This window comes from Xiphophorus couchianus, chromosome 8 (assembly GCF_001444195.1).
Source record: "Xiphophorus couchianus chromosome 8, X_couchianus-1.0, whole genome shotgun sequence".
Classification (NCBI taxonomy): domain Eukaryota; kingdom Metazoa; phylum Chordata; class Actinopteri; order Cyprinodontiformes; family Poeciliidae; genus Xiphophorus; species Xiphophorus couchianus.
Window position 1 is genome coordinate 3,486,166 of NC_040235.1, and position 124,882 is coordinate 3,611,047.

At 41.2% G+C, this 124,882-nt stretch overlaps 5 protein-coding genes and 1 long non-coding RNA gene across 8 annotated transcripts; 3 read left to right on the forward strand and 3 right to left on the reverse strand.

Annotated features, from left to right (window-relative positions):
- Positions 1-305: 305 nt before the first annotated feature.
- On the reverse strand, positions 306-21,308 carry chchd7 (coiled-coil-helix-coiled-coil-helix domain containing 7). 2 transcript variants are annotated; one of them, XM_028025703.1, is made up of 4 exons: positions 21,286-21,308; positions 9,147-9,206; positions 8,964-9,062; positions 306-569 (listed from the first exon to the last, which is right to left on the reverse strand). In XM_028025703.1, exons 2-4 carry the CDS (start codon positions 9,198-9,200, stop codon positions 465-467), a joined length of 258 nt encoding a protein of 85 aa, XP_027881504.1. In that variant the 5' UTR covers positions 9,201-9,206; positions 21,286-21,308; the 3' UTR covers positions 306-464. The 2 variants fall into 2 exon arrangements, with proteins under 2 accessions (XP_027881504.1, XP_027881503.1); XM_028025702.1 differs by lacking the exon at positions 21,286-21,308 and adding an exon at positions 20,974-21,228.
- Positions 21,309-21,526: 218 nt separating this feature from the next.
- plag1 (pleiomorphic adenoma gene 1) lies at positions 21,527-42,363 on the forward strand. Its single transcript, XM_028025670.1, has 3 exons — positions 21,527-21,681; positions 33,019-33,372; positions 33,538-42,363. The coding sequence occupies exons 2-3, from the start codon at positions 33,125-33,127 to the stop codon at positions 34,730-34,732; spliced, it is 1,443 nt and encodes a 480-aa protein (XP_027881471.1). The 5' UTR covers positions 21,527-21,681; positions 33,019-33,124; the 3' UTR covers positions 34,733-42,363.
- A 6,432-nt stretch (positions 42,364-48,795) lies between these two features.
- Positions 48,796-98,807, forward strand: steap2 (STEAP family member 2, metalloreductase). Of its 2 annotated transcripts, none has more exons than XM_028025668.1 (6): positions 48,796-49,187; positions 66,851-67,284; positions 79,966-80,132; positions 80,582-81,109; positions 87,885-88,049; positions 97,486-98,807. In XM_028025668.1, exons 2-6 carry the CDS (start codon positions 66,909-66,911, stop codon positions 97,777-97,779), a joined length of 1,530 nt encoding a protein of 509 aa, XP_027881469.1. In that variant the 5' UTR covers positions 48,796-49,187; positions 66,851-66,908; the 3' UTR covers positions 97,780-98,807. The 2 variants fall into 2 exon arrangements, with proteins under 2 accessions (XP_027881469.1, XP_027881470.1); XM_028025669.1 differs by lacking the exon at positions 48,796-49,187 and adding an exon at positions 66,669-66,758.
- On the reverse strand, positions 59,481-60,235 carry LOC114149678 (uncharacterized). Its single transcript, XR_003596558.1, has 2 exons — positions 59,643-60,235; positions 59,481-59,566 (listed from the first exon to the last, which is right to left on the reverse strand). It is a non-coding gene; the product is annotated as an uncharacterized LOC114149678 (long non-coding RNA).
- A 425-nt stretch (positions 98,808-99,232) lies between the features above and the next one.
- mos (v-mos Moloney murine sarcoma viral oncogene homolog) lies at positions 99,233-101,260 on the reverse strand. Its single transcript, XM_028025680.1, has one exon. It carries the CDS (start codon positions 100,892-100,894, stop codon positions 99,881-99,883), a length of 1,014 nt encoding a protein of 337 aa, XP_027881481.1. The 5' UTR covers positions 100,895-101,260; the 3' UTR covers positions 99,233-99,880.
- Positions 101,261-108,652: 7,392 nt separating this feature from the next.
- Positions 108,653-121,222, forward strand: alg14 (ALG14 UDP-N-acetylglucosaminyltransferase subunit). Its single transcript, XM_028025696.1, has 4 exons — positions 108,653-108,850; positions 109,079-109,230; positions 114,944-115,066; positions 120,754-121,222. The coding sequence occupies exons 1-4, from the start codon at positions 108,709-108,711 to the stop codon at positions 120,982-120,984; spliced, it is 648 nt and encodes a 215-aa protein (XP_027881497.1). The 5' UTR covers positions 108,653-108,708; the 3' UTR covers positions 120,985-121,222.
- The last annotated feature ends 3,660 nt before the right edge of the window (positions 121,223-124,882 follow it).

The following is a 124,882-nucleotide window of genomic DNA, read 5'->3' on the forward strand; positions in this document are numbered from 1 at the left end:
GTTATATTTTTCACTGTTCATCTATTTTCTATTGTCTACAATGTTTTCTTGGCTATGACACATTGGCTGTGGAACTGCTAAACAAGGCCATGACTCCTCAGTCATGGCCTTTGTGAGGCAGTTTGGTCATAAATAATTGGTTTCATATTGAGAACACATAAATGAGAGTTTAGATTTTTTTAACTCTATCAATTATTATTGCTACTCTCTCTTTGAGAAGAACATTTCTTATGACAGACCCAACACATGTAAGAATCTTTTTCACAAATGCTTTCATTGGCTGCTGAATCAAAAATAAACCAATAGACAGTTTCATATAACAAATTTAATGTCTTCTCTGAGCATAACAGACATTTATTCCATTTTCCTCTTCAAAGTGTAGTTGTTCCTCACAGTCACTGCAGTGCTCCAGCAACCTCTCAGTGCAGACCTGGAGTCCTTAGCATCTTTGTGACTATTGACAGTCAATAGGGTTTTCCTCCAACGGCACTGAGCATCTCCAGTCTCTCCGCAGCTGTGGGCATTTCAGGTTTAATACCATCTCTTCTTCTCTGCACCATTATATTATGCTGCAACGAAAACAACACACATAAGAACTGTACTGATCACATGCAACCACTGCTTCATCTTATTAATTAAAATTGTTCTCAAACCAATTCTACACAAACTGAAAACAAGTGCATATTTTCACATCCTACCCTAAACTGGATTCTACTAGTACCTTCCTCCTAAAAGGAACATTTTCCCTTCTTGTTATGAAGTGATGGCTGCTCTTGGGTGCCAAGTGCTCACCATTGTAACCAGTGTTGTATAGTAACGAAGTAAAAATACTTCACTACTTTACTTAAGTATATTTTGGAGTACTTCATACTTTCCTGGAGTATGAAAATTTTTGATGATTTTCACTTTTATTTCACTACATTTCCGAACTTAATTGCGTACTTTTACTCCGATACATTTTCAATGTGTGGTTTAGTTACTCGTTACAAAAAAGCGAGAGAGAGAAACAAAGTGTTTTGACCCCACCTACTGATTAGCAAGTAGCAAGCAGGCTACCGAACAAAGTCCGTAGCCTGCTTGTCTGGGCTTGTTCATCACCACCAATAGGATACACCTTCTTCTTCTTCTTTTCTATTATGGCGGATCACAAGCAACTTTAAGGTGCATACCACCACCTACTGTACATGAGTGTGTAGAAGCATTACTTCACATCTATTAAATTCTATTTTTTAATTTTGTATTCTTAAGATAAATAAACAATGCTTTCCTTAATTTGTGAATATCTGTTATGTTTCCTTCATTTCCTAATATACCTTTAAGATTCCATTCATGCCCTATGTTTCAAACTATTCTCTTTAATTCTTCCCTTTCGAGTTCATTTGACTTACAGTTTATCAATATGTGTTCTACATTTTCTTTCTCTCCACATCTCTCACATTTATCATTATTTTTCCTCCCTATTGTATAAAGCATGTCATTTAAGTAGGTATGACCTACTCTTAATCTACTAATTATTATTTCTTCTCTTCTGTTTCTTTCATTAATGCTTCGAATTTGAACTGACTTTTGTACTTCATATAATCTTCTTCCTTTCTTATCTTCATTCCACATTTTTTTGCCATTTCTTGATTTCTTTACTTTTAATTAGAATACACCTGTTTCGCTTCTCCCATTAAACACAAAGCAAGTCTCGCAATCAGTAGCAGCCACATGGAAATTCTATCTTACAAAAACTCCCCGTCCAACTTGAAGAAACACATCGAGATAACGTCTTATGAAATGGTTATAATCCTCCTGTTTCAGTAACTATAGTTTGGTCACTAGACACTACTGTATTGTGAAACGTTGACCATAAATGAACTTTGTTTGGCATTGTTTCAGTTCCATACGTGGTGTATTTAGCTTAGGCTTAATGTTGACTGTAGCAGGCTACCTAGACTCCTCTGTTCAAGGGGGACAGAAGCCATAGCGATAGCAATTTAGACTAAATTTAACGAATATAGAAAAGGCATGCAAGTTCAAAACCAGGTTTACAACAAAGGTCTCCCTCTTCAGATGCCAATAAGCTGCATTTCCCTCCCAATTCTTTTTTTCTTTTGCATAATGACCAGTTGTGTGCACCACCTACTGACTGTAGCATTGACTGATTCACTGATTTGTGAAGTAGAGTAATCGTAACAGCTCTTTTTCTTCATGTTGGCCGCATTTTCTGTACTATTTATTTTTCTCATTTTCAGCACTGACCTTACTTGAAGGGAAAACTTAAGGCTTACAAAAACTTTGTATTTTCTGTCCTGGAGGGTTTACTAAGAAGCTGGTTCAGTTGTAAAGCAGGTTAAGTTAACCTTGTGCTATAGGTAAAGCACCTCATTTTCTTAACTAAATGATGCCTGCAGGTATATCTATTAGCAGGTTTAATTTTGCCTGCACTTGGTTGTGTACATTATTTTAAGTGTATTTGACAAGTTTACCAAAATATAAAAAATGTCATTCAAACTGCATTTGCTTTGTTTTACTTTTTACTTGTAATTTTCATTACATTACTTGAGTACATCCATTTTTACAGTAATTTCCATACTTAAGTACAAGAAGTTTCAGATACTTTAAGACTTTAACTCAAGTAACATTTCAGTCAGTGACTTAGACTTTTACCAAAGTCATATTTTGGAGAGGTACTTGTACTTTTACTTGACTCTGAGATTTCAGTACTTTATACAACACTGATTGTAACATCTTTGCAATTTGAGGTGACAAATTAACACATGCACCTACTACACAAATGCACGCCCTCGCAAACAATCCAAAAGTTAGCAGGTCGTACAAACGGGTTCATATTCATCATTGCAACCTTTCCCCACATAGTCATGTCTGGGCTAGATCTGGCATCAGGATGGCACTGTTGGCTAACTGCTGGCACAGCAACTGCTATTTCAACCGGAACTAGCCCCATAGTGGTTTGGCGTACATGGGCTGAATTTGTATACAGGTCTGATGCTAGCAATTCTGATACCACAAAGCACAGATCCACAGTCAAACATTCCCTGTACCAACATGTTTTTTTTCCCCACAACAGCCACTCAGCAAGGAAGAAGTCATTACTTCAAGACAAACATAAAAAGTCAGATTGTTGTTTGCAGATGCACAAAGGGGTAAAGATCGTCATTTTTGGAGACATATCCTGTGGTCTGATGAGACTAAAGAAGAACTGTTTGACAATGATGACAATCGTTACATTTGGAGGAAAAACGACAATGCTGTTACCATCCTACCTGTGAATTATAGTAGTGAAGGAATCATGGTACGGTTTTGCTGAACTGGAGTATTTATTAAAATAGATAAACGCCTGCCTGTTATTGCTACTGATCTGATCCAAATAGTAAACTTATCGCTCTCATCAGGCGTTTTCCCCCAGGCTTTGAAAACAGCAGTAATCAAACCACTGATAAAAAAGAACAATCTGGACAAATCTCTACTTTGAACTACAGGCCGATCTCCAACCTCCCATTCATCAGCAAAGTTATTGAAAAAGCTGTGTGTAAACAATTAAATAGTTTCCTAACGATAACCAACTGCTTTGACTCCTTCCAGTCTGGTTTCTGATCTCACCACAGCACGGAGACTGGCCTAGTCAAAGTGTTCAATGATATCCATATAAATACGGACTGTGGGAGAACCACAGTGCTGGTTGTGCTGGACCTCAGTGCAGCTTTTGACACTGTTGACCATGACATATTACTGAATCGACTGGAGAGTTGGGTCAGACTCTCTGGTCCAGTGCTTAACTGGTTTGAATCTTACATAAAGAACAGGGATTTCTTTGTTTCAATTGGAAACTTCTCATCAAAGAGGTCAAAGGTCACATGTGGGGTACCCCAAGGTTCAATCCTAGGACCCCTCTTATTCAATATTTATATGTTCCCACTACCTGAGGTTATAACAGAAAATAATATTAGCTACCATAACTATGCAGATGATTCACAGCTCTACATTACGATGTCACCAGGTGACTCTGAACCCATCCAATCACTGAACAGATGCTTAGAACAGATAAACGTGTGGATGTGCCAAAACTTTCTCCAGCTGAACAGAAACAAAACTGAAGTTATCATCTTTGGACCTAAAGAGGAACGATCTAGAGTTATAGATCTAGAGTCAATGCACAGCTTCAGTTATTACAACTAAAAACCAGCGATCAGGCCAAAACCTGGGAGTAGTTATGGACTCTAACCGGAACCTCCAGAGCCACATAAAGACAGTTACAAAGTCGGCCTTCTATCACCTGAAGAACATCAGGTGATAGATGTTCTATTGTAGATTTTTGGACATATGCTTTAGCAGTGCTGTGGTCAGGATCAGAGGACGAATGTCTCAGCCAGATCTAGAGAAACTCCTCCATGTGTTTATCTTTAGTCGCATTGATTATTGCAACAGTGTCTTCACAGGTCTGTCTAAAACAAATCCATCCTCCAGCTGCAGCTGATCCAGAATGCTGCTGCTTGCGTTCTCACTAAAACCAGGAAGATAGAGCACATAACAGCAGTTTTAAAGTCCCTCCACTGGCTCCCTGTAGCTCAGAGAATAGACTTTAAAATACTGTTGTTAGTTTATAAATCACTGAACGGCTTAGCACCACAATACATTAAAGATCTGCTGTTGTTGTATCAACCTTCCAGACCTCTCAGGTTTTCCGGTTCTGGTCTGCTCTGCATCCCAAGAACCGAACATGGAGAAGCAGCATTCAGCTTCTATGCACCACAAATCTGGAACAAACGTCCAGAAAACTGTAAAACAGCTGAAACACTGACTTCCTTTAAATCTCGACTGAAAACCCAGCCGTTCAGTTGGTTTTGAAACGTAATCAATTAAGAATTTAATGATGGAACTTGACTTAATGTCACGTTTTGATCTATGTTGCATGGCTTTGTGTTTGTTATGATGTAAAGCACTTTGAAATGCCTTGTTGCTGAAATGTGCTATACAAATAAAATTTGATTGATTGATTGACAACACCTGAATCTCCATCCTCCTGCCCTATGGATCACATGGGTAGGTTTTGCTTTCCTGTCTTTAGTACTTAGCATAATTTGTAAAAACAAAAAAAAAGCTAAAGTGGAATAGATCCTCTGTATAAGTGGGCCCTGCACATAGCAGGCATGCAACCTGTATTTGTGTGGTTTAGGTTTGTGCGACACGCGATGGAATTGATTGTGGGGAATTAAGTGAATGGCTAAAATAGTGCTTTTACAGTGGAAGCTGATAGGGGTTCTTGCCATTTTTTTTCTAAATAGTTTTTTTTACTCTTTTGGATAGCCAGGGAGTTCAGAATTTGTAGATTTTAAGTTCACTTCTAGAAAGTGGCATTTTACTTTAGAATTAAAAGGAGGTATAGAATAGAATAGAATAGAATTACTTTATTCATCCCAGCAGGGAAATTATTTCGCAGTTACAGCAGCATAGAGACAAGACACACAACAACCACCACTGAGTAGCAATGTAGACAAGATAAAAATAAAAAAAAAATATAACACGCTGTCAATATGTTTTGTTTGCCGTTTTGGCCTGGGGGATCCTGAAGCTTAAAGCTTTTATTTTGTCTTAATTGTAAAATAAACTGTCTTTTGCTACTGATATCAACTGTTTAGTGATTGTAGCTTTTGCGTTACATCAGGGGTCTCAAACTCCAGTCCTCGAGGGCCGCAGTCCTGCAACTTTTAGATGTGCCTCTGCTGCACCACCTGAATAGAATAATTAGGTCATTAAGGCTCTGGAGAACTGATCTACACACGCAGGAGGTCATTAAGCCGTTTCATTCCAGTGTTTTGTACCTGTGGCACATCTAAAAACTGCAGGACTGCGGCCCTCGAGGACTGGAGTTTGAGACCCCTGCGGTTACACCCAGTGTCAGAATTTATTTATTCTTTGTCTTGGGGAGGGGTTGTAACATTTCCACAAGCACAATATGAAGGGAACTGGGATTGGGACTGAACAGATGTATAGCCTTAAGAAAACCAGTAATGAGTGAGGCTAACCATAAAAAATAGGCTTCAATTTGCCGGAGAGCTTAAAGAGTAGACTCTGGAGCAATGGAAGAAGGTCAAGCAGTTTGAGTCCAGATTTACCCAGAGTTCCAGAGTGATGGGCACATCAGGGTAAGAAGAGAAGCAGGTGAAGAGATGCACTCACCATGCCTATTGCCTACTGTAGCAGCCTGTAGGATAGAGTTTCTCAACGGGGGCAGAAACACTCCTGGGGGGCGTTCAGGGGTCGACAGGGGGCCTTGGCAGAAATATTTACAAAAGGGGGTTGCTGCGATTCTTTTGGGGGTGTTTTACTCAAAGGTAAATTTTACACCTTAAATACACAACATCAATAATTTAGACTTTGACCAACTGTGATGTATAACATTAAAACATGCATGGACATGCAATTGTATTGATGGTAGCGTTTCTTCTCTTCATTGTTTCTGTTAGCTTCTTGGTGCAACTACTCGCTCCTGCCACTGTCAGTTCGGCGTTACACCGGCCACTGGCCTTGCTGTGATTGCTCTGATTCAGCTCTTTGGTGTTTGCTTTTCAAATATTTTATGTTCTATTATAGATTTTTGGACATATGCTTTAGCAGTCCTGTGGTCATGTGAAAGCAGCAATGTATATTGAAAAGGGTTTTTAATGTCTGTCTTGATGTTGCATGCTTCCAGGGAAAGCCGACAACAGAATATCGCTATTATAAACATGTAATGATTAAAATCACAACATCCCTCTGAAAAATTAACCAAAATAAATAAAGAAATCCTTCCATGATATAGAGAGCAAGTGGTCTTGTGTGCAACGATAGCACCAGCACTTTGAATTATTTTCATCAGCGTACTGGGATTTTTTCCATTGTTGTAAAAGGTTTATGTGGGTCTGCCTTTCCCCATTGATACATTCTCCAATAGTTCCGCAGAATAGGGGGTAAAAGAAAAACTTAACAAAACAAAAAAGCAGATGTGCACATTGGATATGAAAACAAAGAGTCCGATGCTGAATAGTGAAAGATCAAGAGCTTATGAGTGGCAGATCAGGTGAAACACATGACGATTAGGCGGCGCAGCCAAATGAATGGAGTGTTGAGTGAAGATTACTGATTACTGAACGGCAACAAAAACAGGAAACAAACTAATAACAAGAAACTAAAGGGGACACAACAATAAACCAAGCGAGGATAATACTAATCAAAGGAAACTGGAGAGGAGAAGTGGAGACGGTTCTCTGCACCTGCATCATGGCAGTTGCACTGTTGCTGAGCGGATGGCTCTGCAGAGGGTGGTTAATGCTGCACAGATGTCTGTGGGGAGCAGCCTTCTCTCCACCATGGACCTACATACTGAAATGCCGGAGGAGGGCACTCCACATCCTGAAGGACTCCACCCATGCAGCACAGTCTGCTCCAGCCCCCGGCCTCAGGCAGGAGACTGAGGAGCATCCAGGGAAGACCACCAGACTGAGAAACAATTTCTTCTCTGCAGTCGTCAGACTGCTGAACTCAAGCTGCACTTAATTCAGATATAGCTCACTCGCTCATTCATTCATTCAGTCATAAGGTACTCCATTATTTATTTATTAGACTTCTTGATCTGGGACCTGAGTCAGAATTTCATACCACAAGCAAGCAATTGCGGAATGGTATGGCTTCTTATCAGTGGTTTACATGCATGGTCTGAGTATGGAAACAGACGCTGAACAGATCACGATCACAGAGACGAACGACTGCTGGCTCTAAATCAAAGTTTTGCCAGACCCAAGGCCTGCCCCTACCCTAATTGACTAGTAAGGCTGTGTACTGTGGTTGGGAATTAAAGCTGCAGCTCTGTGCAGCTTTCACAGAGATGCACCCTGTGCAATATAATTGGATATATCGCATTTATAGCCATGCGATATAAATATATTGCTGATGATATCAGATGATATCAGATATCAGATGATATATATAAACATCTGATAAATATATGGGCAAACCAGGCTTTACTGTTCTTTAAGGTACCATACACCAGAGATCTGGCATAGCGCCAAATTGCTATCGACCTGTATCCAAGACAGCTGGATATCCTGGCTTTATTAACTGTTATAGCCGTTATAATAATATTCAATATTTCCGTTAAAGTAGCTCAAATCTTGATTTTTTAAAATGGAAAATTAGGTAACACTTTATTTGACAGGGTATGCATAGGACTGACATGATTCTGTCATAAACATGACAGAAACCTATCATGGACATGAAGGAGTCTTTATGAATGTCTGAGTGTTGTCATGAAGTGTCATTCGGTAAATCATGACACTTTAATGCAAAGTTGGCACTTTTAATGGACTTTCAATTAAACTTTCAAAGCAACTTTGCATTAAAAGTGTCATTTACTGAATGACTCTTCATGACAACAGTCATAGACATTCATAAAGACTCCTTCATGTTCTTGACAGGTGCTTTGTCATTATGACAGTGTCATGTCAATCGTATGAACACCTTGTCAAACTGTTCCCGAAGATGATAGATATTTGTTTTCCACAAGAAAATGACACAAAGTACCATTTTGTGTTATGTCAGTTTAGCCAGAAAGTCTGGCTTCTTTTAGCCAGGATATCTGGAAAATCCTGACGTAATCTGCTGCCTGTTAATCTGTTGAGAAACAGCCCTGAACAGGAAAGGAGCTTGAATTTTCTACATACACCTGACACATGTAACCGGTCCGAGCATGTGATCTACACTCAATATCTGATCTGCCAAATCCACCATCATGTAGCCCATTTTTCTGTTTTAGCCCCAGAAGCAATTCTGTTCCAGGACCTGACTGACCATGTACCAACTCCACTCTGGCATACAGCACTACAGAAACCTGATGTGAATTCAGACTTCTAAATGGTTTGTTGTGTGTTGTTTATGCATATGTTCCTTTACTTTCGTTCTAATGTTAAAATAAATAAACTCACCCAATATTTTCTGCAGTTCTTATATCTCTGGAAGTAAGCTGAGCACTTGCTCCTATCATAGTTGTAGGTGTCCAAACACTTGTGAGAGGCATCACTTTCCTGAAAGAGTAGGATCAGTTCCAATCATAGAGCAGCACTCGCCATCGTCAACACTGTCCAGCATGGGGAGGATCAGTAACTTACTTCTAAACAGGGGTTTATGTCCTGGTTCGAAATTTTTCGGGACGTTTTATCCATTTAGATCTGTGAAGAGAAACACAAGAAAGGTTCTAGTTTTGAAATTATTTGTTCTTGGAAAACTTTCAGCAAGCAAGTAATCATCGTTTCAGTTTAACTAGGACAACTTCCTGGAGGGGCTGAGCTGCTACTGCCATTACCTCTCTACTTTTTCTGTGAATTAAAAAAAAAAATGTCCACTTTACAATCGGCCGGAATTCCTTACATAGAAAACATTTTAACCAATTTGAAAAAACTGACCTTGACTATATTGTTGATAACGAGCATCAACTGGAACAGATGTAGCTGACTTAGAGATATATCTGTACAATTGAATTGTTTAGATATTTCTGTACATAAACTGGTTTTGTTGTTTTGTAAAGTACCTTGAGATGATATTTGCTGTAAACTGACATCATTTAGTAAAATCAATAAGTCAATTGAAATTTAATTTGAATAACATGGTCTTAGTTGTGTTTTAAAGGGATTACATTGGAACCTGATTGTGATGAAAGAGAAATAGTGTAGATTGGTTTAAATTAGAGGTGTGCCGATCGATCGGTCACCAATCATAATCGGCCGATTTCCGTGAAAAAGTGTATGATCGGTGATTGCCAATCACGGTCTCTTGTTGCCGATTGTTACAACTGGGATCGTTAAATCTGATTATGCAAACAAGTGTGCAGGTGCATGCTTTTGTGTGGTGCCTGGAGGACGATGGGGGACGTCTGATTGGTGGCTTCCTTGATGTGACGAGTATAAAAGCTGCTGACGTGGACTTCCTGAGAGATACCTCCTCGGCTCATCTCAACCGGCCACACTGTGTGTTTTGTTTGTTAAACATCTTGGTTTGGAGTTTGTAGGAGTGAGCTGCCATTTATGTTACCTTAGTTCTTTCCTGTGTTTTTAGTTAGGGAGGTAAGTTTTGTCCTTTGTTTTATTTATTTTCAGTTAGATAAGTTAACTATTACTCAGATAGATTCTTTTGTTTGTTGTTTTGGCACTAGCTCATTCTGAGGTTATATGCTCCATTTTTGTCATATCTAAATCAAAGACATATAAACAGTAGGGGCCATAGGGAGCTCAGGAGGAGAACTAGGGAGCTCAGGAGGAACACTAGGTGACTCAGAAGGGGCACTAAAGGACTCAGAGGGGGGACTAGGAAGCTCTGAGGGACTAGGAAGTTCAGAAGGAGCAGATATCCCACTAACTGGGGCCGAGAACTCACTAACTGGGGCCAGAGACCCTCTTACTGGGGCAGGATGCGCAGACACAACAGCGGCTGGAGGTGCAGGGACAGCAGCTGCAGGAGGTGCGGAGACAGGAGCGGCGGCGAGAGTGAAGGCAGGATTGGAGGCTGCAGCAAGCTCCGGACGAGGAGGGGCTGGTGCGGGCTTGGACACTGGGACTCTGGTGGCGCTGGAGAAGGCGCTGGTCCCGGAGACGCTGGAGCTGCAGGGAGCGCTGGCTCCGGGGACGCGGGAGCTGCAGGTGTGGCACCTGTCTCTGAACTGCAGCGGTGTCGAGGGGAGGAAAATCTGCTGCGGATGTGACTGGAAGTGTGGAGGACGCGGGGGCTGGAGCTGATGGTGGTGCTGGTCCCAGAGTTGACGGAGCGGAGGTGGTGGAACGGAAGGACGGGATCTCTGGTTTTGGAGGCAGAGGGTCATCATTCATAACAGCCAGAGCTGTCAAGCATTCCCACTCTGCCTCCTACCATAACTCCACCAGTCCCAGGTGCAGAAGGCGTGGAACCCAGTATTCCAGAACAAGAACCAAACGAGTGGCGAAACCCAGCCCTTTGCAGGCAGAGTAGGGTTTCACCACCGCCTCCACATAATCCTCGATGGTTTGTGTTAGGTCCTTTAAACCATCTGGGTCCATGATGTTATAATGGTAGTTCTGCCTCACCAAACGGTCTGGTCGGGTTCTTCTGTCATGAAGTGCGGTGTAGAGGTGGTGAGGCAGAACGCTGTAGACCCAGGATGCGATAAATAAATGACTTTAATGCAAAATGTTAAGGAAAAACACAGTCCAACATGGTTCAGAACAACGGGCAGCACGGCCGAGCGGAAGCCAGGCCTCGACGCCGGTAGCTGTTCGTTTACACGATGGACTGGGTACACAGACGACAGAAACTAGAAGCCAAATGAGACGAGGACCCGATGAGGAAGAAGGAACACAGGTGGGATTAAATACACAGGGAGTAATCAAGGAAACGAGACACACCAGGGAGCAATCAAAGGGTAAGACAGGACAACAGGGCGACTCAGACAGAAACTTGAAATAAATACATAGAAAAACACAGAACATAACACAATCCTGACTTACTAAATCCAAACTTCCTGAGAGCATAGCTAGCTGAGTAATGCTGGCTCTGATTTGCTGAGCTGACTGAGCTGAATAATTCTGCGAAATGCCAGGAGGAGGCAGAGATGGATTTTTTTTTTTTTAAGATTATCTATTTCATGTTAGAACATAGCAAAAGTTTTATTATATATGTAAAATATTTTTTATTGTTGTTTGTTTTAGTTGAATGCTGTTTGGTGTGAGAGTTCACTGCCAGGTGGAGATTGAGAGCCGCTTCGTCTGTGAAATATTACTACCAGTAGAACGTAGCAGCGGTCCAACAGCAAGATCACAACCAGCGTCTTACACCACTAGCTCGTTGACTTGAATTATTTTGCAGGTTATTTCTTTAGCTTTCTGACCATCGTGCTCTTCTGGGTGAGTGTTGGTTAGTTGTGTGCTGCTTAACCTGCTGTCTGGCCACTCCAGATGTCTTTTTTTTTTTACCTGTATTGAGCCTCGATATAGTCAAACTCCGTCAAGTGTTTGTTTTTTAAATGCCATATCAGCTTTGTTATGTTGATGCATTTTAACTTCACCCCCGAGGTAATTTTCCGTCGCAACACGCAAACTCCTCCATTCACTGTTGTGTTAAAGTTCCTCACCACATTGCTTAGCATTTATTGCTGCACTCTTGAGCAGTGCGAAGGAAAGCGGAGATCAGATGCACATGCAGGCTGCAAAGTGAGACACAGGTGATCGGGTTTGATGATCAGCAACACAAGAGTGATCGGCGATCACCGATCAGACACTTTTTCACTGAAATCAACCAATTATGATCAGTGGCCAATCGATCAGCACACTGCTAAGGTTATCTCTGAATAGAGAACTTTAGGGTCTATAGCTGAAACAGGTCACACATATACATTTTGAAACGTAATCAATTAAGAATTTAATGATGGAATTTGACTTAATGTCATGTTTTGATTGTTGATTCTATGTTGCATGACTTTGTGTTTTTGTGTTTGTTATGATGTAAAGCACTTTGAAATGCCTTGATACTGAAATGTGCTATACAGATAAAATTTGATTGACTGATATTTACAAGTAGATCCAAGCACACAGAAATAGCATGGGTTAGCTTGTTGTTTGCATTAGCATTGTTATCATAGGCCAATTACTTAAAATAGCACAACTCACTACTCACCCAGACAGAAACAATTGACAGCCATTTACTACTCCAGAGAAAGGTATATAGGACACCCATGTTCTTACTTCATTTTGCTCCTGCAGATGGCTGTGTCCAAAAATATTTCCTAAAGATTAATAAATTGTTGGAGCAGATGACTGGTTCCCTCCTTGGTCATATGGACCCAACAGTTTTACAGGTCTCTTTCTGTCCTGATAACTAGTCACAGCCTTGCTCTCGGTAAAAACAACTATCATCTTTGTATTTTGCTTTCTAAATCCTCTTTTAACCCTGTTTATTGTCCAGTAGCAGAAACACTTACATTAAGAAACCACAGGTGTTGAACTGAAATCCTCCTTTAGTCTAGAAAATGTAAAACCCCTGAATTGCATTATTACAAAACTTCTATAACCGTCGGATTGAATAATTATGGAATTGTACGTATTTATTCATATTTTAAAGATATGTACTTTTAGGACTGCCATCTAGTAAAAACAAGCTGCATGAGCTGGCTAGTACTGTCTAAAACTCAGTCACCATATCTTCTAAAACAGCCATCAGGCAGATCAACAGTTTGACAAACAGTTTGCTTTGTGAAGCACCGCCTCGCTGGGAGGGAATCAAAAAGCTAACATGCCAATCAGGTGCAAGTTGGACGGGTTAAAGTAAGAGAAACCAGATACTCCATTCAGAGCACACTGAAGACCAGCAAGCAAAACATTCACAGAGTGGATATAGTAGAATATCAGAGTTCAGGAGATACAGGGTAGACAATTTGACTGAATCAAGACATTGCCCAGAAGTTCAGACTGGGAAGCTAACTGGCAAATTGCTAGCTAAGTATGTGGAGCAGGAAAATAGGTCGTATTTACTTTAATTTATACAAACCAATTGCCTCAAAAAGATTCAATTACTGCAACATATAAAAGACAAGTGTAGTTACACCGTGTGATTTTGGCAAACAATATTCTTAAACTCATCCAAAATATTATTCTCCGTAAAACTTCTTTTATTTTCTGCTTACAGCAGCAGCAGCAATATATTTGCTACATAGATTAAAGATTCATGGTCTCATTATTTGACATGGTTGTTCTGTTCAAAACCTTTTGGTTTGCTTGAGCAGAAATGGTGTAGTGTCTGGGCATGTTACAATGTTCAACTTTTACCACCCTAAATCCTCACTACTTTCCTATAGTTCACTTTTTATTTTATTTTACTTGTTGCATGGACTCAACTTAAATAGATTAACTTATAAAGCTTTTTTTTAATATCCAAACGTTCCTGCCACTTGTTTAAGATGAGTACAAACAAGTTGATGATAATTAAGTGATGTTCACTTGAACTTTTTTTTAAGTCTAATGTTTTATTTTACAGTGAGGAAGGCCGGAGTCTAGCTTTAGCAAATGGCTGAAGGCATCTGATCCACGCTTCAAACTCAGTACCTGTTTGCTTTACGGCAAAACTTTGGTAAGGTTAAATTTAGTGGCTAAAGAAAGTCAGACGGTTTATTCTCCAATGTGAGAAAATCACTTGAGGTAGTCAAGTTTCTTGTTTGATCAGATCTTGTTAGTCATTTACATAGTATGATTACTAATTAACGGTTGATTCTTTTGTATCTAGATGCAATGTAATCATTCAATTCATAATTGAAGTTTTATTATCGGGATGCAGCAGATTAAATATTTCATAGTATATTTCACTGATTCCTTTCATACAGTCTAAGTTCCCTGACAAGGAGAAATGACCTTTCAGAGAAATATAATTTTGATTGCTTTGAGTATAATGATATTTTACTTAATCTGACTGATATGATCTTCTTTAGCGCATACTGATGCTTCGTAGGCCTGTCGCGATAAACGATAAATCGATTAATCGTACAATAAATTAAAACTATCAACGTCATTTTAATTATCGGCATTATCGTCTCTTCCGGCCTTTTTCTCTTTCTGTTAATGACAGTGAATGAAAAAAAGGCTCAACTCCGGTGCTCTCCACTGAGCCTCCCTTCCTCATTTCCTTAGTGTAAAGCCCAGCGCACACGACACGATCTTAGAGCTGTCGGCCGATTGTCGGCCCATTTTTAAAACCTGACAGACCACACATTAGCCGACAGAAATCCTAGGTATAACGGTTCGATCGGGTTCGGTCAGGCCCTGTGGTGTCCAACAATGGGCACAAAATAATGGCTACAAGTTCAGTGAACTAATTTTAAAACCAGGCATTAATCAATGCTTTACTACAATCAACCTGCAATGCATGTGGCTAGTGTCAGCGTAAAGTCCTGACTGAATGAAAATTATTACAACCTATTCATGTCACGTTAATGAAGAACAGCTGAAAAGTTACCGGGTTTATCAACTGCGGTAGCAATTTCGCTCCAACTCCTCCTCTTGTCATTTCTATATTCTTTGCATGTTGAATAAACATTAATGTTGTTTCCACGTCGGCTGGACTTCGGGTTGCGCCGTGTCAGCTGTTTGGGATTCCCCGATGTAATTTCCCCTCAGAAAACACGGAGGAGAATCCGCGCTTTCTGATTGGCTACCTGTCACATTCAACAGGCTACGTTAAGCTCCCAGTGGGGAAAACCCCTGATTTGGATCGGAGCGGCAACGACGATCTACCGTAACACACCACACAATCTTAGAAAGACCAAAGGTCTAAGATTGTTTAAGGGGAAAAATAGGAGCAAAAAATCCCGTAGTGTGAACTATTGCATCAGGTAGTCAATGTGCCCATTTTCTCTATTTAAATCTAATTATTACTGAAGGGCAACATAATATACAGACTTCATAATCTGCACTCGTTTGGTTGAATGCAGTATTTATTTACACTTTGGCTTTATGTTGTTTAGTTTTTATCAAGTACATTTTTTGTTAATGGAGACCATTTTATTTTTGTTTTTGGTTGTTTTGTTTATTTTGTTTATCAGTTCCAGTGTTTAGTGTTCTTTTGAAAATAAAGTGTATCTATCTTTGGCAAAAAATCGCATGGATTATTATGTCATTTCCATTAAATCAGTGTAAAAAGGTCTTCAAACAATATTATCGTTTATCGCAATAATTTTTGAGACAATTAATCGCTCAGCAAAATTTGCTATCGTGACAGGCCTAATGCTTCGCAGTGATCATTTATAAGCTTATCAATTACAAGAGGTGTACTGTCTGTTAGAGAACATTAGTGAACAGACAGCATCATTAGGACCAAGGAACAAAAGCTGCAGATCATTTTTAAGGTAACAAAACAATTCACCATGTTATGAGCAACTCTTGGAGCATGGTTGTGTAGTGAGTATGTTTAATTTTTATTTTTAGGTAAAGTGTACCAATAACAAACTTAGTCAATGTTATTATAAGTTGGGCTAGTTGTCAGAAGATGCAAGTAAATCTCGGTGAGAGGGAGTATTTAAGAAAAAACACAAATTCACTGATTGAATTTTTGGCTGATAGCCGGCATATATTTAAATTTGTGCAACAAACACCAAAAGAAAAAAAAATATATAAAACTGAATGGCCATTCAGTTTGATAAATATTTACACATTCAATAAATCAATAGAAATCCAAGGGCAACATTAAAACATCAAATCTAAATAAATAATATGAATTACATTAACTATTTTAATACAGACTGATGGTTCACATTGATCATTTAAAAGCTTTAGTAATGAAAAAATGTCAACTGTAGGGAAAGCTGAAAGATACATATAAGTATCCTCACCGAGGCCTGTTTTGTCCCTGTCAGATATTCTTCAGAAATAAATTTACAGATGAGGAACTTTTACTAACATGTTTCACACTAGCAAGTGTTACAGAAAAAAGAGTTTCAAATGTATTTAAACCAAGATTTACTATTTTGGAGAAAATATGAAGCAGTGGGAAGATCAGCGTTGATTCAACAGCGAGAAAAAAAAAACTGAACAAAATCATTCACAATAACGCCAGGACAAATTCTGGAAAAGTCTGGACAAATTCTTTAACTGCGGAAAGATAAGAGTTAAATTTGAGCAGCCTCACTTAGGCCTGTTTACTGTCTGTCACATGTTCTTCAGAAGTACGTATACAAATGAACATTTACTGAAATGTTTCACACTAGCTAGTGTTACAGAAAAAAAAATCTATAAGAGTTTAAAATTTAAGTGATGAAGGAAATCACAAACTCATAGTCAGCACTGACTAATCGTGCTACCATAAAATAAAGCAGTAAAACAGTTAAAACTCTATGTTTAATGTAGAGGTATGTGTTTACTATTGCGCCTGGACGCACACACCCCCATACGCCTTTTGAATTATGCAAGTAGAAAACAAAAATACTATAGTTTTTTTTTTTTTTATTTCAGGTGCTTTTTCAAACATGTAGAAGAAGGTGCTCTGGTCAGATGAGACCAAAGCTTAGTTTTTGAAAAAATAAAAGGGTGGCTGTTGTCACATGGAGAAATCACACAAACACACACACACGCATATACACACGCACGCATCCAGAGTAAGAGGGCAGGGGAGGGGGTCACTGCTGACCCTCAGTCCTTATGTCCTACACACACACAAACACACGCACACACAGATGGCATGGATAAATCTAAACATATCTAGGAAAGGTTACAATCTATGTATTAATCTTGATATTGATGAACACTTATTGTTTTTTGTGCTCTAATTGTACTGTACTTTAATTTGCTCACAAGTGGTCACATGTGCCACTGGCACACAGATGGAGTGCTGCAGATCCTGAGAGCTGATAGCTGATAATCAATAAGCATGGTGACCAAAGCCCAGACGGTTGAGGTCTGTGAGCTGATGTTTTAAGTTGTACTGAAAATTTGTTTTCCGAAATTATTCTCAATCATCTAACACTTATTGTATTTCTCTTAAAACTCATAATGTTTATTCATTCTTTAATTGTATTATTTTAAAACACAGAGGTCAGAAGGTGAAGGAATATCGGATGTCGTTACAGATGGGGTTGGGGGGGGGGGGGGGGTTGCTGGATGGGGGGAGGGGCATCATGTGACCGGAAATTAAAATCAATTAATGATTAGGGTCATAAATCACTCATCAATCAAACTCCGATTAAAATTTGACAGAAGGGGTCCTATATACCTCTCTATTGATCCTAAATGATTGACCCAACCTGAAACTAAATAATTGTATGCTTCCAAGCTTTTGAAATCTTCCATCTGGCTCGTTATATGATATGTGTGCAGCACCAGAAAGTTAGTTATGTTATCGCCTTGACAATGAGTAAATCCTCAAGATTATATGACAAGTCTTTTTTACAGAGACTTTAAGGATCATTTCCTAAATAAACACGTACTTTTTCGAGATACCACATCTGCCAGCACATTTAGGGCATTAGGGTACTTGCTGTGATCCCTTTTGCTCTGTTTTGAACCGGAGAAATCCTGATCCACATCTGAATTTTGCGCGTCATCTGGCTCATGTGTCTGCAACCCAGCAATAGAAGCAGTAAGACTTGTTTCTGTCCTGGTGAGTAGTGAGTTGTGCTATTTTAAGTAATTAGCCTATGCTAACAATACTATCATTAAAGCAAACAACAAGCTAACCCGTGTTATTTTTATGTGATTGGATCTATTTGTAAATAATTTATTCTGCAAATCCAAATTCTATAGAGCCTCCCTAGAGGATATGGGGATTTTTTTTTCTTTTGTGTTACATGTCTGTAGTCCAGCTTTTTTTATGTATTAATCTTCAGTCAATTTAATAGATGAACTCTCACCTTGCTCAGACATTTATAGCTTTATGTTCATGTTAGTGACGGGATTTGACACCTTTGTTTGTCACACACAGAAACTCATCTACCAGCTACGTGCCGCCACGATGAGCTCCGCCACCCGTTTGTTGAGACTGGGATGATATGAAATTTATTTTCCGGTTTGTCGTAAAGCTACACTTACATTAATTATCTAATGCGCAGCCGCCCACAGTGTTCAGTCTATCCGCTCATCTGTATAAATACCTGCAGCGCTCTTCCCCGCTGTTCGCTCTGAACCAGCAGCTCCGGGAGGAGAAAGGCTGCCGTACCCCAGGCATCGCGCCAATCATTTTAAGGATGCCCCCGAAAAACGACAAAGACCCAGACATTATCATGAATCAATAAAATCCTGTCAGGCCAAATTTGAAAACTTTACGTTATGCATCGTTTCAGTCATACTCGCAATAATGTACTAATCAGTTCATGTGGCATAATTGAATACTGTAAGCCTTTCTTATGGGGCCATTGTACTTTCTGCTATAATATAAAACTTTTATGAGGTTTTTCCACGTATGTTAACATCTTGTTGTGAAATATCTGAAGTTTTATATCTTTTTTTTTAGGATGTGAATATATTTAAAATTTTAAACTGACATTTGTGACTGTATACAAAATAGACCATCAAATATTGCAGTAAGCATATTGCAAGGGAGCGCAAAATTGTTGCAAGGGAATGCAGAAGAAAAATTTTTCCTCATGTCCCCTACTGTATATTACCTTACATATGAATGCTTGTATTTCTAAGTAAATGTCCAATTAAATATCTGAACATATAATTTAAATGATGTGATCTTTACCTGTTAGACAGTGATCCTCCAAACTCTGGCATTGTTAGTTTCGGCTCCTGTTTTTAGCTGTAGATTGTTGATCCACTTTTCTCCTCTTTTTCCCGTAAGTTTTTTAACATTAACTCCCTTGTGGCCAACAACCTTTGGTATACAAAAATAACGTTTATCTTTCTCTCTATTAAAACAGTTGGAACAACCATCCAAGACACAAACTTTGGGCAACAGACGTAAACAGGCTGCATTTACTTCCTGACCCCCCATTTACATTGCGTGATGTCGGTCCCACATCATCTGCAAACCAGCAATATGTGGGCAAGGCCTGAGAAGTAGTCTTTTCACTTTCTTAAAAAGACAGAGGCCCAATTTCACATTCAATTTAGAACTGTAACGATTCCTTAAATGATTCAAGTAAAGTACCTCAATTATTAAATTCCTCTAGAAAAATGAATCTGCCTCAAAGCTTAGTTAAATTATGTTTTATTATTTAGCCCATTGTGTCCCCCCTGGGGGGTTATTTGTGTTGGGCTGCGCTCTCACTTCCACCTGAGTTGTAAGTAAGTGCTAATTGTTAGCTGCATAAAATCCAATTTTCAAGTTTGTTCTGGGATCATTTTTTTGATTGATAATAATGTCTGGGCTTTTATTGTTTTCGGGGGACCAATAAGCGTCCTTAAATTGAGTGGTGCGTTGCTTGGAGTAGGACAGCCTTTCTTTAACCGGAGCTGCTGCCTGATAGCGGTGAAGAATGTGGAAGGTGTATTTATGTGATGCTTTACTGATGAACCAGAAAATCTTTTTTTGATCATCCCGGCCTCAACAAATTTGTGGCGGTGTGCATCGTGGCAGAACATAGCTGGTAGATGTGCCTCAGTGTGTGACGAACGAAGGTGTCGAATCCCATCGCTAACATGGACAGAGAAGCTATAATGGCTGGGAAAGGAGAGAGTTCATCTATTAAACTGACTGAAGATGAATACATAAACTAAAACTGGAGTATAGAGATTTTTTTATAAGCGTATTTGTGAGCCTGGCTCTTTATTATTAAGTTGAATAATTTCAGATTTTTGTATAACTTTTCTGCATGTTAACTTGGAAAGTGAGATATTATTGTTGCAGGTTAATTTTCTAAACTACAGAAAAGTTATTGTTAGAGATGCTCAAATATGAAAAAATTGGACCGATGTTGATATCTGATAGTAATACTGCTGTTATGTTAGATTTACCAATATTTATGTTTTATCTGATTACTCAATTAATCGTAAGAGTAATTGATAGAATACTCAATTACTAAAATATTTGTTTACAGCAGCCCTAGTTAAATTGTGAAGTCAAATTTCTTTTAGGTCATATATATGTGGCATTTTTATAACTGAAGGTATCATAGTTACTTGATTGTGCCATTTTACGGCATGATCTTGGAAATTGAATAGTACTTCGTCTTTAAAAACGTGCGCATGCTTAAAGTGGCAATAAAGTAAATGAATTCAGAGGATGATATGTTTATGACCTGATAAATATGCACCATTTAACAGAAAGTAGCTGTGAATGTTTGGACCTGAGGGAAGGAGTGAAGCAGTTTGAGTGACAACACCGTCACAATATCAGATGTCACTAGAGAGTAATGAATGAAGAACTGATTAATGAACCTTTCTATAAAAGCAATGGGTTTGAAAGTGTCATTGGTTCACGAGGCTTCATCAACACCGGCTGGTTAAAGCTCCGCTGCCTGTTCAGGTGCTGTCATGGAGAAAGTCCACCTACCTTTACAAGGACACCTACAATACGACGCTGGGAAGACTATAGGAACCGCTGTGGACCCACACGGCTGAAGATCATGGCTCAGTTATGAAACAAACCGGAGTGACGCTGGTATCACACTGCTGTAGCCCTACTATCTGCTAAATCCTCTCCAAATTAAATCATATGACGTCCTGCTCCAGAAAGCTACAAACAACTAGCAAACTCGTGCTTCCAAATGCACTGACGCCTGCTACAGCGTATCAGGAAACTCCGCCAAAGTCGTCGTCACCTGAACGTAACATAAAGCCAATGAAAATGCAGGAAAGCGCTAACCCTGTCGCATGACAGCCCGGCGGTCCAATGGGATTCCTCCTGCGATCCGTTCTTCCTCCTATCGTTGTGAAACAGAGCAAAGCACTAATAATGATTGACAGGATAACTAGCAAGTCCAAAAAAAAGCCGTTTATTGAAAGGCCTCTACTAGAGATGGACGTGAGAATGGCAGCGCCGTCAACAAATCACATGAAGCAGGGCACCGGAGTGGGCGTGGCCACTGTATAGTGCGGTTGCATCGCAGCGCATACACAATGGCTGCCCGAAAGAGGAGAGAGCAAACAATTTTCAGGCCCGCCGCGTCTGGCAAAAAATATGAGAAAAAAATTATAAAAAATTCGGAAAATAGTTGAAAGTCAAGAAAAAGTCCACAGAAAGGATGTGGAAGCTCCCAGGGTAAGTTTGGTGTAAATGAAACAAACGGGCACTCCGCTGATGCCTTCAAATATCGGGGTTATTTAAATGAGGAGAGGTGGGGGTGAGTTGGAGGAAAAAAGTTTCTGTTAATCAGTCCTCCGTTACGGAGCAAAGAAAAAAGTAGCGAAGTATTTTCCTCCTGAAAACCCGTGAAGAAGTTCAGTCAGTGCTGATAGGAATGCGTGTCATAGTGCGCCTCCACCAACCTTAAAGAAGTGACAGAAAGTTGGAGTTGACGGCTTTTTTTTTTTTCATTTAATGACAACGACAGTGCGCTGGTCTTTGCAAGAAACCTAACCTCAGAAATAACACCCATTCTATCTGCTGTGTTCAGATACACTTGTTTATCTTTTACCCACATGCTGGTTACCGTGAGCATGGTCAATACGTTGCTTTAAGCATTTCTTTGTGAAAAATGAAGACAACCCCAGTGGCGTCAGGCTATAGTAAGGGGAGATTCATAGTGCATGTAGAAACTGATGGCAGACTGGCAACGCTGCAACCTGGAGGAAAGCAAACCAGTCTAGAGTCGTTAAAGGTGGAGAGGGAAGGTTGGTTTGCCTGGAAGTTGAGGGTTTCTGGAAGATGGTAAAGTTGTGGCGTCTGTCTGCAGGACGGTTCACTGCTGCTCCCACATGCTGACGCGGGTAATTGAAGAGATGATGTGCTGTACTAATCTGTGCTGCTGTATGCCTGGCTGGAACCCTCACTCTGAATGCTTTTACTCTTCTTATTTGCTGGTGTTCATGCTGACGGTGAACATTGATGGTCCTGCATTGAGTTGAAATTTACACAAGACAACTGGGCCACTAAAAAGAAAAAATATATATATACAGTACAGACCAAAAGTTTGGACACACCTTTTAATTCAATGAGTTTCCTTTATTTTCATGACTATTGACATTGTAGATTCACACTGAATGCATCAAAACTATGAATAACACATGTGGAAATATGCACTAAACAAAAAAGTGTAAAACAACTGAAAATAGCCCTTATATTCTAGTTTCTTCAAAGTAGCAACCTTTTGCTGTGATTACTGCTTTGACACACTCTGCATTTTCTTGATGAGCTTCAAGAGGTCGTCACCTGAAATGGTTTTCACTTCATAGGTCAACCTGCCCTGTCAGGTTAATAAGTGGGATTTCTTGTCTTATAAATAGTCATGGAAATAAAGAAAACCCATTGAATTAGAAGGTGTATCCAAACTTTTGGTCTGTACTGTATATACACTGTATATATACAACTTATTACGGATTAATTTTATTGTTGAACATCTACAGCGCGCTCTGTCAATCCAAAATGTGAAGAACCTCTCAAACCTGAATATTTAAGAAAGTAAAAGTGAGATTTTGGTTTTTTTAAGACAATATCTTTGTGTGCAGGATTAATGCTGCACACTAAAGCTCTTAGCGTGCAGCATTATTATGCAACTGAATTCAAACTGAACATTTTCCCACCTTGTTTATTGTCATCTGTTAACATGAGAATAATAGACATTTATGACATAAAAAAATCAGTGACCAGTATAGTCACCCTTCTTTTAAATAACAGTTACAGGCTGTTTCTAGAGTCTGTCAGTTTCTTGATTCAAGGATACATGGCCTTCAGCACAGATACAAGATTTTTTTTATTGCCATATCACCTTTGCTTGTTTGTGGTACAAATTTCTAACTCAGGACCTAGATAAATAAATTTAATGTACAAACAATAAATAATAAAGTAATTTATGTGAAATACAGATATGCATATTAAAAAAATGTGTGTGTGTAAATAATTTATGAGATGAAGTTGAATTAGGTGCAGCTTGAGTTCAGTAGTCTGACAGCTGAAGGGAAGAATCTGTTTCTCAGTTTAGCAGACTTGCTCTGAATGCTTCTCAGCCTCCTGCCTGAGGGGGGCGGCTGGAACAGGCTGTGTGCACGATGGGTGCAGTGCTTGATATGGAGAGGACTCCTCACAGACCTCTGTGCAGCCTTAATCACGCTCTGTAGAGCTGTCCTCTCAGCTGCCGTGCTACTCGGCGATGCAGGTGCAGAGAACGCTCTCCACCACACAGCAATAGAAGCTCCTCAGGACTGAGTTCACAAGTCCAGCTGTCTTCAGTTTCCTGAGGAAGTAGAGATGCTGGTGAGCCTTCCTGACCAGACAGGAGGTGTTGGCACTCCAGGTGAGGTCACTGGATATATCCACACCCACTTTGTTTTCCAATGAGCAGACACTGGCCAGAAAGAGAATTGTAATGGGTGGCTTCCTAGCCTTCAGCTGGGCCAACATGCCTGCCCGCTTCCCCCTCTTCTGTTTTTGGGCACATTTCCTTTTGACCATTGCTCCTCACATTATGCTGCACCAGTTCGTTGTCCTCAAGAGCCACTGTCTCCCAAGTGTGGATTTCAGCCTCTGTGATCTATTAACAGCCGAACTGACTCCAATGCTCATCAACTCAGCCGAGCAGTACATCAGTCATGGGGTTGGCACTGAACTCGTGCCTAAAGCAGCCTCATAGATATTAAAATGGGACTTATTCTTGGGAGCTCAAGAAGCTGCTGCACCTCTTTGCAACCTTTGCTACCTTAGCAACTACTTTTTAGACTTCTATTCTCCCAAACCAGAAAAGGAATTAGACCAGAGATTACTTACTTATACTTATCTAGCAACCCAGAAGTCCATAGTATACTTACTCTTATTTAGCAACCCAGAAAAGGGATTAGAACATGGAACCCAGAAAAACTACCTTAGCAACTACTTTTTATACTTCTATTCTCCCAAACCAGAAAAGGTATTAGACCACAGGATACTTACTTATACTTATCTAGCAACCCTGAACAGGAGTATGTAGTTTATTTACTTTGGATCAACATTATTAGCTTTTTCTTCTTTTTCTCTTTCCTTTGGTTTGTTATTTTGTTTGTATTTCCTTTTAATTCCTGTAAAGCACTTCGTATTGCCTTGTTGCTGAAAATGTGCTACATAAATAAAATTACCTTTACCTTCTTTTCAATAACAGTTATAAGTCTTCCACTCATGTAGTCTGTCAGTTTCTTGATCTGTTGACGATCAACTTTTTGTGCAGCAGCAACCACAGCCTCCCAGACACTGATCAGAGATGTGAACTCTTTAAGAAGGGCCCACAAGTTCTCAATGGGGTTTAGTTCTGGTGAGGAAGGGGGCCACTTCATTGTTCTTTCATCTTTAAGACCTTTACTGGTCAGACACATAGTGGAGTAGTTTGATGCATGTTATGGAGCATTGTCCTGCATAAAAATCATGGTCTTCTTGAAAGATGCAGACATTTTTCTGTATCACTGCTTGAAGAAAGTGTCTTCTAAAAACTGGCAGCAGGTTTGGGAGTTGATTTTGAATCCATCTTCAACCTGAAAAGGTCCAACTATTTCATCGTTAGTGATGCCAGCCCATAGGACTACCCCGCCTTCACCTTGCTGCCGTCTGATGTGAGGTGGAGCTCTGTGCCCATTACTGATCCAGCCACAGGTCCATCCATGTGGTCTGTCAAGAGTCACTCATCTCATCAATCCATAAAGCTTTGAAAAATCTGTCTTCAGATGTCTTGGCACAGTCTTGATGTTTCAACTTATGTGTATTGTTCAGTGGTGGTCAAGGTAAGGAATTTCAGCCTTCCTTACCTTGGCCATATCTCTGGAATACACTGTTATCCTTTGCTGTATTTTTTACAGTTAAATACCACAAAATGCCCAGTAAAACTACCATAAGTCATCTTTACAAGTAGTTACTGTAGTTTGCATTGCATTATGGGTATAGTACATAGTATTACAGTAATTTACTGTATGTTTTGAATTTGCAGTAATTTACTGTTTACACATTACAGTAGTGGTATTGTACTTATAATATACAGTAAGAATTATATTTGATTTCCAACGGTCATCATAGCTGCTTCATCGTGGTTCCCTGTTTCTGTATTTTTACTTTACTGGTTAACATATTTTTAAGGCAGAAAGAGAGAATGTACTTTTTTTTTTTTCACATCCTAGCTAACATTAATATGCAGTTTATCTAGCTACGTCATCAAGCGTGGCTTCGCTTCCAACTGTTTTCTGATGACGTTTGTTTTAAACTCCGAAGCTTTTTCCCTCCAAGTGCAAGTGCAGCTCTGTTTCCGTGCTGTGGGCTCACACTGCTTCAGCTCTTCAAGACAGGTAAAAAAAACACTTCTTAGAAAACTGTTTGAAGCCAAAACCTAGTCTGGAAATGTACATTTTAGGGTAGGGTTAGGGTAAGGGTTAGCCTAACCCTCTTGAAGCTTACCCTAACCTGGCTTTGGGTTGAGATAAGCTCAGTGCTGAGTGTCTGTTAGCATTGTTGTTACATCCTTTGTTGAACAATATAACCTTAACTGATATTTGATCCCCCCTTTTTTTTTTTTTACATCTAATGACTGTTCATTTGTTTAAACCATGACCTTGCAAATGTTAAAAGTGCAGATTAGCTACGTAGGTCAGTAAGGATGAATTCTAACTTTGTTCTTTTTTTTCCTTTTCTTCAGATGACCTTTTTTTAACTCCCAAGCTTTTTCCCTCCAAGTGGCTGTGCAGTTCTGTCCTGCTGACTGCTAACATAGCTTCATCTCTTCAAAAGACAAGACAACAGGTAAAAAGACAGCTCTTCAAACATATTTGAAGCCACAAAATAGTCTGGAAATGTAGAGGAGCAGCTAACCTAATCTATAACTTTGAGCTTGCTACAGCTGGTTAGCCTGCTAAAGTACCATTACATCTCCAACATAGTGTATAAGAGTCTGTAAATGAGGACAAAGGTGAAAAACATTAAAGTAGTTTCTGTTATTTTTTGAGTTTGTTCAACCACAGTGACAGGTGGACAAAAAAAGTTAATTTCCAACCCTGGTTACATATAAGGACTGTTCACATGTTTAAACCATGCTCCTGTAAATTTAAAGTTAAGTCAGTACTAACAGGTGCAACTATGTACAGGTGTAAATTCTGCAGCATTTGTACTTCAGAATTTACAGAATTTTGTAGTCATGTGAAGAAACATCAACACACAGCTAATTATCGGTTTGCATGTGGAATAGAGCAATGTCCTACTTCCTTCAGAACATTTTCTGCATTCAGGTCCCACATGCACAGGAGTCACCGCCATTGCAGAAGTCAGACTGAACACTTGTGGAATGTAATGCTTTAAAAAATACATTTAGCCCCACAAACTGTCATTCACATCCGCTGTTTCAGAGTGGTAGCAGGATGTAGGGGTAAAGTCTAGTCTAGTCTCCGGGATGAGGTTCTCAAAAACCTGTTGTAATCTGGGTGAACTGGCCCTTTAAATATAAATTACTACCAGTAATTCATATTTAAGAGAGTTTTCCTTTTATGTTTTAAAGGTATCTTCCACCAAGATGTCTGTTGAAATGGAAATGACCTTACCCACTACACCAAGGGTAATCATACTTGGTAAGAGGAATATTTTCTATCACCATAATCTTTTTGTAGCAATGTATGTAATTGTTATGGTAGCCTGTACTTTTACTCACTAGCGTTAGCCTGACAAGGGTTTGTCTATTTTAGGAAATAGCTTGATGTCTGCAACCCGGTGGATTGTCAGTATGGAGGAGAAGGTATTTTTCGAGCCTGAGCAACTACATGACTTTGCCAGCGTCCTTGCTGTCTTTTTTGGGTCATATTCTGTCTTCAATCTGGAGTATCAGGATCCAGCATCCACCACGCTGGAGATGATACAATGGCAAGTACTCTACACCAAGCCATTTATGACTTAAATTTAATGACAGTTTGACTGATGATGAAGAACCATAGCTGATTGCTGTATTGTACGTCTTCATTAAAAATTACAATTAATATATTTTATTTCTGTTAAAAGATTCTTTGTGAGGATCAATCCAGATGTTGGTACCAAATGCACAGCCAAAGTCGGTACAAGCCGCAAGATGGGAAGTCTTGTCAAGAGGAAAGTAGTCAGTGTCAACTCCCAGATCACCACCTTCTTCCAACAACTTGCTGAATTTGAATGGAGGACTTCCAACTAGGTAAGTATTTTACCAAATGTAAATGTTTATTATTTTGTTGTCTTTTCCTCCTATCTTGCATGCTCTGACTTTACTTTAGCCTTTTTAATCTGATTTTAATGATTATTTATAAATGCCATGTGATTCCTACACAATAGCCCTTTAGAGTAGCCTGCATCTTTTCTGTGTCCGTGGTAAAAAGTGGATGTCGCTGCATCTCTTAATAAATCACAGAAATGTATAAGTGTGTAGTCGTTTAAGTGTGGTGTATGTTTATACTATGCAGTTTTCAGTTTATTAGGCACACCTTTGCAGTAATCCGTCAGCACCAATAAAATGACTAAAAAGATTGTTGTACTTCATCGTCCCCTTGGGGACATTTGTAGGACGCAATCTTTTGAATTACTGAAGACTGACTGACTGCTTTTGCCATAAACAATCCAAAAACCTGAAGTGAAGCCAGTCCTGCTCATTCTTTATGCAGCTTCTGTTATCACTTCAGTCCAATTGATTTTTTTTTAAACAAATTATCAACTTAATGCTGCTTTATGACAAAGATTTTATGCATTTGAACATTGTCACTTCAGCTTAATTTGTCAACCTTCCTGTCGATTTGAAAATGTAGATAACTTCCTGACCCTCTCATGATCTCCCACATTGTCTGTCTTATTCTTTACAGTTCATCTTCCACAAGATGGATCCCACTGATTTTGTTTGACGAATGGAATAAAAGTTCTTCTGATGTAGGAAATGTGTTCTATGGTTTTGTTGTTTTACAGCACATTATATTGTATTGTGACATTGTTCTTTATGACATTGCGAATATGTAAATGGATTTTATTTCTACAAATCTGCTGAAAATAAATACCTGTTATTCACAGTACTTGGACTAAAATTTCTTTTATGAAATTTTTCGGTTTATGGTAAAATATTCTTATATTAAAAAAATGTAAACTTTAATTTACAGTAAAACTCTGACATTATGTTGTGAAACAAGTTTACAGTAGACCAGCTTTCCTATAAAATACAATTACAGTAAAGCAGTTATAACTGTAAAGCACACTCAGTAAAAATTAACTGTGAAATATCATATCAGTAAAGGTACTGCAGAATGATAATTACAGTAACTTGCTGGCAACAGTGTTGCCAGTAAGTTACTGTAAAATTACAATAAAAGGTCTAACAGTGTATGACAATATTGGTTGCTTTTGCCTTAATTACTGCCTTGATGCAATCAGCCTGTGGCTCTGCCTGGGAATTATGGAAGCCCAGATTTCCTTGATGTTTGCTGTCAGCTCTTTGTTGTTGGATCTGGTGTCCCTCATTTTCCTCTTGAGAATACCCCATAGATTCTCAATGGTATTTAGGTCCAGCAAGTTGGCTGGCCAGTCAAACACTGGACATCAAACCAGACTTTGATGCCCATGCTTCTGGCAGCATGGGCAGGGGGCAGGCCCTGTTGGCAAATGAAATCTAAAGCTCCATACAGATCTTCAGCAGAAGGAGTCATGTAGTGGTGACCTTGGATTTAAGAAAGCAGAGTTTACCAACGCCTGCAGCAGACATTGAGCCCCAAATCATGACTGACTGGATATTTCAATCTGGAGAGACTCAGACGGAGAAAGGGGAAACAATTAGAAAAGTTTATTAACAGCATGAATTAAATCTTTGGCGCTCGGGCCCCGGCTGAGGACATTGATTATCGCAAACTTTGCGATGGGCTCGGATGAGCATTCCATATGCTGATAGGAACGTCATCCCCCGGGACCCGGCACTGGTGGTGGAGGCGATGAAGGATGCGGCCGGATAGCTGAGTGAGTGGAGGTGAAGGGGTGGAGGTGGGTTGAGCTCTGCTGGAAAGCACAAGACGCCATGGATGGTGGTCCTTATCAGCTGGGGCTTGGACGCTGATTGGACGTGACGAGTCTTGGACCGGCGTGACCAATCAACGGTGATGAGCCGGAAGCTCTGGTTGGATGATGCAAGTGGGGCTAAAAGAATCTTCCAGTTTGAATTTGCGCCTAGGCTTCATTTCACACTAGACCTCAAGCAGGGTTCAGTTATTCAGTTTGGGTTCAGTTCTTCACCTGACGTCCACCAAACCCTTGGACCTTGACTACCAAATGAAAGGCACACTTTGTTTTCACAGGAAAAGAGGACATTGGACCACTGGCCAGTAGTTCAGCCCTTCCACTACACTGTGTTCCAAATTATTATGCAAGTGATATTTTCTCAGATTTTTTTAAATGGTCAATGCAAATGATGGTCAGTATAATTTTCAAGTTATGAACTATTACAGTTTAAATCAAATTTTACTGAACAAAGCTCCCCATGAGAACAGTATAAAAAACTCAAAATGCACTGTTCCAAATTATTATGTGCTGAAAATTTTCTAAACAATTTATGGATTATAAAGAACTGCAAACAGTCATTCTTTCAGTGTGCAGCATTAAATGGTCACATGTACTAAAATCAAAAGCTATTTTAATCAAAAACATCTTAACAGACCAAGTTCCATGTTAACATTGGACTTTCTTTGGTATCACAGCACAATTCTTGATCCATTGAACTTGTGAGTTTGTGGAAAGTTTCTGCTGAATTTCTTTGCAGGATGTCAGAAAACCTTCCCAGAGCTGCTGTTTTGATATGAACTGCGTTCCACCCTCAGATCTTCTGCTTGAGGAAACTCCAAAGGTTCTCAATAGGGTTGAGGTCAGAGGTCAGAGGAGGATGGTGACCACACCATGAGTTTCTCCCCTTTCATGCCCATAGCAGCCAATGACACAGGGGTATTCCTTGCAGCATTACATGGTTGCATTGTCATGCATGAAGTTGATTTTGCTACTGAAGGTTCGGCTCTTCTTTTAGAACCATGACAGAAAGTGATCAGTCAGAAAGTCCAGATACTTTGCCGAGGTCATTTTCACACCTTCAGGGACTCTGAGGGGGCCGACCATCTCTCTCTCTCCCCATGATTTCGGCCCACAGCATGACTCCACCACCTCCTTGCTGAAGTCACAGCTGTGTTGGGACGTGGTGGCCATCCACCACCAATCCACTACTACGTCCATCTGGACCATCCAGGGTTGTACAGCAGTCATCAGTGAACAAGTCTGTTTGAAAATGAATCTTCGTGTACGGCTGGGCCCACTGAGACCGGTTCTGCTTGTGAGCTCTGGTTAGAGGCCCAATAGTAGGTTCAAGGACCGCAAGCCTCTGGAGGATCCTCCACCTTGAGGCTCCAGAGGCACCAGCAGCGTCAAATAACTGTTTGCTGCTTTGTAAGGACATTTTAACAGCTGCTCTCTTAATCTGATGAATTTGTCTAACAGAAACCTTCCTCATTCTGCCTTTATCTGTACAAACCCATCTTTGTTCTGAATCAGCCACAAATCTCTTCACAAAACGATAACGCTTCAGTTTTTGTTAAATATCTAATGTTTTCATACCTTGTCATACAGCACTACACTGATTTTTGTCAGCAGAGAGATCCTTTCTCTTTCTTGAAACCTGTGGCCTGCTTAATAATGTTTAACATCCTTCTGAAGTAGATTTCCTTTAATTGAGCTCACCAGACAAACTAATCAACCAGATCTCTGAAATTAATTATAGTGATTCAAAGAGCCCTGAGACACGATACCATCTATAAATTTAATAGCACAACAAAAAATTTTTTCTTTATGACTCTTAAATCCAATTTGCATAATAATTTGGAACACAGTGTAGACTTTCCATTGATAGGCTTGGACACAGCACTCTGTGAACAGCCAACCTCCTTAGCTCTAACCTTTAGTGGCTTACCCATCCTATGGAGAGTAACAATGATGGTCTTCTGACCAGTTGTTAGGTCTGCAGTCTTCCCCATATTGAAACGCACTGAGACAATTGAACCAAACTGGACCAATTTAATGACACCTAGTGGTGCTTTGAGTTTAGTAGATGTTTAGTGTGACACACTCAAATTACAACATTCATGGTTTGATTTCTTCACAGTATACATCAAAATAAGCAATCCTGAGCTACTAAATCAAAACTTCCTGACAGCATGGCTAATTGTTTTGTGCTGGTTCTGATTGGCTGTTTCTGACTGAACTGTGTAATTCTGCAGAACACATGGAGGAGATTGATAAAAAAAATTTCAGAGATTATCTGTCTTATGTTAGAACATAGCTAAACTTTTAATACATATGAAAAATCTTTTTTTGTTTATTTTGGTTACATGCTACAGCTTTAAGCAGACGTTCGGTGTGAGAGTTCACTGCTGGGTGGATTTTGAGCAGTGCTACGTCTGTGAGATATTACTACCAGTAATGCATAGTGGCGGTCCAACAGCGAGAGCAGAACCAGCATCTTCCACTGCTAGCTTGAAGAGTTATTATTTTTTTGGCTGTTTGTTTAGCTTTCTGACCATCGTCTCTTCCGGGTGAGTGTTGGTAGTTGTGTGCTGCTATCTGGCCGCTCCGGATGTCTTTTTTTTCTGCAGTGAGCCTCGATATAGCCAAACTCTGTCAAGTGTTTGTTTTGTCATATTAGGTTGGTTGTGTTGATGCATTTTGACATGCTTCACCCCCGAGGTAATTATTTGTCGCAACACACAAACTTCCCCATTCAGTCTGAGTGCTGAAGTTCCTCACCACATTGCTTAGCATTTATTGCCGCGCGTAGTGTGAAGGAAAGAGGTGATGAGCAGCACACGCAGGCTGCAAAGTGAGATACAGGTTTTGATGGTCGCCGACTGGCAATCACCGATCAGACACTTTTTCACGGCAATTGGCTGATTGTGATCAGTGGCTGATCAATAGGCACACCTCTAATATATATACATTACACAGTTTATAAACTCTGTAAGACCTGTACTATTTTGACTGCATTTAGTTGGTGGAAAATGGCAGTTCTGGTGGCACCTGACACTAGGTACCACCAAGTGTCAGGTGCTGCAAGCTGAGTCTGGTGGCCCACCAGGGTGTTTAAACACTGGGGGAAACCCTGATTATGTAACAAATAAAACTCTGCAAAACTTTGAGCTCCATTTTTACCAGCTTCTGTTTATCAGTTATTGTGTTTAACACCATTGTAGTTGCTACGTGACACAACATATGCCGAATAATGGTGGGAGTAAATCTGAAGGTCAGTTCATCCAATTTCACAGCCTTTCACTGCCAGACTTCATGGTCAATGTAGGCCGTGTTCTTTGATGACTCTCGGAGAATGCAGCCCCTGAGATTAGACACACCCACTATTCTCTTAAGTGTAGCATTGAATTATTCACATAATGCTTTTCTCTTCTTTTCATTATGTGCCAGGCACCTTGGTCCAGGCTGGGATGACAACCTAAAGCTGGACGTTGGAGTTACATCAGCATTATTCGGGCACCCTGCTCTTCATGTAGCTGGTCTGCTTTAGGGTGCCATGGCCACTGGAACAGAGAACCGCCATGACCATATTCTGGAGAAAGCCAAGCTTTCACCAACATCAGGGAAACGCAGGAGAGCAGAAGGGAAACCCAAGAAGAATTTTCCTTGTCAGGAGTGTCAGAAGGCATTCAACAGCCTGGAGAAGTTGAGGGTGCACTCGTACTCTCACACAGGGGAAAGGCCGTATCGCTGCTCCCATCCGGACTGCACCAAGGCTTTCGTCTCCAAATACAAGCTGCTACGGTACAGCAGGGTGCAGCATGTTGATTTGTTTTCTTTAGGCTTATTGAAATCTAGCATTATGATATACTAATGAGTAGCTTTACTTACAGTTCTATGTAACGCATGCTAACTTTGAATATAATTTCAGCCATTCTGAATTCTCATAGATTGTGTCTGTGTTCCAAGGCATATGGCAACTCACTCACCAGAAAAAAGCCACAAGTGTTCATACTGTGAAAAAATGTTTCACCGCAAGGATCACTTAAAAAATCACCTGCACACTCATGATCCACACAAGGAGGCTTTCACCTGTCAGGAGTGCGGAAAGAGCTACAACACCAAGCTGGGCTTTAAGCGCCACCTGGCCCTCCATGCTGCACACAGCGGAGACCTGACCTGCCAAGTGTGCCTGCAGCTGTTCCCCAGCACTGTGGTTCTCCTGGAACACCTCAAAACACATGCTGGCAAGCCATCTGGAGGGACCAAAGAGAAGAAGCATTGTTGTGAACATTGTGAGCGTCAGTTTTACACCCGCAAAGATGTGCGACGCCACATGGTGGTGCACACTGGACGCAAGGATTTCCTCTGTCAATTCTGTGCTCAGCGCTTTGGTAGGAAGGATCATCTGACACGCCACATGAAGAAGAGCCACACCAGGGAGCTGCTGAGGGTAAAAAGTGAACCAGCTGATTCGCTGGAGACAGATGTTTATGATTTGGCTACTGGAAGCATCAAGGATGAGCTTCCAGCAACATTGACAACAAGATCACTCCAGGTTAACATGTTCACAAGCTCTGACCTGGACACACAGCCCTTTTCTTCCCCCAGTAATCCCTTTTCTTTAAAGTACCCACTGAGCTCCAACTTTACCTCATACACCATCACCTCACATGAGAGGGAGCAGAATCTAAAGGGAGAACTGGAGACCTATCTAATGGAGTTGCAGAACACCTTGCCATCCTCATCCTCTGCATCCGTAGAGCCTCAAATCCCGTCCTCCAAACTCGACTTGTTACCTCATGTAGGTATGCTGGAGGAAGCAAGCGAGGAGGCATGCCTCTCCAAAATTTCCACGCCAGCAGCAGGTCCTGCAGCAGACTCTATGGCCTCATCTTCTTCACTTATGGATTTTTCCCAACTGTTCAACTTCTTGCCACACAACGGGCCTCCATACAATCATGTAGGAAGTGGCGGGGGCAGCATAGGACCAGCCGTCACCTTTCCTTCCACTGAAGAATCAGTTCCTCTACTTCAGCTGCCCCCCCAGATACCTGTGGGTGAAGAACCTGCAGAGAGTCCTCTCCAAGGACTCCCCTCCTCCTTCATATGTAGCCTGAGCACACCCACAACACTACCCCGGTTTCACCAAGCATTTCAGTGATGGAGTCTGTCCTGCCAAATGCAGAGCCCCCACAGCTGAAACAGCCAAACATGATTCCAATAATTCTAGATAGTCAGGTCATTTGTTAAAAAGTGAAGAGACAATTACAAAGCAGTAGGTGCATGATGACAGGGCCAGCAGTTACAAACACACACAGCTTTATATGTATCTGGCTTATTCAACCTTAGCAGATCTTCTCCTTTATTCCAGATAAATTACCCTGTTCTTTATTTCTGGAAATATTATCCTAAAGTCTTTTTCTTTCATATTTTCTAAGCTGCTCCAAAGACAGAAATTACTTAAACATCTATGAGCTTCAATGTTCCTCTTTAATAGCATGATAGAAAGTGTCACTCAGCTTCATGCTGATTTAATGATTGTTGCAATAAATCAGCAATAAGGAACTTATTATGATATGGATATAATGATATAGGCAGCTCATCTTTAACCAACACTGCCACACCATTGAAGAGTTTTTATCTGGGATATTTTCTCTAACTGCAGTAGTTCAGATGAGTCACACACAGTTTACTTAGAACTTAATAATCATTCCTAACTCTTTATGGCAACATAGACCCCTGCTTTAGCTTTATACATTGCCATAATGTAGAGTGCTACTTTAGATTTTAGTGTTGCCATATTTTTAAAGCACAGTTCTGTAGTTTTGCAAGAATTCAAACTCTAATCATTTTAACTGGGAAAACATCTCCTAATATATAAACTGTTTTGTTCATGAAATAGGTTGTAGACATGACAGAATGTAATAAAAGGACACACTTTACTCAATCTGAATCACTGAAAGCAAATTACCATGCTAGAACTACTGAGTATCTATTTAACTTTCCGACAATAAGTAAATCCACAAAACAATATACCGTAATTGAAACTCCTAAAATATTGAGCTAAAAGTGATCCAGCAACAAGGTTTGTGAGAGTCAGCATTCAATGATTAGCAGTGATAGGCTTCTTTCTTCAATCCCAGTTAATCACCCAACAAGAGAACCAAACTATCTGTGGGCAAGGTACTGCGTCCCTCATATGCCTATGGATATGTAAATGGAAACTGACTTACTTAAAATGATTTTTTGGCCAAATATCAAAACTACGAGCTGTTTCTCATAAATCAAGTTGAAACGATTTAAATAACTCAACAAAACAAATGGTTTCTCCACATAAAATGCCACTTTTGTTGTAAGTGCCCCTTACATTCACAGGGGTCAGGAAGTGACTAAAATCCGCAAATACTTGAGACCCTCTCTAAAAATGCTTATAACTGCCTTACAACTTTTAATAGTTTAAATACCAGATATACCTTAATATATAGTGATAAATACAATGGAAACTGTCTTAGCACTACTGCAGAACTAGCATCCTCTGTCTTTCTTGTTTCTACTCTTTGGGGTACAGCCCGTCAGCATCAAGGAAAATGAATGGTGCCCCTTGATTGGCTCCTTTGCAAATGCCAGTATGTCTTGTCGTATTGCACATAGGTATTTCAGATTCACAAGCTGTATTTTCTTTCAAATCAATCTGAAGCCTGTATACTTGATTGCATTGCTAAAATCTGTGATAATGACATTAATTATGACTAAGTCCAAATTTTCTGGCTTCTATTTTTTGTTTGTTTCTTTGCCATTTCATATTCCCAACAGTTCTCAGTGAGCTTTGAACCAACTACTCAAAATCTAAAACCTCCATGGACATTAAGGACAGATTTTATCCTTCAGCTCAAATATAGAATCTACATGCAAAGAGTGAGTATATGATATCTACAATTGAGAGATGCTTGATGTAAGCAGACTTTTGCAATATTGCTCACAGAGGACCCCTGTTGATTCAACGTTCAGTTTATGGAGATTCACCTATTCACAGATTTTTCTGTGAACCATGTTACTCCAAATGATTTGCAAATATTTTTGGACAGCACATCTAAATTTCTAAAGGAAATATGGCTTAACAAGCAAAAATTTGTAAGTGCAGTTCTACTTCACATGCTATTGGCTGGTGGTTGCAAAGCAGCCAATTCAGTAGTTTCATCAATTTTCCGTGGCAATGATTGGCTGTAACCCCAAGAGTAGAGGTAGGGAAAACTGGGAACAGCAGCTGCTGAGGTAATGCTAAGACAGTTTTCATTGCGTGTATTAATGTATATTAAGGTATAATTATTGTCTGAATGAGTAAAGTAGGCAGATATGGGGTTTTAGGAGGGTTCTTAATTATTTGTGGATTTTAGCTATTCACAGTTGGTTACAATCCCTAACCGTGGTGTATGATGGGGGTCCACTGCACATTGATGTTCCAACAAAGATTGCAATTCCATGTATTGTATTGGTATATAAAGAACTTTTTATGCCAATTAAAACTAAAGTTATAAAGTTGACATAAGTTTGGAGCACTTCCCATTTAATACAGAGGCTTCAGTTCTATAAATAAGGGCTCCTCCAAGAGTTTCTTTAATAGAAGAAAACACTAAAACATGGTTATAGCTGAGATGTTCATCTGCTGCCCTGCAAATGAACATCTCATGTGTGACATGTGTGATTCACATGTCACTCAAAACCACCTTGTGATCCACCTAACCCCAAAATGGTCCCTTTACCAACACTGATCAGGCATAACGTTATGATCACCTGTCTAATATTTAAATATCTGACTAAACATCCCATCAGAGCTGATTTTTATGTAATTATTATAACATTAGTATATTAATATATAATGATGTTTGAAATATAATTATAATATTTATAGTGATGAAGTTTCCTCTACAATAAACAATAGTTCTATCTCTTGCCTTCTTTTAAAGTAAAATCTGCTGTCTGTGTAGACTTTGTTCAGGTCCTAGTAATATGAATGTTGTTGTGAGCTTCCAGAAAGTCTTTACCCAGTGAATCAGTTCCCATTCTCTTGAACTTATCTGCTGTGGCCCACCAAAGTCTAAAACACTCGATTTTATGCAGGAATGAAGGGATAAGTTCCAACTACTGACGAAGCATGTGAACAGAGACGTAAAATGTCAAAGCACCACCACAAGCCAGGGCAATGGGGAAAATTGTCTTGGCAGGGTTTGGCAACGCCTCCCTCACCCAGTCAGTTGAACAATAACTAATACTAATACACAGCATAACAAAAGTTCCATGCAGATATTCATTATCATTATATTCAGTAAGCATTTTTAGGAAAACACAGAAGGGACATAAAAAGAGGGCCGTTGAGTTGAGACATCCATCATAATTCCTGTATTTTTAATTTAAGTCTGTCTTCTACATCTTTATATGGAAATCATGTTCTCTTACTTACTGACAGATTGTAAATCACATTTAACACTGATTCTTCATTTCAACATGCCATTAGCAACTCTCATTCATCATTGTGTTAATCAATGAATGTCTGTATTGTCATTGGGCCAAAGCAGTACAACACAATTCAGAAATGCAACTCAATGTGACATTCATGCTACAATAAAAATCGAAGTTAATAAAAGTAGGTTTAAATATAAATACTGTCCTTACATCTAGTGTTGCTGTTTATGTGGAGTTGGGTTCTGCTCACCTGAGATCCCAGCCTTCTGGGACACGTTTTGGTTCTGTCCTGATTCTTCTAGAGTCAAGATAATTGATATGGGAAAAAATGTCTTTGAAGATGAAAACCTCTTTAGAAAACTGAACAGAGCATGGAAGGAGATTTTAATGTTCAGATTCAATCTTTAACAAGTCAAAGTAAGACCCAACCTGTTGAGGTTAAACATCTGTCAGCTCCTGTTTCTTTTTCTGAGACTAGGAATAACTTTAGATGTGTGAAGTCCACATTTATTTGCATGGGGTCAAGTGCTAAGTATAGAAAACAGAATAATATAAAATGTATAGTTTTGATAATTTGCAATTCAAGTCTCAAGATGAGCCTTTCACAACCAGTCCTAGTTCCAATCCTTCAATTTCTTGAAGTGGAACCAATAATTGCCTTGCATTCAAATGTATCATCTGCCAAAGTCACAGATTTGGGAGTAGAAAATACCAGGCGTTCTTTACCCAGACAGCAGTTAGATTTTTTGACCCATATAAATATGGAGAGACTGTGGATTAATCAGGAGAGTATTTGTCTTTTATTGTGAAGGCTGAAAGTTACACTCCAATTCATGTTGATGTATTCTTGAGCTAGGCAATTAACCAAAAGTCACCTACCAATCTGTGTATTGGTGTAAGAACATCAGTGTTTGAGAGCAGCTTTGACAGGTTAAAATAGTAATATAAAAGTTCAGTCCATTTAAAGTTTCTCATGGCATAGATCTCCCCTCTAAGGATCCTGATCTTGGTAACTGTTTCATTTTCTGATGTTTTCTATCTGTTCTGCTTTCCCATATTGTTTTGTCATTAGAAACTATGTGTTGTTAAAATCCATCAGCATATACGTTGGTTGCCAGGAGCTGCTGCTTTCACTGTCAGGTTACAGGTGAAGAACTCTCTTTTCCACTAGCTGTGGAGTCATCCAAAAGTTCAAAAAATAAGCAGACATGATTTGTGTGAGAGTGGTGAAAGAGACAGTTGTTCTTGTATTGATGCATGAATGACCTTATCTGATAAATATCTGGGGTAGCTGAGACTCTCTGTTGGAAATAGAACCATCTGAACAGGGAATGGAGATCAGGGTTCCCTCAATGAACTGTTGTGTGGTTGATCTGGAAAAACACCTGGTTTGGGTGATGTGTGCTTTCTGTTGAAATGCACAGAACTGACATTTCATTAGAGTCCATCATAGTGTTCTTTACCTCACAGCTTCAGTATTCAAATCATGAACTCCAGTTTCTGTTTAACATTAAGTTCCCTTGTACTCCTTCCTGAATAAGGTTTTTGTAGACCATGTAAAATGTAGAGTTGAATGTTATTGTGTCAAAGCATTTATCAGTGTGTGCTACCTGTAACTTGTGAAGATTTTATGAAAAATGTTTTTGATAATTGCAGCACTTTGTGTTCATGAAATGCTTTTAATCTTCCAGTGCTTTTGGTTTAAATGCTTAATACAAATGTATAAATGATATATTTACCTCTTTTAGAGAACAGTAAAATGTAAATACATTATAAATGTTTTATTTTTACAGTTTAACGTTTTGACAGTGTTTTTCCGATAAGTGTACTTTTTGCTTTACTTGCACACAGTCTGTATGCAGTTTGAAACGCATACATGTTAGTTGAAGTTAATTATTCATACGCTCTTATAGGCGACGCCATGACAAACAAGATTTAGTGAACATTTTAACACCTAGATATATCTTGCTCCAGCATGTTTTAATTCAAACTAATGATGCTTAAAAGAAGGTCTATACAACCTGAGATAAACAATACATTCAATTTTGAATTGTCCTCATTCATCCAACATTAAACTAAGCTAAAATGCAGAAGCAGATTTTAGACCTTAAGCCCAGTCTTTGATTCAATAACTTCAAATAATCATCTCCTGTATGACCTTATCAGAGTTCTGTGTTATTATTAGAGAAGTATTTTCACAGAACTATTTAAGTTTAATTGGTGCTCATAAGAGATTTCATCAGACTGGGATCTGGACAGGGGATTGGCTACTTCAACAGCCTCATTTTATCCTTTATCTGTTATTCTGTTGTAGATATGAATTGTCATTTTGGATGAGCTACTTGGGCCAAGCTTCAACTGGAGGACAGATGGCCTTAACTCTGTCTTGAGAATACATTGTGAATGGTACAGAGCAGGGCTTCGCAGTGGAGCAGCTGGTAGCACTGTTGCCTTGCAGCAAGAAGATCCTGGCTTTCCCCTGTGCATCCATCAGTTTTCTCTGGGTATCTTGGCTTCCTTCCATAGTCCTAAAACATGACCGCATTGTTAATTAGTCTCTGTAAAATTGCCCTTAGAGATGAGTGTGTGTGCATGGATGTTTGCCCTGTGATGGCCTCCCATGACCTCCCCACAGTGTACTCTGCCTCCCACCCAATAACTGAAGACAAGTAGCCTATCTGTTGGGTATAGACCATGGCTGGATGGTGCCGAGCTGTTCAGGGTAAACTTAAATGAGCTCAATGTATCCAGAACCTCTGGCTGTAAAATCAGGATAAACCATCGCTTCCATGCTCAACAGTGTATACAAGGAGTTAATGCAAAACATTTTAGCCAAATAGCTGTAGTAGCATCCAACAGAAATTTCTCAAGCTGGTTTGTTTGGAATCTAAATTTAAAAAGCATGGTAACGTGTAAGATGTAGCTGTTGAATGTTGTGACCTCAAGGTAAACTCTGATCCATGTTGCATGTTATTGCCGTTGTATTGACACAAATATGTGTGCTACCGAGCAACTAACTGCCAACTGTTTTTCTGATGTAAATACTGTGATGCAAGCAATGAGGGTGAACTTAATTTTTCACACCCGCCTTCTGCGTTTTACTTTGGTTTTTAGTAAATAAATCAATTGTGTGAGATGAATTTGTTATTTGTCACTCGAACCAGATGATTTAGGTATGGTCTATCGGCATTCTTTGAATTAAGGAAGGGTATACTTACTTTTTCTGACACAATTTCTGAGATTGTGACAACAGATTAGTTTGGTTTTGTTTTCATAAATGTGTTAATTTTTAGATGAACCCAAATATTTAACAGTAGAACTTGTATGTTATCTAGAATCCAAGGATTTTAAATGAGATGGTTGAAGAAAACATAAAAACAAACAAAAGGCCTTACTGATTTTCTCAAATAGTTAAAACTCTCAAGCTATGTTCAATTTTCTTTCTGAAAAAAAAAATCTTTCTCTGGAGATATAAGGCCACCAGTAAAAGGCAGACTGTAGGTCATTTGGTGTTAGACAAATTTCTAAGCTCCAGCAGTACCAGTGATCTATATTGAATGTGTATGTAAGAAACACTGCAATACTGCAAAAATATTATGGTATTGGAACAAGCTGCTATAATATGTCTAAAGCTCCGTAAGGTGCTACAGACCTATTTCTCTTAAATGTATTGTTTGTACATGTATCCAGCTTAGCTGAAAAGCTGCCATGTGTGCCTGCTTCCACCTTATATACATATTTTTGTTGTACTGTGAGTCTTTGTTCTTCTGTTCATACATGCTTGTAATTACATGGTCCCAGTATACCGCTGCACACAACACCACCACATGTAAAGATTTTGAAAGAAAGAGAAGAAAGATGGGAACATGCAGAGTATGTGCTGATCCTCAAACGTTTTTGCATGGTATTCAAAGTGAGTTGAGAGATAAACCTCATCAGACGTGTTGGGTTTGCTGCTTGTTGTTTCAGCATTTTCACCCACATTGTCTATAGCAAAGTCAGAGCACAATCTCTACAAGCTCCTACACATTTTCCCAAACTACTGTCATATTTTATACATATAGGCAAAATAAATCATACATATAAGTACAAATACATATGTGTTTATACATGGTGAAAAATCAATGCTGCAGCTTTTAACAACTGTTTTTTTTTCCTTCTTTGTCTTTTTAAACATTGTCATTATCCAAAGAAAGTTTATTTATTGGTTGGCAAAATAACCAGACTTCATTCACATACAATGCTGCTATGAAAGAGGAGAGTTGCATTTGTCAACTCTTGTGTTTTTACTCAGTGTAATGAAAGTTCAATAAAGTTAAGGAAAAGAATCCACTTCTGCATTTGTTTGATTATTTTCGTAAAACTTTCACCAACCAGAAGTTCTTTTGTAAGTCAGCAACTATTATGTATTCATGTTCTAACAGATCCAAGCCCATCAAGCGGAGAAGTGGTTCTGATGAATGGAAGAAAAGAAGAGGTTACTGAGACAGATAATCCAGGAAGTGCTGGGTCTCCTTGTCTTCCACTGATCACCTGTCGGAATGGGATCATATTTTGTTAAATGATAGAAGGGGGTGAACAGGCTTGTAAGCTAGGTATCTAAGAGTTTAGTGTTTTCTCAAAAGCAGCACAAAGCATATGCTAATTGTGTCACAGTGAGCACTCAGTGGTTTCTGAAAAATATCACTCTTATTCCCACAGAATAGAAACCTGCCCTTTTTACCCAGCTCTGCCTGCTATAAATAAACTGAACTCTGTTGAACTGTCAGTGTGAACTCACTGAACCCAAACAGAAAAGATTACATACCTCACAGCACCATGGGTATTGCTCAGGTCCAATCAAACCCTTGTACCATTCTCCTGACTGTGTGGAGGCTGTTCCCTCCAACAGCAGAGGAACATGGAGTTTGATTCTTTGAGAAAGAATCAGAGACAAATGTGTGTAGAAATCGACAGCAGAACTATATTTTCTTCTGTTTTACTAGCGACCCTGTGGACTGTTTTAGCCAGTGTTGTGTTAGTTTAGCCCAGTGTTTCTCAATTATTTTCTGTCATGCCCCTCCAAGAGATAATACATTTTTTCACGCCCTCTAGGCCCCGTCCATCAAATTGAAATACTGTAATATTGCGAATCTGATGATATTTAATCATTTATCTGTACTACCCATTGGCTCCACCATTAAATTACCCATTTATCAAAACAGCTGAAATGAGTGGTAGTAGCTCATTTCATTGCTTTAAGTTTCAAAACACTTTCCAAGTTCAGTTTCTTAACTCTATCAGCAACATTTAATCAAGACTGCTCAGTCTGTGGAATTAACAGAAGAAAGTGCAAATAATCAACTGAGGTGATGTACATTTTTGCAGTAAAACCTTTTAAAATTGTAGAAATGTATTTGTCAACTTCTTCAGCCTGTTTCTCAAAAGGTATGTAGTTTAAAACATTTTTTGTGAAAAATTTGCAACAATATTGCTTATATTCCAGCTTGTCAGAAGAGATGGAAAGTGCATAACATTTTACATTCACAGTAAATAGGCTTTGTCTCCCTATGTCCTGGCCAGGTTCATTTGTTCAAACAATTATATGCAAGTATAGACCTGATGGGAATGTCTAATCATCATAATGCTCAGGAACGAGACAGGTTCTGTATGCCAGAGATCAGCTAAAGCTGTTTAATTGATTTGTTGGACAGACCTGTGAATCAATGCCTGTGAAGTTTCACAATAAAATGTTCTAAATTTATCCCCCTTTTCCATAATGTTCCATCATCAGCAAAAAGTGATTTGCCAAAACTTAAAGAAAGATTGATGATGATTTCAGTTATCAATCATAACTGAAAATAATGTTGGGTTTACCACTCTTCCTTGAGGAATTCCCTTTTCTATATTACATTGTTGTGAAACATGAGATTCTATATTAACTTAAATATTTCTATCACGTAATAAATCCCATAACTAATTAAACATATTTCCTCCTATTCCAACCTGATGTAATTGAATTTTCTTTATTGTATGCTTTTTCTACATCATAAAACACACCAGCAACAGTTTCCATATTAATCTGAGGTTTCCTAATATTATCTTCTAAACATAAAATAGGATCCATTGCTCTTCTCCCACTGCTCCTTATCAGAAAATCCCTCAGGTAAGGAGCAATCACATTTCTTGACTCCAAATATTCCATTAATCTCTCATTCACCATCCTTTCCATCAGTTTGCACAGCAATCAGACTGTAGTTTCCGAGATTACTATGATCTTTAGTCTCCCCTCTTCCCAAATCTTATTATATTATGTCAATAATTTATCTAACACATCATCACCTACATCTTTTAATGTATTATAGCACACTTTGTCTTTCCCCGGAACATTGTTTCTAGCTCTACCCAAAGCTCTTTTAATCCTTTCATGCATGAATTATGATCCTTTGTGTCAGGATTTCTTTCCAATTTTTATTTTATTTTCTTAAGGCATACAAAAAAGGTAGGAAAAAAAATTTGTAAAAAACTTGTTTCATTTATTTTTTAGGTGATCAATAGTAATTTTCTCCAAATACAAAGTTGTTATTTGAAAAAAACATCAGTAGTATTGTTCCTTAGGGGTTATCTGCTGCCACAATATTTTTCTACCTGCAAGAGTCGTCTACAGTAGAAAGAGGGACCAGGTCGGTTCTCATGCTTTTTTGTCTGTCGGCCATATTGGATTTAACAAAAATCATTTCATGCATTTGCATGGTCAGTAGTAGATGGTGTATTTTATGATGCATTAGTGTCCACTTCAGTAGTCTGTGGGCATTTATAACATAAAAATCCACAAGAAGCAGAAGAAAATGGCTTTTAGATAGCTGTAAACTTCAGTGACCTCTATGCATGAAAGGGTTAAGTTCTCCAATAGAGAAGGGTTAGTTCATCAATCATCAGTATAACTCTCTTTCCTTCTTAAAACATCAACATTTCAACCTTCAGTTTTCTTCCTTCCCTGGATTTCATTAAGTGATAAATTATTCCCACTATGTATCTCCACAAATGTGCTTACTAAAATATCAACCTTTTCCCTATCAGGTACTGCTACTATATTGTTTTTTATTAAGTATTGGATACCATTCTCTTCTACCAGCCATCCCCATATTTTTATCATTCACCAAATTTTTTCTATTTTTGTTTTGCTACCAATTGTGTCTCAGAAATCTCCCCAATATGTTCTTTTTGCTCTTCTTATTGTACTTCTTACTTTTGCCTGTGCCTCTTTATTTTCAATTAATTGTTGAAAATGACGAGACCTTTTGACCAATTTAAATGCTTTATTTCTTTTTCTTGCTACTGTTCTGTACACATCAGTCCACCATGGAACTAACTTTCTCCTATATTTCTCTGATGTCTTTAGAATAGACTCCTCAATAGCTGTTAAAATGGAATGACTTGACTTATACTTTCAATATTTGAATCATTTTGTACATTTAAAAGTTTACTTTCACATAAATGATTACATTTTCTCCAATTAGCTTTCCCAAATACCCACTTTCCTCTTAACATTTCAGAAATTTGTATCTGACTCATAAGGAGGGCCATCAGGTCCTTCTACTGGCTCCTCTCTGGCCCAGGAGAACCTGGTTTCCACAGCTCCCCAATGCCCCTTTCCCACATGAAGGTCTTTCTGTCACAGCCTGAGGGTCATCCCATTACCAGCCGCCTCCAGCTCTGGGTTTGGCCACTACAGGGCCCGGCATTACCTTCTCAGAGTATGACGGAGACATTTGACATACAATGACTAATGCCAGGGCCCCTTACACATGACTGGTGTACACCCATAAGTGGAAGGTTTTTAGCATCTGGTGTTGTGCTAGACATGAGGTCCCTATACCCTGTCCTATTTCTGTTATTTTAACTCTATTGTCTAACTATCTAACCCTAACCCCTAACCGGTCTCCATCCACTCTGAAAGTCTATGTTGCTGCCATCTCTTGTTGGCATACAGTGGTGGATGGAGAGATAATAGGCCGTAACAAGGATGTTTCTTTGTTTTTGAGAGGTGCCCAACGTTTGCACCTTCCCACACGCCCTGTTGTGCCTGTGTGGGACCTCTCTCTCATCCTCTCTGCCCTGCGATCTCCTCCGTTTGAGCCCTTGGCTCAGAGGTGAGCCTTGAGTGCTTGTCAAAGAGGACTGCTTTTTTCCTTGCGATGGCTTCAGCAAAATGGGTGGGTGAACTACATGCGTTGTCTGTTCACGAGTCCTGTTGCTATTGGAACCCAGCTGGTTCGGACGTTACTCTTTAGCCTTTCTCCCTAAGGTGGTCTCATCTGCAAGCCACTCTCTGCCCCTCCAGCTTGCTCACTTTGATGCAGGTGGGCCAGATGTTAGGTCACTGAAAAAGTGTGTCAGACACATTGCTTCTCTGCGGCAGTCTCCGCAAAGGGCAAGCCCTTTTGAAGCAGCGTCTTACACTTTGGATTCTGGATGTGGTGGAATGGCACCATACACCCGTTTGGACGGGTGTATGGTGCCATTCCACCAGGAGCATTAGTGTGTAAGCGGCTGGGATGAGGATCAGTGCTTCCAAATCCGAGGAGGCTCCAGTCTGGTGCCGAAAAAGGGTAGAGTGCCTTCTCTGGGTTGGGGGAGTGGATTGTCCTGCCCCAAGGGGAGGAGTTTAAGAATCTCGGGATCTTGTTGATGAATGAGGGAAGAAGGGAGTGGGAGATCAACAGGCAGATTGGTGCAGCATCTGCAGTGAAGTGGGTGCTGTACCTGTCCATTGTGGTGAGGAGAGAGCTGAGCCAAAAAGCAAAGCTCTCGATTTACCGGTCCATCTACATTCCTACCCTCATCTATGGGCATGAGCTTTGGGTTTTATCTGAAAGAACGAGGTGATGGATACAGCAAAAAACCCTACAAATTACAATGAAATAGATCTACTTCCGGTGGGCTCTGGAAGTAAGACCCATAATCGTTTCCCCAGTAAGCCTCCCAGGAATAAGGTGGATAGTGGGCAAAAGTTATGACAATTCCAAGGACCCCTGACTGACAGGGGGCCCTCCGCAATTTATTTATTTATTTATTTATAGAAATAAAAATAAAATTGGGGTCCTGTCAATTACCAAATTAATCATATTGTGTTTTCTAAAATAGTTTTAGAAGTAAAAATCAAATGTTACCCCTCCCAGACTAAAGGGCACACATCCGTATTTCAACTAAACTCTCCCTGGATCTGCATGAAATGGTTCATTCCTGCTTATCGCTTGAGGGTGACGATGTTCAGCAGCAGTCAGTAGAAGACAAGGACAACTGTGGATGTTACTATACTGCCTAGAAAAATAATAAAGTCAGTTTTTCACAAAAAACAGAGAAACAGACAGAGAGAGAAAAAACAAGAATGTCAATTTATAACCCAGTTTTTCTCCGTGAGGTGAGTAGATTGTGAGATTATCAACCAGTTAGCATAATTAGCTCAGCTTCAGACTACTGTTTGCCTCCATTTCACTAGCGTTCTATGAACAAAGGAAAAAAATTACCAACATATTCATATATTTAACTTGTACCTGCATCTTTAACCACATTTAACAACAGATAAGTCAGTCAGCGGCAGCTCTAACCCACATCCCTCCTGACCCGTCCTCTCCCAAGTGAAATTAAAGCTGTAGTATGTAACTTTTATAAAAAATATTTTTTTACATATTTGTTAAAACTGTCATTATGTTGTGACAGTATGGTATAGAAATAATCTGTGAAAAATCTATTTCCTCTGCCTTCTCTCAATACTATCTACAGTAGAAACAACCAGTCAGTGGCAGGAGAGTTTTAGTGCTGTCAATCACAATTTCATGTGGCTGCTCCCTCCCTTCCCTTGCTCTGTGCTATGCTGTAGCTAGCAATAAGGATAAGTTGTTTCTCCAACATTAGCACATTTAGCAGTGAGTGAATGAAGTTGCTGCGACAGACTGGCGACCTGTCCGGAGTGTACCCCGCCTCTCGCCCGGAACGTAGCTGGAGATAGGCACCAGCAGCCCTCCCGACCCCATTAGGGACAAAGGGTGAACGGAAAATGGATGGATGGATGAATGAAGTTGACTGACAGCGCTAAGGCCCTCCTCCTGGTTCTGATTGGTTGTTTTTGGTCAGACCATTGCATTACTTTAGCTAGCAATAGCAGTTCAGGGAGGAGGTGGAGGAGATTGATTGTTTTCACAGATTATTTGCCTCATAACAAACTGTCATGACATGGTGTCAGCTTTAAAAAATATGGAGAAAACATATTTTTTATTCAAATTATATACTGCAGCTTGAATAAAATGCAACTTCATAGCATTTTTTGAGAAGTCTGGATTGCTTCATGTATATTTTGCACGTTGCCTATGACTGTTGCTCATGAGGAGAGACATTTCAGTAATCTCAAAATAATAGAAAGAATTTAAGCAAACTACTTGCAAATTGTATGCAGACTGTTGCATGTAAAATTCATGAGCCTTAAATATTGTGCTAGTATCAATATTGAACCAAAGAAAGCAAGGCAGTTGCAACCCTTTAAAATTGTGACGCTTTTGATGGGTCAAATAGACTCAAAATATTGTAACAGCTGCTGTGCAGGGGTGGGAGTGGGGGTGGGGGGCAATTTTATTTTTTGTCATGGGGCCCAAGATTCCTGGCGGCGCCCCAGCGTCTCCGTATTCACGTCTACGCCCGCCACGACAATTTAGCTGACCATAATATTTCCTGTTTTATTTTCATCATTATTATTACAATTAGTGTTGATATGTGTTTTATAGGCGGCCTTAGGCGTGTCTATCGGACATTTATAGAAATATGGAATAAATCACGTCCAGTGTTCTGGCCTTTGAGATTCGTCGCGGTGACAGTGCGCCCCTTTCTTGTCTCCTAGGGGTAAAAATCCAGACATGGCACTGCTTCCTGAATACCCAGCAAATATCTTAATATCTTCCCAAGATACTTTACACTCACGTGTCCTCGCAATAACGGGAAAAACCTTGTTAAAGTAACAACCATGTCTACTCCAATATGCGCAGGATCTAAGCTACAAGACTGAAATGTCCCAGCAAACGTGAACGCTTCAAATAACGGTACAGTGCGCGGAGGTTGCAGCGGCATCAGCAAACAGCTGCATCTAAGCGTGGACAGTTTCATGCACAGGGTCTCCGAGGCAGGTGGGTGGCTAATCGTCGCTCCTTCGGTTTCTGTCTCTCTGTGGACTGGGTGTTTTTCTCCGTGTCTGATTTGCTCCGCTGTGATTGCCACAGGTGCATATATATATGCACATCTGCGTCCTTCAGAACATGGAGGCAGGAGGATGTGTTTGCGCGAGCCTCTAGTGAATGGAGCAGCATCACACTGCAGGCTGCCTGTACATCGCAGCTGCTTTACAGCTGTCATCGTTTCTCTTTACTGCAAAGAATCTGCTGCAGCGGCAGAAGGAGGAATCTGAGGGGAGATCAGTTTTTAACCGTACTGATTGCAGTATAATGATCACCAATGCTTTGCTGTCATGTTATGAAAAGACTTGTCATGGTGTCATGGAGCATGCTGGTTGTGGAAAAGCATTTTATTAGTCCTATTCAGTCCAGAAGACCAGAAGAGTTAGGCTTTCAGAATGAGTAGTTTAATGTGGAAGATGTTTGGTACACTGCATTAATGATCTGCAAGATGCAGACACACCTAGGGCCAGGCACGTGCAAAGTGCGGGGGGGGGGGGGGGGGGGGGGGTGCAAGGGGCTTGAGCCCCTGCCCCTCTTATCCTTGATGGCCCAAGTGTCCTTTTTATTTTATTTTTTTATCTGTGTCAGGAGGCTTGTTTGTGCCCCTCAACAATAACATTAAGCTAAATATAATAATTTAGCAAAATAAACTAGTCTGGCTGCCCTCTCATAGTGGACCTTACCAGAGGGGCTGCTTTTCATTGGCTGATGTCCATTCTGCATGCGTGGCCGTCTCACAAACACACTTAGCTTCCCGTTAGCTAAGTACAGCATAATGGCAGAACTGATACAACTTCTACACCTTGAAGCCTGTCTGCTACAGTCTTACGTTAGCTAAACAGATCAATATGCAATGTGTCTGTATCTGACATTCACTAAAGATTTTATTTTCGCAGAAAAGGCTTTGGACTAAACTGTTACTGGTGTTAGCCACGTTAGCACCAAGTACAGCTAGTCAATCAACCATCGCTGTGTTCAGGGAAGCGCTAATTAATAATCGAGAAATAAATATCAAGCCTGGAAACTTGATATCATAATGGACTGAATGTTATGTTGTTTTGTTTTTTTTGTTTGTTTTTTTTTTTACTGCATCATTCACTCAGTGTTTATTTACTGCTTGAGTTCTGCAGAAGAAATACGTATCAAGCACTGGAAAGTAATCCAGTTCTAACATAGTACATTTTATCTTGTAATGCAGAACTCATCTGCACTGGAATTCTCAAGTTTATGCGTGATGCTCTCTGTTTTGTGCTTTTGAGTCAATGGCTTGGCTCTATGATAAATATCTATGCATTGGCCTTTGCTTCTAAGGTTAATTAATTATTGATGCTAAATCTTGTGTGATTACAGTACATGCAGTAAAATTAGATGTAATTAAAATACTTATTTGAGTTTCTTAGTGAAAGATCAGTGGTGGTGTTTTTATTTTTAAAACTTTGTTTAAATTTAATATATTTATTGTTTTCAACAAATTAACAAAACTGCAGGACAGTTATCAAAATACAATGATATCCGGATCATCGATCAGACCGCGATGACCAGTTGGCGTGGGTTGACGCTGGCATTGGGATCTTCTATATTGTCATCATCATCATCATATATTGAGTGAGTCCAAACAGGATTGCAGTTACAAATAAATTCCAGAATACGACTGTCCAACTGTCATTTATGTAACCAGAAAATAAACAACAAAAACAGCGATACCCCAACCCAACCCACCCCAGGTTATTAAGGATAGAAGATAGAACTGAATGTTATGTTTTTAACGTAATCTTTGCTCGTCTTGCGGGGAGCAGGTGGTTGCCATGGTAACAGGTGTGCTTAAGCTACAAAGAGAGAGAGAGAGAGTAAAAAGGTAGGAGTGGTTTTGAGTTGATCACCTGTTCGGGTTATTTTACCTTTGTTTCCCTTTGCTGTGGCTCATTACAGCCGCTGTAGTTTCTAAACGTTGGACTAATTACCTCGTTCGTTTGTGAGTTTACGTCATTCACAACAAACATCAAATAGAACAAATATATTTCATTAAATTTTAACAAACAAATGGCTTCCACCGCGGTAATTATGTGAAATTAAATTAATTGTATCCCAACTTCAGAAGATTTGCCTTTACCTTTACAGAGCTCTTTGGTTCCTCCTATCAGTCTGTAGCTTCTCATATTTCAGTCATCAAACCAAATTTCAGATCTACCATAACTGACTGACACCTGCTGGCCTCAGGTTTGCAACCAGCTTGTGACTGAGAAACCAGTAACCTCCTCCCAGATGATGACATGAACTTGCTAGTTCCTCTGTCCATTGTAGTAGCTGATGTATTGTGAAAATCCGCTAGAAATGATGCACTAATCGAGTCATGTTTACATAGAAACAACGCGCTTCGAGGTTTGTTTGTGAGACTTGCGGTCACGTGGGTCGGTTGTGGGCGGAGCTTGGTAAGGTCCATGACTCCGAGGATTCTCACTTCCTCTGCCTCCATGTTGTTCAGACAACGGGTCCATGGAAAGGAGGAGGGGCCAGATCTGTGCCCTATAGACTATCAAATTATGGGCAGCTACTGAGTTTTCTTTGCCTTAATAGTCTAATAAATCAGTCTAATAATTCTAGATCTCTGAGGTGCTAATAGAACAATAATGTAGAGTTAACCCCTCTGAGCATTTTGATCTTTAAAGCAGTCTGCAGCTAAGTTGTTGGAGGTTAAACAGAAGTAGTAGGGCTCATTTAGTAAAATAGCAGCAAATTTGCTTATTTCATTACTAGCAAACTTTTCTCCTCTGGTTTGTTTAACACCTACAGTTTCACATCAACACAGCCCTCCAGCTCTGTCAGCAGCAGAAACAGCAACTTTATACCTATCAGGGAAACATAGACTATATTTGCTTTGCATCGTCCCCACATGATGACAATGATACAGTATGAGCTGATTAAGTATTAGATTATTGGTTATTGTGGGCTGTTGCTATGTTGTTCTACAGTGTTTTAAGATCTTGTTCAATGTGGCCCTTTTTAACTTTTAGCCACTGGCCCTCCAAAGGTCTTTGCATGACCCTGCCTAGAGCAACACCAGAAGATAGAAGTGGCCTGACTGTCTAACAAACCACTGACAAGAAATATCGGCAGACACAAAGGCAGTCAGAGAGTGATACCAACAACACCCAGATCTGAGAAGTGATGGAATTGTAATGTGGGTGGGTGGCTGGGGAGTTTCTCTGAAGCCAGGAGGTCAGCATGTTGGGCATAAAGACTCAGCATGTGTCTGTTCCCTCACTGGTTCCTCTTTTGAGCCAATGGTACATCTATACAGCACACATGTGGGACAGCTGCATAATCCTACAGCTCTATTTCAAAGAGAAGACAGAGAATTACCTCTATCAATCTTCATCAAGACTGATAGACTTATAAGGTCTATCACAGACCTATGATAATGCCTGATAGGTCTGTGTTGTGCGGTCAAATGTTTTATTTGAATTTGTTTTTATCTTTTCTATTTTTTATTTAACCTGTGTTTAATCTGGTAAGTTGATTAAAAACAAATTCCTTTTCAACAACAATCTGTTCAGAAAGCATTAAAACATCATACAACAGAAGATAGAAAAAAAAAATATGTTATAGAAATCCATCCATTTTCTTACACCCTGTCCCTAGTGGGATTGGTGATCATTTTCTGCAGTGAAATGATATGACGATTGGCCTAATCATTTACGAACTCTTGGGTCTGTCAAAGTGATGAATTTATTACAATGCAAGTGTTGCTCTAAATATTGAAGAGTGTCCAAAGGTCATAGTTGTATATATTAATTCATACTAATTTATTAATCTACATGAATGAAGTGATGGTCAGTTTACAAATGAGTATAGATGGTGGGTATTAAAAGGGGCACCTGTAACAAAACGTGTTGCAGTGTGATGACATCTTACTTATGGAGTAGAGTTTTTGCTCTATAGATGATATCACTACTGTATAGTCAATTAGAGGGAGAACTCTCATTCAATTCAAATCAAATTAAATCAAAATTCAAAAATAATTTATTAATCCCAAAGGGAAACTAAATGTTGTTTAGTTGTTTAGTTTTAGTTTCATTACTTAAGATTCTTCAACGTGTTATTGAAGATCACGATGGTTGGTGGCAGGAAAGATCTTCTGCAGCAGTCTGTACTGCACTCAATCTGAAGAAGCCTCTGACTGAAGATGCTCTACCTTCCAAAGACAGTCTTATGAAGAGGATGGTCAGGGTTGTTCATAATTTTCTTGATTTTATGAAGAATCCTTCTTTGCATTATCATCTCCTGAGATTCCACAGTCGTCCCCAGATCGAAACCAGCATTCTTTATCAGGCTGTTGAGCCTTTCTAGGTCCCTGGCTCTGATGCTGCTGTCCCAACAGATGACGGCAGAAGAGATGATGCTCTCAACACAGACTTACAGAAGATCTGCATCATCTTGCTACAAACTTTGAAGAATATTATCTTTCTCAATAAGTACAGTCTGCTCTGTCGCTTCTTATAAACCAGGAGTGGGTAATCCTGGTCCTCGAGGGCCGGTGTCCTGCAACTCTTAGATGTCTCCCTGATCCAACACACTTCAATCAAATTACTAAATCACATCCTAAGTACAGTCAAGTTTTCCAGAGCTCTGATAATTACCTAATTATTTGACTGAAGTGTGTTGAAGTAGAGTCACATGTAAAAGTAGCATTACACTGGCTCTCAAGGCCTGAAGTTGCCCACACCTTATAGACAGTTTCACTGTCTTGTCTCCAGTCCAGATGAATTCAGATGAACACTGAGGAATTTATATTCCTCAACCACCTCCATATTTCTTCTCCCATGATGGAAATTGGGTTTTTAGGATCGTGGATTGTTTAATTGGGTTTTGTTAATTTCTGTGTTCCTTAGATCCCTTTCTTATTTAAGATCAGCCATGTGTAGCATATTTGTAAAAATAAGAATATACTATATTGTTATTCCATATAAATGGATTTTGACCAATAAGATAAATGGTCCTTGGGCTGCCACTTTATCGTGGTGGAGGGGTTTGAGTGCCCCAGTGATCCTAGGAGCTATGCTGTCTGGGGCTTCATGCCCATGGTAGGGTCACCCAAGGCAGACAGGTCCTAGGTGAGGGACCAGACAAAGCGCAGCCTGAAGACCCCAATGATGAACGACACCATTGGACTTCGTGTTCCCTCGCCCGGACACGGGTCACCGGGGCCCCACTCTGGAGCCAGGCCTGGTGGCCGGGCTTTTACCCATGGAGCCCGGCCGGGCTTAGCCCGAAGAGGAAACATGGGCCCCCCCTCCCATGGTCCCACCACCCGTGAGAGGGGCCAAACGGGTTGGGTGCATTGTGTGATGGTTGGCAGCCGAGGGAGGGGACCCTGGCGGTCCGATTGTCGGTTGCAGCAGCCAGCTCTTGGGACGTGGAATGTCACCTTTCTGGTGGGGAAGGAGCTGGAGCTAGTGTGTGAGGTCGAGAGGTTCCGGCTAGAAATAGTCGGTCTCACCTCAACGCATGGCTCTGGTTCTGGAACCAGTCTCCTTGAGAGGGGCTGGACATACTTCCACTCTGGAGTTGCCCAAGGTGAGAGGCGTTAGGCAGGAGTGGGCATACTTGTTGCTCCCCATCTCAGCGCCTGTACGTTGGGGTTTACCCCGGTGAACGAGAAGGTAGCCTCCCTCCACCTACGGGTGGGGGGATGGGTCCTGACTGTCGTTTGTGCTTACGGGCTGAACGACAGTTCAGATTACCCACCCTTTTTGGAGCCCTTAGAGGGGGTACTGAAGAGTGATCCTCCTGGGGACTCCCTTGTTCTGCTGGGGGACTTCAATGCTCATGTGGGCAATGACAGTGAGACCTGGAGGGGCGTGGTTGGGAGGAATGGCCCCCCCGATCTGAATTCGAGCGGTATTCTGTTGTTGGACTTCTGTGCTCGTCATGGATTGTCCGTAAAAAACACCATGTTCCAGCATAAGGGTGTCCATATGTACACTTGGCACCAGGACACCCTAGGCCACAGTTCGATAATCAACTTTGTCATTGTTTCATCGGATCTGCGGCCGTATGTCTTGGACACTCGGGTGAAGAGAGGTGCAGAGCTGTCCACTGACCACTACCTGGTGGTGAGTTGGCTCCGGTGATGGGGGAGGAAGCCGGTCAGACCTGGCAGGCCCAAACGTGTTGTGAGGGTCTGCTAGGAATGTTTGGCGGAATCCCCTGTGAGACGGAGCGTTAACTCCCATCTCCGGCAAAACATCGAACACGTCCCGGGGGAGGTGGGAGACATTTAGTCTTAGTGGACCGTGTTCCATGCCTCCATTGTCGAGGCGGCCGATCGCAGCTGTGGCCGCAAGGTTGTTGGTGCCTGTTGCGGCGGCAACCCTCGAACCAGTTGGTGGACACCTTCGGTGAGGGGTGCCGTCAAGCTGAAGAAGGAGTCCTATCGGGCCTTTTTGGTCTGTGGGACTCCGGAAGCAGCTGATGGGTACCAGCGGGCGAAGAGGCATGTGACTCGGGTGGCTGCTGAGGCAAAACTTCGGGCATGGGAGGAGTTTGGAGAGGCCATGGAGAAAGACTTCCGTACGGCTTCGATGCGATTCTGGTCCACCATCCGGCGTCTCGGTGGGGGCGGGGGGGGGGGGGGGGGGGGGGGGAGCAGTACAGCACCAACACTGTTTAGAGTGGGGATGGTGTGCTGCTGACCTTGACTCGGAATGTTGTGGGCCGGTGGGCAGAATATTTTGAAGACCTCCTCAATCCCACCAACATGCCTTCCATTGAGGAAGCTGAGCCTGGGGACTCTGGGTTGGGCTCTCCAATCTCTGGGGACGAGGTTGCCGAGGTGGTGAAAAAGCTCCTCGGTGGCAGGGCCCCGGGGGTGGATGAGATCCACCCAGAGTTCCTTAAGGCTCTGGATGTTCTAGGGTTGTGTAGGCTGACGCGACTCTGCAATATCACATCGGGGGCAGTTCCCCTGGATTGGCAGACTGGGGTGGTGGTCCCCCTGTTCAAAAAGGTAGACCAGAGGGTGTGCTCCAATTATAGAGGGGTCACACTCTTAAGCCGCCTGGCAAGGTCTATTCAGAGGTCCTGGAGAGGAGGGTCCGTCGGATAGTCAAACCTCGGATTCAGGAAGAGCAGTGTGGTTTTCGTCCTGGTCGTGGAACACTGGACCAGCTCTACACCTTCAGCAGGGTCCTGGAGGGTGCATGGGAGTTCGCCCAACCAGTCTACATGTGTTTTGTGGACTTGGAGAAAGCGTTCGACCGTGTCCCTCGGGGAGCCCTGTGAGGGGTTCTCCGGGAGTATGGGGTACCGGGCCCTTTGAAACGGGCTGTCAGGTCCCTGTATGACCGGTGTCGGAGTCTGGTCCACATTGCCGGTAGTAAGTCGGGCTCGTTTCCGGTGAGAGTTGAACTCCGCCAGGGCTGCCCTTTGTCACCGATTCTGTTTATTACTTTCATGGACAGAATTTCTAGGCGCAGCCAAGATGTTGAGGGGATCCGTTTTGGTGGCCTTAGGATCTCATCTCTGCTTTTTGCAGACGATGTGGTCCTTTTGGCTTCATCAGGTTGTGATCTGCAGCTCTCGCTGGAGCGGTTCGCAGCCGAGTGTGAGGCGGCCGGGATGGGGATCAGTGCCTCCAAATCCGAGGCCATGGTCTTGAGCCGGAAAAGGGTAAAGTGTCTTCTCCGGGTCAGGGAGGGTGTCCTGCCCCAAGTGGAGGAGTTCAAGTATCTCGGGATCTTGTTAACGAATGAGGGAAGAAGGGAGCGGGAGATCGACAGGCAGATTGGCGCAGCGTCTGCTGTTAAGCGGGCGCTGTACCGGTGCGTTGTGGTGAAGAGAGAGCTGAGCCAAAAAGCGAAGCTCTCAATTTACCGGTCGATCTACATTCCCACCCTCATCTATGGTCATGAGCTTTTGGTTATGACTGAAAGAATGAGATCGCAGATACAAGTGGCCGAAATGGGTTTTCTCCGTAGGGTGTCTGGGCTCTCCCTTAGAGTTACGGTGAGAAGCTCAGTCATCCGGGAGGGACGCAGAGTAGAGCCGCTGTTCCTTCACATCGAGAGGAGCCAGTAGAGATGGCTCGGGCATCTGGTCAGGATGCCTCCTGGACACCTCCCTGGTGAGGTGTTCCAGGCACGTCCCACTGGGAGGAGGCCCAGGGGAAGACCCAGGACACGCTGGAGAGACTATGTCTCTCGGCTGGCCTGGGAACGCCTCGGGATTCCCCCGGAAGAGCTGGAAGAAGTGGCCGGGGAGAGGAAAGTCTGGGCCTCCCATCTGAAGCTGCTACCCCCACGACCCGAACCCGGATAAGTGGAGGAAGATGGCTGATGTTTTGGTCAGTTTTGAATGTTGGTGGTGCTTTCACACTCATGGTAGCATGAGACGGACTCCACAACCCACACAAGTGGCTCAGGTAGTGCAGCTCATCCAGGATGGCACATCAATGCGAGCTGTGGCAAGAAGGTTTGCTGTGTCTGTCAGCGTAGTGTCCAGAGGCTGGAGGCGCTACCAGGAGATAGGCCAGTACACCAGGAGACGTGGAGGAGGCCGTAGGAGGGCAACAACCCAGCAGCAGGACCGCTACCTCCGCCTTTGTGCAAGAAGGAACAGGAGGAGCACTGCCAGAGCCCTGCAAAATGACCTCCAGCAGGCCACAAATGTGTATGTGTCTGCACAAACAGTTAGAAACCGACTCCATGAGGATGGTATGAGGGCCCGACGTCCACAGATGGGGGTTGTGCTCACAGCCCAACACCGTGCAGGATGCTTGGCATTTGCCAGAGAACACCAGGATTGGCAGACTCGCCACTGGCACCTTGTGCTCTTCACAGATGAAAGCAGGTTCACACTGAGCACATGTGACAGACGTGACAGAGTCTGGAGACGCCGTGGAGAGCGGTCTGCTGCCTGCAACATCCTTCAGCATGACCGGTTTGGCAGTGGGTCAGTAATGGTGTGGGGTGGCATTTCTTTGGAGGGCCGCACAGCCCTCCATGTGCTCACCAGAGGTAGCCTGACTGCCATTAGGTACCGAGATGAGATCCTCAGACCCCCTGTGAGACCATATGCTGGTGCGGTTGGCCCTGGGTTCCTCCTAATGCAGGACAATGCTAGACCTCATGTGGCTGGAGTGTGTCAGCAGTTCCTGCAAGATGAAGGCATTGAAGCTATGGATTGGCCAGCCCGTTCCCCAGACCTGAATCCGATTGAGCACATTTGGGACATCATGTCTCGCTCCATCCACCAACGTCACGTTGCACCACAGACTGTCCAGGAGTTGGCGGATGCTTTAGTCCAGGTCTGGGAGGAGATCCCTCAGGAGACCATCCGCCACCTCATCAGGAGCATGCCCAGGCGTTGTAGGGAGGTCATACAGGCACGTGGAGGCCACACACAATACTGAGCCTCATTTTGACTTGTTTTAAGGACATTACATTAAAGTTGGATCAGCGTGTAGTGTTATTTCACTTTAATTTTGTGTGTGGCTCCAAATCCAGGCCTCCATTGGTTAATAAATTTGATTTCCATTGATGCTTTTTGTGTGATTTTGTTGTCAGCACATTCAACTTTGTACAGAACAAAGTATTCAATGAGAATATTTCTTTCATTCAGATCTAGGATGTGTTATTTGAGTGTTCCCTTTATTTTTTTGAGCAGTGTATATACATATTTACAACAGCATTGGGAACATCCAAATGGCCATTAACAAAACCAGGGGGCAAAATAAAAATAAAAAAAGAACAAACAACAAAGAAACTAAATTAATCAATCGTTCCCAAACAATATAATTATACAGTGCTTGGTTCAAGTCCTGGGTGAACAAATCAGATCAAAGTAGGAACAGAATCATTCGTTGGCTGCAGGAATTCTCCTGCCAGCCTGGTAGAAAAGCAGAAGTCTTCAACCACCAAAAAGTGCAATCTTTCCTTGGCTCTAGGCCTGGTCTTTTAGCTCGCCATCAACCTGGCCTGAATAACAAAACAGGACCATTTCCTCAATATATATATAATCCTAATGTATAATCCAATATACATTCCTAGAGTATACACAATTCAATAAATAGCACTCTTTGTACTATGAATAATTCTAAACAATCATGTTTAGTCAATTGCAATTTCAATAAATCTAAAATTCAATATAAATTACATTCATGAAACATTCAATAAATATACACCATATTGTCATATCTGCGTTAACACTACGAACCCACATGCAGAATACAACTCGGGATGCGAGAAATCAGGTAAAGTGATTTATTTACAATAATTTCCAGGGCAGGTTCTCAAACATCAAAGGGACAGCGACGGACAGGTAAGCCAGGACTTCTAGGAACAACAACAGATCGGGAGGTGAGTTCAGGGACCGAGGGGATTTTCCAGAGCTCTGAAGGTGTATGCTTACTCGGAGAGAAAAACGAATCAACGTCGATGCCAGGTGCGTGGATGCTGGAGGTGGAGGGCGGACAGGTAAAGGATCCAGACGTTGACAAGGAGAGCGAGCAGACTGCCTGCTTGGATCCCCAGACTCCCCTTCTGAAGTTGCGGGAACGGCTGAAAAAATATCCAAACAACAGATGGCGTTAGAAACGAATAAACTGGAAGCTCGACTAGATCGCTGGAGAGGGCTCTGGGTTACCATTACTGGCTAACACTCAAGCGTTGGTATGCTGGCAGTCGCCGTCTCTTGAAGTCCCGCTGACGAGTGGATTGGGAACCGGTGTGATGGTGACGTCAGCCCTTCAGTCCTCCTATCCTAGCCTCCATGGTGCCATCTGGTGGTGATGGCAAGCCATAGGAACGGAAAAAACAAAAAAGGCAAAACAAAAACCCCAACTCCTGACAGTACCCCCCCCTAACGGTCGCCACCTGGCGGCCGAGACGACCCGGCAGGCAAAGAAGAGCGATAGTCAGTGATCAAACCCGAATCCAAAATGAACGAACCAGGGATCCAGCGGCGCTCCTCCGGGCCATAGCCCTCCCAATCAACGAGATACTGCCACCCCCGACCCCGCCGACGGGAGTCCACAATCCTGCGAACGGTGTAAGCGGGGTGCCCGTCAATGATACGGGCGGGAGGAGGGGGTTCAGGTGGAGGGCACAAGGTGCTGGTCAGGACTGGCTTAACTTGAGACACATGAAAAGTGGGATGGATCCGTAGCGAGTCTGGGAGACGGAGACGGACAGCTGATGGATTGATTATGGACTCTACCTCAAAAGGTCCGATGAACCTAGGGGACAGCTTCTTTGACATGGATTTCAACTGAATGTTCTGAGTGGATAGCCAAACCTTCTGACCAGGAGAGTACACTGGAGCCGGAATCCTTCTGCGATCAGCGAAACGCTTGTTCTGAGTTGAAGTTCTGTTGAGGGCGTTGATGGTTGATCTCCAGACGTTCTTGCAGCGCCGGATGTGGTGTTGGACAGAAGTAACGGAGATCAGATCCTCCTCAGCGGCAAGAAGTGGGGGCTGGTATCCTAGGGAAACCTCAAAAGGAGATAAACCAGTAGCGGCAGAAACATGGCTATTGTGCGCATACTGAACCCATGGCAGGAAAGTACTCCAGTCAGATGGATTGGTGGATGAGAAACAGCGGAGGACCGACTCAAGTTCTTGATTCATTCTTTCCACTTGACCATTGGTCTGAGGATGATAACCGGAAGTTAGAGCTACTTGGGCCTTGAGAGCAGCACAAAAATGTCTCCAAACTTGGGACACAAACTGTGGACCCCGGTCCGAAAGTATCTCGACTGGGATGCCATGTAAACAGAAGACATGTTTAATCATCAACTGAGCGGTCTGAAAAGCACTGGGGAGCTTGCGAAGGGGAACTAAATGACAAGCCTTGGAAAAACGTAACCCAGTGACAAAATCAATGGCAATGTGAGACCACGGACGCTTGGGAACAGGTAGTGGTTGAAGGAGGCCTGACGGAGGCTGATGAGAGGACTTGTTCCGGGAGCAAACAACACAGGCTCGCACAAAATCCTTAACATCCTTATGGATGGATGGCCACCAAAACCTGCGGTTTATTAGAGAAATGGTGCGACTCGTACCTGGGTGCCCTGAAAACTTAGAGGCGTGGATCCAATGTAGAAATCTGGCTCGGACAGCTGAGGGAACATACAGTTTATTAGCTGGGCAATCTACAGGTGTAGATTCAGAGGACTGAGCTTGCTTTATGAGATCCTCAATCTCCCAGGTGACAACACCCACGGTGCAGCTGGGGGGCAGGATGGTCGCAGGAGTCTTGTCTGAGTTATCAGCAGCATATTGCCGGGACAGAGCATCTGGTTTTAGGTTGCGTGAGCCTGGGCGGTAGGAAATGGACAGGTTAAATCTTGAAAAGAACAGAGACCAACGGGATTGACGTGGATTGAGGCGTTTTGCGGATTGAAGGTAGGAGAGGTTCTTATGGTCAGTCCACACTAGCACTGGATGTTCTGCACCCTCTAACCAATGTCGCCACTCCTCCAGGGCCAACTTGATGGCCAGAAGTTCCCGGTCGCCCACATCGTAATTCCATTCAGCAGGGGATAACCTACGGGAAAAGAAGGCACAAGGATGTGTCTTACTATCAGTGCTAGATACTTGGGACAGAACGGCTCCCACTCCTGTATCGGACGCATCAACCTCCACAATAAATTCTCTGGACGGGTCGGGCTGAATCAGGACAGGGGCAGCAGAAAAAAGAGACTTGAGTCTTTTAAACGCTGCTTCAGCTGTGGGTGTCCACAGAAATGGAGACTTTGTGGAGGTTAGAGCGGTTAAAGGAAGAGCTGTTTGACTGTAGTTGCGAATGAATCTTCGGTAGAAGTTTGCAAAACCTAAAAATCTTTGGAGCTGTTTACGTGTATCAGGGGTCGGCCATTCCACAACTGCTTTAATTTTGTCCTCCGTAGGGCGAACCTGTCCGCCCTCAAGTATAAAGCCCAAGAAGGACACTGATGATTTGTGGAATTCACATTTCTCTGCTTTCACATAGAGTTTATTCTCAAGTAGTCGTTGCAGAACCCGGCGGACATGGTGTTTATGTTCAGTTAAGTTCTTGGAGTAAATGAGTATATCATCCAGATATACAAACACGAATATATTCAAAAAGTCTCTTAAAACATCATTTACCAAAGCCTGAAAACAAGCTGGAGCATTGGACAGGCCGAAAGGCATAACTAAATATTCAAAGTGTCCCAGAGGTGTCTTAAAGGCCGTTTTCCACTCATCCCCCCTTCGAATGCGAAGCAAATGGTAAGCATTTCTTAAGTCTAGTTTGGAAAAGACCGTGGCACCATGGACAGGCTCAAACGCAGATGACAACAGAGGTAAAGGATATTTATTTTTAACTGTGATTTGGTTTAGCCCACGGTAATCTATGCAAGGTCTCAGTGTTCCATCCTTCTTGCCAACAAAAAAAAATCCAGCCCCCAGAGGAGAAGAAGAAGGTCGAATTATACCTGCTGCCGAAGAGTCCTTAATATACTTCTCCATAGTCTCCCGCTCGGGCCGTGAGATGTTATACAGTCGACTTGAGGGTAACGGGGCCCCTGGGAGGAGATCTATGGAGCAATCATATGGTCTGTGAGGAGGAAGAGAAAGAGCTTTAGCCTTACTAAAAACAGGAGCCAAATCGTGGTAGTCAACAGGGATGGACGATAAATCCGAGGGGTCCACCTTTTGTTGCTCTGCCGGTGGCGGACCTGGGGGAACAGCAGACCGGAGGCAGGTGGAGTGACAGTTAGTGGACCATGATACAATGTTCCTATCTGACCAGTTTATGTGAGGGTTATGTAATTCCAGCCAATCAAAACCTAGGATGACAGATGACGTGGCTGTGGGAAAAACAAAAAAGGAAATCAATTCGTTGTGGTTCCCTGAACTAACCAGGAGAAGCGGTTTGGTTTTGTGAGTTATGGGTGGAAGTGATCTTCCATCTATAGCAGAAACTCTAAGAGGAACTGGTAACTCGACAGTCTCAATTGACATCTGTATAACCAATTCAGAATCAATTAAGGTTCGTTCACAACCAGAGTCAATCAGGGCTGTCAAAGGAATGGTCTGGTTATTGTAACACAGGTTTGAAATTATCGAAAAGCGAGGAGAAGCTTGAACATGTCTGTCCACCAGATCTCCCCCCTCTACTGGCGGACTGGGGGGTTTAACCGCACCGGACAGCTGGCAATGAAATGTCCGGGCGCGCCACAGTATAGACAAAGGCGAGACCTCATCCGGTTTTGCCTTTCCTCGGGGGATAACCGTGTACGTCCAAGTTGCATGGGTTCAGGTTCAGGTGAGCTGAGTGAAGAAAACGTTGGGGTCACAGGAGCAGAAGTCTGTACATTTCTGGTAGATGAATTTCTACGGCTCCTCTCCCTGTTTCGGGATCTGATCCGGTTATCTAACCGGATAGTTAACTTTATCAGATCTTCTAAGGAATCTGGCTCATCGAGCGTTGCCAACTCATTCTTTATTGAGTCACTGAGAGCGTGAAAATAAGCGCTCTTTAACGCTGCCGGGTTCCAAGCCGAGGCTGCAGCCATTATTCTAAAGTCTATTGCAAAGTCTGCTACAGATCTTTGTCCTTGTTTTAATGACCATAGCTCTCGGGAGTTAGCGGTCCTGTCAGGGTCACAGGTGAAAACCTGTTTGAAGTCCGCCAGGAACTCTGTGAATGTACAGGCAAAATTAGAAGGGTCAGGAAACTTAGCCTCCGCCCAGCTAAGAGCTCTACCTGACAGGTGAGCGATTATAAATGCAATCTTGGCCCCATCGTGAAGAAAGCTCTGAGGAGAATGATTGAAAATCAACGAACACTGCATAATGAAGCCCTTACACTTGTTAGAGTCTCCATCAAACCTTGCTGGCGAGGGTGGGCGGATCTCCGAATACATGGCGCGGCTCACTGGAGCAGGATCGGGAGTAGGGTCCGGAGCGGCGACTGGAGGCTGTTGGGATGAAGTCTGCAGAAAGTTAGCTATTTCCTCGAGCCCACGGTTCGTTTCTGCTTGACTGGCGCTAAGATCACGAAGGACTTTTTCATGAGACTGGATCGCTGATTGTTGTTCAGCTAAAGCCCTTCTGATTGTGTCTGCTGGGTTCGGTTGTTGGCTTGAGTGTTCTGTCATATCTGCGTTAACACTACGAACCCACATGCAGAACACAACTCGGGATGCGAGAAATCAGGTAAAGTGATTTATTTACAATAATTTCCAGGGCAGGTTCTCAAACATCAAAGGGACAGCGACGGACAGGTAAGCCAGGACTTCTAGGAACAACAACAGATCGGGAGGTGAGTTCAGGGACCGAGGGGATTTTCCAGAGCTCTGAAGGTGTATGCTTACTCGGAGAGCAAAACGAATCAACGTCGATGCCAGGTGCGTGGATGCTGGAGGTGGAGGGCGGACAGGTAAAGGATCCAGACGTCGACAAGGAGAGCGAGCAGACTGCCTGCTTGGATCCCCAGACTCCCCTTCTGAAGTTGCGGGAACGGCTGAAAAAATATCCAAACAACAGATGGCGTTAGAAACGAATAAACTGGAAGCTCGACTAGATCGCTGGAGAGGGCTCTGGGTTACCATTACTGGCTAACACTCAAGCGTTGGTATGCTGGCAGTCGCCGTCTCTTGAAGTCCCGCTGACGAGTGGATTGGGAACCGGTGTGATGGTGACGTCAGCCCTTCAGTCCTCCTATCCTAGCCTCCATGGTGCCATCTGGTGGTGATGGCAAGCCATAGGAACGGAAAAAACAAAAAAGGCAAAACAAAAAACCCGAACTCCTGACACATATAATCAATTGACATGAAATGTAAAACTCTAATTTAACCCAGTGCTTAATAAATATTTAAGCCACCTTTTGTTTATCAAAAGGAGTATACAGTCAATAATTTAGCGGCTACCCAACAGCAGTGATTATAAGCTAACGCTAACGCTAAGTCACGCACGAAAACACTCACCAGTTCCGCAGTTTTTATCTCACACTACCGGATCTTTTTCATCTCCCTTCTGGCTCACAATAGTTGGCTCCTATAGTTCAGCACATTAAGTGAGCATCGTACAGATTTACGGAAAATGAATGAATTTATCTAAATCTGATTCTTTTGAAATCTACAATCATCTCTTTTGTTTTGTTTACATTCAAGAGAGATGAGATGATTGTTCCCATACCATACCACACAGCGGTCCACCAGATCTCTGTATTCAGATTCTTGTCCATCTCTGATACACCTGACAACTGCAGAATCATCTGAGTATTTCTGTAGATGACAGAATTTGGATTCAGAAAGAACAGTGTGGTTTTCGTCCTGGTCGTGGAACACTGGACCAGCTCTACACCCTCAGCAGGGTCCTGGAGGGTGCGTGGAAGTTTGCCCAACTGGTCTCCATGTGTTTTCTGGACTTGGAGAAGGCATTCGACTGTATCTCTCGGGGAGCCCTGTAGGGGGTTCTCCGGGAGTACGGGGTACCGGGCCCTTTGATACGGACTTTTAGGTCCCTGTATGACCGGTGTCAGAGTCTGGTCCGCATTGCCGGCAGTAATTGCCAGTGAGAGTTGGATTCCGCCAGGGCTGCCCTTTGTCACCGATTCTGTTCATTACTTTCATGGACAAAATTTCTATGATCTATGATCATGAGCTTTGGGTCATGACCGAAAGAATGAGATCACGGGTACAAGTAGCCAAAATGTTTTTTTTTCTGTAGGGTGTCTGGGCTCTCTCATAGAGATAGGATGAGAAGCTCGGTCATCCGGGAGGGACTCAGAGTAGAGCCGCTGCTCCTTCACGTCGAGAGGAGCCAGTTGAGGTGACTCAGGTATCTAGTCAGGATGCCTCCTGGACGCCACCCTGGTGAGGTGTTCCAGGCACGTCCCAATGGGAGGAGGCCCCGAGGAAGACCAAGGACATGCTGGAGGGACTATGTTTCTCGGTTGGCCTAGGAACGCCAGTGAGAGCAATATTATCATTATTTTTAGCGTTATTACAATAGTACCACAAAATATTGTGATAAAATTCTAATAAAAAAACAAACTATTAATTCTTTTTTGGGTAATTGTATGTCTATGAATGCATGGCACAGCATTCATAGCACCTCAAAATTCCCATTGGAAATGGGCTTCTCAGGACACCATACTTAAGAAAGTGTTATTATTTCTAAATTGCTCAAAGTAACTACATTTAATCATATTTTCAAACTTACTGATATGTTTTTATGTTCTTGTGGAACAGTGGAGAAAATAGTAAAAGTAACCTTTCTGATAATGTCAGTTTTTAAAAGCATAAATAGAAATTTACTGAAACAATGATAAATCAAAATGTCTTATAATAAGAAATTGTTGGGAAATCGAATTCAAAATGTGTGAGAAGAGTTAAAGATAAAAATTTGTAAAATGTGGCTTCTTACTAGAACTTATGGTTTCTTCTTCTGCTTCTTTGTCTGACTTCTCAGTAAACTGCACGGCTTTCTGTACATCACCCTCTCATTACCGCTAGGATGTCGAGGATAGGGTGGCATCCTGTTGCTACTTTGTTGGTTGGGAATTGATTCTAAAGTCAAAAACAATCTGAATCTGTCCAAAGTCCAAAAATCAAAAAAACTCTTCACCTCTCTGTTTTCTTTTATAGGTCTACTGGGCTGCTTCTAAACGGAAAAATAGAAACGAAAAAGTGGAAGGAAGAAAAGATGGATTCCATCTCTATGAAAGGGTGCACAAGGAGCCCTGTGTTTCTCACAGCTTCTTCCTCACATTTCAGCCAACCACCAGCTTGCATGTTCCACTACAACAAACCTGCAGATTCAGGACCTTCCTGTCTAGTCCCTACCACAGTGGCTGTCCTTGGGTCAGGTGACTTCTCCAAGAGCATCACTATTCGCTTACTTCGTTGTGGCTTCAAGGTGGTGATAGGCAGCCGCCGTCCCAAACTGGCCTCTCATTTCTTCCCACATGTGGTTGATGTGTCACACTATGAGGATGCCATCAAGAAAGCTAACATTCTGTTCTTGGCTATCCATCGAGAACACTACTCTGTGTTATGGGACCTCAAGCATCTCATGGCAGGTATTAATGCACCTACACTCAGGCTTAATTTTTATCCATGACATGAAAATTAGCACAGGCCACTTTTTATTTGATAAAGTACCAATCCAGATGTCAAACTCAGTCTGTACATAGGGAATAATTAATAAATGATGTAGAAAGTGTCAGAAATTGCGGTATAGATGGTGAGGCAGATGCTTATAGACCCAGGTTGAGGTGAATAATGATGATTTAATAATAAATAATCCAGAAATGCACAGTCCAAACACCTGGCAGCACGGCTGAGCAGAAGCCGGCTCAACGCCGGTAGCAACAGGTGAACGCAGTGGACAGAACGACAGTCTAGACAGATTGACACTGCAAACGACAAGGACCCGACAGAGACGCAGAGACACAGGTGACATTAAATACACAGGAGGTAATAAGGGAACGAGACACACCTGGGAACAATCAAGGGGAAGACAGGACAACATGGAAACTTGGAAGACACGGAAACTCAAAATAAATACATAGAAAAACACAGATCCTGACAGTACCCCCCCTCTAAGGGCGGCTCCAAGACACCCAAAAATGTCCAACAAAAAACACAACAAGGGTGGGGGGCGCAGGATGGGGGGGCAGAGTCCAAATAACAAAAAACAACCCACTCAGGGTGGGCAGAAACAAAGAATGAGGCCAAGAGTCCATAAACAAAAAGAAACCAGCCCAACCAGGGTGGGCAGAGACGCAGGAGGCCAAAAGTCCAAAACAACAGAAAACAACACACAGGGTGGGTAAAGACGCTGGAGACGGAACCCACGGGGGAGGTCCGGAAGATATCGTAGGTGCATGGGCCGGGCACCTGGAGGCGGGTCCGGCGGGCAACGTCGGTGCACTAGGGAAGGCGAGAGAACACTAGAGGGCGAAGACTCAGGAGAGGCACTAAGGAGCAATGAGATAACACAGGGACCACTAGGGAGCGACGAGGGACCACTAGGGGATGACGAGGGAACAATGGGAGCACTAGGGGGTGACAAAGAAACACTAGGGGCAACTAGGAAGCCCAGGAGGAACACTAGGAAACTTGGATGGACTTAATGAAAATAATTTCTGAAAAAATAAATAAATAAGAATTGATCTCCTCTGCCTCCTCCATGTGTTCTGCAGAATTATTCAGCTCAGTCAGAACCAGCCAATCAGAGTCAGCATTACTCAGCTAGCCATGCTCTCAGGAAGTTTAGATTTAGTAAGTCAGGATTGTTTATTTTGATGCAACCTGCATTTGACTTTGAATGAATGTTTCCCTCTTTTACTAGACATTATTTGATATAATAAGTGTTATGAGATTTATTTGACTCATATAATTTAGGGTACAGAGAACCTTACTGTTAAATATTGTTTAACTGGTTGCAGGTTTTTCAGTTAGGGTAGGGTTAGGGTTAACCCTGAGTAGTAGGTTGACTGAGTAGCTGCTCTATTATGCCTGCAAGTATGTTGGATGTTTACGTGAATTTATTACCAGATCATTTTAAAATTTTTCCAGATCACATAGCGGCATTTATACCTAACACAAAAAATCAACAACCAATTCAGGTGATCGACAAAGATCGGTGATCGGCAGAGATCAGCCTAATGGGTGATCAGTATTGGAATTGGCAGGAAAAAAAACCTGCCGATGGAGCATCCCTACAGTAGTTTCATATATATATATATATATATATATATATATATATATATATATATATATATATTAAGACTAGAAAACTACTAACAATGCATGGAGGGTTCCATCCCAAATCCAGCACCCTGAAACTGTACACGAGCCGCAAGGAAGGAGGCAGAGGACTAGTGAGTGTGAGAACCACAGTCCAGGACGAAACAACTAAGATTCATAAATACATCAGGGACAAAGCCTCAACAGACAATGTGCTCAGTGAATATCTCAGACAACAGGGAACGGAGGTTGAGGTGCCAGAGATACCATCATGGCAGGACAAGCCCCTACATGGGAAGTACCACCAGCAAATAACCCAAGTGGCTGATATCAGTAAATCCTACCAATGGCTGGAAAAGCTGGACTCAAGGACAGCACAGAGGCCCTCATCCTGGCCGCCCAGGAACAGGCCCTAAACACCAGAGCAATAGAGGCCCAGATCTACCACACCAGACAAGACCCAAGGTGTAGGTTGTGCAAGGAGGCCCCTGAGACAGTCCAGCACATAACAGCAGGCTGCAAGATACTGGCAGGAAAAGCGTACATGGAACGACATAACCAAGTTGCAGGCATAGTGTACAGAAACATCTGTGCAGAATATGGACTGGAAACCCCGAGATCAAAGTGGGAAACACCCCCAAAGGTGGCGGAGAACGCCAGAGCTAAGATCCTGTGGGACTTCCAGATCCAGACAGACAAAATGGTAATGGCGAACCAACCAGACATTGTCGTAGTGGATAAACAACAGAGGAAAGCCGTTGTGGTAGATGTAGCAATACCAAGCGACTGCAACATCAGGAAAAAGGAGCACGAGAAACTAGAGAAATACCAGGGCCTCAGGGAGGAACTGGAGAAGGCCTGGAAGGTGAAGACCGCAGTGGTGCCTGTGGTCATCGGGGCCCTCGGGGCAGTCACCCCCAAACTGGACCAATGGCTACAACAGATCCCAGGAACAACATCAGACATCTCAGTCCAGAAATGTGCAGTCCTTGGCACAGCCAAGATACTGCGCAGAACCCTCAAGCTCCCAGGCCTCTGGTAGAGGACCCGAGCTCAGAGGATAAGAACCACCCGCGGTGGGTGAGAAGGGAAATTTTATATATATATATATATATATATATATATATATATATATGTATTCACAGTGTCATTAACCTATGCCATCATCTCCAACATGCTGAATATCCTTTTCTGGACCAAATCCTGACTGATGGGACTAATTGTTGTCCCATAATTAGCAGCTGAAGTAAATCACAGTTTTTTTCTCCAATCTTTTAGAAGCTGTTTTGACTCTGAACATGTTACTCCACCATTCTGGAATATATACAGATAATCAGAAAACATGCTTAGCTTTGTTCTTGTAAGTAGTGTTACTCCTGACGCCTACAGGCATTCCAGTGTGTGGATAGTCAGGATGCTTCAGTGTTGGTAGCTCACTCACCCCCTACTGGGGCTTTGGACTCAGGGTAAAGTGTATTGCTGCTCCAATGTCCTCTACAGGGAAGGCCTTCAAAAGCCTAGAAAGAACAGAGGTTCCAGGGGTCATGGAACTTCTGTATGGGTATGGGGGGCATTTCTTTATTACCAATAATTAGGGATGTTCTCTGGGGCTTCTAATGTACTAATTGTGGCATGGTTTGAGGTAGTGTAGTGGCTGCTTATTCATTTCAGTGTAAAGCCACTGTACTGTTAAATGAGTTTCAGTTTTCTTTTGATGACGTTCGTTAGCTTGGGTTTTAGCTAACACGTTTCTGTTCCACAATATGCTCTTGTGCATCTCTTAGTGAAGAATTGAAGAAGTACTTACAAAATCCACACAAAATCTGATGAACGATGACCTTTACTTTTCTTTGAGCAAAAACAATTCTTCAATCTTGCACAGCATTCCACGGTCATGGTAACCCTAACCCTAACAGATCACATCCACTGTACTTTCTGATCTACCGTGATCAACATTTATTTTCTTATTTTGCTATATTTTCAAGTACTTTCACTAGGTGCGCTTTTCTACAAAAACATACTAAAACAGAATCTTACTCTTAAGAAAATATCTAAATATACAAAGGCATATACACAATAGTAAAGAAACATGACTTTTTTGGCTCTTACAGGCAGACATCTGACCACAACATCTCTCAGAAGACAGGAATAAAAGTTTAACAGGTTTATCCATACAAGCAGAAAATTAATTGTGACAACGACCAGTGATGGCGCAGTTACTTTGAAAAAGTAATTTTAATCGGATTACTGATTACTTTCAAGAAAAGTAACTTAGATTACTGATTAATTAATTTTTAAAGTAACTAAGTTACATTAAAAGTACGTTTTTTAGTTACTTTCAGCAGTTGTTGGCGATAATGTTCCGCCACCTGTAAAAATTACATTGAGCTTTGCCAATATTTAATTGTAAGTTATTTTATAATGGTAACATCAACAATGTATTTGTTGATGATCTTATAAGGTTGAGCTAAAGGGGAGATTGTTTAATGGTTACAACAGTACAAAAAAAACGTCAGTAATTTTTGCATGTTTCACTATTGTCTGGAAAACTCAAAGAGGGTTTTTAGAGTTCCCCCCTTCCCTGCCCCAGCCTCCAGGTTCTGTGTTACGGCCCTGCATGTGCTATCAGAGCGCATCACACAGCACTCCTCCTGCAGGCTCCACAATTCACTAGTCCCACTGAACAGATTTGTGACACTTATCTTAATATTAATGCTTATAATGGCATTTTAGTTGCGCAATGCTATGGACTCGTTCATTTGTAGCTGTTTTCACGTTTATTGCGCTGTTCATTTTAGTCTCAGTGTATGCAGTTTTCTGGAGCACAACGCTTAACTTCAAGTCATTCACAGCAAATATATTAACAAAGATACGGCCGGACGGATCATCCAGGAAATTATGGACCTGGAAAGCCTGACTAGAACTAACCAGATGTCAGACAAATTCTGGAGTTTGAGGGAATTTTTCTGCCATTATCCAAGAGCACACTTGTTCAGTCTGAGAGCAGGTTTCATGTATTTTGTTTCTATATATCAGTGTTGTAGTCAAGGCCACCAGACCCAGACAAGACCAAGACTTTTAGGGTCCGATACCGAGTCAAGACCAAGACCAGCGTCCCACGCTATATGACACAATAAAATATGAAATATGATTAAAATTGCTATTCAAATTGATCTAAAAGATTCACATTCCCATAAAAACACCTAGATATTAAATACTTAGAGCTTACATAAATTTAAACAATATTAAAAGCAGAACAAACTCTTTGTTCTGCTTATCTAAAAAGATAATACCCTGGGCATTTGCCCATATCATTCATGTCAAAAATCACCACTGTCTGCACCATTAAACATAGCAATTGAGGCAATGCCCTGACGTAAACAATGCTCAACTATGAACACTGACCAAAGAGCTACAAGAAAGATGTAACCAAGCACAAGGTGCTCACCTCGACTGTTCTCACCCTCTCTCCCACTGCATGAAGCAAGGCAGCACAATGCTGTAATGTCTACCATCATGGCTGACACTACGTACAGCTGCACCTTTGAATGAAAACAGTCAAAGAGCAGTGGGCATGTTCTGCGTGCTCTTTTGTTCTTGTGTTTTATTTATTTGCTAATTAAATAAATATCAATGTATATAATTAAATAAAATAATGATACTGCATTACAAGAACAAAGAACGGCTCTCAGTGAGGTTCCAGTCAGTACAGAGAAGTTCAGAAGACTCGGATCGTTCGTGAATGTCACATCACTATATTGCAGACTTTTGGACACAGTGTTGTCCCATATAGGCGACACTTAGTCAACACCTCCGGACATTAATTCAGCGCAGTGAGTGACTTGTTTTCATCACAAATGCTAATGTGTTTCTGTACAGATAGCTTTGCTAACATCACGTCAACGGAGCTTACCTTTCTTTGAGCTTCTTTCTAAGTTACGAAAAAGTTAGACGTAGTCCCCACCGTCTGTGAAAGCGAAGCGCTGCTGAATTAGCTGTCGCCATCGGATTTCTTATGATTTATGCAGCGCAATTTTATTACTTACGATTAGACAGACATCTTCTGCCGCTCAAAGAAAACCACTGGGCAAGTTTTGGAGCGAGTGAAAGGTGGGGAGAGGTAACAGAAACACGTTATTGGTAAGTCACGTTGTTGCTTGGATTTTAGTCGGTGCCTTTTGCATCCAGTGAAAACAAACATGTAAAGTAAACTGGACAGTATGCTGTAAGTTTAGTGATATTTTCACAGTTGCGGTCTTGAAATAAAATCCGGAGTCCTCGGCGCAACACAGAGACACACAATCATGCACACACACACACTCACACCTAGGGAGAATTTAGAAAGAGAGACCAATTAACCTGACAGTCATGTTTTTGGACTGTGGGAGGAAGCCGGAGTACGCGGAGAGAACCCATTCATGCACAGGGAAAACATGCAAACTCCATGCAGACAAACCCCGGCCGGGAATCGAACCCCAGGATCTATCTATCTATCTATCTATCTATCTATCTATCTATCTATCTATCTATCTATCTATCTATCTATCTATCTATCTATCTCTCTCTGGGGGTGGTGGTGGTGGTGGGTCTGCGGGTGGTGAGTTTGGGAGAGTGAAAGTGTCTCAATCGTTTTCTTTTTTGACCCTTTCTTTCATGTATTTGTTGCTTTTTGGTGTTCTTTACTTGCTTTGGTTCTGGGTCTTGGGTTCTGGTTCTGGTTTTTGGTTTTCAGCGCTTGTGGCGCTGTTTGTTTGTGGGGATGGCGTCTCTAGGGCCGCCGCCCCTCTCTTTGGGAGGTGGGATTCGGATCCAGCCTGGTCCGACGGTCCCGGTTGAGGCGGTTCTGTTGACGGTTGGCGATCTAGTTGGTCACAGCAATTTGGTTTGTGCTTCCGGAGTGAATGGGGGAGTGGTGATGTTTTTGAGAGAGGAGTGCTTTGTGGGCCGGTTGGTTGTTGGCGGGGTGACAGTGGGCGGGGAGTACCTGCAGGTGTCGCCGCTTGCGGTGCCCTCCACCCGGGTCATTGTCTCGGGCGTGCCGCCGTTCATTCCTAATGCTTTGTTGGAGAAGGAGCTCCAGCGCTTTGGGAAACTGGCGAGTGGTTTTAAAACTGTTGGTTTGGGATGTAAACATGATAAGCTGAAACACGTTCAGTCTTTCAGGAGGCAGGTTTTTATGTTCTTAAACTCTGCTACACAGACGCTAGAAGTTTCTTTCAGAGTGAAATATGAAGAAGGATCTTATATGGTTTATGCGAGTTCTGGGAGTATGAAATGCTTTGAGTGTGGGGATGTTGGACATAAGCGTTCTTCTTGCCCGCATAAACATCAGGAAGCTCAGGTTGCAGTGAGCGGAAGTGCAGAGGAGTCGCGGGTGGTCGGGGCGTTTCCTCCGCCCGCTGAGGGCGGGGCGTTTCCTCTTCCCGCTGAGGGCAGGGCGTTTCCTCCGTCAGCTGAGGGCGGGGCGTTTCCTCTTCCCGCTGAGGGCGGGGCGTTTCCTCTTCCCGCTGAGGGCGGGGCGTTTCCTCCTCCCGCTAGCTTTGATGCAGGAGAGGGAAGCAGTGGTTTGAATACACATATTGTACAGGAGGATACTGAAAAAACTGGAACCGGTGTTCCCAAGGACTCCTCAGAGGGGAGTAATCTGGAGGTAGAAACAGATCAAATGGTTGGTTGTGTTGTTGCAGAGGCTGTAGCGTTGCCTGAAGGTGGCGCTGCAGAGGCTGTAGCGCTGCCTGAGGGTGGCGCTGCAGAGGCTGTAGCGCTGCCTGAAGGTGGCGCTGCAGAGGCTGTGGTGTTGCCTGAAGGTGGCGCTGCAGGGGTCCAGTCTGCTGCGCCACCTGCACAGGTAGAAGACATGGAGTACGACAGCGACTCAGACAGTGTCTCAATCGCAGATTCACAAACATCTAGTGGCGATTTGTACACTCTGGAGGAAATTAATGAATTTTTGGATGAAACATTTGGCAAACAAGTTAAGGTCCTTGACTATTTTCCTGATGCAGAAAAATTTATCAAGAGTGTATTAGTGGTTCGGAAAGTGGTTGGGTTTGAAATGTTAGATGAAAAGAAACGTTTCCGGTTAAAAAAACACCTGACAAGTGTCAGGAGACAGGTGTCAGCAAAAAAAGCGAAAGGTTCAAAGCGACTGAAGATTCAGAGATAAGATAATGAGTAAAGTTTACTGGGTGATTTTCTTTCTACTGTCTCTGTCTGATCTGCCTCTCTTTTCTATTTGTATGAATAATATCAGGGTGGGAACTTTAAATATCAATGGTGGGAGGGATCCACTTAAAAAGATGGTTTTGGAGACGATTAGGCAAAAGAAACTTGATGTTGTTTTTTTTACAAGAGACACATACAGACCATGAAAATGAGGTGGAGTGGGGGCTGAGTAGGAAAGGGAAATATTTTTTGTCTCATGGCACAAGATTATCTGCTGGTGTAGCAGTTATTCTCACCAGCTTTGGACATTAATGTTGTTTCTCATTCTGAGTTAGTTCCAGGAAGGATCCTGGTGATTAGAGTGGAAATAAAAAAAACCCTTTTCTGTTTTATGAATGTTTATGCACCAAATCAAGGGGATCAAAGGCTTAACATTTTTAAAGATATTCATAGTTTTCTGCAGCAGTCTAATCAAAATGAGTGTGTGGTGTTGGGGGGAGACTGGAACTGTACAACGAGTTTTTTAAATGATAGAACAGGGGAAGAACCTCATCCTCCATCGTCTTCTAGATTAAATGAGATGATGGTAGAGGTGGGTTTAGTGGATGCTTGGAGGACCAAACACCCCCAGGATGTACAGCACACCTGGGTGAAAATGACGGACGGGATAGTGTGTGGGGCTCGTTTGGATCGTTTTTATATTTTAGATACGGATAGAAATAGGTTGTTAAATTGTTTTATTTCTCCGGTTGGTTTTTCTGATCATCATCTAGTCTATCTAGATTTTCTTTGCTCGAGTAACATTAGATGTAAATCGCATTGGCATTTTAATACGAAATTACTTAAAGATAATCTCTTTTGTCAAAAGTTTAGTGACTTCTGGTATATTTGGAAAATGAGAAAGTTAGAATTTGTGTCATTAACCGAGTGGTGGGAGGTTGGGAAGGCTCAGATAAGAGCTTTTTGTCAACAATATACAAGTTATTCTACATCAAAAATTAAAAAAGTGATTCAGAAATTAGAAAATGAGATAAAAGTGTTGGAAACTAATGTGTCTAATAATGCTGAGAGTCAGCTGAGGGTTAAGAGGGATCAGTTAAGTTGTTATTTACATGAAAGGGCTAAAGGGGCTTTGATTCGATCAGGGTTTATTTCAGTGACAGAGATGGATGCCCCTACATCTTTCTTCTTTAATTTGGAGAGGAGTACCAACAGGGCAAAACAGATGAGTTGCCTCCAACTTGCTGATGGAACGCTGACTGCTGATCCTTGTGCTATGAAAGAACACGCCGTGGCTTTTTACGGCAACCTGTACAAGAAACAGACATGTGACGGAGGATCCATGGAAACTTTGCTGGATGGTCTCCCGCAACTTGCCGCTACGGATCGGGAAATTCTGGATGTTGGAGTCTCGATGGAGGAACTGACGGCTGCTGTCGGACAAATGTGTTCTGGAAAGAGTCCAGGAATAGATGGTTTACCTGCGGATTTTTATAAACATTTCTGGAGGTTGCTGGGGGAAGACTTGTGGGAGGTGCTACAAGAGTGCGTGTCAACGGGTTTTTTGCCGTCATCCTGTCGGAAAGCTGTTCTTTCCTTGATTCCAAAAAAAGGAGATTTGACTTTATTGAAGAACTGGAGGCCGGTCTCTCTCCTGTGTGTGGACTACAAATTATTTTCTAAAGTGCTTTCCAACAGACTGAAAAATGTTCTTGAATTTATTATACATAAAGATCAATCATATTGTGTACCTGACAGATCAATTAAGGATAATCTTTTTCTTTTGAGAGACTTGTTTGATATTTGTAGAATATATGGAATTGATGTAGGAATTATTTCATTGGATCAGGAAAAAGCTTTTGATAGGGTAGATCATGTTTTTCTTTTTTCTACTTTAAGAGCGTTTGGTTTCGGTGAGGGTTTTTTGTCCTTGCTGGGGTTATTATACCATGAAGCAGCTTGTGTTGTTAAAGTGGGGGGTGGTTTAAGTCGTCCCGTGAAACTTCAACGGGGGATTAGACAAGGTTGTCCAATATCTGGTCAACTGTACTCTATTATAGTTGAACCTTTTTTGCATAGGCTTCGTTCTGCTCTTAATGGTTTTGTTCTTCCAGGTTTGTCACATAGTTCAGGTTTAGTAGTCTCTGCTTATGCCGATGATATAAATATTTTTATTCGGGATCAGAATGATATTTTGAGTCTTCAGTGTTGTTTGGAGTTATATGAGAAAGCTTCTTCGGCTAAAGTTAACTGGGAGAAGAGTTCTGCAGTTAAAGTTGGTTTATGGGAAAATAAAACTCTCCCTATGTTGCCTGGGGATATGCACTGGGTGGATCAGGGTTTTAAGTTTTTGGGTTTTTTTTTTTTTTGGGAACAGAGACTGCTTTGAATAAAAATTGGGAGGGTGTCATGGAGAGAGTGTGTGCCAGATTATCTAAATGGAAATGGCTGCTACCTCAGTTATCCTATAGGGGAAGAGTGTTGGTGGTCAATAACTTGGTTGCTTCGGCCCTTTGGCATAAATTGACTGTGTTGACACCGCCAGCCTCTCTTATACAAAGACTCCAAAGGACTATAGTGGATTTATTCTGGTCCGGATGCCATTGGGTGAGGGCTGCGGCTTTGTATCTACCCGTGGAAGAAGGAGGACAAGGACTCATAGACATCACGTCACGGATTGCGGCCTTCAGGCTGCAAAGTTTGCAGAAGATGTTGTATGGAGTTGGATTGCCATGGCTGGATACGGCACGTCTTTTGCTACAGAAAGCAGGAAGGATGGGGTACGATAAACATCTTTTCTTACTGAAGCAAGGATCTGTGGACTTGACTGGACTTACTCCGTTTTATCAATCAGTGATAAACGCGTGGAAGACTCTCACGTTTGAGAGAGAGACTCAAATATCACCTGGGATGTGGCTTTTTGAAGAGCCTTTGTTTGAAAACGTTTTTCTCTCGTCACAACTCCTCTCATCCGTTACGCTACGATCTAGGATGATAGAAGTGGGTTGTGTGAAGTTGGGACATTTATTGAAGCTGTCTGTGGACGTTTTAATGGAGAGGTTGAACATGAGGTCTATCAGACTTGTTTCAAAGTTGAAAGACGAGGCGTGTGCGTCCTTGCCAGAGTTTCTTAGAGCGTTTGCTGTTAACGGTACTCTGTCTGACCAATGGGATGATGAATGTGAGTACAGTTTTCCTTCCCTGATCGTCTCTCCTGCGGCAGATCAGTGGCAGAACGATACAAGTTTATTGTTGTCTATCCGAGACACCCCGTTGGGGCGTTTTGAAAATCTGGAAAAGAAGGCGTTGTATTGTACTTGTGTGAAGGTTCTGAATTTACGCTCTCTGGCGGGAGTGAAGGTGTCGAAGTGGACTGAGTGTTTTGACTCCGGCTCTACCACGGGAGGCTGTTGGCGGTCCCTGTACAAACCCCCTGTTGAAAAAGGGTGGGTGACCTCCAGTGGAGGATTGTGCATGGGGCCATAGCTACGAACAGGTATCTGGCGCACCTTGATCCTGGCATTAGTGTTTCTTGTTGTTTTTGTTCTCAAGACGAAACATTGTTTCATTTATCAGTTATCTTTCTTTAGACAGAGTGAAAGAATTACATATAAATAACAGTCTTTGCCCCCTTGTGTCGCATAATCTAAATCAATGTTAGGGAATAATTTAAACTTTTTAAGATTTACAAAACTCTGTTAGCCTTCATTGCGGGGGCTGCACCCGGTATTACACCGTTAGCACTATGGCTAATATTAACTGGCATTCTGCCCGTGGACATAAATACAGTATAGTAATATTATATCCACAAAATATAAATGGTAATATGTTCATTTTACCTGTGAAACGTTATCCCCCGAGATCTCACATCAGTAGTCCATCCTGCAGTGTGAGCGCGAGGAGAAGTTTTGAGTACAAGCGTTACAAGTTTTGAGACGAAAGACATGAAGTCCTGCTCTCAAAATGAAAATGTAAGCAAAAGTATTAAGTTTTGAGAACAAAATATATGAAATCCTGCTCTCAGACTGAAAATGTGTCCTCTTGGATTATGGCAGGAAAATTCCACCGAGTGTTGCATCCTAGAAATATTTAAATATAATAATATTAAATTGTTACTATTTTTTTTATTTATGGATAAAACACTCCATTTATTTAATATATTTTATTTGCCCAGTTGTTTTTGTTCAGCCGCAGAAGCATTACAGAATCTGAGCTGCGTGCTACGTCACTGATTGGTTGGGTAGCGGAAGTGTGTCAGTCGGTCAGTTGTAATGTTGTAACGCGGAAAAAGAAGAAACATTGTAACGGTATCCTGTGTTTCTGTGCCCGGCTTCTTCTGAGAAGAACAAATAAAAAAAAAATTTAAAAAATACACACAGCGTGGGGCAAATAAAGTTGCCGAAACTGAAGTACTCCAGTCTGTTTCGTGAGTGCAACATGAGCGGAGAGTTTCGCAGGCAAAGATTTGCTCCGAGCAGAGACTGTGTGTGAGCGCGAGGAGAAGTTTGAGTACAATCATCACAAGTTTTGAGCAGACATGAAGTTCTGCTCTCATAATAAAAATGTAAGCAAAAGTATTAAAGATTTTGAGAACAACATATGTGAAATCCTGCTCTCAGACTGAACATGTGTGCTCTTGGATTATGGCAGAAAAATTCCCCCATACTGGGGCTTATGTCTTTATTTCAAAACCCAAATAAGCAACTTCAAAAACAAGCCCAAAGAAGCGCATCCCGTGACTCATTAAATTTGCAAGCGACTTTAGAAAAAACAAGCTCAAAACGGCTTATAATAATCGGACTTGGCGACAGAAACTCAAAATAGTTTGGTTGGTTGTTTTCTAGGAAAAGTCCTTGTTGATGTGAGTAACAATCGGAGATTGAACCAGTATCCAGAATCGAATGCTGAGTATCTGGCTTCACTGTTGCCAGACTCTGTCGTGGTTAAAGGCTTCAACATCATCTCTGCTTGGGCCATGCAGCAGAGCTACCCAAAAGATGCCAGCACCCAGGTACAACTGAATATCATCCATCCATTGATTAACCGGTGTCTCTGTACTTCCAAAGATAAACAGGCTAAAGTAAATAAACGAGTCCAGTCTGAGGAAGAAAGCCTACATTTTCCACCCTTACTTGCCTTCTATTATGCTGATTTTCTTGCCTCAGAAACAGAGTTGCTTTCTCAAGGTCTCTTGACACTGTTGTTTTTTTTCTTTTATCTTTGCATGAAGTATGAATACTGTTGTCATCCTCCACTTTCATAAGACTGTCTCCCTGTATAGGAAAGAAATGGAACATAACATGTAGAGATCCTAGTAATAAGTTCTGATTGTGATCGAACACAGCCCCTAAAGTCATGGAATACAAGACAGTTTGGGACACAGATCATTATCATCTTACCTCTTTGCCTTCTTCCTTCACTTTTAACCTGCATTTCTTGCTCTGACCCTGGCTCTGATAGGTTTTCATCTGCAGTGACTCGATAGAGGCTCGCCAGCTGATCATGGAATTAGCACGCCAGCTCAACTTCCAGCCTGTAGATATGGGCCCCCTATCTTGGTCCCGTTATATCGAGAATATCCCTGTCCAGTTATTCCCTGGTTGGAAGGGCCCTGTCCTTGCTGCTGTTGCCCTCTCCATCTTCTTTTTTGGTTATTCTTTTGTACGTGATATAATTCACCCATATGTGAAGCACAAGCAGAGTGACTTCTATAAGATTCCCATAGAGATAGTGAATCACACCTTGCCCACTGTTGCCATCACTCTCTTGGCCCTGGTGTACCTGGCTGGCCAGCTGGCTGCAGCACACCAACTTTACTATGGAACCAAGTACAAGCAGTTCCCTCATTGGTTGGAAAGCTGGCTACAGAGCAGGAAACAACTGGGTCTGATCAGCTTTTTCCTGGCTGCTGTCCACATTCTCTACAGCCTCTCTCTGCCCCTGAGAAAGTCTGAGAGGTACCTGCTACTCAACACCGCCTACCAGCAGGTTAGTAATGAAAAGATGGCTAAGTAAGGTGAACTTTTTTTTTTGAGAACATGACATTTTTGTCTAAATCTTATATGGTGCTACGCATGTCAGAAATGTGTCTGACGCTTCAAGTTCAATGCGTGTGCACTTTGAATGCAGGCTCTTGATATTTTGCTCTACACCTAGTGTTTCGGGCATCAAGCGCGTCTGGTTTACATTCAAAGTCTATGTGGAGGCACGTCCAGGGCACGTCTGACACATCAAAATAGAGCTCTGGTTGTTGTTTCTCATTGCTGGCCTGTCATGACCGGTGCGGTGAAGGGTGGTGAGGCAGACGCTGTAGACCCAGGTAGGACGAATAGTTGATTTTAATAAAAAGAAACACAGTCCAGCAACAAGCAGCACGCACATTAGACGGCAAGCGACGAGGACCCGACAAAGAACAGACACACAGGTGACACTAAATACACTGGGGGTAATCAGGGAGCAAGAAACACCTGGGAACTAATCAAGGGGAGACAGGACAACACGGAGACTCAGAGACACAGGAAACTCAAAATAAACACACAGAAAAACACTGAACATGACATGGCCTATTTGTCGGATGCGCTTGACTCGTCAAACAGTTCAAAATGTGTCGTGCTAGACATGTGAAACGTCTCCACATACTTTGAATGTAAACTAGATGCCCTGATGCTCAAAACGCACTTGGTGTGAACTCATCATTAGATGTTACTTAGCAGAAGTAGGCATCAAAGTACAGTGGATCCCACCTGTTTGTGGCGCAGGATTCTTGTATTCACCTTTTCATGGATTTTTCTGCAGAACCACTAACTCCAAATTATTGGTGGAAAGGGTTAGGGTATTTACTTATTAAAAATTAGGTTCAAAGAATTTATTTAAAAAATAAATAAATAGTGTATTCTTTACTTTTGAATCGTCCATAATAGAAAGTGTTTCATTGAAATTTACTTAGACACTATTAACACAGAACTTACAGATGTTATTGAAATTTATTTATTTTGAGATTTATTAAGGATTACTAAAGTACCCCAGGTGAAAAAAATATATACTTTAATATATTTCAAACATACTTACATTTGCATAAATACATTTTAAGTATACTAAGTATTAAGTGTACTAGTTTACATATAAATGTATATGAAGTATACTAACAGCATGCTTGTACCAATTTTGACGTTATAACTTTTTTTTTTAAGTTTTATTTTAAGTTTTCAAAGTTTAGAACATACAGACAAATAGGGCCCAGATGAACAGGTCAAAGCACAAAACATTGCACTTGACATATGGTGCACGCACACAACACATGTATGCATAGTCACATACAAGAGTATACATACACATACTAGAGGGTGACCGAGGGTAGAGTCCATGGAAGAGTTTGTTCAGCTTAGTCTGGTCTTCGTAAAGTGTTCCAGGAAGGGACTCCAGCAACGCGAAAAAGTGTCTTTGAAACCTTTACAAAGTCTTTCCATCTGTATTATGGACATCATGTCCGTCACCCACAAGGAAGGAGGAACAGAGGACCTCCAGTCTCTCAAGATTAGTCTCTTGGCAACAATCAGTCCCAGTTCCAGTGGCTGCCGCATTGTGGCGGGTATAGTCCCCGGCACCTGAGGGCTTCCGAAGATTAGAAGTCCTGGTTCAGGTTGTAAGGGTATCTTATGTAAGTAACATAACCCTGAAGAGGGGTACAAATCAAATATTTTCAACCAAAGACCAGTTAGTCAAGGGCAAGACCAAAAAGCATCAGACAGTGTGCTTTCTGACATGTTACACCTGTCACACATGGAGGAGACAGAGGGGTAAATCTTGGACAATCTGACTTTTGAATAGTGTAACCGATGTGTGATTTCAAACTGAATTAATTGATACCTGCTGTTTATTGAGCAAGAGCGGATTTTAGAAAGGCACCTGTTCCACAAAGGTCCAGGGATTGTTTTCCCCAGCTCACTTCCCCAGGTCTCCCTGATTTTTGTGATGTGTGCCACAGTGCGGTCACCAAGTAGATGTATAATTCTTGTAATAAGATGCCTAGAGTCAGGAGGGCTCCTTAGGATGTCCAAAATGCCGTGCTCCAGCTGAAGAGTGTCAAAGTTCTCTATCTTTGACTTAATGTAAGGCCTGACCTGCAAATATCGAAAGAAATGTGAATGGGCAGATTGTATTTTTCTTTCAATAGGCTGAATGATGCAAACATATTGCCAATACACATGTCCTTAATTGACATCAAAGATATTTTGTGTATATTTTCCCCTTCAGTCATGTTAAGCTTTGTCCTGCCAAGGAGGCAAAAAACTGTGGTCAAAACATAACGGCATCTGTGCTGATGTATTTGGTACTCCTGATCTGATTTAGGGTTCTTACTTCGTGTTTTAACACAAAGTTCAAATTTCGATAGGCTTCTGGTTTTTCAAGGCAGGCAAACAACATAGCTGGTAGGGAGGAATTATTCACCAGTTTGGATTCCATCTTGAGCCACAATTGAGTATCGACCTGGGTTACCCAGGAACCCCTGCTGCCAGAACATTAGTGCTCTGTTGTTGGCAGCCCAATAATAGTGTTTAAATACAGGTAGGCCCAGCCCTCTCTCCTCCCTCAGCTTCTGCAAATGCACTCTAGAAATCCTAGCATTTTTCCCATTCCATATAAGGATTGAATGATCGAGTCCAAGTCTTTAAAGAAGGATGCTTAAGATAAATAGGAAAATTTTGACATAAATACAACCACCTATAGGTAGGGAGATCATTTTAACTGAATTAATGTGTCCAATCATTGACAGGGGCAAAGTTTTCCAGTACTCAATGTTTTGCTTTAATCCTGACATAAACTCTGCAATGTTTAGTTTGAATATAAGTTTTGGGTCTTTGGGTATAGTAAGACAGGTAAGACGGCTCCCAACCACTTTGAATGGGACTTTTTGTAAAAATCCAGATGGGTACGTATTGTAAAGAGGCATCAACTCTTTGACCAATTGATTGTATACCGGGAAATTTTACTGAAAGATGTAATCAAGCTGAGGAGTTGACATTATAACTTTAAACACACTTGTAGTAAATCATGTGTTCATGCCTCAAAACATTGACAGTTTACTGATAGAGGTTCTACAATAAAAACAATATTTGTCCTTAATACTAAATGTAGCAGGTATCTTCAGTTTTACATCTCTCCGAATGTGATCTGTTGTTTTCAGTTTTTTAACTAAAACACAGAAGCTATTTTTACAGCTTTTATTTTTACACAACACAAATCAAAAGAAAAAACAACTATAGCAAATTCTAGACTTATTTCATGTAACTGAGCTCAAACTGTTGTGTTCACAGCCAAGCAGACTTCAAAAAGAAACTGGAAGAAGAGTTCAATTTAAATAAACAATATAAAAAAATCTAAGAAAGAAGTGACATTACATTACTTATATACTTGGAAGACATTCTAAATATAATTTAAATGTAATTCGATCACAAAAATAGTTAAGATATACAAATCAAGCACATTTATATTACATAAAAGCCATAAACTTAAAGTATAACTTTAGTTGTTCCAAAAAAGGTGTGACAGTACACTTAGTACACTTTAAATTGTGCTTTTGTACAATTTAATTACTATTAAAATACCCAAAATAACTCACTTCAAGATTACTGATAATTAGTCTGGCTGCATGTATCTTCAAGCATGCTAAAATTTAACATCCATCCATCCATTTTCTAACACCCTTGTCCCTAGTGGGGTCAGCAGGGATTCTGGTGCTTCTCCAGTGAACGTTCCGGGCGAGAGACGGGGTACACCTTGGACAGGTCACCAGTCTGTCGCAGGACAACACAGAGACAGACAGGACAAACAACCATGCGCACACACACACACACACACACACACACACACACACACACACACACACACACACCTAGAGAGAATTTAGAGAGACCAATTAACCTGACAGTCATGTTTTTGGACTGTGGGAGGAAGCTGGAGAAACGAGAAAGAACCCACCATGCACAAGGAGAACATGGAAAAAGAGCCCGGGCCGGGAATCAAACCCAGAACCTTCTTGCCGCAAGGCAACAGCTCTACCAACTGCGCCACTGTGCAACCTTAAAACTTAACATGCTTAGCATATATATTTTTCACCTGGGATACACAGAACCTATTCGAAAATATTACCAGAAGTACAACTTCACAAAAGTATTGTTTGTATACAATATATTTTTAAAATGTACATTTAAAATATAATTTTCTACAAATACATGCAAAATGTATAATTTTAGTAATCTATTCCATTAGAATTTAAAGTAAATTTTAGAAAAAAATTTACTTTTAGAAAATGTACCAAAATAGATTTTTTAAGAGTGTTAGAAGAGTGTTTTTAAAAATGCATGTCAGAAAAATATAGCATATTTAAAGCATACTTAATTTTTTTTTCACCAGAGTTGTTTTTATTTTCTAGAATTGTGTCTCTCAGGGTTGCAGCATGTTGGAGTAGCCCCTGTTCAGTTTCCCTTTGGGATCAATAAATTTCTGAATCGAATTTGTACTTGAGCTCTTGCTCTTGGAGTAATTTTGCTAGATTGATCACTCCAGTTGTGTTAATGCCTCAGGGAGAGTTTCATGTTTCATGAAAGAGCTTTAAAAATAATAATTTAACCTAAGATAATATTTTCATTTACATGATAAAAACAAATTAAGGAGATGTATTACATAAGGTCAGCTTTTTTTTTTTTTTTTTAGCTTTTTATCATGTTATAATATTCCATCATCAAAAACATACTCGGAGTGGTGCTTTGATTCTTTCATACATGTTTGAGAAATGCTTGCTGGTGGCAACCATTCTGCTGTACAAAGCGCTAGTGGGACTGTCACCACTTTTCACACAGCTCCCGTCCTCAACCTTCCAAGTTTCTGCCTTACAGAGCAGCCCTCCCCTGCGTCTTCCAAACTCAATTCTCAATTCCTCCAGACTAACAGCAACAGCAATAAGCAAACACCTGGTGAAACTTTGCATCTGCAGAGTTTATTATATGAACTATTTCTCAGTCTGATGCTCCAAAGAGGGTTAGGGTTCAGCTTAATGCTGAAATATTGTGATTATGCACTGAAGGCCAAGTAACGGAAAGAGCAGGAGCTTCTTAAAGAGACAGAAACTTCATTTTAAGGCCACAAATTGCGAAGTCAAATTCAAATTTCTTTTAAAGGGCCAGTATTATATAAAGTGGAGGAGTTTAAGTATCTCGGGATCTTGTTCACGAATGGGGGAAGAAGGGAGCAGGAGGTCGACAGGCGGATTGGCGCAGCGTCTGCTGTCAAGCGGGCGCTGTACCGGTCCGTCGTGGTGAAGAGAGAGCTGAGTCAAAAAGCAAAGCTCTCGATTTACCGGTCGATCTACGTTCCCACCCTCATCTATGGTCATGAGCTTTGGGTCATGACCGAAAGAACGAGATCGCGGATACAAGCGGCCGAAATGGGTTTTCTCCGTAGGGTGGCTGGGCTCTCCCTTAGAGATAGGGTGAGAAGCTCAGCCATCCGGGAGGGACTCAGCGTAGAGCCGCTGCTCCTTCACATAGAGAGGAGCCAGTTGAGGTGGCTTGGGCATCTGGTCAGGATGCCTCCTGGACGCCTCCCTGGTGAGGTGTTCCGGGCACGTCCCACCGGGAGGAGGCCCCGAGGAAGACCCAGGACACGCTGGAGAGACTATGTCTCTCGGCTGGCCTGGGAACGCCTCGGGATTCCCCTGGAAGAGCTAGAAGAAGTGGCTGGGGAGAGGGAAGTCTGGGCCTCCCTTCTGAAGCTGCTACCCCCGCGACCCGACCTCGGATAAGCGGAAGAAGATGGATGGATGGATGGATATTATATAAAGTCAACTTTTTTGAGCTTTAGATCAAGTTATAATGTTTTTCTCTCACTCAAGGTATGTTTTTATTTCCTCATTAAAATATACCTGGACTGTTGCTTTGAATCTTTCATGCATGTTTGAGGAATCCTTCAATCTCCTGTGGCAACCATTCAGCCGTGCAAAATGCCTTGGTGGACCTACATCCACATTTGAGACGCAGCTCCTCCTTGGAGCTGCAGTTTCTAAGCTTCCGACTCACATAGCCCTCCCCCTCACTCCCCAACTCAGTTCCTTCAGACTAACTAGCAGCATTTAGACACCTGGTGGAACTGAAAAACTGCTGGGCTCATTATAAAAGTTACTTCTCAGTACAACACTGGTAAAAACATTGTTAAAGGATCCATTGAGCAATGTTGTGATTACCTTCCATAGGCATAGTTTCACAAGGAATTTTTAAAGACTGAGGCCCAAATTAAATGGTTAAATTAAGAAGTAAAACTGAAGGCATATTTCATATATATAGCATTTTTATAACAACTGAAGTTAACATAGTTACTTGATTATGCTTTATGCCTGAAAAACACATAGTGATGCCCCTTTAAGTTATGTTCGATATGCACAGCACTTTTATAACCATGGAAGGTGACAGCTACTTGATTGAGCTATAAAATAGAACTGTGTACCTGGAAAATAAAAGAAGATGAAGCGTTTTAATAGGTTCAGGAGTCTGACTCAGATAAACATCCCAAAGTGTGCTGAAACCATTGTGGACCTTTCTGCATTATCAAGTGGAACTGGTTGTTGCAGTTCCACTTGATGGAACTGCAACTGGACTTTGTAGTGCTATTTAGTGCTATCTCATTAATATCTCTGATGTTCAGTTTGCTAACAAATCTATAAGGGCTGTCAGACATACATGATGAATATATTGTCAACCTTTCCCAACAGATTCATGCTAATATTGAAAATTCATGGAACGAGGAGGAAGTGTGGCGGGTGGAGATGTACGTTTCCTTTGGGATCATGAGCTTTGGGCTCATGTCCCTCCTGGCCATCACCTCCATTCCTTCTATCAGCAACTCTCTCAACTGGCGGGAATTCAGCTTTATCCAGGTACAAACCTGTCTTTCAAGACATGTTAATGGCTTGTATCTACAGAATAAGTAATGTCTGATGAAAAAGTAAAGGTGCCTGTTCACCACTGACCAGCTGAAATTGTGTAACATCATCTTATTTCATGGTTTAGTTTGATAGTAAAATGTATAGAAATAAAGCACTAATACACTTGTATGTAACCTAATTTGCATTGTGTGACAGACCCAGTGTCTGAGCCTGTTAAGATAATTAAATGTTCCTTTAAAACACAGGGAAATGATGAGACACACAACTGATGTAGGCCCAGTCCCAATACTCACATTTCCACCCTTGTTTCCTTCAAATGCAAGTTCATGTTTAAGGGTTTGAATGACTAGTGTGTCCCAATTTACCACATCCGTCTTCCCCCCTTGAGGTCCTGTTATCACATTCTGCTAAACCTGCACCAGACAGACTTTGGGGAAGCATATTACTTGCAATTCATGTGACATTTTGAAATTAGTTTTATTGAAAATTAAAGCTATTGCAAAAAACAACAGCAACAAATGTATAACAATCTACAAAAAACAGAATGCATCTCCTTTTGAAAAAAAGACATGTTATGGGGTTACTATCTGAAACTCTTCCATTAAGGAACAATTTTGTTCCACTTGTGTTCTGCACCTTACTCAGATGCCTTTTGAACAAGGAGTTGATTTGTGAGAGCAGTGAATGTGTTAGGAATTGGTTTTCTCCGTGTTGATTTGAGTTTTTCTGTGTTTATTTTGAGTTTCTGTGTCTTCTGAGTCTCCGTGTTGTCCTGTCCCTTGGTTGTTTCCCAGGTGTGTCTCGTTCCCTGATTACCTCCTGTGTATTTAATGTCACCTGTGTCTTTGTGTTTTTGTCGGGTCCTAGTTGTTTGTTGCCGTCTTGTCGAAGCTGTCTTTCCAGTCTCTTCGTCCATTTGTGTAGCCTGTTGCTACCAGTGCTGAGCCCTAGTCTTCCGCTCTATTGTGCTGCCAGGTTTTTGGTAGTGATGGTGAGATGAAGCTTCATGAGGCATTGAACCACTTGAGCCAACTGGTTCGAGAAAGGGTTCATTTCTTGAGGCTTCATGTGCACACGAAACCACCTACTGGCCAGGTGTATAATCACAGCCAGCTGTATCTTAACACGTGTGATCCATTGAATTTTTGTCTATTATGGCTCTTGGGAATGACTTCACAAAAGGTGTAGGACGAAATCATTTGTCTACATAAATTATGTATACACATATGTGTATAATAAAATATTGTTTGAATGTATTCTCTGTGTGTAATTATTCCCCAAATAGTAGTGTCATGTGATATGGCATGTTGTGTAATAAAGTTTTTCTGTGACTCTAGAAAAATGGCATGGGCAGAGGACAGTGAAAGTGCTTGTGGAACTAGGGAGGGGGTAGTGAATAGGCTAATGCTTGTGTAACTTGGATGATTTCATGCATTTTTATTAAGAAACAACAATTTCTCCACAGTTTTTGGTTTCAAACGATTTCTCTTTTTTGACACTACATGGATGAGGTGTTATTATTGTACCCCAACTCCTTGGAGCACAATAAACACCTCACCTTTACAGAAAATAAGAAACAGTGAAAAATACAGTTCCTCATAAGCAAACCTAATGCATCTGCAAATGTTCAGTTCACTTTACCTTGTTAGGGCTTATCAAATCGAAATGTTCCCACATAGGGGAAATCCTCCTCTTTCTCGCCGGCTCCATCCTACTCCTATCCTGTCCTCGCGCTCCTAAATCTCCTATCTATCTATCTATCTATCTCTCTCTCTCTCTCTCTCTATCTCTCTCTCTCTCTCTCTCTATCTCTCTCTCCCTCTCTCTCTCTCTCTCTCTCTCCTAAGCTCTCCAAACACCAAACTAACTGTCTCAAACTAAATAACCACTATCCAAACTCTGCCATCCAAACTATCAAAACTCTATCTACTCTCTCAACTGACTGCAACTCGCCTACAACAACCCACATTTTGAATGGAGCCTGTGGGGTTTCTAAAGCTGTCAAACCCCGCGCCAACATCTGAGCCACTTCCCGAAGCAGTCACGTGGTACAGCCAGGCAGCGAGGCTTCGGACGTCATCGTTTTCGGCTCCTCCCCTAAATGAAGCAAGCTTCGATACGTGCTTTACGGAAACGCCCCCTCCATTACTCGACACACGCCTCGAAGCCTCGGCACATCACGTAACATCACTAGTTTTTGGACTTTTTGGATTCTGTTTGGTCAGCGTATTTTTGGATTTTTCATCATTAAACTTCATCATCTCATTTCAACCTGGGTCTACAAGCGTCTGCCTCAACACCTCCTCACACCACTTCCTGACAGAATGAGAGGGAGCATTCTGCAAATCAACATTTATGAGTATAATTTTTTGATACAATAATTACAACATTGACTAGAAGACAATGCCGACTAGAAGATAATCTTGCATTATCAGAGATGCAATAAGTTTATAGCAGATGTGGGAATGATCAACTTGTCTGACTGTTGATTGCAGCAATCCACATTATTAGCAGAAATAGAGGGCCCCAAAACCAATTTTCGGTCTTGGACCGGCCCTAATATGGCGTATATAACAAGAAGATAAGACACTGTTAAATTTCTGACAATCAATGTGCAAGGATTTGGACGGAGTCAACAGCCAGAGAGAAGAAGAGGTGTGAGGCTGTGACAGAGGAGCTAGAAGGCAAAACAGAAGAAGAGGCTGAGGACATTTGCCAGTTTCCATCACTCAGACTTCAGCACTGTAAAACATTTGAGCCACATGTAATGGTGTCCACTATCTTCTACTCTTTACGTCAAATAAATCTTTTGAGTTTTAGATTTTTAACCTGAATGTGTGAGTTTGTGACAGATAAACGTACTAAGTCGTGTTAGCCTTTTATTAATTTTGTTGAACCTCCAGGAGTTGAATAAAGTTTTTATGTTAGTACTTCAAAAAATTGAAAGAAGACAAAAGCAGGAGAGGGAACTGTTTCCCAGAGTGCTTAGTGCCATGTTTTTGTATCCTGTGTTGCACCGTGAGTGAGATGGAAGTGTGTTACATTAACCTGACTCTGGTATGTTATTAAGGCAAATCTTAATTAGACATCCATCCTCTTCCGCTTATCCGGGGTCGGGTCGCGGGGGTAGCAGCTTCAGAAGGGAGGCCCAGACTTCCCTCTCCCCAGTCACTTCTTCCAGTTCTTCCGGGGGAATCCCAAGGCGTTCCCAGGCCAGCCGAGAGACATAGTCCCTCCAGCGTGTCCTGGGTCTTCCCCGTGGCCTCCTCCCGGTGGGACGTGCCCGGAACACCTCACCAGGGTGGCGTCCAGGAGGCATCCTGACCAGATGCCCGAGCCACCTCAACTGCCTCCTCTCAATGTGAAGGAGCAGCGGCTCTACGCTGAGTCCCTCCCGGATGATTGAGCTTCTCACCCTATCTGTAAGGGAGAGCCCAGACACCCTACGGAGAAAACCCATTTCGGCCGCTTGTATCCGCGATCTCGTTCTTTCGGCCATGACCCAAAGCTCATGACCATAGATGAGGGTGGGAACGTAGATCGACCGGTAAATCGAGAGCTTTGCTTTTTGACTCAGCTCTCTCTTCACCACGACGGACCGGTACAGCGCCCGCTTGACGGCAGACGCTGCGCCGTCAAGGCAGGGCTAATTAATTAGACATAAGATTTTTATTTATTATGTTTCTAGAACTTAATGAAATTGGAGTGGTACTCTGAGTGATAAATAAATAAAGCCTTTATTAGTCCTTAGGGTGCAGCATAAGGGTGTGGGTTTGTATGCAGGGGGCAGAGAGAATGGAAGGTGGACATATAGATTTCACAGCTATTGGGGGGGAAAAAGCTGTTCTTTAGCCAAGTGGTTGTGCACTTTACATATCTGTACCATTTCCCTGACATTAGGGGTAAAGTTTGTGTCCTGGGTGGGTTGGATCAGCAGCAATACAACTGGCCTGGTGGTCAGCTACAGGTTCAGTAGCTGACTCTTCCTCATCAGAAAAGAGATGTTCAGCAATCAAGTTAGGTCTGAGGTGATGTGGATGCCCAGGAATTTGACATTGTTTATGCCCTCCACTACCTCCCCTTGAATTCTAATAAGTGGGTGCACTGTCCTCCTGGACTTCCTGTTGTCCATTATGACCTCCTTGGTCTTGCTGGTATTAAGCACCAGGTTGTTCACTGAACACCACTGGGACAGGTTCTGGATCTCCTCTGTGCAGGGTCTCATCATTGTTTGTTATCAAAGTCACTGATAGGTTTATTTTAATTCAAACAACTGAAACAAGATGGCGGCGCGTGTAGATGCTGCGGCTCGGAGCTCCCGTGTTTTCGTTTTTTTTAGCCTGTTTTTATTGATGTCTTCGCTCAACACACTACTGGAAGCCGTTACAACTTACAGCAGATTAGAACTGTGGGACATAGGAACACAGTTTGGACTTCACACACCCACCAAGCTGGACTTTATTCCTCCAGAGCTGCTACGAACACCTGGGACTATGATCATTCCCCCCATGCTGCCAAGGCGACGGAGGAGGCAGCGCAAACAAAAGAGGGGTAAGAGAGCCGGCGTGCGTGCTAGGCTACAAGCTAGCCCTCATAAACCGGCCCTCCCCAGCCTCTTCCTCGCCAATGCCAGGTCCCTCGTCAACAAAATCGACGAGATGCGACTCCGGATTACTTCTCGCCGGATGGACAGCTGTGTGACTGTTGTCACAGAGACCTGGCTGGAGGATAACATCCCGGACGCAGCGGTGGAGATAACGGGGCGCGCTCTGTTCCGGGCGGATCGGACTGCAGCTTCGGGTAAGGGCAGAGGCGGAGGTTTGGCATTGTATGTACACAATGCCTGGTGTACAGCCACACACTCTGTCGGCACATTCTGCTCTCCTGACTTGGAATATCTGGCGGTGAAATGCAGACCCTTCAAGTTGGTGAGAGAACTCTCGTCCATTGTGATCGTGGCCGTCTACATACCACCGAGGGCTAATGCTAAGCTAGCATTAGAGGAGCTGTACTGCCTGATCAGCGTGCAGATGAACTCCAACCCGGAGGCAGCCGTGATTGTGGCGGGGGACTTTAATCACGTGGAACTGAAGGCTGTGTTTCCCAAATTCCACAAATCCATAAATTTTCCCACCAGAGACAATAACATTTTGGACCAGGTCTACTGCAATATCCCCGGAGCCTACAAGGCTGTAGCAGCTCCACATCTGGGCATGTCTGACCACATCTCAGTGGAGCTGATTCCTGTCTACAAGCCTCTGGCCTGCAGAACTAAGCCGACCACCAGAATAGTTCAGGTCTGGACTGAGGAGGCCTCCTCTGCACTTCAGGACTGCTTTGAGCATACAGACTGGAGTGTGTTCAGGGACGGCGCAGACTTGGAGGAATACTCATCGTCCGTTCTGTCCTATGTTCAGTTCTGCACCGATGCTGTCCTCCCTGTTAAGACCATAAAAGTGTTTCCAAACCAGAAAACATGTCTGGACAGCACAGTACGGGCCCTGCTGAAAGCCCGGGATGCTGCCTACAGGTCTGGAGACAGGTTGGCTTATAGCAGGGCCCGGTCGGAACTGAAAAAAGGTATTAAGCAGGCCAAGCTCCAGTACAAACAGCAGATTGAGGAACATTTCATCAACAACAACCCCCGAAGCATGTGGAGAGGCATTAGAACCATGACGGACTACAAACACAGCACTCAGCTGACCAGCCGCGACCCCACCCTGCCTGACACCTTAAACAGTTTCTTTGCCCGCTTTGACACGGCGGGCAGCAGAGAAGCCGTACATCTACCCCAACTGGAAGAGCAGCACCAGCCCCTCGTCTTACAGAAGCATCAGGTGACGTCCACCCTGAGGAGGATCAACACCCACAAAGCTCCAGGACCGGACAAGGTGTCAGGCCAGACGCTGAAAACCTGCACCGACCAGCTGGCAGGAGTGTTTCTGGACATTTTCAATCTGTCCCTGCAGCTCGCCATGGTTCCTGAGTGCCTCAAGTCTTCCACCATCATCCCTGTACCGAAGAAGAGGTCCATCACCAGCCTGAACGATTACCGGCCCGTCGCTCTGACCCCGGTGATCATGAAGTGCTTTGAGAGGATTCTTCTGAGGTACATCAGAGACTTCATCCCCACAAACCTGGACAGCCTTCAGTTCGCCTACAGAGCGAACCGGTCAACAGAGGATGCTGTCTCCATCACTCTGCACACAGCCCTGACCTATCTGCAGCATCCCAACACCTACGTCAGGATGCTATTTGTAGACTTCAGCTCAGCATTTAATACCGTCATCCCAGACAAGCTGGTGCTGAAGCTACTCGAGGTGGGGCTGCCCGCTTCACTGTGCCACTGGATCAGAGACTTCCTCACCAACAGGCCTCAGGTGGTGAGAATAAGTGGCTCAACATCGTCCCCACTGGTCCTCAACACAGGCACGCCGCAGGGCTGTGTGCTCAGCCCAGCTCTCTTCACCCTGTTTACACACGACTGCGTGGCCATCCACCCCACCAACACAGTCGTGAAGTACGCGGACGACACAACAGTAGTGGGTCTCATTTCAGACAACAACGAGACCCACTACAGAGAGGAGATTCTGCAGCTCACTCAGTGGTGTTCAGCCAACAACTTGGTGCTGAACACAGGGAAGACCAAGGAGGTCATTGTGGATTACAGAAGGTCCAGGAGGACGGCTCACATTCCCTTCTCATAGATGGAGAAGTGGTGGAACGTGTGGACAACATCAAGTTCCTGGGCCTCCACATCACTTCTGACTTCTCCTGGAACACAAACACCTCCCACCTGGTGAAGAAAGCACAACAAAGGCTCTTCTTCCTCAGGAAACTGAGACGGGCTGGACTTTCCTCACGGCTGCTCGTGAACTTTTACAGGGCGATGATCGAGAGCATCCTCTGCCTCAACATGACTGTGTGGTATGGTAGCTGCACAGCACTGGAGAGGAAACAACTAACACGGGTGGTGAGAACAGCACAAGGCATTGTGGGATGCCCCCTCCCAGACCTGGACTCCATTTACACAGACCGGGTCAAGAAGAGAGCTGGATCCATAGCCATGGATTCCAGCCACCCGGGCCACAGACTGTTTGTGCCGCTGCCATCAGGCAAGCGGTACAGGAATATACGGACTACAACAAATAGACTGAGAAACAGTTTCTTCCCCACAGCCGTCAGAGCCATTACTCCCTGCTGCCCCCCCCTCCCACACATATCATAACCTCGCAGTCACACATACATATCCCCCACCCCCACACAGCCATATTGTTCTGCACTTTGCACTGTCACATTATCTGTACTTTGCCATAATTGGACCTGCTGCTACTTCTTTGGTGTGGTTGAGGGCCTTTAGTTAATTTAGTTGTATATATTGTTATTATTATTATTGTGTGTTTGCTTATTTATACTGTATATATTTGACCTTTTGCACGGGAGCTGCAATGGAAATTTCGTTGAATTCTGTTCAATGACAATAAATGCTATCTATCTATCTAACTTACAGTCACTACGGTGGTATTATTTGCAAACTTTGGAATCCTGATAGAGGAGTGGATGGCTACACAGTCATAGGGGAACAGTGTAAAAATAACCAGTGAAGCACACAGCCCTGCAGGGTGGATGATATTCAGTCCCCTATTCTCACCACCTGAGGCTGGTTGGTGAGAAAGTCCCTGATCCAAAGACACATTGATGATGAAAGTTCCAGGTCACGGAGCTTCACTATCAGCTTCTCTGGGACAACAGTATTAAATGCTGAACTGAAATTGACGAATAGCATCCTAACATTAGTGTCCGGATGCCACAGATGTGTCAGGGCTGTGTGTAGTTCAATGGAGACCGCATCCTCTGTGGATTGGTTCCTCCTATAGACAAACTGGTGCCTGTCCAGACCAGCAGGAAGGTTATCCTTGATGTGTTTTAGGATGAGCCTCTCAAAGCACTTCATAATGACTGGGGTTACTGCAAATGGGTGGTAGTCATTTAAGTCAGTCATAGTAGATTTGTTTGGTAACGGCACAATGATGGAGGACTTAAGGCAGACAGGGACAGTGGAAAACTGCAGGGACAGATTGAAAATGTCTAAAATGACCCTACCAAATTGTCAGCATATGACTTCTGGGTCCGTCCCGATACCTTATTTGGTTGTGCAGCTTTGTTGGGGTTCATTCTCTTCAGAGAAGAAGTCATGTGGTTGAGGTGCAGGATTAGGGGCTGATGTCTCTCCTCTAGTTGGATGGGAGGATTGCTTTCTCTGCCACTAGTGGCGTTAAATCTAGAGAAGAAACTGTTCAATGTATCGGGAAAAGAGGGATCCCCACTGTGCCACCGGCTGGTGCTCTTGTAGACTCCCATAGTGCTTAGTCCTTTCCACATATTTTGTGGGTCATCAATGAATTGTTCCTCAATGTGCTGCCTGAACCTAAGCTTTGCCAGCTGTATTCCTTTTTTTCAGGTCTCTTTGGGCATTAGTGTAGGCTAACTTGTCAGATGACCTGTAGGCAGTATCACGGGCTTTGAGCAGAAATCAGTTCCTTCCATTCATGGCTTCTGATCAGGAAAAATCTTACCAGTTTTAGTGGGTAAGAAGACAGCATTTGTGCAGAACTTCACATAAGATAGAACAGCAAATGTGTAGCTCTCTAGATCTGAGCTCTCTTTGAAAACCTCCCATTGAGTAATCTCAAAACAGTCCTGGATGAGGAGGCATCCTCAGCTATCTTAGTATTTGCTTTATGTGGAATATAGTCAGCAAAGATCAGAAGGGAGCTGAACTCTTTGATCAGATCGAAGGGTCTGCAATAAACTGGGTACTTCAGGTCAGGTGAACAAACGTTCCAACGGTTTTAACTGCTGTGCACCCGGAGTTTATGCACAGACCTTAGCTGAGGCTGCAGTTTTGTCTGCCCGGTGTTCTTTCAGTGCTACCTCATCAGATTTTCCTACCGTAGCACAGATAGATAGGTATACAGTATGTATATATATATATATATATATATACCTAATACTCTCAAAGGAGAGTTCATAAGCTCTGACAAGAGATAGAGATCAGAGCTCATAAGAGGTCAAAGAAACAAAACTAAGAAAACAAAATTAACTTTAAGTTGATATAAATACATATGTTAACTAAATGTATAACATTTAATAATAGAATAAATGTATCCAAATCAACTAATATACAGTATGTTGTATTGAAACTAAAGTGTTGTGTTTGTATAAAAAAATAAATTGTGCATAAAAAGAGTTACTGACTTAAGAGTGTGGCCATCACACTAAACAAGACAGCAAAACCTATTCTAGAAACCACACAGGCAGCAACCTGCAGACATTGTGACCCAAAAGTGGTGTACAATATCAGTGCACAGGTGGACACAGGCCTGTTTTCCATTTTTGACATGAGTCGTTTTCTTTTTCTCCGTAGACCACTCTGGGTTACATCGCCCTTCTCATTGCTACTATTCATGGCCTACTGTTTGGCTGGAGACGGGCCTTGGATGAGGATGCCTACCGCTTCTACCTACCCCCCAGCTTTGTGGTGTCCCTAGCTCTACCTGTCTGTGTCATACTGGGAAAGGTGCTAATGTTGCTTCCCTGTGTAGGTCACAAGCTTCACCAAATTCGCAAGGGTCTGGACACCAGTCCCTGCAAGGCCCGGCGCCTGGAGCCGGTTGGCTCAGCAGCTAACATTTCACCAGAGAGAGTTACCATTATGTGATTTACTCCAGTTTTTTGCTCATTTATGTGACTAAACACTTTGTGGTTTTAACTCTATGAACATACCACTGTCTTTCTCTCAGCAGTTTTGCTGACTTGTGTGCTGCGTACATGTGACCATGTTAGGTCTGATGTCACAGTTTTCTCCAAGTAAAGTTATAGCACTGAATAACCTTCCTGTCAGTATAAAAAGTCTTCCTCTAGTGTTTTATCAACACAATGCTTTCATTCTTTTATACTTTTATTTGAAATTTTACACCAATTGGTTAAATTCTTGTTCTCCTAAGTCTGGTAAAACATGTTTCTGCCAAATGTTTCCTAATCTCCAAGAGAAGCTCTGCCATTTTTATGTAGTAGAAATAAAAACAATGATTCAGCAGTTAGTGAATGCTTTAAACTATTAACAGTCCCGGTGACTCATTGAGCCATCCATGTCCACTGAGGTTGATGGCTCTTATTTTCAAGCATTAGCCCTGAGAAAGAAGATGAAGTGGAGCCCGACCTTTGAAAATCTTGCATACATTCTATCACATGCATCACTTCAAAACCGCTTCTTCTTTTGATGGATCTCAACCAGTGACATGCCATCATGGAAAAATAATATATAATGACAAGATAATTTATATTGCTATTTTCACCCTGTGGTTTGCACTATAAAGTATTTATTTTTCATTTAGCTAAACCAATTTTGATTACATTTTTCTTCAAAATCACTGAATTTTCACAATTGTCCATTCAAATCTCAGCTTCCTGCTGATGAAGCAGCAGGAAGCTGAGCCTCATCTTGGATTACGCAACCTCTCTCTAACTGCACTGGCTGCCATTTGATGAGAGCATCCTGTGTTCCTTCTGTGTGTATGTTCCCAATAAAATGGTTAAAAACATTTCATATATAAAATGATTTTCCATAATGCATATGTTTGTTTGTTTTTGTGATGAGGAGCGATCAGAAACGGCAGAGAACAAATTTGAGGTGTTGTTTTATATATGTTTACATATGTTTAACCCTAATAAATATAAACCCTTTTATATATGTTTTATATCTTATATTCAAACATTACAATCTTATTTCATAAGTGCTAAGCTTGAGCATTTCATAGCTAAAATAAGTAAAGATCATTCGAAGTCTCATGGATGCAGCATAAACAGTCCCTAAGAGTCTCAGAAAGTTGAGCATGTTCACAACAACACTGTACTCACACATACACTTGGCAACAGGTCAAGCCATTGCAGGATATAGCAATCCACCCACACTCCAATCTGTCTACCTCTTCAGTGCATGTAATGCCTCAGGTTACCTTGTGGTATTTAGGTATGTTGGCTCTTATTGATGGAAAATACTAATTAAATTTAAAAACTGCATAGTATCCAAAACTAAAAAAGAATGATTGTCCAAAAAAGCATTTTCCTCCAGAAAGTTGGGAATGAAGGCTTGAAAAAGAAAACAATCTCAATGAAAGTACAAAGCTTCAATATGCTGCCACACTGAGTGACATCACATTTCTACAATTTATTCATATCAACAATAATTACTTTAAATTTAACATACAAAGTCATTTAAAAACCAAAAACTTAAGTAGGAACTGAAATGTGTCCTAATAAGTACAGTATTCCAAGAAGAGGATTAGGACCACTGAAAAAAAAAAAATTTGATTTTAATATGAGATTAAACTCAATTCTTTTTTGTCAGCGGCCCTAATCGTCTTCTTAACCATTGTCTAAAAATTATATTTACAGCTCGAGAAATACAGTATGTGAATTGGGCCTAATAAATTAATCTGGTGCAGAAATAAACACCTTTATATATATATATATATATATATATATATATATATATATATAGATAGTTACAACAATTTTAATGAAACCATTTGAATCAATTTTAGATAAACAAAACATACATTTGGAGTTTTTAAGAAAAGGCTAGTCTGCTGACTGCTTAGAAGGCAGAACCCAAGTCTTCAACTCGTCTGGATGTTTAAGTTTGAGGCACATTATGTCCAAACTGAAAGCTGCGATCCTGTCAGGGTTTCGCTGCACAACACCATCTAAACTCCACTGAAACTCTCCAAAAGTATAATAATAATAATAATAACACAAAATCATCTAGGTGACCTTAGGAGCTCAAGCTGATGCAGCACATCCTCGGCGCTGGGTCTGCAGCGGACATCTGCGCTCCAGCAGCGGCCCAGCAATGCCGCACACCGCTTCCCCAGCACAGAAAGAAACACCGGGTGGTCACATACAGACGGCCGCAGATTGTGCGCCACCACAGCATAGAGGATGTGTTGCCTGTCACCCGTGTAGGGGGGCTCTCTGGTCAAAAGCTCCCACATGGTTATCCCCAACGAGAAGATGTCCGCATTAGGAGACACCTGCTCACCTTTGAGCAGCTCCGGGGCTCGGTGTGAATACGTGCCACATCCGTGGCTGACCTGGGGGCTGACGGCGCTCACTTCACAGTCACGCTCCAGCTTCAGGGAACAACCAAAGTCGGCAATTTTACACACTTCTCCCCGCGACACCAGCACGTTGGCTGGTTTGATGTCCAGATGCACAACACTGTGGGAATGAAGGAAGCTCAACCCCTTCACGATGTCTGTGGAGTACTTCAGCCACCGGTCCTCCCCGAGCTCCTCCGAGCTCTCATATATGATCTGCTGCAGATTTCTGCTGCCCACGAACTCCATGACGATCGCTCCGATCGCTTCATCCTCCAAGTCCGCCAGCACGCACGTGCTTGCGGCGATGATGCGCACGACGTTTTTATGGTGGAGATGTGCGGCGTTCAGCTCAGCCCAGAAACTCTGTCGGGACGCCAGTTTGTTCTTTGTGCTCTTTTTCACTTTCTTCAGCGCAACAGTTTCCCCGAGGTACTCCGCCTTGTAGACGGAGCCGAAGCCCCCGGAGCCCACAACTTCCACGGAGCGCAGCTGATCCCAGTAAATCACGGAGGACCAGAGGCGGCTTGCGACTTTACCATGGAACCGCTGGGGGGGAACCTGCAAGGTGGACCCTTGGGACAGCTGAAAGAGCGGGCTGCTACAAGCCGCGACGTCTGCAGACGGGTAGATGTCTTTCCGCAACAGGCGCGTGACGGGAATAGGAGAAGGCATGGCGCGAGAGTTCACACGGGTGTGTTCAAGTGAGCTGACGTCACCTCATCCAATTAATCATGCCCTGGAGGCAATGCATGCTGGTTAATCTCTCTAAAATAAATACTTCAAATAAATATGCAGTCATGCAAATGATCAAATGTATCAAAAACAATTTCAGACAACTCAGCCCAGCTCGGGGTTTACATTGGCTTATTTTTTTAACCTTTCAAATGTTTATTAATACAAAATAAACAATAAGGATGTAAATAGTGACATACATAAAATGTTGAGTAATTGTGCTCAGATTTGCATAAACATGAGCTCATACATTGCAGAAATCTAAAAATATAATATTTCCAATCTCTGGAGTCATTTCTTTAACTATATAATCAATCAACCTCCCACCCCTCATAACTTTGGCAAATAAAGAGAAACCGTTTCAAAATTCTCTTTCAGTGTTTTGTGTGATAGTATGTTTGAGCCTCCAAAAATGAGCAAGTAGAAATTTCTTTTATCCAGTAATCTGTCATATATTTAACATTAGAAGGGGATTTTTCAGAAAGTCTACCTTGGTGAAAAATAAATATACTAAGTATGTTCAATTTTAGTATACTTGAGCATACTTTAAGTCAGACTAATCATGAGTATACTTCAAGTTCACTTAGGATTACTTAACTTAAAGTGTGACATATTGGAACAACTAATTTTGTGCTTAGTGTATTTTAATAGTATTTAAATTGTATAATTTAAAGTGTACTAAGTGTACTTTCATGTACTTTTTTGAACAACTTAAGTTACACTTAATATACTTTAAGTATATTGCTTTTTATGAAATATAAACGTGCTTGATTAGTATATTTTGAGTGTACTATTTTGGTGATCAAATTACATTTAAAATATATTTAGAATGTATTTTAAGTATATTGACATTACAGATTTTATATATTAGTAGTGTGATTACAGTATGCTACAATTACACTTTTTGGTTTATTATAATTGCTAATGAAGTACAATTTTAGTTAGTTAATGTCTTTTATTATTCTGCTTTGCCACTTTGTACATTACATGCTTCATACACACTACTTTTTTCAGCAGAACTGAAAAAGTAAAAATCCAGATTTGATGTAAGTTGTCACTGAAGCAAACCACAGGGGGCGCAATGCAACAAAATTAATTAAATTCAGAAGAAGAAGTAATAGGTCGGTTCGGCGTGGGAGAGGCAAGGAGCGCGAGTTTGAACAGGAGGTTGGGGAAGCTTCGACGGAATACGATTAAAACGTTATCTGGCGAGTCATAAATTGCATTTAAAGGTGGTTTTGGCATAATCTGGATTGTGAGTGGATTAAGATGGCTAGTTGTAGTGAGGGGCTTTCGGAAGATGAAAATATGGACACAGGATGGTCTATAGCAGAAAATAGAAGAGGGGAGGGGGGAAAGATAAGGTTTAAAGGGACTAAGTGCTGGTAAAAGATCTCTTGAGGATGAGGAAGAAAGAGTTGAAATAAGAAAGAAAATTATGAAGATTTTAAAGTCATATTAAAATTTAAGGCTGGACAGGATATGATTGGAGTAAGTCCTATCAGTTTGTCAAATGGATTTAAAAAGTTATTGGAGATGTAGAACTAGCTAAAGTCTTAAGTTGATGGAAGCCTATTTATCATTTGTAAAAATGCTGAGCAAAATAATAAGGCCCTAAAATTACAAATGGTGTGTAAAAAAGAAATGCTGGAAAGAAAGGTGGTTGGGGAAGAAAGAGGAGTAAAAGGAGTAAAATCAGGGATTCCTGTAGGAGAAACTTGGAGGAGCTAAAGAAAATAATGAAAGGAGGAGAGATTACAGGCATCAAGCGATTACAGGCTTTTAGGAGTGGGGAGAAAATGGACAGTACATCTACTACTGGATTTCAAAGATAAAGTTCTGCCTGATAAGGTGATGATTGGTTACATGAGCTTTAATATAAGAGTTTATATTCCACCACCTCTCAGATATAATAAGTGTCAAAGGTTTGGACAAACTGCGAACGTTTGTAAAGGGAAATAGATGTGATAGGGGTGGAGGTGAACAGATGGAAATAATCCTGTAAAATGTAACTGTGGAGGAAATCATACTGCTGCATATGCAGGGTGCATGGTAAGAAAAGAGGCAGCTGAAATTCAAAAAGTTCAAACTGATAAAAGAATTACTTATGCTGAAGCAGTGAGAGAAGTGAAGAATAATGATCCAAAAATAAATTATGAAAGGAAAAGAATTGCAGACAATAATCAGTGTAGCATTACATTGGAAAAATTGATTCCTTTTCTTGCATATATCATAAATTGCTCAGAATGAGCAAGAACTAAAACTGAAAAAATAAAAATCATAGTAAAGGCAGCTACAAAGTTTTTTAATGCCAAAGATTTGTCTTGGGAAAAAATCCATGATGAGCTTAGAGATGAGGAAGGATCATCTGAAGCTGAGGCTCATCACATAATTCTAATATTACTATGAAACGCTCGCAGTCTAATAGCAAATGGTCAGGAATTTAAAGGCTCATTAATAATCTAAATACAAAACCAGATGCAATATGCATTCAAGAAACATGGCTCAAGCCGTCATTGCAGTTTAGTGTTCATGGTTACTCAATCTTATGTAAAGACAGAATAAATGGGAATGGAGGAGGGTGCCATATTTGTAAAGGAAAATATAAAATTTATTCAGTTCCAAATAATATCAGATTTAGAAATTATTGCTGTAGAAATTTGGACAAATGATGGGAATGTTAAAATAATAAATTATTACAATCCTTGCAAACAATTAGGAAAGTTAAAACTTGAAACAATCCTAGAGCACTGGAGAGGGAAAATAGTTTGTTGTGGGAACTTCAATGCACTTTATGGAGAGATCAAGATTATTATAATGGAGGGATTTTAGAAGAGATAATGAAGAAAAAGAATTGGTAATATTAATTAACGGGGTAGTTCACTCGGGTAGACTTGGTAAGAGGTAAGGAATCGGCTATTGATTTGACCTTACTTTCTCAATCTTTTGCTGATAGTTGCAGCTGGAGAGTATTTAAAGAAAGTACAATGGAGAGTGATCATTATCCAATTTTTGTCAGTATAGGAAATAACATGAAATAACATTACAGAGAAATATTGAATTATTTCATAATGATGAAGAGTGTAAGGATTTTATTAATATGAAGTTTTCTTTGTTAGAATTAAATAAAGCATTGAAGAATTCCAGTAAATCGACTCCTGGTAATGATCAAATAAGTTATAGTATGTTAAATAATTTTAGTGATTTGAGTAAAGAAATATTATTAGAATTGTATAATAAGGTGTGGGAGGAAGGGATATTACCTGATAAATGGAAAGAAGCCATTATTATTTATATTATAGTATTATAGTATATTATCATTATGTCATCTGTAAATCTGGTAAAGATCCTAATTCAGCTGAAAGTTATAGACTCATAGCTCTAACATCATGTTTAGGTAAAATTATGGAAAAAATGGTAAATAACAGATTAATTTATTTTTTAGAATCTAAGGAGCAGATTAAGTTTTATCAATTTGGATTTAGAAAAGGCAGAAGTACAATAGATCCTGCATTATGTCTGGAACATGAAATTAGACGGGCTCAGATTAATAAGGAGAATTTAATAGCAGTCTTCCTGGATGTGGAAAAGGCTTATGACATGTTATGGACAGAAGGGCTGTTGATTAAAATAAAACAAATAGGTATAAGGGGTCAAATATATAGATGGATAAAAACAAATTTAACTGAAAGAAATATTAGAGTAAAAATAGGTGGGGAAATAAGTTCAAAATATCAAGTTGAAAATGGTAGTATAATAAGTCCTATGCTATTTATTATAATGATTAATGATATATTTTTATGATTAATGATATCTTTGCGGGTGGGCAAATATACTACTATTTTTAGTAGTATAGATAAATCTTTTGGTATCATTATTTGCAGGTGATGGTTTTATTTTGAAGAGGGGGAAAAAATACAAAATTTGTAAATAGGAAACTACAAGAGGCATTAAATAGTGTAGAAGCTTGGGCTTTAGAATGGAGTTTTAGATTCTCATCATCCAAGTCTAAATTTGTTGTTTTTACAAATAGGAAATTAAATATTAATGTAAATCTCCAATTATATGGGGATGTTATAGAAAAGACAGATCAAATTAAATATTTGGGTATCTGGTTTGATAAAAAAAACTTATCTGGAAGATACATGTAGATAAAACAGTTGAGAAAAGTAAAAAAAAAAACAAAAACGTAAATATAATGAGATGTTTGAGAGGCAAAGAATGGGCAGCAGATAGGAAAGCATTAAAGACAATTTATATTGGACTAGTTAGATCAGTTTTTGATTATAGTTGTATTTTATACAATTCGGCTTCAAGTAGTTTATTAAAAAATAGATATAATACAATATCAGTCATTAAGACTTTGTTGTGGAGCCATGAAAACAACTCCAGTTTCAGCTCTACAGGTTGAGATGGGTGAGATGCCACTGGAGCTCAGGAGAGAACAACTAGCCATAATTTATTGGACAAATATTAAAGGACAGAATGAAGTTCATCCTCCATATGTAACGCTGCAACCTTGTCAAGAAAAAGAAAAGAAGCAAATAAATAGTTTTGGGTGGATAATAAATAAAGTAAAAGATGTAGGAATAGATAACTTTTTAATTAGTCCTGTGGTTGTTATTCCTGTTATTCCATCGTGGATCTTTGGACTGAAGTTGATTTAAACTTACTGAGAAAAGGGAGACAGCTAGAAAAAAAGGAGGTGGAAAGTTATATAAAAAGAGAATATTCAGAGTATTACAAATATATACAGATGCTTCTAAAATGTTAGATGGTAGAGTAGGTATATCATTTGTAATTCCAGATTTAAATATTATGAGAAGTATAAGAATAACAGATAAATTGACAGTTGTTGTTGCGCAACACCCCCCCCCCTCCTTTCTGTCTCTACTCTCTCACTCTCGTACTTCCTCTTCTGAGAGGGGAGATGTGCTACCAGCTCTCCGTCTAACGGGTACGTTGAGTTTCCTAAATCTGCTGGGATTTACCCTGTCCAGAACTGAAGTAAACTCTGTTTAAGCTGGTTTCGAGAAACGATTCGCCTGGTTATCTGACGGCCTACATCCAGGTGTCCCACCCTTCTTCCCCCTGTGAATTAGCCAGACTGAGCAGCCTACAGCCAACTAGTTTCACAGAGCACACCTGTTAACGGTCGCTCGTTCTCTATTTTACAACTTGCATTTGTTATTGAACCAGGTAGGTTTTAGTGACTCGGGCGAGTCCCAAGGATGATGTTTTAAATTTGGGCTACCAGCAACCTAAAAACATTTTCCACTTTTTCCTCTCCAGAATCAAACATCACAGCTATTTTACAACCATCAAAGAACTTTAAGGTGACTCATTAACTGAATGTCCACAACATCTTTTAGATTTTCTTTATGCTAAATATTTTATTAGTAAGGCATTTTTGCAAGGGTCAGTACAGCTTAATTCAGTAGCAGAAATAATCAAATAAGTAAAATCAGTCATCTAGTCTATCTTTCCCTACTGCTGATACTGAGAACTAAAAAAGGGAACCTTTGAGAGAGACGGACGGAGTTTGGCGTTTCGAACCCCAGACCTGGCTTGATGATGAAGAAGGTGTGGCAGCAGGAGGAAGATGTTGATCGGCGAAGGCCAGGATCTCCGCAGGTCCGATGAGCTTCTTCTCCGCATGGATGCTGAGGTCACACAGGACTTGGTGCTGGCAGGAAAAAAGGCACCAGTTCTTCTTCCTTGTCTTTGTCTTCATCTTTGTCTTTGGGGTCAGAACCCAGCCGATGAGAGAAGTGCGATTCGAAGCCACAGATTGTGGGCCAGACGGGTTGGTCTCCATGTGCAGGACAGTCTCCGGCTCCGTGGCCCCGGCTCTTCTTCAGCTGCAGAGTTCTTTGTCCATCTCGATCTTGGCTCGAAGCTGCCCGGAGGATCCAACGAAAGGTTCCTCTTTTGCACCCACCTTATATAGGGTTCATCTGTCTGCTTAGACAGATGATCTCATATCCATCACTGTCTTAAGAGACATCATGTCATGATGTCTGTGCCAATGTCTCAGGGCTGCTCAACCTCCTGTTTCCATATAAGGTGCTGATCATCTCTGCTCTCCTGTTAGTTCCCCTGTTTCCCTTCCTGTCACCTTTCACCTACCATCTACCTCCAACATATCAGTGATGTTTAATTGCAGTTTTACAACCTTTTACACCATTTCAAGTTCAATGTCAAAATCACATTTATATCACATTTATTTTCTTTAGCTTCTCTGATTTAGCATTCATTTATAATTTTATAACTATAACTTATTAATTATATTTATTATAATCTTAATGTGAGTTATTACAGATGTTTTTCTGAAAAGAAACCAAGAATAATCCATGATTCTAATTATATAATACCAAAGTTACAGTTACTTGTTTTTCTTGTAAGTGTTCTCACAAATGTAAGTGTAAGTATTATTACAATTAAACCAATATTAATATAAGTATTTTACTTTGAATCTTATCCAATTACTAATAATGTTTAGATTTCATTCTTTAAAACTTTCATGCTTTAAACTAAGAAATAGTCTCAGCTATTTTTATAAATCTGCAGGCTGGAAACTTCCTCTTTTTCCAGGAAACCTGCTTTTCCTGTTTAATGACTCTCTCTGACTGACTATGATTTCTTATGATTAGATAGAAAAAAGTAGAATTAAAGCAAAGTTTGCATGAGACAAAAACAACACACACAACCAGATTTATTTTATTGACACCTAAGTCTAATGTTGGGCCTTGATATCACTTGAGTGATTCATTTTAAAGATAACTTTATTTATTATTACTGTTAAACTAAAATCTCCAGCATGGGGAAGTGGGATGAGCTCGGATTTTCTTGACACAGTGTACACAGACGAATTAATGGCAATTTTAATGGCTGTAGAGTGGATTGAGGAAACAAGAGAGAGGGAGGTTTTAATTTGTTCAGATTCAATAAGTATTAATAAATATTCTAGAGTTAAATTCAGAATCATGGCAAGATATTATATTGGATATAAGTCACTCAATATTTAGGATTAAAAATTATGGTTCTCATGTTAAACTAGTTTGGATTCCTGCCCACATTGGTGTGGTAGGAAATGAGTTGGCTGATAGTTTTACTAAGAGTGCTGCAAACAAGAATATTGTTGATTTAAATATTAAAATAAGTTAAAATGAGGCAAATAATATTATTAAAATTTATATCAAGAAGAATTGGCAAAACCAGTGGGATAGAGGAGGCAATGCTAGGTTTTATTATAGTATCCAAAAAAGTTGGGGAATTAAGGAAATGTAATAGAATTAAAAAAGAAGATGTTACATCTAGAATAAGATTTGAACATACAGGATTAAATAGTACTCTTAAAATAATTAATAAACATAATACAGGTTGTTGTAATTATTGTGGAAAATTAGAAACAGTCCAACATATATTTTTTAGAATGTAATAAATATGTTCAGGAAAGAGAGGTGTTACTTAAAGATTTAAGTAGGAATAAAAATAAATTGGATATTTGGAAATTGTTTCAGAGATCATCTGGGGATGTAGATTTTAACAGTATTTTTAGTTTTCTAAGAAGAACGGGCATTATGGGGAGATTACAATAGGTAAATGTCTGATCCATACTCCAATCTGGAAGGTGGCGGTAATGCACGTAGAAGTTGTTTGCCAACCGCCATAAAGAAGAGGAAGAAGAAGAAGAAGAAGAAGAAGAAGAAGTAATACCTTTTTGGTTTAAAACAGCTTCCGTAGTTTCTGTGATGTTGCTTTTCGGACTTGTGTTCTCTCTGTTCCTGACAGCTTTATTATTTCTTCTTCGGGTTTATTTTGTCTTAAATTCGGGATCTAATCATCCGCCCAAAACCAGAAGCCATGTTGCTGTTCTGGTCGTTGCAGGATCAGGTAAGATTCAACATGGAGGCAGAGTCGCACTGCAGGCAGGCAGTTGGTCAGAGACGCAGCCTCTTCTGCCTCACACCACCATGTCTAACCAGGTCAGGCCAGCTGTCCTGTGTTCACTTTAGTGACGGATCGTCAGTAAAAAGAATCTGGTGATCAAGTCTCCCTGGGTGATGCAGCTGCATGTTGATTTAGTTTCTCTTCCTGTTTGTTTGCTCTTCGTGTTTCTAGGTGGTCACACCACAGAGATCATGCGGCTGATGGAGAGCCTCTCTGCTGCCTACACACCTCGACACTACGTGATCGCTGACACTGACAAGATGAGTGAGGAGAAAATTGTCGCCTTTGAAAGTTCTAAACCACAGTCGCACACTGACGTCCAGGTAAAGGCATTGACGTGTCGACTGTACTGTAGCAGGAAGAACCAGAGCAGCTGTTGAAATCTATCGTTGAAACCAAAAGTTCACTGAATGAAAAGACATCTTATTTTCTCACTGTCTGAAGTTAAATCAGAGGGAACTTCTCGTTTTAGATCAGTTCGAATTACCTGAAAGATTTATGTACTAAATGCCACAATGAGAGAGAGAGAATATGTCAAGGATTTTCTTTAATTAACGACTTCAAAATCAGAGGCTTAAGTACAGAATGATTACTATTTCTGTAAACAATGACCGAAAACCCAGATAATGACATCATGGGTTTGCAAACTTTTGATTGACTGACAGAGTTAATTGGAGGTAGATCTGGAAAACCCTGATTTCTGTGACATCATGCTTTCATCCTTTCATATGCTCAGAAATTAGTCAAAATATCAGGAAGATAATTGTGGAGCTTCACCAGTCTAGTTCAGCCTTGAGAACAATTTCTACATGCTCAAAACGTACTACCTTCATCTGCTCAAACAGTTATGCAAGTATAGACATGATGGGAAAGTCCAAACATCATAATGCTCAGGAATTAGACGGGTTCTGGTCCAAAATGTGCAGATTATATATAACATAGTATTTTTCAGACAGTGTTCATGATGGGATTGTTGAGCAATCTGATGGCCAGTGGGAGACAACTATTTCTGAGCCTGGCTGTTCCTCAGCGGATGCTACAGACTCTCCTGCCAGACGGCAACCAGATGAACAGACCATGGAGAGGATGGGTGGAATCAAAGAGGATCTGGTTTGCTCTGGCTACGCAGCGACTGTGTGCAATGTTCTGGATAGGGAGGAGTGGAGTTCCAATGAAACTCTCCGCTGTCTTCACCTGTCTTCGCAGAGATTTCCAGTCTGAGGCCTTGCGGCTTCCAGACCAGACGGAGATACTGCTGGTCAGCAGACTCTCAATGGTTCCTCTGTAGAAGGTGGAGAGGATGGGAGGGGGGAGGGAAGCTCTTCTCACCCGTCACTGAAAGCGCAGCCTTTTTCACCAGTGAAGTGATATGAGTTGTCCAGCCAAGGTTGTCTGTAATGTGAACCCCCAGGAACTTAATGCTGCTGACAGTCTCCACTGCTTTAGGTCTCCACTACCTATATAGGTGGAATACATGCACACATGTTCATGACATACTTTGATTAAATTAATTTCTCTTAGAACTCAAAAATAAAACTCAAAAGTTTTATTTTGATCTCATCTGACCACATAACTTTCTCCCATGACTCCTCTGGATCATCCAAATGGTTCAGGGTAAACTTAAGACATGTGCTGATTTAAGCAGGGGAACCTTTTGTGTCATGCATGATTTTAAACCATGACTCAGCTAAATATTAATGTATGACCCACAGTAAGCTTGGAAAGCAGCACAAAATTGCCTGCACTCAGCCGGATTAGTATGATGGTAAGAAAGCTAAGCAAATAATCCAAAAATAAGTAAAGTCTTTGGGCTAGCGGTGGAAGAGGCTGGGTTCTGCTCTCACTGTTGAACCGCCGCGGCGACTCGCTACTGAGATATAATATTTCCAACGTAGCGCAGTTCCCACTCCACCAAACAGTAATCTCTTACATTGAACACCTGCTTAAAGCTGCAGCATGTAACTTAGAAATTAGTTTTTACATATGAATTAAAACTTTTGCTATGTCCTAACGTACATCTTTTGGGTCGGGAGGGGTGTTGGTGACCATCTCCAGCTGTCAATGGGCGAGAGGCGAGGTACACCCTGGACAGGTCGCCCGTCCATCATGGGATAGATGATCTGTGAAAAAAATTGAGCTCCTCTGCTTTCTCCCTGTATTCTGCAGAATTACACCACTAGATCAGAGTCAGCATAAAACGTAGAATTTTGATTTAGTAACTAAGGATTGTTTATTTTGATGCAACCTACATTTGACTCTAAATGAATGTTTCCTTTTTTATTTTATATAGGCAGTGTTGTGATATTTATTTGACTTTATGTATATTTTAGTGTGAAAGTCTAACTATTAAATAGTAACGTTCAAAAAACGTTTGACTGAGCGTTTGTCTATATTAGCTGATTTTATGGTTTCGTTTTGCCAGATTACATAGCAGCATTAATACCTAAAGCAAAAAACGAACAGCCAATCCATGTGATCAGTATCAGTGATCGACCCTCATGGGTGATCGGAATTCTCAGTAATAAACTTGATTGGAGCATTCCTAAACAGGACTGATTGTTTTTGCCAATACTTATTCTTTGCTCTTTTGTTATGATGTGTAGCCAGAGCAACAAGGTGGTTTACAACAGGGAGCAGCTGCTTTACATAGCATAAAATCAAGAAAATTATGGGCAACCCTGACCATCCTCTTTATGAAACTGCCTTTAAAAAAATCAGTGGAAGGCTTCTTCAAACTGTTGTAATACAGACTGTTGTTGCTACAGGACATCCTTCCTATCAATCAATCAATTAATTAATCAATCAATCAGTCAAATTTTATTTGTATAGCACATTTCAGCAACAAAGCATTTCAAAGTGCTTTACATCATAACAGACACAAAGTCATGCAACATAGAATCAACAATCAAAACTTGACATTAAGTCAAGTTCCATCATTAAATTCTTAAAACCAACTCTGAACGGCTGGGTTTTCAGTCGAGATTTAAAGGAAGTCAGTGTTTCAGCTGTTTTACAGTTTTCTGGAAGTTTGTTCCAGATTTGTGGTGCATAGAAGCTGAATGCTGCTTCTCTTTGTTTGGTTCTGGAAATGCAGACCAGAACCGGAAGACCTGAGAGGTCTGGAAGGTTGATACAACAACAGCAGATCTTGAATGTATTGTGGTGCTAAGCCGTTCAGTGATTTATAAACTAACAACAGTATTTTAAAGTCTATTCTCTGAGCTACAGGGAGCCAGTGGAGGGACTTTAAAACTGCTGTTATGTGCTCTATCTTCCTGGTTTTAGTGAGAATGCGAGCAGCAGCATTCTGGATCAGCTGCAGCTGGAGGATGGATTTGTTTTAGACAGACCTGTGAAGACACTGTTGCAATAATCAATGCGACTAAAGATAAACACATGGAGGAGTTTCTCTAGATCTGGCTGAGACATTCGTCCTCTGATCCTGACCACAGCACTGCTAAAGCATATGTCCAAAAATCTACAATAGAACATCTATCACCTGATGTTCTTCAGGTGATAGAAGGCCGACTTTGTAACTGTCTTTATGTGGCTCTGGAGGTTCCGGTTAGAGTCCATAACTACTCCCAGGTTTCGGGCCTGATCGCTGGTTTTTAGTTGTAATAACTGAAGCTGTGCATTGACTCTAAATCGTTCCTCTTTAGGTCCAAAGATGATAACTTCAGTTTTGTTTCTGTTCAGCTGGAGAAAGTTTTGGCACATCCACACGTTTATCTGTTCTAAGCATCTGTTCAGTGATTGGATGGGTTCAGAGTCACCTGGTGACATCGTAATGTAGAGCTGTGAATCATCTGCATAATTATGGTAGCTAATATTATTTTCTGTTATAACTTGAGCTAGTGTCCTCTGCTATGACCATCTACAATAACTCTTTAATTAAATGAGTTGTAAGATTTAATTTTCCTCTGGGATTAAAAAATAGTTTTGAATTGAATTTGAATTTAATAAATTGCATTATGATTAAAGAACAATATATAAAAATATTGAAGCAACATCTAAAGACATCAGCCAGGAGTTAAAGCTCAGGGTCATCGGAGTCTGCCAGATGGACAATGACCCTCCGCAAACAGCCAGAGTATAAAGCGGCTCAAGAACAAGTTAATGTTTTCAACTCAGTCTTATGGAGAATGTGGGCAACTCTGGAAAGATTTGTGAGATTGAGGCACCTAAAAACCTGACGGAGTTATGCCAGTTCCATCAGGAGTAATGGGCCAGAACGACAGCAAATTATTGTGAAAAACTTGTGGAAGGAAACACAAAAGGTTTCGCCCAAACCATCCAGTTCAAAGGCAGTTCTGCCACATACTTATCAAATGTACATAAACATTAATAAATAAATAAATCATTGACATATTCCTTCTGTCATTATTGTGGCATTGAGCAAATGAAAATAACTTTGGTGATTCTGACGTAAAACAAAAGATTTGGTCTGATTTAACTTCAGATAGTGAGAAAAAATGTTGTCTTTTAATATGTTGTATCTAAGATTATGGTTTCAAACCTCTATTCGCAGCACAGTTAATTGATGTTGATTGGGAAAATGTCCTTAAGAGATTCCATTATTCATGATAAAAATAATCATTTACTTATGTGGTCAATAACCTTTCCTAAACTTCAAAGATCCTCCTGGTTCCTCAAAAACCATACTAGCTAATCATAAATAGAAACATGGATGACTGAATTCAATTGTTATCAAAAATCATCGTTCCAAATAAAAGACAGGGCCGGAGAGCAATTGGAGAAGCCAAATATGACCAAGAATGCACCCAGAGGACTAAAAAAAATGTTCCTGAACACAGAACAGTTACGTCTGTGTCCCACACTGATCTGACACATTTTACTGCTTTCCATTTACAGAAAGGCAAATAATGGAGAAGTTTGAAGAGAGTCACTTGCCTCTCACTGGTCTGTATTCTTAGTACTAAGATCAGTCAGCTCAGGCATTCCTGATGAGGCAGGTGGAGGTCACCAGACAGGAGCAAATGAACAAACATGGAAATCCATGTTGAGATGATGGATTGCAGGTCAATAAAGCATAAAAGTATGGAGGTCACACATAAGATGACGGTGAAAAAAGACCATCAAACATCATTTCTTATCTGGGAAATGTGGTCATTCGCTTCAAAGAGTTGGGAAGGATACAAGTGTTTTAACTCTGGCTTAAGAGGAATATCTCCAAAAGCAACACATTGGGCCTGATCAAAGTCCCTGACAACTCTCAGTCTGGAAGCAGGGCTGCAGCATACACAATATCACCTCCTTTTCTCACTCTCCCATATGTGCTTTCATCACTCTGTGATTTTTAGCATTTTGGGAAATATCATTTGTGCTCTATGAGATTCTGCTGCCATGAGACTCCAACTGGTGTATTGGCATGAACAATTTATGTTCCTAACAATTTGAACACATTAGCCAACAATTATAGCACTAAATAATTCTTTGGAACATGAGCACATTGATTTTGCTATGATGATATATTTTGCAGCTCTAGGGTTTTAAAACTATTTTCCAGAAGGTGTGCATCCTGTTACATCTGTTGTAAAATGAATGCAACATTTCATAAAAACAATATCCTACCTAGTCTAACATGGTGGTCATAGTGTGGTGGTATAGGATTGTTTTACTGCTTCAGGACCTGAATGACTTGTTGATGGAAACATGATCTCTGCTCTATAGCAGATAATGTCCCACCATCAATTTCTATTGCAGGACAATGATCTGGAGCACACTTGGAAGTCCATCGCTGATTGGTTCAGAAAACAAAATAAAAAGTTGGGATTCCCCTAGTTAACGTCTGAATTTACGGATTAAAATGTTGTTGCATGATCTTCAACAGGACATTGATGCTGAATATCTTCCAATGTGGCTGAATGAAAACAATTCTGCAAAGAAGAGTAGGCATCACTCCTGCACAATGATAGAAATGACTCATTGCCTGTTATCTCAAAGAAGATATAATTATTTACTTACTTTACAGATCAAAAAGAAGAAAATCCTGACTATGTTTTAACTGTTTAGTTCACCATCAATCGGATCCCACGGAGCCGAGAGGTGGCCCAGTCATGGAGTTCCTCTGTTGTTAGCACCCTGAGCGCTCTGAGATACTCCCTCCCTTTGGTGTTCAGACTCCAGCCTGATGTGGTGAGTGACCCATAACCTTGACACAACCATGTCTTTTGATTCTCTCTGCACTTCATATTATTGATTTGTTTTCAGATGATTCGCAACAGCAGAAAACAAGTGTTTTTTTTCTGTTGATGAAGTTAAGATTAGAGTTAAACCAATGTGAATAAAAGCTCCAGAGACTTGTCTGCCAGGAGCACAGTGTACAGTTGCTTTGGTAGACAACATGAGTGTGAACCACAAGGTTCTGATTTTGTTTTTGACCCGCTCTGTAGCAACGCCTTTTGTCCAGATGGATATTTCCAGACCTCTGGTAGCTAACATCTTTCCATATCTTTAGCTGCTGGAAGTAGGAACCACCTGCTTGACTCTAAGGCAGTCTTTCTCAAACTGTAATGAACAACTGTTTAGTTGCCATGATGTGAGCTCAAAGGCACTACAGTCAGCTTAGCTGTGTTTAAAAATAATAATGGATAAATGGAAACATGATCAAGACACTAAAAAAAGCCTGAAGATATCGGTGGAAAGTTTCTCAGGTTAGTGACAGAACTTTAGTTTTTCAATACTGTTGCCATGCCACAGGTGTGCAGACCTCGGTCTGCGGCTGTGCTGAAGGTGATCTGACGATGAGGAGGTGGTGAACAGCGTTTTGCCCCACGCTGACTAATTGCATCTTAACACATAAAATGAAATCATTTATGTTGGACTATCTAGTGACTGAAAGAAAATGTTTGTTTTTGCCAATGCAACTCAAGTTATTTTCTTGTATTATAATTATAGGTCACCCTAAAATGTTATTAGTGCACAAGAACTTTTTTTATTTCCATGTGTTTCCCCCCCCCCTTTTAAAGCTCAGAATCCACATTTTCACAATCTGTAAATGACTCACAACGCCCCGGGGAGCAGGCACGTGATGAGGGGGGGGGACAGAAGGGGCTTTCGCCCCTGCCCTTTTATCCTTGATGCCCCTAGTGCCCTTTTTGAGTTTTATTTTCATTTTTGTTTTTTTCAATTTTTACATTTTTCTTTAATATGTATGTCAGAAGGCCTGCTTGTTCCCCTAAGCAATAATATTTATCTAAATATAATGAATTAGCGAAATAAACTAGTCTGGCTGCCCTCAGTCTAATAATGACTCAGTTTCTCTTCCTCCATGTTGTTCAGACACCGGGTCCATGGTGAGGAGGAGGGGGGCGGATCTCCGCCTCTATCAAATTATGGGCAAGAATATATATTATATATTTTCCAACACTTATTTGTGAATAAAAACGTAGGTCTGATGTTGAAGTTAGAAAAACTTTGTATTTATTTTTCGGAATTGTCCTCACAATAGCGGGACAGAACCCTCCTCAACCCCAATCACAGAAAAGGCTCAGCTGCAGAGAAAACTTCTGACTTTATCAGGCTGCCCAGTGCTGGACTGAATGCAGCCAGAGTCGGTCCCACCCACAGATATAAAGAATGTCTGTCTTTATATTAAACATTCTCAGCGTTTCCCTCAGTGTGTTAAAAGCCTGGTGGGCCACTATTCTTTACTTGAGCCCCCACCAGGCTAAGCATAGCTAATTTAAGTTTTTTAAATGTTTGCATTTTTAAGACTTTATAGTCAAGCATTAATCTTCCAATAACACATAATTATCAATTGATATTCTCAAATTAGCAAAACCCTGCATCCTGATATAAAGAAACGGTACTGTGACTGTCCTTACAGTCACAGTACCGTTTCTTTGTTTCAGAGGGATGCAGCACTCTTGAAATTGCTCAGATATCGGGGCATGATCATAAAACCCAGGGGTCTAAATTAAAAATGTTCTCTACCAGCCACTGTGGCTGGTAGAGAACATTTTTCACTGACCACTTTTTTTTCTTTTGGTTACAAACCCCACCAGTACAGGCAAATTATATAAAATATATAATTTATTCTTAACTATATGAAAACCAATTTACTGACAAGACGTTTACCATACAGATGCACATATACAGAATAATTTAACATGAAGCATGGACACCTTAACAGAGGTGTAGTGCAATAAGTTCAGCAAACTTTAACTACACAACCCTAACATTATTGCAATCATTTTCTATGTTGAACATTTCCACATTTTGGCTTCAACTCCCCCAGATAGTATTTATTAAAGATGTGTCTAGTCATTTTTTAAACATTTTTAAAATAGTATTAATAGCTGTTTTTTAGCTGTTATATTTTTTTCCCTTTTTACATTTCCTATTGAAATTCACAATTCTTATTATTATTACTAAAAACATCTCAGAACATTCTTATTACTTACTCAGTGTTTTTCTGACTAAATGCTTGTTCAATGTTTGGTTCCCCTACCCGGACTCACTCACATACATCTGCCTTCCTGCCTGGATGAAGCTTGATGAACATTTCCACTCCTTCTAACCGGGCAGCAGCAGCTAACCTGAACTCTTCCTCAATCTGTCCCTGGTCAAGTCTCTCTCATCATCATCCTCCGACGATAATAATAAAGCCTCTGAATCGCTCATTCCTTCTCCTTGTCCGCTACTGAAGCTCCTCCAACGGTCAAAGTTAGTGTAGTAATTAACATATCGGTTAGTTTAACACATTTTTCTGAATGGGCTTATACGCTGTTTAGCTTTTGTTGTTTCAGTTTTTCTCTCATCTGATCTCGGAGGGGAGGGGCAGGCCAAGTAGGACCGAGAGACTTCATTGGATAAGCCGAATGCCCGTCAATAAAATCAACCAATGGGCTGTCGCTGTCAATACAAATGATATTTAATATAATTTTCTTGTTAAATCATGACAGTGTAGGGCTGCCTCATATACAGTATGTACGTCAGTCTGTAATCCAGATGGTCAGTCCTCCCCTGCACAAACTGAACACAGTTTTTTTTTTTCCTGTTCAAATTGTCAACCCGTCACAGTGGTGGATGCATTGCTCCAATTGACACGCCACTCCATACTTTTACCTGCATTTGGCCAGTGGCGGGTGCTAATTTCCACTCAATGTCAAATTTATTTATATAGCACTTTGAAAACAGGCATAAAACTGCACCAAAGTGCTGTACAAGAACGACAATAACACAAATTGATAAAAACAGAGTATCAAAACACTACTTCAAATAAATGCCAAAGAATAAAAATGAGTTTTGGGAAGCATTTTAAAATGATCCAGGCTGTGGGCAGATCTAATTTGGAAAGGTAGATTGTTCCATAGAATAGGAGCAACAGAAAAAGCCTGATCTCCTTTCATCTTAAGTCGGGTCCGAGGAACTGTCAGTAATAGCTGATTAGCTCCTGCATAGAACCATCAAATGTTTTACTGCAAATGGTAAACAGGGTCACAGGAAACGTTTTGAGAACTCCTAAAGATTTGAGAAGAATCAAACATGAAGCTACCAAGAACTCGTTATCTTCTGGTGTTGTCATATTCCAGAACTGCAACCTGCCTGGAATTCCAGAAGTGCAAGATGTTCAGAACTCAGAGACATGGCCAAGGTAAGGAAGGCTGAAACCTGACCACCACTGAACAAGACACACTGTTGAAACATCGAAACTGGATCAAGACAGATTTGAAGACAGATTTTTCAAAGCTTTATGGATTGATGAGATGAGTGACTCTTGACGGACCACATGGATGGACCTGTGGCTGGATCAGTAATGGGCACAGAGCTCCACCTCACATCAGACGGCAGCAAGGTGAAGGCGGGGTAGTCCTATGGGCTGGCATCACTAACGATGAAATAGTTGGACCTTTTCAGGTTGAAGATGGATTCAAAATCAACTTCCAAACCTGCTGCCAGTTTTTAGAAGACACTTTCTTCAAGCAGTGATACAGAAAAATGTCTGCATCTTTCAAGAAGACCATGATTTTTATGCAGGACAATGCTCCATAACATGCATCAAACTACTCCACTATGTGTCTGACCAGTAAAGGTCTTAAAGATGAAAGAACAATGAAGTGGCCCCCTTCCTCACCAGAACTAAACCCCATTGAGAACTTGTGGGCCCTTCTTAAAGAGTTCACATCTCTGATCAGTGTCTGGGAGGCTGTGGTTGCTGCTGCACAAAAAGTTGATCGTCAACAGATCAAGAAACTGACAGACTACATGAGTGGAGGACTTATAACTGTTATTGAAAAGAAGGGTGGCTATATTGGTCACTGATTTATTTTTCAAATGTCAGAAATGTTTGTCAATTTTGAATTGTATATTTATTATTCTCACTTTAACAATAAACAAGTGAGATGGGAAAAGTTTCAGTTTAAATTCAGTTGGATAATAATCCTGCACACATAAATATTGTTTTAAAAAAGCCAAAATCTCACTTTTATTTTCTTCAATATTCAGGTTTGAGAGGTTATTAACATTTTGGATTGACAGAGAGCGCTGTAGATGTTCAACAATAAAATTAATCATCAAAACTACAACTTGAGTAATAATTGTGCACACAGTGTAGTTGGTCACACAATAAGTAATAGCATTGATGTCCTCTCTAGGTGTCTGGCAAAGAGCAATCCAAGTTGTAGACTCAAATCAACCTTGTAGGGCTTCTTTGGCTTCCTGTGATTACATTTTCTTGATTTTATACATCTGGACCCTAAAAACCTACAGTAAGTGATGCCTAAGACCTTTACTTAAAACGTGACAGCACAATGCAATTCTAAAATGTCCAGCAGTCTTAACAATAAGAGTGAAACAATGGCTCCCACCTGCAGTTCTTTTGTGGTTGACCCTGAGGTGAGCCCCTCTGTGGCCCCACTACAACCTTACTGTCTCGGTTTCCTTGGGGCTACCCCTCTCTTACGCCATCACCTGCGATGACCCTGAAGCTCGCATCCTTGTTGTTGCTGCTCAGAGCTTCTGGCTGCAAATCAATGCTGGTACCTGGTCATTTTCTGCATGCCTGGTTTACATCTTCTCAGCAGTTTCTGTCTTGCCTCCCAGTCCCTGGCAAGCAGGCTGGGTGTTGGCAATGCCCTCATTGCTTTTGTCTCTCTCTCTGTCCCGTGCTCTCTCCAGACGCCCCGTTATTTCCATCTCCCATCACCATAGATGGGAGAAACTTGTGTAATTAGTCGTAGGTCTCTCCCTGTGACTAATTACAGGGAGGCAAGACAGCAAGCTGCTGAGAGGATCACCGTGATCGATGACTGGCACTGACAGTTGTGGACGAGCCATCGACTTGCAGCCAGAAGCTCTGAGCAGCAACAATGCGGATGCGAGCGTCAGGACCTGTGACCAGGTTCACAGCCAAGGAGATAACCAGTAGCCTCTAGCTCAGCCAGGGAGTGAGAGGCTGCTCCTTCAATAAATAATACAACTCACAAACCTAGAAAGCTAAAACCAAAACCTACATGTAAATAAAAATGGCCACCTTTCCACATATCATTGGGGGTAATGATGTAGCATGTTTATTACCCATTGGAGAAGATCACATTGGAATGAAAAACTGTGAATCAGTATTTGCCAGTAAGAAGCCCAATCACTTCATCTCTCATTCCACTTTGTGTTCATAGCATGAGAAGCATTTTGTCTAAATGTGGCCTTCAACTTTGAATATAAGTGTGTTTACAACCTCCATTTCTCTGATTAAAGCCAACTTTCCATTACATGGCCCATTTACTGCCATCCTGAAGAGACAAACATGTTCTGATCTTTGTCAGTGTTATATCCTGGAAATGTGCTCAGCCCTGTCTCTTTGTGTCTGTGTGTTTTCACAGGTGCTGTGTAATGGTCCAGGGACCTGCGTTCCTCTATGTATAACTGGACTTTTACTCAGAATTCTGGGAATAAAGAAAGTCGGGATAGTGTATGTTGAAAGCATTTGCCGAGTGCAGACACTGTCTTTAACCGGCAGGATCCTGTACCTGGTATCTGACTATTTCTTTGTGCAATGGTCATCTCTGAGGGACAAATACCCCAAAGCCATTTTTCTGGGAAGAATAGTTTGATAGGTGATAAAACATGGATGCTAAGTTGCACACATGCAAATAAAGGACTGAATATCTGCTGTTCCACTTATGTATTTTTCATACTTGCTGTTTTCAGTTGTATACACAATTAAAGTTGAAATATGAAAGAGGTCCACCTCCTGATTAAACCTGTCTGCAAATCCTGAATGTTTTATTCTTAAAAATGATCCCGTCATGCTAAGAAACCCTGGAATATACTAAAGCCAGCATACTTTAATTCAGACTAATCATGAGTATAAATTGGTGCACTTTAAGTTCACTTAGGATTAGTTAACTTAACATTTTGGAACAACAAATTTTGTGCTTAGTGTCTAATAGTATTTAAATTGGATTAAAGTGTACTTTCATGTACTTTTTTGGAACAATTTAAGTTACACTTAATATACTTTAAGTATATTGCTTTTTATATAATATAAACGTGCTTGATTAGTATATTTTGAGTGTACTATTTTTGTGATCAAATTACATTTAAAATATATTTAGAATGTATTTTAAGTATATTGGCATTACATATTTTATATATTAGTAGTGTGATTACAGTATGCTACAATTACACTTTTTGGTTTATTGTAATTGTAATGAAGTACAATTTTAGTTAATGTCTTTTATTAATCTGCTTTCCCACGTTGTACATTACATGCTTCTTACACACTACAGTACTGCAAACACATCAGGTACCAGAACAAAGAAGGATCAATTACAACACACTTTCCAGGTGAAACAAATTACATTGTGTATTCAATATATTCACATTTTTCAAGAGGACATTGCCAATATACTATCACAGAATTGTACAAATTGTCAGTATATTCAAAGTTTACAGACAACATGCTTCAGAAAATTAGCACAATAAAACAATAGGTACACTTTAGATCAGTGGTGCCTAACCCCTGGGCCCCCCAATATTTCTGTTTGTCAGCTGCTGCTGCTCAGCAGTTTGACCCAAAGCTGACAGACATGAACTACAGCCTTACTGTCAAAAAGTGGCTTTGTTACGCAACAGAGCAGGAGGAAGGCATCAAGGAACCAAAGTGACGCCAATCAGAGTCAGACTTGGGTTACCCCAACTTGTACTGCTTCCCTGGTTCATTCAGTACAAGGCTTAACCCTCATGGACGTTGTTCTTTCATGGACGATGGAATGTTGTTCAAAAAGGAGTCAAATGTGTTTACAGATTTATGGCTATTTTCCTAAATAAAATGTAATATAAATGTTGTCATTTTTAAGTTTGTGTAGACACTTTTTTTGAAAATATATATTATAAGATAATTTTGAACAACATGATATCCATCGTCTGCCAACAAAATTGCCTGTTTAACACCAGTGAAGAAACCTTTAATGGTATGTTATGATGTAGAACTATCAGACCAAAAAGTGTACATGAATCAACATTTATTCCTTGACTTTGAATATAAATCAACACAAATGTGTAGATCCACATTCAGATGATGGTTGAATCAACATTGATATAGTGCCAGTTATGTTGAAACCCTGATGTTGATTCAACATGTAACTCACCAACCACTTTCAATATCGTTTCAATGTCAGGCTTTAATGTGGATTCAATGTTTCTGTCTAACATTGTTTCAGAGTTCATTCACTCATAGTTTCCTATCTGGGATAGCAACTCTATAGCAACAGTCATGACAGTTAGTTACAGTACCTACAAAGATGGCTGTCAACTGCAAAGTTCCTGAAAGTGTGATGTGACATGAGTACTATGTGTTGATTCCAAAAGTATCCCAATATTCTTGAAAGAGTTACTGTACATGGTGACAGCTGTGAGCAGGAAAGATCTCCTGAAGCAGTATGAGAGAGTGGAGGAAATTCAAACCACCTCTTCCATCTATCATAATGGGCAATGTGAGGCATCACTGTGAGGATCATGATCTTTGAGTTCTCCATTGCACTTAACACAATTGAGCCTGTTTTTGCACAAAGGCTTCTTCTAATTCTCTGTAATACAGACTGTTACAGGAGATCTTTCCTGTCAGCAGCCAACACCATCCACAATTTCTCTTTGAAGAGTTTTGAATTAGTACAAGCTACATTTAATTTCCTTCTGGGTCAATAAAGTATTTTTGAATTTGTAACACAGAGAATGTGAAGAAACCTCCTACTAAATACACTTTGTTTTTCTGTGACAGTCTCATAAAAAGAATGCTCAGGGTTGTTCATAATGTTCTTGATTTTATGTAAAATCCTTCTTTGCACCAGTGATTCTACAGTCGTCCCCAGCACAGAACCAGCCTTCTTCATCAGTTTGTTGAACCTCTTTGAGTCCCTGGTTCTGCTACTGTGGCCCCAACAGATGATGACAGAAGAGATGACACTCTCGAAAACACACGTCTAGAAGATATTCAGCATATTGCTGCAAACCTTGAAGGATCTAAGCTTCCTCAAGAAGTACAGCCTGCTCTGACCCTTCTTGTAGATGGTTTCACTGTTGAGTCTACAGTCCAGTCTGTTTGACAGGAAGGCTGTAGGTCAAAGGAGGGCGGAATGTCTATTTGGCTGGAATCAAGAGAGAAGAATGACGAGCTTGTTCCCGAAGTCATTCTGTTAAAGAAAGTGTTCAGCTCATTTGCTTTGTCCAGACTTCCTGTTTTTGGTTGAAGCCTGTGAGCTTCTTCATCCCTGACTACTCATTTCTGATGATGTCCTCTTGTAGCTTACTCTCCAGCTTCTTCCTATGCACCACCTCGATGTCTCCAATCTTAACTTTGAACTGCTTATGTATACTCCTCAATAACTCCCTGCATCTCACACTAAATACTTTTTTTCTTGTTTAGTAGCTCCTTCACAACTGGCAAACCAAAGTTTATTAGGGAAGCTTCTCACTGTTCTGGTGGGGATGATGTTGTCCACACAGAGGCTCATATAGTCAGTCACGCATTCAGTCATGACATTGATGTTCTCTCCATGTGGCTGATGAAGAGCAAACCCATCTGTAACCTCAAGAAACTACAAGGCTTCTTCAGTTTTCTCAGTCTTTTTCTTTGCAGCTTACCTCTGAACAAGGGGTTTATATTTTGAGCAGAGAAAAACAAGGCAGTGATCTGATTTCCCCAGAGGTCTGTCTTTGGAGACATATGAATTCTTGACATTATATTCTGTTCTAAATGATACACAACCCATTTTTTTAGACAAGGACTGTAATTCATTATTCAGTTGTATTAAAAATTTGATCCCACATATCATCAAAACTTGCAAAAAATGTTGTGATGCTGAACCTAAAATCAATTAACTTTATGCTGTGGTTAAGAGAATGGCCTTAAATCAGTTTCCTGGTTCATGTGGCCTCACTGTTCATTTTCATAGTAATAAACTTTATTTGAAAAGTTTAATTACTACAGCTCAAATATAAATACCACCATTTCCTACTGAAACCAGATTTGATAATAAGATAATTTGCATTAGTGTGATCACAATTGTCACTTTATGGATGCAGGTGCAAACACAATACAGCATTCTAAGTTTTGTGATAAATTTCAAATATGTTGTACCCCTGCAAAGTCTAAAAAAAATTCAAAACCTTTTCTAATCAGCTTCAATCCATGATTAGACTGGAGTAGATATATTCCAAGGTTTTCCCTCAGATATGGACTCTGTATTCAAAATGTTGATTGTTGTGTTGTCAAATGTAATAACTCTGTAAGTAACTGTTTATCCAATTACTCTGCCGGTGGTGCACTTAAAAGGGAATATAGAACATATTCAATATAAAGAGACTTTAATAAGAACCCTAACCCATAATAAAAGAAATGCAATTTAAAATTATAATCAACATTTATCCAGCTAATGACGTTCTGAGACAGGTTTGAAATGGATATGGATATGTGTATATTCTGTGAGAATGGATTTGGATCAATTAAAA

What these genes read in the sequence shown, in the direction of transcription:
- chchd7 (XM_028025703.1), bottom strand. Translation starts at nt 9,200, where the DNA reads ATGGATAAAACGTCCCGAAAAATTTCGAACCAGGACATAAACCCCTGT. An exon ending in ACATAAACCCCTGTTTAGAA is followed by an intron (nt 9,063 to 9,146) that starts GTAAGTTACTGA and finishes CTACTCTTTCAG; the next exon opens with GAAAGTGATGCCTCTCACAA. An exon ending in AGAACTGCAGAAAATATTGG is followed by an intron (nt 570 to 8,963) that starts GTGAGTTTATTT and finishes TTTTCGTTGCAG; the next exon opens with CATAATATAATGGTGCAGAG.
- plag1 (XM_028025670.1), top strand. Translation starts at nt 33,125, where the DNA reads ATGGCCACTGGAACAGAGAACCGCCATGACCATATTCTGGAGAAAGCC. An exon ending in TCCAAATACAAGCTGCTACG is followed by an intron (nt 33,373 to 33,537) that starts GTACAGCAGGGT and finishes CTGTGTTCCAAG; the next exon opens with GCATATGGCAACTCACTCAC.
- steap2 (XM_028025668.1), top strand. Translation starts at nt 66,909, where the DNA reads ATGGATTCCATCTCTATGAAAGGGTGCACAAGGAGCCCTGTGTTTCTC. An exon ending in CAAAAGATGCCAGCACCCAG is followed by an intron (nt 80,133 to 80,581) that starts GTACAACTGAAT and finishes TGGCTCTGATAG; the next exon opens with GTTTTCATCTGCAGTGACTC. An exon ending in TCAACACCGCCTACCAGCAG is followed by an intron (nt 81,110 to 87,884) that starts GTTAGTAATGAA and finishes CTTTCCCAACAG; the next exon opens with ATTCATGCTAATATTGAAAA.
- mos (XM_028025680.1), bottom strand. Translation starts at nt 100,894, where the DNA reads ATGCCTTCTCCTATTCCCGTCACGCGCCTGTTGCGGAAAGACATCTAC.
- alg14 (XM_028025696.1), top strand. Translation starts at nt 108,709, where the DNA reads ATGTTGCTTTTCGGACTTGTGTTCTCTCTGTTCCTGACAGCTTTATTA. An exon ending in TCTGGTCGTTGCAGGATCAG is followed by an intron (nt 108,851 to 109,078) that starts GTAAGATTCAAC and finishes TCGTGTTTCTAG; the next exon opens with GTGGTCACACCACAGAGATC. An exon ending in AGTCGCACACTGACGTCCAG is followed by an intron (nt 109,231 to 114,943) that starts GTAAAGGCATTG and finishes TTAACTGTTTAG; the next exon opens with TTCACCATCAATCGGATCCC.